Source organism: Trematomus bernacchii, unplaced genomic scaffold (assembly GCF_902827165.1).
Source record: "Trematomus bernacchii unplaced genomic scaffold, fTreBer1.1, whole genome shotgun sequence".
Taxonomy (NCBI): Eukaryota; Metazoa; Chordata; class Actinopteri; order Perciformes; family Nototheniidae; genus Trematomus; species Trematomus bernacchii.
In genome coordinates this window covers 11,882,914-12,027,092 of record NW_022987720.1, presented here as the reverse complement: position 1 = coordinate 12,027,092, position 144,179 = coordinate 11,882,914, and the positions used below count along the sequence as shown (strand labels likewise).

The 144,179-nt window shown below is 39.3% G+C and overlaps 6 protein-coding genes across 11 annotated transcripts; 5 read left to right on the top strand and 1 right to left on the bottom strand.

The window, feature by feature from the left end:
* The first annotated feature begins 28,915 nt into the window (after positions 1-28,915).
* psmg3 (proteasome (prosome, macropain) assembly chaperone 3) lies at positions 28,916-31,945 on the top strand. 2 transcript variants are annotated; one of them, XM_034142336.1, is made up of 3 exons: positions 28,916-29,051; positions 29,995-30,223; positions 31,366-31,945. In XM_034142336.1, exons 2-3 carry the CDS (start codon positions 30,005-30,007, stop codon positions 31,516-31,518), a joined length of 372 nt encoding a protein of 123 aa, XP_033998227.1. In that variant the 5' UTR covers positions 28,916-29,051; positions 29,995-30,004; the 3' UTR covers positions 31,519-31,945. The 2 variants fall into 2 exon arrangements, with proteins under 2 accessions (XP_033998227.1, XP_033998228.1); XM_034142337.1 differs by having other exon boundaries at positions 28,917-29,236.
* Positions 31,946-32,573: 628 nt separating this feature from the next.
* On the top strand, positions 32,574-50,797 carry tmem184a (transmembrane protein 184a). 2 transcript variants are annotated; one of them, XM_034142831.1, is made up of 9 exons: positions 32,574-32,973; positions 33,212-33,424; positions 37,269-37,434; positions 38,182-38,272; positions 41,124-41,199; positions 45,452-45,543; positions 46,943-47,112; positions 47,199-47,396; positions 49,553-50,797. In XM_034142831.1, exons 2-9 carry the CDS (start codon positions 33,212-33,214, stop codon positions 49,780-49,782), a joined length of 1,236 nt encoding a protein of 411 aa, XP_033998722.1. In that variant the 5' UTR covers positions 32,574-32,973; the 3' UTR covers positions 49,783-50,797. The 2 variants fall into 2 exon arrangements, with proteins under 2 accessions (XP_033998722.1, XP_033998721.1); XM_034142830.1 differs by having other exon boundaries at positions 49,550-50,797.
* A 411-nt stretch (positions 50,798-51,208) lies between these two features.
* On the bottom strand, positions 51,209-62,474 carry mafk (v-maf avian musculoaponeurotic fibrosarcoma oncogene homolog K). The gene is given in 4 exon segments (XM_034142832.1): positions 51,209-55,849; positions 55,932-56,010; positions 62,313-62,419; positions 62,421-62,474. Coding segments are annotated over 4 exon segments (675 nt in total). The 3' UTR covers positions 51,209-55,414.
* Positions 62,475-68,613: 6,139 nt separating this feature from the next.
* On the top strand, positions 68,614-90,785 carry ints1 (integrator complex subunit 1). Of its 4 annotated transcripts, none has more exons than XM_034143061.1 (48): positions 68,614-68,833; positions 69,181-69,309; positions 69,784-70,071; positions 70,169-70,365; positions 70,465-70,602; positions 70,689-70,848; positions 70,935-71,040; positions 71,203-71,389; positions 71,610-71,755; positions 72,459-72,600; positions 72,740-72,916; positions 72,999-73,107; positions 74,178-74,298; positions 74,398-74,475; positions 74,585-74,742; positions 75,017-75,113; positions 75,194-75,285; positions 75,384-75,444; positions 75,527-75,724; positions 76,754-76,883; positions 77,407-77,586; positions 77,799-77,948; positions 78,038-78,217; positions 78,322-78,426; positions 78,932-79,099; positions 79,423-79,534; positions 79,617-79,775; positions 79,868-80,014; positions 80,119-80,217; positions 80,472-80,596; positions 80,819-81,073; positions 81,159-81,318; positions 81,405-81,536; positions 82,122-82,290; positions 83,363-83,489; positions 83,600-83,715; positions 84,215-84,302; positions 84,434-84,684; positions 86,087-86,216; positions 87,120-87,253; positions 87,337-87,529; positions 87,649-87,773; positions 87,892-88,001; positions 88,696-88,809; positions 88,898-88,968; positions 89,057-89,148; positions 89,492-89,601; positions 89,732-90,785. In XM_034143061.1, exons 2-48 carry the CDS (start codon positions 69,255-69,257, stop codon positions 89,845-89,847), a joined length of 6,558 nt encoding a protein of 2,185 aa, XP_033998952.1. In that variant the 5' UTR covers positions 68,614-68,833; positions 69,181-69,254; the 3' UTR covers positions 89,848-90,785. The 4 variants fall into 4 exon arrangements, with proteins under 4 accessions (XP_033998952.1, XP_033998950.1, XP_033998953.1 ...); XM_034143059.1 differs by having other exon boundaries at positions 75,014-75,113; XM_034143062.1 differs by having other exon boundaries at positions 68,615-68,833; positions 83,366-83,489.
* Positions 90,786-97,670: 6,885 nt separating this feature from the next.
* Positions 97,671-99,568, top strand: si:dkey-43p13.5 (visual system homeobox 2; the record flags this gene model as incomplete). The annotated part of the gene is made up of 3 exons (XM_034143671.1): positions 97,671-97,926; positions 98,207-98,364; positions 99,137-99,568. Coding segments are annotated over 3 exons (846 nt in total), but the record flags the coding sequence as incomplete, so codon positions are not given.
* A 2,755-nt stretch (positions 99,569-102,323) lies between these two features.
* Positions 102,324-112,807, top strand: micall2a (mical-like 2a). Its single transcript, XM_034142478.1, has 17 exons — positions 102,324-102,713; positions 103,145-103,193; positions 104,382-104,523; positions 104,668-104,828; positions 104,982-105,112; positions 105,203-105,715; positions 106,268-106,452; positions 107,284-107,338; positions 107,809-108,005; positions 108,938-109,045; positions 109,207-109,271; positions 109,454-109,577; positions 111,829-111,931; positions 112,122-112,195; positions 112,267-112,381; positions 112,486-112,532; positions 112,617-112,807. The coding sequence occupies exons 1-17, from the start codon at positions 102,571-102,573 to the stop codon at positions 112,694-112,696; spliced, it is 2,292 nt and encodes a 763-aa protein (XP_033998369.1). The 5' UTR covers positions 102,324-102,570; the 3' UTR covers positions 112,697-112,807.
* The last annotated feature ends 31,372 nt before the right edge of the window (positions 112,808-144,179 follow it).

Sequence of the window (144,179 nt, the reverse complement as noted above, 5' to 3'; positions counted from 1 at the left end):
CCAATTAGGCGCTGAATTTACATTATTAGTGAAATTTGCTGCTGGCAGTGATTTCTTTTTTTTGGTGCAGAAAGCGCATTGGCTCTCGACTAACAGACAGACTTCCTTGTCAACTTTATACCGCAGAAGGATATAACTCTGGCAAAAGTCTGAAATTGTAAAAAGACATGTATGCAAAGAAAAAGCAAGTTGGAAAAACCTGGCAAATCATCGTGGCAGATGGAGTAGAAAATATGGGATATGAATACGCCTTCAAAGGCTCAACCCACGTTTTATCCAGTTTTTAAAATCAATAAATCATGAACATTTTTACACAGATGGCATTTTCATTCCATTTGACTTAGATACTGCATTTCAATGAATACTCAAAGTGGTATCCGGAAGTTCAATGTCATAAAATGCATGTCGAAGCGTCTACAATGAACTCCTACTAAACCTTGAAAGTAAGTTTGTTAATAACAATGTGATAACCAGTGACAGTCTCGAAGGCAGAATGACAAATTAAGTCTTGTGACATTTCCAAAACAAGGATCTTTATATAACTGGTTTAAAATTCAGAGGACATTTCCACTCTTTGGAGAGGGTCATGAAGATGGGAGAGGCACTGAATGGGAAGGCATTTGAAAGGATAATTTTATCTGCCAAAATATATTGTTTTCATTTAAATTCATCGTTGTGATGAACTTTGCTATATTAACATTCACACTGTGTTACAGAGAGATAAGCATGTTTGTGAGCTTTTCATTGTGCAGATTTCTTATCAGATTTTTAGTCTGGAAAATGGAACACGTGTACAAACATGCAGTGGAATCATTTTGTTAGTCCTCAACCTCCTTGGGAAAAACGTGACCTTTTTGAAGCTGAGCTGGGATACGGCAAGTCAAATGTTAATTAAAACGATCGAAATAGCTACTGTATCAATACTACTTTTGTAAACAATGATTTTTAATTATTTATATTCGGAAGAGAACCCCCTGTGGTCCTGTGACGTGTGATTGCATTTAATTAAATGTTTTGATGCACGTGTTATTCTGTGTCTAGTTCTTAATTTGCTCTGGTTATTTTTCATAGCGGTGCTTCATTTTCACATTCTAAAGATGCGTTTAGTGATTTCTTACATATATGTGTCCCAAAAATCTATGTGCCTGAAAGGCATCTTTGTTATGGTTTATTTTAAGTGAATTCAAGTCCAGAAAACAGACAAGAGTGCAGATAAATGTTTGATAATTGTATTTTGTGCCTCTACTGTGACATGTTCCCATGCTTTAATGTTCAAAAAGCTCTTTATTTTTCTCATACTGCCTGTGCTGCAGCACCTCTTTTCACCCTCTGTCTGAAACCAGAGCCCAGTCTGCTCTGATTGGTTAGCTGTCCTGCTCTTTTGTGATTGATCAACCACTTAGAGAAGTCCCACCTCTTAGTATATCACGCACAATGTGTTGGAGCGCAAGCCAATAGAAACTAGGGCTGTCCCGAATACCATTTTTCGGGCTCCGGATATTCGGTAGTAATCAGCAGCGAATATTCGGCCCGCGCCGTACACGTGTATTTCGGTGTATTCACGGCATTCATTTTGTTATTCTACAGTATTGTTGTTTTATAGTTATTTGTTAATGTAACCCAATTTGTGTTCTTTGAAATTGAAAAGGATATCGCATTGTGTTTGTTACTTTCGTTGCAGTTGTATATGTCTTAAGTGTAATTTGGCTTGGCTTCCTATTTATGGACATGCTTTTATTTTGAAGGAGAGTTAGCGCAGTTGACAGGAAGTTGTTGTTGCTATGGAAACAACGTGACGGAGATTAACGGAGAAAAGTAATATCTACATATAAAGACGGAGAAAGTAAACGATAACGTTTATGGTTAAGTGTTAGCACCCCCCGAAGAGGCACAAGCTCTTACGTTGATATTGGAGATTTCAATAAATTCAATTTGAAAAGAAAAAGGGAAAAAAACGAAAAAACAAACAAAACGAATATCCGAATAACGAAATTGAAACCCGAATAGTACTCCAACGAACGGATATTCGGATATTCGGGTACAGCCCTAATAGAAACATGAGTGTTACGTAGTGATGTCACTATGTTGCATAAGTAAACAAAGGACTACAATTGAGGCGTTTCAGACCTGGGTTTTGATGGAGAGAAACTCCCTCTGGAGGGAACTTTGGGATTGTAGCCTTTTCAGACCAATTACATGCACACAAACCTATAGAACACACTAAAGGAAATCCTAAATGGGCCTCTTTAAATGATTGAATGCATTGTAACTGTAGATAGTGATGGGCTGAAGAGCAGGGATGGCAAAGGAAGGTGGAGGGAAGAAGGAATAGAAAGCTGCAGGGCGGTGTGGCAGGCAAGGGAAGCAGAGGAGGGATTGGTGGCAGGTGAGCAGAGAGGCAAACAAGGAGTCCTGGAACACAGTGAACAAACAAGGAGGTGACAAGCACACAGGAATAACTCTTCTCAAAACACACTACAGGTTGGCCTAAGCGTAGCTAACACTGTGACTGGAAAACACATCTGGCCCCAAGCAGGGGGAGGTATGATGGAGAGAGGACGAGCTGATGCTGGCAGGTGTGTAAGAAGAGACACCCCTCACACACCTTATACATGTGTATTTTCAAAAAGCACAAAGAAAAGAACAAAAAAACAATATAAAGTAATTAGGAACAAATTGATTGTGAACGTTTAGAAAATTGGAATGATACAATACAGCAACTGTTAGGTAGTCCAAAAGGTTTAGCTCAGGGAGAGATTGGGACTGTTGCTGGAAACCAATACTTAAGTGTCTTTAACCGCTACATGGCTAAAGAGTTATATGTAAAAGGAATAGCTTGACAGTTTTGGAAATATGCTTATTCATTTTTCTTACTGATTCACCACATTACCTAAAGGTAAATATGAAGCGTAGCCGGCAGCTGGTTACTGTAGCCTAATTTAGCTTAGCATAAAGAGGAAACAGAGGAAAACAGTTTGCCTGGCTCTCTCTAACAGTAATAAACCAAATTGTAGAAAGGATTACATGCCAGACTACTTCTTGGCCGAACACAGTGACTTTCTGGAGTCCTGTCATTGCCGTGACGTTGCCAGGCAACCAGCCTAAAGCCAATTTCCATAAATGGCAAACTACTCCTTTAATTCTCTGGATTTTGGCATTGACCGTTCGATACCAGCCTGTTTTTTGTTGGCTGGTTGAATTGTGAGGAGATAACCATCATGGGTGAAATGGGAAACGTTTTAGCTTTTGATGTTGATTAAATGTTGTTACATCACAACTGAAATACTTCCTGGTGGTAACAGTACATTTTTATTGTGCAATAATATCATACTGTGGAAGCCTTCCTCCTGCATGTTTCCCATCACACTTTTGATAGGTTGTTCCCTCTGCAATAGAAAACAAGGAGCACATATTTTAAGTGTGCTTCTGATATAGCCAGGATTGTGTTTTCCATTTGTCCATGGCAATTGCGTTTGAGGATACTTTATTTAAATGAGATTGCCTTGTATCTTCCAGTGTCTGCAAAGCAAACAATTGCCATACTGTTTCGCTGTCTACCTAGATATCTTAATAATTTCACTTTGTGCAATTGTAAGAAGAATATAGCACCAGTTTTGAAGCTGGTAAAAAACAGAAAAGCCAATATAAGGAATAAAGGGATATGCCACTGAAATACCTCTATTCGTTAAGGTCTTGTAGATTCCAAGAAGTGGAATCCTTTTGTGAGATGTAATAGAAAAATCCTTTCATTATTCTCTGCAAGCAGTTCCTAAGAATATGCTGATAGCCTAAATGATTGGGTATCAATTTATAAACCAGGGGACATTTGAGCTCCATCCTACCTTTAAGAGCCTATTATTATACAAGTCAACCTCTTTGTCATCAAGTCTCCTCCAGTAAAAGTAAGAAAAGATGCTGTAGTAGACAAATCTGGATCTAAAGTGGTCTGGATCTTTTGGTTACTGGAAAGACTTCTTCTTTTTTGTCACAAATATTCATGTTGCCATCTTAAAACTGAAGAATATAATCCTTCTTAACCCTTATGTTGTGTTCGGGTCTCCCGTGACCCGTTTCAAGTTAAAATGATATAATATCTACCCTCTAGTTTTTTTCATCGGAACCAGGCTTCATGATATCCTCCACAACAGCTATACTGTATAAACACTACAAAACTGATTTTGACCATTTTAGCCAAGTCTGGTCTCTCAGGTGTCTAAAAAAGTATAATTTGGTGTTCGGGTCTGGGAAGACCCAGCAGCATTGTTGTGGGTGACTCTGGGTCAAATTTGGCCCAATCAAGATTTATCTTTGACTTTACACCCGTAACACCACAGAGGTTAGTTAATAATATAAAGTTCTAAAAACGAATCTTAGTCTATTATAGTCAGATAACATAATTATCCACTGTCTTCACTATAGGGAATATAATGAGTGAATTTAATTCAATTTTTTACTTTAAAATGTGTGGTGTAATGTGTTTTGGGGCCATAAAATTACAACAGGATTTTACGGTTATGAATTCATAATAAGTTATGATGTAGTAAAAACAATATTGGATGATTATTTTTTAATGTTTGGGACTGAGATAAATCATGAGTCAAATTGAAAGAAGTCTTTAGACACAGTAGATTTATCGTTTGTGAATTAAAGTCCCATGATGCACGTCTGTGTTTTCTTCAACCTTCCTTGGTTCTGTTACCTACAGGTTTCCCAGCAAATCAATACCAACAGGCCGTTTTATTACTCAGGAAGCAGTATGCCCACATCTTTAATCCGTACACATTGACCTTGCACTCTGTAGCCCTGACACTGGTTATAAAACATAGAGAGCAGGATTCTCCAGGCCATCTACCAATCCCTCCATAGTCTTGGACTTGTCGGATTCCCTGACCTCAGCAAACCTTACCCCTCCGTGTCCTCGCTGGTAATCTCTGTTCCTGGTTTGGTCACAGGGCTTTCAAGGTTTTAGACTCCAAGCTTTTGAATCCCACACCAAGACCTGCAGGGCTGTAACATTTCTTGATCTAAAACATTTTATTTTGAAAGCTCACATTCCAGCACGTTTTAAAGCTTTATGAAGCGGAGAGACATACCTTATCCCGTGTACCTGGCCATACTACATACTTGAGCCTTTTGTGGCATTGAGAGCTACTAATTGTATATTATATGGGGAATGTCCATGTCACAACTCTTTTCATTTTGCATTTTAATTCTCGGTCCAGTCTTGGCTTTAAATCTGTAGATTTTGAGGCAAGTATGTGGGTTTTGCAGTAGCTGCCCCCACATGTTTCGCTGCTTTGCAGGACCTATAAGCTTCAAATAAAAGAACTAAGAGAAACATGGAAGTTGAATTATACACAATTAAGTTTTTGAGATGTGGCCAAGTTTAACCCAAACTAAAAATGTCATCAAATGTTAAGTTGTTCTAAATTAATATTTGAGTGAATCCTACACACAGAGTTTCCCAATCTAAATATTTAATCATAAATTAAGGGTTTGCCTCACTAAATATTTGAAGATCCCCTCCACTCAAAAATATGTTTTTCTTATGTTTATGTCCCCTAGAACGCCTTATCTTGATACGGACTTGTGTCTGTGCACAGTTTGTCAGTCGAGAGGTGTTTTCACGTTACTTTACTAAAGTTTACAAATAAGAGATTTGACACGCCATACAAACATACCAACGTGCATGAAAGGGGAAAAGTGTCCATAAATCCATCAGTCTGACATCTTTTAAATCTCCATTTTATTTCACATGGATGCAGCAGTTAAAGGGGACCTATCATGCAAAATGCACTTTTGTACATCCTTTATACATGAATATGTGTCCCCGGTGTTCCAGGGAACTCACCAAGTGTCAGAAAACACAACCCTCTCTATTTTCCTCCATACCCAAATCTCTAAAAAAGGGGCTGCAACGGATCTGATAAAAACTGATCCAGATTTGAACACTGTCCTGACGTCAGGACAGTGGCGCTACGGCTATTGGGCCAACTCCACCAATCAGGAGGAGACAGCCACGGCCATTGCCGTTCGAAAGCGCTGGAGACGCTGTAGTACATATGCCGGGCCTGTAGGTGGTGCTGTTCTCACAGAATCAGCCCTTGCAAAAACAGGGGTAAAAAAATGCAAATTGAGCGAAATGAGGCATGGCTAAAATGCATGATCTGTTTGGTATTTTGAAAAAAAAAACAGTATAAATATGCCTTATATAGGTATGGTCCTACACTATATTATTATAATATAGCATGATAGGTCCACTTTAAGTAATCTTGTGTGCAAACGCCATGAACACCAATGAACACCAAGCAGCAGCAGTTTTAAGACAGAATGGCAGCCATGCTCATCAACATTATGAACTAAACTAAGCATGAGTGACCGTAAAGAGGTCACATGTGAACACAGATGGAAACATTTTTTAAAAAGGGCTACATTTTTGTAGAAAGATCTACATCACTGCTCAACCTATAGCTTTATAACCTTATAGCTACCATAGCTGAGAATTCTTGCACACTTTAAAGTGTGTTTTGAGGGGTACATTAACTAGATCCGGAATTAGCTTTTGCTGAACTAAATATTTAATTGAAGTTAAATGTTGAAACAGCCACAGTACGATTTTAACAGTTATGTGTAAATTGCTCTCTTCCTCTGAGTTGTTACCCTCTGAGAAAAGTAAAACAGGTTGTAATACAAATGTGTTTAATAAGAAAAGCAGGCATGAATAAAGCAGCCAGAGAGTAGAAATAAAAAAGCTCCAACAAATTCCAACATTTATATCCAAAAACTTCCAACAAGGGTTTTCTTACATCTAAGAAAAACAAACAAATTAAAAAACATGAAGAACCGACACCCTGTTTAGAGGTTTTTGATTTTGAGAGGAGCCGGATAATTACATTTTGACCTGAAAATAATACATTCTCAACAACATGCTGCTTTGAGATTAGAGGCTGCCTCAGGCATTTCTAAGAAAGAACCTTTAATTAAAAACACTTATGTGCAGTTTCTCTACTGATGATTATGTTCAATGGCAGTCAAAAGAAGTAAGCTGCTTCAGGAACCGGACTAGACCTCATAAGAAATGTTCACTTTTATAAACCGCTTTTACATATTCGCAACACAGAAGGACAAAGATGAAACATTATTTAAACAGAAAGGAAATCATTACGTTAGAAAATAATATCTGCTCATAGCAAATGCAATTCTGAACCTCTTGTAAATGTCTTTCTGTATTGTCCTTTTTAAAATGTCTAGTTTTTGAACAACGCTGCACTTTTGTGCTGTTGAAGCTGAGTGAACAATATTCTGCTACAAGTAGGTTTGGCATAAAAGCTTTTGTTGTAATGTTGTAGCACAGATGGTGCCACAGAGCTTCAATATTTATGCTCAGTCAGTGTCTATCAACTCAGGCCAGAATTTCAGAAAGCAGACGAGGTCAGGATGGGATTCACCGATAAAGAACAAATATCATACATATGCGAGCAAATACAGAACTCCCACTTATCACTTTAACTGAATCCAGAGACTCAGTACCTGAAGGAGAAAGAGAAAGATTGAGGGCTGGTTCAGCTGTTCTGTCCAATCTGACATCACCTTTTATAGCAGTTACATCATCTGCAATACTGCACAGAGGTAGGCAAAGTCACTTGTGTATGGAAAAGAGTGAAGGACACCTTTTCCTAATATCGTTTTCTCTGCATAGCTTAACCTGGCTGTGTGCGGTTCTTTGGCAGGAAATAAGAACACATTTTAGAGAAAGGATGAATGCTGCAGAGGAATTCAGCAGCTTTACCTTCTCCAACAGGCTCTCAATAGAATGTGTTACATATATGTTGAATTTACGAAATTAAAAGAAAAAATACTAAAATGGTCATTTTAAATCATTTTGCACTTAAAGGGCCCATGTCATGGCCATTTCCACTGATCATAATTACATTGTTGAGGTATACTAAAATAGATTTATACTGTGCAATTTTCCAAACTCACATTGGTTTCGCATACAGCATCTCTGTCAAGCATGTGTATTCAGCAGTATTCACTTTCTCCACTAAACGACTCGTTGGAGCTCTTGCCCCCCCCTCCCTGTGAGCCTAGTGTGCTCCGATTGGTCAGCTCGGCCACTCGTTCTGATTAGTCAACCACCAGAGAGGCTGCGCCCATGTCAGTGCTTTTCCCGGCTGCTCTCAGCGTAACATCAGTCTTATCATGGCGTCGGTACAGCGGTATATTTTATATACATATATATTTTTAACTGTTGTTATAGAAGAGTGTGACGGCCTCAGGGCCTTTGTCTTACGGTGGGGTGGAGCTGAAGAGGGTAATCAGCGCGATCACGGACACCTCCGTAGCCGGTGCTATTAATCCCAGCGGCCCGGAGTCTCTCTCCAAAGCGGCTGCAGAAGGACGAACTGAGCGACCCTCTCCCCTCGACCACCTGTCTCTGCATTTACTACAATAAATGTGCCGTGGTTTTGTAAACTCGTGTATGTCTCCTTGTCTTTCCGTTGTGGCCTACGAGCTACTCTCATAACAAAGAGTAAGTTATTTTTACCCGTTATAAACTACTACTGTTTGATGAGAAATCAAATCATGGTTTGCTATATATGAATTCAGGGAAGAAAGGATAGGCCTACTAAGTATTTCCATTAAACTTTATTTTTAGAAATGTACAAAATGAACATAAATATACATATATACACGGTATATCATCCATTCCTCCTCCTCGCATCTTGCCTGCGCACAGTCGGTGCGGTGCGGTGCCTTTTAGCACCCTCAGTAGTAGTAGAATCCCTTCCCCGTCATGGATTGTCCGCCAGGATCTGGCTGGACGAAATCAAATGCAAATCACAAAATATTAGAGAAACTTAGTTGTTTTAGATTCGTTAGTAGTAGTTGTGTAATGAACAGCTTGCCTGCTAATATGCTAACCTAGCTTTGTTTACCTTGGTAGCTAACACGATATGAACGTTAGCTTGGAGGAAAGGCAACTATAATGCAGTGTAATAAAACTACTATGAACAAAAGCTAGTGGTTCATATTAGGCTAGCAATAACGTGTTTATAATTGCAATCGTATACGGGTATTCTGCTACGTTCGGTCATACAATGTAACTTGCATGAATACATTGTTTTGCGCTAGCATACAGCTAGCCTCGTTAGCTACATGCAGTATATGTACGGTCACAATGTACGGTAAATCACAGTACAGTATACTGTATGAGTATTCCGTGTGTGTGACTGCAGACATTCTCCTGCCATGACAAACATGTAAGGCCATCTGCTGACATTGTAGTTGATATATTTAAACGCTAGCAACGTAGCATCACAAAAATGTTTTTCTGACCGAAACTAGCTCTAGCTCCGTGTGTTAGATCGCTACGCCAGCTATAATGTAATTACGTTTCGCGACTGACCGGCAAATCACCCGGAGTATACTGTCAATAGGTATTTTGTGTGTGAATGCAGACATTCTCCTGCTATGAGATACATGTATGCAAGGCCATCTGCTGATATTAGAGTTGATATATGGAAACTCTAGCAACTTAGTTAGCACTGTGTCAATGGCTTAGCAGTCCAACACAGTTTACACATTTAAACAGTCTTGTTTGATAAATACACAAATAACAATGCAAACTTACAGGTTGTATACCCAGATCTTCCCCTGCTCCAAACGGTCCAAACAAGCTGTGCATATCCGGCCTCAAACTGGGCAATGTTTTGGAAGCTTTCGTCTGTGAAATGCCGGTTCTTCGAACCTCTGGAGGAGGAACACGACGCTGCTGGTGTGGCCATAGCTCTTCGGGATTGGTCCATTTCGTTCCGGGTACCGCATGACATCAGGCGGTACCCGGAACTAAATGGAAGACTCAAATGGGCAGTGACGTATCTCCAACGAGGCGTTTTGGGGAGGTATTTTCTGTGTTAGAGTTTTACTCGCTACAGGGTGTACTTTGAGGGTTTTGACTCTGCACACCGTTTACATGCATAAAAACCTTCATAACACACAAGGGGACGGGTAATAACCGGAAAAGCATGACATGGGAGCTTTAAATTAGTAATCTACCAATTTAAAGGGGCCCTTTAATACGTTTTGTATCTGTAGTGTGTTTTTGTTTGTGCAAGTTCGGACCAGAGAAAGTTTCTCTACCACACTCTCCTCCCGCCTGAAATGTAGTCCTTTGTTTATTTTTATAACACAGTGACATCACTACGTAACACTTGTGCTTTTATTGGCTAGTGCTCCAACACATTGTATGTGATAGGCTAAGGGGCGGGATATCTCTAAGTGGTTGACCAATCACAACAGAGCCGGCCAGCTAACCAATCAGAGCAGACTGGGCTCTGGTTTCAGACAGAGGGTGAAAAGAGGTGCTGCAGCACAGGCAGTATGAGAACAATAAAGAGCTTTTTGAACCTTATAGCATCTAAACATGTCACAGTAGACGCACAAATTAAAAACATATACTGGATAAATACTCTTCTAACTAATAATTAAAAATCGATCAAAATACCGGGTCCAGAAGGCCAAGGGTTCAAACCAAGTGCCAGTGCCAACAATCACTTAGTTGGTGTACATTTTAAACTCTGTTACATTTACATTAACTGTTGGTTTTAACTTAAAACGACATACAATACGTGTCATAAAAGCCTTTAGAACATTGGTCTGTTCCAAATGTTTGTTTATAGTTTGAGTGGTCAGAGAATAAATGAGATTAACTCGTCAGATAGGGTTGATATATATTGTGCATTAGATGTATATGCAATGTTTCAATGTTTGAGGTCTTACAGGGACAAAGAGAGTGTGCATTTGAAGTCATATAGGGGTATTAATAATATTTCGGCTTTTTTTTTGCAATGATTGATCACCTTTGCTTGTGCAATGTAAGTGCAACTTGTTTTTATTAGTTTGTGTTACACAAGGGGGGGGGGGGGGGGGGGGGGGGGACAGACTGGGGACTGCAAACACAGACAGAGACACTGAGTATATATATAAGTATTTGCTGTGTTTCTGCTGATGTGATACAATGCCTGTAATAATGTAAACACACATTTATATGTACTGTATATACATATTAATAAAAATCTGAAAATAAATACTGTTTTCATTTTTGGACTTGTGGATTCACAGTAATGGGCAGGACCTTATAAGTCATGAAAGGCGCCCTAGGATGATGATTTTCAGGTTCATATTTGTATTAAGTGCCTTTACTGTGACATGTGTTCATGTTAACATTTTCAGAAAGGTCTTTATTTTTCTCATACTGCCTGGGCTGCAGCACCTCTTTTCACCCTCTGTCTGAAACCAGAGCCCAGTCTGCTCTGATTGGTTAGCGGGCTGCCTCGGTTATGATTGGTCAACCGCTTAGAGATGTCTTGCCCCTTAGCCTATCACGCACAATGTGTTGGAGTGCTAGCAAATAGAAGCACCGGGCCCTTTCTCATTTCACTAATTTCCCCTCCTCGACTCCTCGAATCCTCGGTCCTCCGGTAGTGACCCGGAAATGAATTTTAGCGCGCCATGTTGAAGGACATCTCATTTCTCTAAATGCACATCGAGGACCTAGGATCGAGCGTCGAGGAGGCTCTCTGGAGGAGCTATAATTGAGGATACACTGATGGTTCCTCCGCGGCTCCTCCGCGGATGTATTTCCGGCAACAGTGATGTTTAAAAGAGTCGTGATGCAAGGCCAGACTTATCTCAACCAATGACAGCTCTGCATGCATCCCCTGGATATTATTTTAGTAACTGCTTTCATCGCGACGCGATGTTTACAGTGAGAACAGCTGTGAGGTCCGTGCAGAAAGCAGAGCAGTGTGTATAATATATATCACTCAGTATAACAGGCCTACTCTCTGTATATGCTTTAGTTTAGTAGATATCTACAAACAAAGAGTCAATATTTGTCTAAAACCATTTAGTGCTTCACATAATAAAATACACAACGGCTGTAGCCTGATATTATATGCTCTCCCGCACAGGTCAGGTATGCACAGGGGCGTTTCTATGATTTCAAGACATTTGGGGCTTAGCCTGGACCCCTATTGGGGGGTCCTGCCACTTTATTTGGATAAACTTTATTTTTTATATTATAGATAATTATGATCACTTTGATGATGAAAGCTGATGGTGCTGATGGTGAACGCATTCAACTCTTCTAAACAGAAATAATTGTTCTTTTTATAATTGTACTCAAATCAAATCAAGAGGTGTAATTTTGTCATGGTGAATTTCTGTACGTCTGCCCACACAGTTCACTACTGATACACGCAATATGTAAGCACATACAGTACAGCGGTCTACCTGAGAAGAATGCTGACAGTCATCTAGCTATTTCCGCTGAAGAGATGTCATTTGGAATATGCATGTGTCAAATAGACAAAGGCCACATGTGTAGGATGCATTTCTCTTCTGCAAAACAATGTTTCTCTAGCCTTTCATTGATGGAATGGGGATCTTGACAAGTTAATGGGCCTTCAGTAATTCTCTTAAATTGTCCTTTTGGAAAACAGCCCAACACTGAAGCCCAGTAATGCCTGAACTACATTAAAACGGGGCTTTAACCCTTTGGCGCTGTTTCAGGTTATGCAATAGCTAATCATTGTGAGTGCTTAAGGGTTTGTAAGGATGCTTCCGTCCTTTAAACAACATGAAGGGGCCACACTGATGTGCATGGCTGCTTTACCAGCAATCCCTGCCTTTTATATAGCTGTTAATATTTGATGCCAGCATGCTTGTGAACTCTTAACATGAAATCTGGTAAAAACACTCATGCCAAAACAGCTACAAAAAAAAGATCCCTTCTATGAATGAAACCCTTGTTACCGGGGTAATAAACAGGTGGTTGCATTTCACATTTATTGAAAGCTTTATACAGATGAGTCAGATAGTTGTAGCGAATGAACATTTCAAAGCATCAGCACCCTGGCTAAATGGCATTTCAGTAAAGTATTGACTCTGGATTGGCAGGACTTCAAAAACATGTGAAGTTTGGTTTTAATTTAGACCCTGTCAGAATTTGAGGAAAAACAGCAGCGTGCAGAGAGAGCCAATATGAGAAACAAGTCCTATCACTTCTGTATAATGTAGGCAGCAGCATTTCAATTAAAGTGGAGGTATTCTGCTGCAATGTAGCCACTTTTTTTATGCGATGCACTTTTGTAATTGTGCACATATGGTCGCACGTTGGGTCCTACAATTTCCCCCTGAAACTGCAGCCTTGACTTTTTTTCCTCTGCTCGGGAAAAGCAACAGCAACGTACAGGAATATAATAGGCATATTACAGTCAAGGATATCTAATGATTAGAGTATAAGCCTGAAGAAAATACATAGCAGATCAAAATCTACTTCCTCACTTTGCAGACTAGTTCAATGTTCAATTTCCAAACATTTTCCTTACTCTTCTTTACAACTCACAAAACTTTTTTTTATCGTATCCACTTTGGAACTTTATTCTGCATCAAACAGACTCTTCAATCCAGTCAGAAGAGCTGGCTGAGTCCAGATATCTGGTGGGTACATTCTCAGGTAGTGGCTCTTAAAAGTATTATTTGCAAGCGCAGGGAGTTCTAAGGCAGAGAGGCCAAACACCTTGTGAACTGAGGTTGTTCACATTTTGCTTTGAAAGTTGTTTGGATGGGATTTTCTCTATACACATTCCGTATACCAACCAGTGTGTTCGACCCAGTGGGTTGCATTTCTGAAGAACACAAGGGCAGCTGAAATGTGTGTGTGTGTGTGTGTGTGTGTGTGTGTGTGTGTGTGTGTGTGTGTGTGTGTGTGTGTGTGTGTGTGTGTGTGTGTGTGTGTGTGTGTGTGTGTGTGTGTGTGTGTGTGTGTGTGTGTGTGTGTGTGTGTGTGTGTGTGTGTGTGTGTGTGTGTGTGTGTGTGTGTGTGTGTGTGTGTTGTAGCATTTTGCTTACCAAAAGTGAACTATGGGGGTTGCTCACTTTGTGTCTGCAGAAAGTAGTATAATGACATTTTTACTTCAGCAATGACATACTTCCTATAAAGTAGACAAAAAGAACATTGTACATTTCTTAATTGTCGTTTTGTTGCCTTTTCTCATCCCCTGTGATCGGAGCTGCTCTTTGTTTTGAAAGCCACATGGGTATTGTTTTAAAAGAGAAAATGTTCATGTTGCAGCTTTAAAAAGAGCTTTGAACTCAAATGTTAGTTTTTACTAAGATATATACTTATATTTCTGCAAGTGACAGAATATGTGGCAAAACTTTGATCTCTTTTTTTGTTTTTTACCTCACTAACATTCACATGCATGAATGACATATTCCCATTAAACTGAACTGGTAACGATAATATTATGCCATTTTTACATTTTACGGTAAACACTCACATCAAATCTAATGAGATTGGTTATTGTCAATATAATGGACTCCTTTTGAAATGGGAGGTTACAGTAAATGTAAAAGAGACCAAATTCAAACATAAAATTGTTGTGAGACACTGAGCTATGAAAATAAACTGCATTTTCTTTGCAATTCACCTTCAAATGGTCAAGTGTGCACTCTTAAAGGTTAAACTGGAAGACATTGTTAGTATATAAACATTTCATAGAAGGCAATTAGCGTTTCTAAAATGGGTTTCGACTGTTGGAAGGTCATTTTACTGATGCGTAGTTCTTCTAACATGACCATTGTCCTTTTGTGTTAGTCTTGTTTAATATAATGAAGCAATATATTCTTTTCATGAGGATTTTTAATCTTAGTAACCTTTTTTTTTTTTTTATCTAGACCTAGTTGAAGTCATTCATATACAGTTTTTCATTGTACCTAGTTAGCCAAGAAACTATTAAAGATTGAGACTGTTTTGTTCCTGCAACCATTCTCTCTTGAATTATTTTTGAGACGTTTCATTTGACATCAGCACAGAGAAATGTGACTTGAGCTCGGAGGCCGGGTTGATGACAACTGCGCCGACTTTGCCCACGCAAGTCTGATGGTCTGAAACATAACGAGTACTTTCAAGTCAAACACCATAGCAACACTTCTGCTTACCTGCTCAACCCACTCATGACTCAGCCCTTCTATTCCACAACAGTAATCCTTCCTGTGAGGCTAATATGGAAACACATCATGATGCTGTACATTTGGACATACTGTACAAGGAGCTAATGTGAAAAAGTTCCAGTGCCTTGTAGTGATTGTTCTATTTATAGTTTAACTTAAAGTCATTGGAAACCATTGATTGTACCTGCAAGACCCATTTCCTCTTTAGAAAATAAATGAACATACAGATACAAAAAGGGGAAAAAATACCATATATATTTGGATAAATATAAATATAATCCAAAAATAGGACACAAGAGATGAAAATTGAGAAAAAGGATCATCATACCTCATTGATAGTGCTTGACTTGAGTCTTGAAATCAGGTCAGTTTTTAATCAGATGGTACAAAGCAAAGGTTAATATTCATTGGGTGCAAAATAAATAAATGAAATATTAATGTTAATAACTTCAATAAGTTTGCTTGTTGATCTCCCCCAAGGCTACGCTAACTCTTGTGGTTTGAGTCATGGATTATTCATGAATAGGGTTCCATCATTAGAAATATCTCATTAATTAAGTGCTCTGGGGCCTGAACTCACTATCAGCCTGAGCAAAGTTTTCCTAAAACTTAGTTTGGATAAAGTGATGTAAAAATTAGTAACAGAAACGGTTTGCATTTGCTTTTCGGGATTCTAAAACCATTTGGTTGGAGGTATTCAGAAGAGACTTTTAACATGATATTAAATATAAAGTCTAAGGATATTACCAGAAAATGCAGTAATGCTGAACATTGGCGTTATTGTGATGGGAGTTGCCATTCCTCTAATCAAATCTAACATTGATAATGACAATTATGCCAAATCTAGATTGATATTCAGCAGTAACTTCTCATATGAATTATTACTACAGTGTCTGCATGTGACAAACACAGTTCAGCTCAGCTCAGCTCAGCTCAGGAGGAAATTGTCATCCAAAGAAAATGAGGCCAAATAAGGCTGTAACAGGAAGCAAACCGTGGTCGAAACCATGAAGGTATTTTAAGAACTATCGACACCACGCTACCCCTGAGCCTTGCTTCCATTTTTTCCTAGTGGCAACCGGCAGTACTGCAATGCAAAACTGTTGACTTTCTGTTGTGAATTTTAGATTTTTCTTTGTTGTATTCTTTATAGATTCCTTTTATTTATACTATTTGTAATTGTAATTGTGAGAATGAGGCCATGTGGATTTATTAACGGGCTGCTTTCGGTCTGATCGCCTGCTTTCTTTTCTTCCTGACTGTAAAGTGTCTTTTTGGTTTGTTGACTTATTTCTGTTTGTCGCATTACTTCCCAATAACTACAAATGTCACCCAACAGTGAAATACAGAGGCAAATGTTCTCCATGTGGAATTTAAAGTTAAATCCATCAGCTCCTGTTGTGTGAAACAATATTTAAAGTGGACCTATCATGCTATATTTGAAAAATATATTGTAGGGCCATACCTATATAAAACATGTCTGTGAAGTTTTTTTTTCAAAATACCAAACAGATCACCCATTGTAGCCATGCCTCATACTGCTCAAACCCCTCTTTTGCAGCCCTGTTAGAGAAACGCAGGTTTTGGGTCCTTAGCTTGAAATAAATAAATAAGAGGAGGTGGAGCTAATGCCTGATCAGAATTCTACCGGAGATAAAGTTAAATTCGGTTGTGATAAAACGCCATCCTGTTTAAACCACGTCAAGGATTATTTCTGAAATAGTATGGAGCTCAAATGCTTTTTCTCTTGCAGGTTTATCACAAGGTAAGTTCCTTTTTTTATTTCCTGCTTTTTAAACACATGTGCTCTTCAGTACAGGTTAGCTCTGAGTGTTAGCGAGGCTTGCTAATGTAAACAAAGACGTCCAAAACACGTCAGGCATTGTTTCTGATAGAAACTTTCTGTGGGTCCGCCGACGTCACCACGGATGGACACGTCAGTTCGGATGGAAATCTGTATCCGCTCGTTGTACACCCGTTTTTAAAAGATTTGGAAAAGAGAGAGGGTTTTATTTTCTGACGCTGCGTGAGTTCCCCGACACACAGGGGACACATATTTATGTATAAAAGACATCACAAAGTGCATTTTGCATGATAGGTCCCCTTTAAATGACAACAGAAATAATAATCTTTTTTGTACCCTTTAGGGATTGAAGGCTATTGATTTGAATTTATTTTTTCTTCGAGAAAATAGCGAGCAATGATTATTGCCTAAAGTGGATTCTTAACCCATTCTCTTAACGTTTATTTCATATACTGTGGCTGTCTTCATTTGAATAATTTAATAACAAAAATGCCTTTCAGTGGAAAGCAAATTAGAATATGAGAAGGATACCACCAAGGGGCAGATAAGAACAGCCAAAGTCAAACACAATGTTCCTGTTCAGTGAGCACATTAAACTGGCATATTTTTACTCTTTGTGCCTGATGAGCCCTGGACACAGAGTACACTCGCAGAAACACATCCTTGAACATTTGAGGCTTTCACAGTCTTTTAAAAAGAGATTGTAAACCACAGCAAACACCATGGAGACCAACAGAGGTTCACACCTCCCTAACCTCATCGAGCATTACCCTCTCACTCTTTACATATCCAAACACACTTAAAACCCATTCATACACAGTGCTTTATTAATGCCATGATCTTTTTGTGAATGATGCGGGTATTACGCTCTGAGTTACTCAGAGCTATTTTGTTGATTTAGTGCTTTAAAAAAAACAGTACCCTAATGGATACCATTACGGTTAGTGCTTATTTACGGATGGAAATGTGCCATGGACTTTTGGTGGTAACATGTTACTGTATTTCATTATCTTTTGAAACATAAAACATTGAGCATTTTAGAAAAATTTGAGTTGGGTAATCTTTGACATTGCAGTGTTGAAGAGGGTTGTGGAGTATCTTACAGTTCCAGAGAGCAGGGATAGGTTCAAGGTTCTTATTGGTCATACGTACATAGCTACAGTGTAGTTATGATGATGAAAATCTTAGGTCACAGGCTCCTCCAACAGTGCAACACAATAAAACAGAAAAACAGAAAAAATTGTGCAAGTAAATACAAAAAGAAAAATAGTGAAATAGTGGAATAGTGCAATAAGAGTATATACAAGTGATTGAATATGATATGTTAGATAAATCATTTCTAAGTTGCAGCCAGATGAATGTTGTGGATGTTGTTTCAAATGTTCAGGCGTTTAACAGTCTTATTGCCCGTGGGAGGAAACTGTCTCTGAGTCTGGTGGTTTTAGTCCTGATGCTGCGGTACCGCCTGCCAGACGGCAGCAGACAGAACAGTTTGTGGCTGGGGTGATGGGGGTCTTTTGTAATCCTGAGGGATTTCTTCCTGAGCTGCTGGGAGTAAAGATCCTCCATGGATGGCAGCTCCGTCCTGGTGATGTTCTGTGCAGTTTTCACCACCCTCTGTAAAGCCTTACGATTGAGGGCGGTGCAGCTGTCGTACCAGGCTGTGATGCAGCCAGTCAGGATACTCTGCAACTTCTACAGGTGCACCATAGAGAGTATCCTGACTGGCTGCATCACGGCCTGGTACGACAGCTGCACCGCCCTCAATCGTAAGGCTTTACAGAGTGGAGTCCATGTTGAACCTCCTCAGCCTGCGGAGGAAGAAGAGCCGCTGTCGAGCTGTTTTGGTGATGGTGTTAGTGTGGTGAGTCCATATCAGGTCCTCAGTGATGTGGACACCGGGGAACCTGAAGCTGCTGACTCTCTCTACCGTAGTCCCATCGTAGATAACAAGCAGACAAGTGGTTTTTTTATAAGCAGAACTAATTTTATCCTTTTTCGTTCATCTGCACAGTTCTAGTCCTACCAAAAAAGGGGACCTGGGTATTACAACCTGTTAAACACTGCAGGATAAAGCGGACACAGGGCAGGGAGGATGCAGGCTATGGGCTAACGTTTGATCAGCTTATTTCTCTGATAACTAAAGATCAAGACTTCAAATCTATAAAAATCCATCTTCTGTTACATTTTAAAGTAAAAAAACAAGCAAGAGCTCAATAATGTATTGTAAGAATGTGGCCTTAAATGTCAAATAAAACATCAGACAACCAAAAAGGAACACTTGCACAAAGGGGACTTCTGATGGAAAGTAAAAAACAAAACAAAAAACAGTTGATAATAAATTTCCTTCTAGTATTCCTTATTCCCGAGAAGGTCCAGACCAGATGAATGTAGCACAGTCAGAGTTCTGGGCCTAAGTCAGAGCCCATAGTTCACGTCGGCCCTGCAGTGTGGCAGGCTGGGTAACAAAAGACTAGTAATGTGATGGAGAGGCAATTTGCTGCTGTTCTCCATTTTTCTCAGTGACCTTTTCTCAGGTGTTTGCAATGTATCTGTGTCCCTCCTGCTGTTCTAAATTATGCCAAGGCAAAATCACAGACCCGCCACTATAGCTGCTCTCAGTCTTATCAAAATGCCTCCCAGTCATCAAACACAGAGACTCAGATTGATGAATGAATTTAGGCTGGACCTACAAAGACATTGTCATGTCATTGTGAAATATTGTGCCCATTATGTCTCAAGAAAATAATACAAATGGTGATGTTTTCATCGCGACAAACTGAATACCAGCCAAATGTGAAATTAATGCTGAAATATACGATGGTGGGCTAAACATAAAAATAGTGCAATAAAAGCTGGTATTTCAAAAGGCTTAAATGTCACGTATCAAAGAAGTACTGTAAGCCCATTTCAGTTTATTTTCTTTAGCATTTTCATTTCAGTCAAGCCCTGACACCATTCCCAGTGTGTGAGCAGTCATCTCTCTGGTGATAAATCATGCAAAATGACACACAAGAGCAGCACTGACACACCCACCACAACTAAACAAATGGAAACCAGCTCTCAAAAGAAGGTCTGTGCTGAAATGAAGGATGCTTGTTGAGACTGCTTGTAGATTACAGATTTAATTTCCCTTGCTCAGCCCAAAGCCCATTCACAATGTGTTCCACCTTTAGGAATATGAAATGAGGACCTGGAGCGGCCAAACAGTTATGAACCTGCTGCTTGGGCTTTCTATTGAGAACACATCTGTGATTAAAAGGTTGTTTTGTCTGCTGACAAAACCTTTCCTCTGTTGTACTGCCATCATGCATAAAGAAAGGCAATGGACAATATCTCGCTGTGACAAGCCTCCTCCCAGGCGGAAATACTGATACTGGAGTGCTGTGCAGAGGCTGATCTGGACAGGAAAATTAAAAGCCCCCTTTCTCACAGAAGCCATAAGTGCTGTTTTATTCAGTAACTGTTTTGAGGTTCAGCTCAGGCTGGCTGAACCTTCAGGCTGCATCCAACCAAATGTGCTCACAAATGGGATCACTTCGTCAAATGAAGTATTCAGATGTGAGTTGGCTCTCAACTGTAATGCATGAGTGAGAACTTTCCGCCTTCTAAAATATGAATGTTATGTATGTTTGGATCCAACATAAAATACCACCCCTTCCTCGCCTGAATGTGAGAGATCTTGCAAGCTACAGTACAGTATCTTGCATTATGTGCCGAATTAACCTGCGTAATTCAGTTTATCTTTGTGTCTTTGTTTGTTTGCAGGGTATTCAGTAAATTAATCTCAGGAAGTTATCCCTCTTGTGTCAGAGGAGGAGGTAGAGAGTTTCACATTGTAAGGTTTCTCATTTCCAAGCTCTTCAGAGAGTTGAAAATGTCTCAGCTACCAAGTCATTAAATATGTACTCAGCTTCGTACTGCCATGGAGGGAGCAGCTTTGGATTTGCCTGGTGTTTCAGCGCACAAATCAAAGCACATGGCTCTAATTGTCCAGATTCTCAAATAATTTTTTAGAAATACAATTACAAGTAAATTAGCCTTTGGATGATTGTGCCTGTGCTTGGAAAACTCAAACTAATTAGGACCTTATAACAGTCACAGCCAAATCAACAAAATAATCAAATGTCTTTGTTTGCTGTAGAACTAAATAATGATAATGAAAGCTGAATAATTATCATTATAATTATAATAATAAGACAATTTTAAATAACTTTTATATTTTAGTCTGCAATGCTCTAGGGGAAAGCAATTGACCACAGATGGTATCTTTCTTTCTGGGTGTCTTGCTCCTACACTATCTAGGAGGGCTGGATGGCTGGCTATTTAAAAGAACAAATAGCACTATTGATATTATGACATATTGTATGTGATATGGGGTGGGACATTTCTAAACAGTTGACTAATCACAACAGAGCCGGCCAGCTAACCAATCGGAGCACACTGGGTTCTGGATTCAAAGCAAAGATGAGACAAATAAATCACGTCTTGCACATTAAAGCATGTTATTATGTCAAAGTAGAAGCACAACAAATATAGGAAATAAGGCTAAAATCCACAATTTTCAACACGTGAAATGACGTTTTAAACAGCTTTCCATACCTTAGACTTACTCCAATCCTAATAAAGAAATGGAAAGACCAGGTGTTTTTACTTGACTGTACACCGATCTTTGACTTCATCTCCATTTCCCTAAGAGATGGTCCATCCTGGGAAATGTTGTCCCTTCAGTTAATAGAGAGGATTCGATGGGTACACCAAAACAACAAAATGATTTAATCAGAAAATCACCTTTGAAATCTTGAGTCAGCACAGACATCAACTAAACGTAAATAAATATGAAGACAATATTAATTGATTCAATACCTTTTGAGTGAAATAACCTTATAACATAGTTAGTGTTTAAGCTCCGCACATCCTTTAGAAACATATCAAAAATAAAGTACTTAAACATCAGGTCCATTAAACAGAGTTTCTAAGAGATATTTGCTACTCATGATGAATGGCCATCTCTGGTGCAGGTTGTGTAGAGTTTGCAGAGTCCAACCGCAGACGTGATCTGAATGCACTTTATGCATACAGTGTTTTTTCAGGAGGCTTTGCATGTTCTGATATCAATGGAGTTTGGAGATGTGGGGGGAATACTCAGCAACATTGTGGAAAACAAATGGATTTCATTTGAGTCTAGTCTGAGGCATAAGGAAAAAATAACTCCCTCTTACCATCTGTAAAAATACATTTACTTTACTATTTTATACCTTAAAATTGCCTTCACTCCTTGGACATTTCCATTGTAGATGTCTACTGGAGTTTCAATTATGTTTCCGTGTACTTTTAATAATTCAATTATGGATCATATTTCCGCACATCATGCTGTTGAATATCAATATTAGTTTGGAATATATAATTTCTCAGCCAGACTGATATGAATGCCTTCTGGCTGTCCTGATCTAATGAGGTGCTGCATCACAGTCCGGGCAGATAATCAGTGGCACAAATGAACAAAGATATTTGAATTAATCAGGTGATACATTGTGAAAAAAATTAAACAACACTAAAGGGCATGCTACTTATGTTTCATTTACATGCACGTGTCAAGAGGCAGTTGAAACTGATTACCATTAATGAACTCATCAACCTAATACGCTCAACTATTAAGACGGTGGTGGTGAAGCCCATCAATATGTGGCGACTCCGATGACATTAATTCCATCTTGTATTAACTATTATATTTTCATAATTGGACATGTCTGGCTCTCTGTCTGCATAGCAAACATGTATAGACAAAGATAAACTAAGTCAAGACATAATGAAGGTCATTAGTAATGATTAATGAACACAAAAACAAGATTAAGGACCAAATACTGCCGCTTAATGTGTGAGAACAAGGAAAATGTGAAGCAATTAATATCTTGAGTACCCCTGAGATGCAAGCAATTTGTTTTAAAGCAATAATTATCCGTGGTTAATTACTCAAATATTCTTGCTTAAAGGTGAGAATATATGTTATTTCCATTTAGAATTTTTAAATATAATCAGGTTTTTGCAGAGGAGACTAACATGGATGTTTCTAAGTGTAATCTACAAACAAGGACAATGATGTATGTCCACTGCTGGGATGAACACTGAGGAATACAAAAGTGCTGAAGGGTTGGTACTTATATAACACATTCCAACGAAGGACAAGGTTTCACTTTCAATTTGAATAGTGCACAGACTTCCCACCACCTCCGCCTTTCAGTATGGATATTTCAATAATGTAGACACTAATAATTGCACTCATATGTTAACTGAACTCAAATGGAGATCTTTATATTGTATAATATTAACACTTATTTGATTCAGTAACTATAAAATCTTTTTTTGAAACATTAAATCCTTTTTTTCTACCCCCATCGTGATCCCTTATTTATTGTGGATAACACAGGACAATGATTGGCTAACTCTTCAAATTCCACATCTGCATTACTAATTATTACACTAAAAGCTATTAATTTAGCAAATGATGGGTCCAGTAAGATGTATGTTCATACAGTGTATGCAAATGTAACAAGCATAACTTCTAACACACTTGTGAACTGATATTGCTTGTGAGTTTGGTAGAGAAACGTTGATTTGGAAGTTATTTTGTTTGACTGGTACCTTATTGGATCATAGTTGGATTAAAAGATGACCTCAGCATGCTTTGTTTATTTCTTCCAAAGAAGGTATTAATGGCTGTCTCACCATCAACTTCAGGGGGAAGCTTTTACTAGCTGGCTATTGGGTTGTGCATTCTCAAGTTCATAGTCCACTGCTATAACAAATAATGTACAAGATCTTTATCCAAGGACATGGAAAGAAAATGAAAGAGAGTCCTTTCTAACATGCTACAGATGGACAATGCGACGGCACTAAAAGGGCCAGAGTGTAGTACTGTATATAAGAGGATCCATTAGCAGAAATAGAACTATGTCACCGCTTACCTTATACTCAGAATCATATTTTCCTTATCTTGGAATGAGTCATTCATACCATATTATATCATACAAATATAATGTATACTGTTGGAAGAGCCTAGGACTTCATTTCATGCCATCAACTACGCTTTGTACTCCAAAAAAAGACATTGAATTTTAATATCTTGATCAGCTATGTTGAACCTCCATGTTTCTTTAGTGGCTCAGAACTGAAATTCAAACGCTGGTTCTAGATGGGGCATTTTTTTGAATGAATGAATGAATGCCACTGTAAAGTTTGTGTACAATTGCAATGAAGTCAGCTGCTGCCTGAATGCTGTTGCTCCTTTAGTAGTGTGATGCTCAGTAAGGATTAAGTCCTGAAAGTGACCACGATGATAACACTGTGTTGCACTCGGCTGCTTGTTGTTGAGTGCACTGTAAGAATATTCATTTGGTTGCAAACTGTAACAACAGTTCTAGATTACGCTAAATCCTAAACACTGTCCCAAAATCAGCCATGATAAATGTGGTTATGCATCTGTTAGAAATATGTTTCTCTTGATTATGTATCTCCTATGTTCTCATGTCTACGGTGAAATTTGAGGAGCATGGAGTCCCGAAACAAAAACATTTTACTCTCTGAAAGACGTTCTTGATGTCATGTTTGCATTTCTGGAACACTGAAGAGCTGAAATCAGAGTGTCTTTGCTGCCTCTGTGATTTCTGTTTTCCTTTTAAAAGTTTAGTCACAGCTTTCTGTCTGTCACAGTGCATTCATGCCAGGAGACAATCTATAGAAGCATGCTGCCTTTGACATGTGAAACATAACAAATTGTTAACCTCGTTAATGGTGCAAAATACTGGAATAAAAGGGTTATGGTAGGTGATTCTGGAGAAGGAATTGTCTTGTATTTCCCAACATGTGCTTGTTCTTAATGTCCTCTATTGTTGAATGGTTGAAAATAAATGGAAAGTAGATGGGATAATGGTGAAGCATGTGATTGCAAAAGGCTGATGGGTTTTCTCTTTTTTTGTGGAAAGTGATTCTCTTTTGGTGAAGAAATCATTGTTGGTTAAGTATGGTTGGCAATAAATTCCACACCCTTACAGATTATCTTCTGCTTATTTGTGTTATTCATAATGACTTTTTTAAATTATCAAACAGAAACCGACAAAATAAACCAAACTCGAAGAAACCGTACAACACTAAACCAAAAACGATTGAATGGCTGGTCTGCCGGCAGAAAGGGTAAATCACAGTCAATCAAAGCTTTCTATTAAATGCTCTGAACAGGTCGTGTTTTCCCCTTGGGTTTGTCTGTGCCTGCATTTAAAAAAAAACCTTAATGGAAACTCACCCCAGGGGTTAATCTGATGTGGCATGAGTGCAACTTTCAAATGTCACGGTAAAGCTTTATCTGTAATACAGCACAGCACTCTAGTGGCCACAAGGGTAATAATTGTTTGTGTATGTGTGAGTGAGTGTGACAATGTGTGACTAAGGAATCTAGAGAGGCATGAATCTGCCTTTTTGCCCTTATCCACCTCTGGGACTCTCTCTGATTTTACAAAGCAGGTGTGAGGATCATGTTTCAATTCCACGTTGTCTGACAACATTATATTAAGGTGGTTATTATTCAAATTGTGTTAAGAGAGAGAATGAGTCTTCATGATATGTATTCAGTGCATACCAGAGCTACGTGATGAGAAAAAAAAAAAATGCAGCCAATTTGAATGTGAAGAAGAAATGTGGGGCTGGTGATGGGAGCTGCCTCATCCAGGAAAAAGGATATTTTCCTCTGGGATGACATTTTGACACTGAGGGTATGTATGTGATGCACATAGAGATGGGATGTGTTTAAGGACCCTTAAGCACCATCAAGTCTTATAGAAATGTGTGACAGTCGACAATTATTATTTTTTGGGTGACGCCAACACTTTTTGGGATCCAGCTGGTGTTTGTAACATTTTGAATTGCCCAAAGAAAGCTAATTAAACAACATCTCTCACAGTCCTTCAAGACAGTTTAAAGGGGCATCTGGTTTTAACATTTGATATGTCAAACTGTCATCCAAAGTGCATGTTGATGATTACAAATCTATTTATATAGCCAACTATGGAAATTAAACTCCTGCCCTCCTTTGATGTTAATCCAACAATTCTGTAGGTCCTCCAATGCATGTTCAATGTTAATTTAGTGACATTGTAAAATACTGGGTTGCACAAGAAAATGCAGTTACAGAAAAAAACTGGATGATGAGCTAATGTAAATATACTGTAGCTTTACGCTTCTATAACATGGCAGATGAGTGGGGAATGAGTTAGGTAGTAAGCCAAAAAGTACAAGGGCTTACAATTATTCCAGAACTTTTTCATATGAATCACATTATAATGAATACCTACTCCTCATTGTTACTGGAAACAGCTCAAGGACCCTTGGAGCCCTGAATAACCACTATAATCATTAGTGTGAGTGTATTGTGATTCATTATGCAAAACAAGTCCTTAGTTATTCACAAAGAATTGTTACGTGGAATGATAAAATTGAAACTTGTTACACATTTTCTTTCATAAAACCTACTTATGATCCACCGGATCAACTTGATATGAGCTATTTTTGCATTTTTTTAATAGCAGCTGGCATTTGTGAATGTGTCAGTGCTTTACCAAAATCAACTATGTTGAAAATGAATTGGGGGGGAAATGTACACAACATGTTAGACCCAGCTTCACAACCCCTGTCTGAGTTTACATGCCATACACAGACATGACGTCAATAAATAACAAGTGCCACGAGAACTGATATGGAAAAAACATTCATGAACGTGTCATAGTTTTATTAGACTGTTCTTGTATTTATTGAATTATGATGTTTAAAAGTGTCAAGGGGACGTGCTGTTTGTGTATTGTGGAGAATTAAAAAAATGGAATTACATCTCTCGTGTGATAGTAATGCATATTAATTGCAAGACATAGTGTAATGAAATTATAATTGTTTTAATTATGATTTAGCACTTATCTACTGCCATAGTAAATACGGTAAAGTTACCCATGATTTTGTTATGATCACATTACTTATGAATTATCAAAACTAACCAGTCAACAACTTTGCTAACACAGGTAAACATGAACAGGTGCAACAACACAAGACCACCATTCTCCCTAATACATGTCAACATGATTCGGATATTATAATCACATAGCTTATATTAATCGTTTTTTTCACTACCCCTTGCTGTGGCCTTTAAACCCTTTTTTGAGCATTGCTTGTTCCCATAAACATGCATACTAACCAACGTGACAGAACATAACACAAGCAGTGCTCAAATATTTTCTATTGATATTTGCATCACAGTTTTGTTAGATCAAAATGATCGGTCAAGGACACTGATGGTCAGCCAGGAGAGTATAGGGAGCAGTCCAACCAATTTCATACCTACTGCTGCCTACTCAGAGTGCATAGCAATTCTGCTGAGCCGGCTCTATTTGACATTGTGAGTGTGTCATGTTCATAGGGATGGCTTCTTTTGGAACAGCCTGATGCAGCACTCGCAGACTTCAGTGGAGCCTCACATCCACCTGAAATAAATGTCATGCAAGCACTTTTGCTAACAGTGAAAATTCCTCTACAGCTCATCTTTCCTCTGCCTGTACATGCAGATGTGACAGCTGTAGTTGGCTAATGTGTAGCCAAAAGTCCTTAAAAACCTGTCCTTACATTGCTTACATATAGGATCTGAATGGAGTTCAAATCAGGTAAACACCACTGCTGGGCTTAAAAAGAGTGTTTCAGTTGGTTTTCAACACACATGCTGAAAACGTAATACTTCCATTTCATTTGTCAATCATAAGAGTGTGCATCACCAGATAAAAGCTGTCAGGAAAAGCTTCTCCTGACCTATCCATCTATTGTTTCCAACGCCATAGAGCCATGGAGATTTTACATCTATCTCATTGAGAGGGTTCATTCAGCCTGGGGTGAAAGTGCTAATATTTAATAAATATCTCTGCTAATGGTAAATTATAAACAAAAATGAATGAAAAACAAGACTTTATCTGCTCCTAAAATGAAAGCTCCATTGAAAGTTAATTAAAAAACATCTTGCCTCTGTGGTTTCTTGCTTTGGCAGAGTTGTTTCTGTTGCTTAATATTGATTGAAATGTTCCAGGGCAGAGAATCAGCCTAATTTGAAACTTTATAAAATTCACTCTTGATAAATACTTTATTGAAAGTTAACTTGAATCATCCTCACTGCATCATAGTGTTTTTTGGGACATTAGCTGTGCACAATTAGTATATTTAGGCGTTGTGAAAACTTCTTGAACCTTGAACACTTTAAAAGTTTGTATTACTGTATTTTTGTGGTTTACCAAAAAGTAGTATTTATTTTGAGGACAATGCCAAGGACAGAAAACGATTGTGAAAAATAACTTCAGGGATCATTTTCCTGTCCTTTTTTCCGACACAAACCCTCATGATAGATTTTGTTCTGAGAAAGTATTAACCCAATCCGCTGCAGGTTCAATGTATTCAATTTGTGTGCAGGACTTTCAAAATAAATCATCATCTTAATATTAACGGTAACAGTTTTTTCTGTGATTTTAAGAAGCGAAAAGGTATCAAACTAACAATTACAGTACGTCAAACTTTTTTAATATTCTAAACGTGCCTTTTTACCTATGATTTGCTTTCAATTAATATCCTTTGTGTGATATACATGGTGATGCTGCACACCACCAAAGCCTTTGTATACATCTAGATCTAGGAAAAGTGTTTCAAAAATAACTTTAACAAAACCTTTAAAATTAATAAAATCCAAGACAAGTTATATTTAGGTGAAACTATTATTGCTATCAGCATGATTAATACACCAGTCCCAGCGCCATATTCTATTATACGGCTCTGACCAGTCCTAACCAACCAAAAGCCTCATAGAAGCTTAAGTTGGTGAATACTGACATTATAATCAGCTCCAACTATGGCACGATTTATAACATCAACATTCTTGTTTCTGCTTTTGATGATGAAAGACTGATACAATCTACTGATGTTTAAAGAGGAAAAAAAGGAGATAAAAACCTCTCACTTGTTTTAAATTGAGCAGAAACTAACCCGGAAGTCAGACGTGACGTCAGGCACGTCATCACGCAGGATAGCTTACGTTCAACCCAACCAAACGGCGCACGTTTGTTTTTGGTGAATCACATAGCACTACAAAAGTTGCTGAAAGTGAAGGGATTCATTTCACAAGAAGCTTTACTTTTTCCACCGACGAGGAAATAGGGTGAGGCTCTTCGTGTAACATAGACGCTGAGAATCTCTTCATTCTTATGCAGCTGTGAAGGCTACAACTGGAGATAACATTAGCTGTTTGGCTAACATTAGCCTGTGCATCACCTAGCTTTCCTTTCACTCCTCGCAGGAGAGTAAAAAGTAGGACGTCAATCGATCTTACAGTTTTCTCTGCAGGTGATGGGAGGTGGATTTTTTTGGGGACACGATTCTGAAATACTTCTGTCGTTTTATTTCTGTACCTAGCTGCTTACAATGTCCTGTCTTGTCCTAATTTAAATTCCCAGATAAGATAACGTATAGTAAGAATAGTATGTCATTTTGGGAAAGTTATTTTTACATATCTGTCAAATAAGTGATGTGTTTTATTTGCAGAGGTTATGTATTAATAGACCTATCTAAAGTATGCAACAAAGAGTATTCTCTCTTTACATTAAAACAGGGATATCTGGCTTGAGGTATCCTTTGCGACTCTGCAATGTTTGTAGATTTAACTATAGGTTGTAATATAACACACCTAAACCAATAACATGTTATAACGTATGTATATTTTCATTACTTCCAAAGTTGGAGAAAACAAATATATTTGTTGATTATCCAGAAGTAATATGATTTGTCTATCAGTAGTTAAAGCAACTCCTTTTACATGCAAACATGTCACAAAAATAACATTTGCTGTACATTACATTACATTAAATGATACATTTAGTTTCAAGATTTTCCTCATCATATATAATAAAATAATACAATTTAGGATTTTGCAGCTTTGGGGAATTGTGGCCATTATGTAACTATTATACTTACTAATTTATAGCCAAATGTATTGATAAGATACATTCAGAACATAGAAAATAATAGGTGGAATAATCAATAATTGTAATATATTGAGCTGCTGCCCTACATATAACCATTCCTTGTTTCTTTTTCTCCCCCAGGATCACCAAAATGTCTTCTGCTCAGCCGGTCATCAAATCGAAACAGACGGTGAAAGAAGTAAATGGAATTTCAACGCAGGTCGTCTGTACAGAGTTCAGTAATTACATATTCGTAGTACTTACTCAGTACGGCAAAATGGGGACATTGATATCTGTCACACCTGACTCCAGATCTAATGACATCAGCACCCCGTCGTTCTCCACCAAAGTACTGCTGGGCAAAGACGAGGTAGGCTCGATGAAATTGTTCAGATTAATATTGTATCAGTGCATTAAAGACTTGTTCACAGGACATCACACAGACAGGATAACTCATTTCATGCTGTGAAAGGGCAGATAAGGTTGGTTCTGAATGGGTCTGGTGGAATGGAAGGAATTTTATCAGTTCAGCGGCCTGCTAAAGTTTGCACAAGAACATTCATTTCAGCTCTGCCTTAGCATGTGATTTACTTATTGACGTTTAGTGCCAGACATGAATAATCAACAAAGAAATGTATTGTAAGTATGTTTGCTTTCCGAGTTGAAAAGATGTACAAGAGGTTTTTTTAAGTCTTATAGTCTTTAAATTAAAGATAATACTTGCATCTTCTTATAATGTGTGTGGTTTTAGAGCCATGGAGGGATGCAGTGTAAAAGCAAACACACAGACACAATGATGGAGTATTGTGTCTGTAATGTGGTTAAGCATTATGTCAACAGCCCAGTCTACATCTCTGTTATTGTGAAGTTTACTGCGTTACACAGCAGACACATAACCTGCTACAATAACATCAGGGGATTCATTAAAATCTAATCATATTGTAAGTCATATTGTGAGACGTACAAGCGCTTCTTACTTTGGGAGAACTTCAAAAAAATAAATTACTTTTCTCAGTGTGTTTGGAAATATAGCTCAATCAATAATACAGCATGGCAGTAAAGGCAAGATGTAACTATTTACCACATACACGATGGAAACAGCACAAAATGTGTTAGGAAAAGTGAATTCTTTTTTTTCCTGGACAACTTGTTCACAGTTTGAAAAGTCAGTTAATACCTCAATACAAACCTGAAGAGATTTAAAAATTATTTACCATACAAACACGTATCGTTTTGATACCAAAAAGCGTATCTAAAAACAATGAAAACTGGTTTGTTTGTTGAGTATAAAAGAAGATTATTGATGTAAATATATAAAACCTGGAGAAAAAAGGAAAGATGTGTTTGCAAAGAAAGTGCTATATCTGTAATTTCATCTTTTTATCATCAGTTTCTCAAGCCCTTTTACATGCAACGATTGTCATTCATTTTCTTCTGACAATAACATGTTATATTGCAGCATTTCTGTGTGTGTAATAATCTAATGCCTGATTTCTTTTCTTCTCTTTACAGCCTCTTACTCATGTCTGTGCCAAAAACCTGGCCACTTTTGTGTCACAAGAAGCCGGCAACAGGCCTGTTTTACTGGGACTGGCGCTCAAGGATTCCTCCATAGATTCAATAAAACAAATGAAAGACATCATCAAAAGTTGCCAAGTCTGGTAGAAAGTCATAATGGACATGAAGCCTGAAGACTGGGCGAAACAGTCAGGATGTCCCCAATGTCACATTTTTCATGCATCTTTTTAAACTGAAAATAATGTAATACTTACTGAATCCCAATCTGTGATAGCTTATGCCGCAACAGAGAAATGTATGAATCCAATTTCAGTAACTGATCTTTTTTGATTTGTTCAGACAGTGAAAAATGTCTTCGGAGTTTATTTGGTTGTATAGAAAGAATTTCTGCAAGCCACTGTGCTCACAGTGTGTTTGCAAAATGATAGCTGATAGCTCCACTTTCATCATTGTATGAAATGCGTATTGACCTTACTGTTTGTTTTGGATTTGTAATACTTTGTTTTTTTCAATGCAAATGTTTGAAATTGTTGCATTATTATTGAAAAATAAAACAGGGCACTTCTGAAATGTACCTTTTTGTAAGTCTTTAAAACATTTGCACTCATCTGGTGTAAAGGATAGTTTAGCCTTAACACATAAGTACTTTAAACATTACAAATATTCACATTAAACTGAGGAAATGGCTAATGCCTTCTATAATCTTTCGTATCTATTTCATCAATTATAGCTGTGGGAGATGTTACATTTCAGTCAAATAATAATGTAGGGACATTTTAAACAGATTTAAAAGCTTTCTCTACTAGCTATTTACACTAAAAAAACACTGATCAATGAATTGCACCATTATTTCAGATACATTAGCAGTTATATATTTTTGCTTTAACATTATCAGTATTGTGTGAAATTTCATAAATAAAAGTACATATAACATTTCTAATACTTAGGATTCTTTTTGTGTGATTTTAAGGGCCCTACCTTCTTTAATATTGTATTTGCTTTTGTAACATTGAACTCCTTTATATTATTTAAATACATAGGTAATAATACTTGTACATTTGTTGTCAAATTGAAAGTCTTGTCAAAATGTTATACGGGCGACCGAAAAACAAAGGATACTCTCTTATCTCCCAGTCTAAAGGTAATCTCTCTCAGATAAAGACAACGTGACGTCACTCGTGGAGCTGTGGACACGTGACCCGTTCACCTGTGCCCAACCTGTTTATCTCTGCTGCTCTGAGCGAGACGCCGCCGAAGGATACATTACATACTCGTCGTTAACACTGAAAGTCTAACTTTTGTTCACACGGAGTGAACGCACCAGGCTAGTGTATTGTGAGTTTTCTGTCACAGGTTTTGTTGGAGTTTTCCTCTCCGAATGCGTGGACTTCGACCTCGGTGTTGCACCTGTTTCAAACAAGGAAGTCCAGTCTGTTGAACCCGTCGATGGTAAAGTCGACGGGCCGCTTGTAAATGGCAGTAAATTAGGTCGGTTGGCTATTTTGAAAAGCGAGTTTGTTCTCCATGTTGATCCTATAATATTGGCCTCGAGGACAGTATCGACTAAACAGGATAAAGCCGCTTCCTACCTCCTGAGACAAGGTAAGCTGTTTGTTAACGGTTAAGAAGTTTAATATCAAGATACGGATCATCTAGTCTTTCACTTTCCTTTACTGTGGTGTTTTTTCTTCTCATTATTTTTTAGTATGGTTATAAAAACCGAGTTATTTTGTGTTCACAGCAGGGGACATGAAATAATTTGGCATTATTAAGTCAAACCCATGGGGGTGTTGTTACATTTGACCTGTAAACCCTCTATTTGTTTCTCTCTCTTTTTCAGATGAATATTTCATTGGAAGAGATGGATTCATCAAATGAGAATAATTCTATCCTTCACCTTGATGCACCAATCCTCCCAGACGTCTCCAATATGACAATTATTCGAACAAGCAATGGCACAATCATAGAACACCAGATGTTTCTGAACACACTGGCAGCTCAGGCCCTCACAGGGATATTTGTGTGGTCTGCCTTGCTCATAACATGCCACCAGGTGAGTGTGTGAATATTTCTAAATACCCATAGCTGATTTAAATCAGTGCACCACATGACACTATGAGTAATGCAGCTCAAAGCGTTGCGCACTCAGTAATGTAAATGTCATCTGAGATAGGTGCAGAGTGACACATTACACCTCCCTTGCCAGAGGACGGAAACAAATTATTATATCCATAAAGGCTTGTTATACTACCTTACAAAACAATGTTGTAAATTCAGTGTCTCGGCAGATCACACCGGTTATTTTCATACTCGCACTGTGGCTTATCTAGTCATAAAGTATTCCAGGCAGGTATTATCCATTCACTGCCCCACTGCATTGTGGGGAGGTTTTCTTACTTTAAAGTTGACAGTGACCATCAGATTAAACATTTTAGCTGATTTTAAGGACAATAAATCCTCAGCAAGCTGTCTTCATGTGAAGGGGAAGGAAGGTTGGAAGAATAAATGGCTCAACAAAGACCACCTTCGCCCAGAAACTATTTCAACGCTGCTGTAAATGAGTGTTTCCTCTTGTGAGCGCGAGTTACCCACTGTGCACAGATGATAGCTTATCATTATGGTTTATCATTCGGAGAGAATGCGGTAGGGTGCAGTGTATTATCAGCAGGGAAATCAATTGATATTGAGATAACATTTACAGCTTTATTAAGAATTACGGTGTTGTTTTCTTGTTTGCTGTGGTTATAATGTTGAGTAGCTGTAATAGTTCACAGTTTTAGTCGATAACCCTTGTGTTGAATATGCATCCATTGGACATCCTTAGGCATCATATTTATGTGAACACGTTTAATACTAACTGTTTTGTTTTTTTGAGTAGTTAAAGGAAGAGTTGTTATTGTTTTGTTCCCTTTTTTTATAATCTTCATAGCAGCCTCGCAAAGCATCATCATGTTATTGTGAGTCTGAAAACAATGCCTGTGTAGGGATTTGTGACTCAATATCTCGCAAATTGGTTTCTATCTTTTTAATATAGTACTTGTTTGGCCAAACACTTGCTACAAGACATTTTAATTGAACAAATAAATAGCAAGTGTGCTGCAGGGAGATGGAGCAGGATGGCAACATGCATCCCCGTCTGTCACGAGGGGAAGAATAAAATGGTCTGCAGGACTGGTGTTGCAATGCTGGTGGTGTTTCATCCGACTTGGCTCTAGAGGATTGCTATAGACTTCCAAACTCACGTTCTGAATACTAAACACCGAGAGACAATGACCTTAGATCCTCTTTGCTGTGAAGTCGCCGATGCTTCTCGGGCTGGTAGTCAGTGTAGTGTTCCTCACTTTTTCTTCGTGGGCTTATTGGTCCCTTTGCAACGTGGAGCATTCGGGATTAAGAGCAGAAGACTCAATTTATCCCGTGCTGTATGGCTGCGTCTCTCACATCTGGTCCCAATACGTACACTCACTTTTGCTGATGGTTATGTGTTCCAAATCGTGGTTCCTCTGACTCTACTGTTATGGCAGAAATACGCCTGAGCTTTACTTGTGCTTGAAGCTATTATTTAGCAGCATACATCTATGCATTACTGTCAGGTCAGCAGCAGCATATAGATTCAGGAAGGACGAAGGATTTTCTGGCATTCAGGCAAATGGAGGACATCAGTCCACAGTCTGCTTCACTTCACATGGAGAGATGGCCGAATGCATCACACCCCCACCCTCGCAGTAATCAGGCTTTAATGTGCACCCTCCAACGGGCATTTAATCAAGCTGAATGTGTCGCACAGAGAAAGACTCTGGTTGTTGTTTAGCTTCATCCTACAAATGGAGGTTTTTAGATCTAGCCACGAATGTTACCCTTCTTTAATTAAAGCTATTAAAGTTAGCCCAAAGATGAGATGAAGAACTGCAACAGTTTAATCGATGTTTGGATAGACAGAAATGAAATCGGTTGATTGTTAGACTTGTTAATTGTCTGTCAATATAATCATCCAATAATGATCTAATTGTTGCAGTAATGGGTTCAAAGTTTGATGAGGTAACACATGGATATGGTAGCGATGTTTGTTTTCTTTCCCATCAGAGGTATAGGAGTCAGCAATGAGAATGGTGTTATTACTTGGCTTGACCCTCATGCTCAATTAGTGAACTAACGGCTTATGATAAGCATCTTGTTCAAATGAAAACATTTTTTTCTCTCGTTATAATTGTTTTAAATGGGGTCTTAACAAAGAATGAGTCATCAGTTTACTAGAAAACAATTGCCAGTGATCTCTGCTTCTCAATGATATTCCCTGATATGCTTCAGTCTGTAATGGGCGCTACATTTTAAGAGCTCTTTCTTTACGACTGTAATCATCTGCACATGAAAACTAATACAGGTAAAACAATTTGACAGATTTTCCAATTGAATATGCGGAGTGTTTAGTTGAAGAGCAGCTGTGAGTATTAGTCGGACACAACTGAATTTATTTGAGGATGAACTAAATGTGCAATATTATAGGTCTTGATGTTTTTCTATTCTTTATTGTCTGTTGAATCAGAGACGTTTCTAGTTTATGGCAGTTCACCCACACCCTTATGTTGCGACAGCTCGGCTTTTGATTTGTTAACAATGATGAGATTAGCCAACCTGCAGCTATTTGCCCACATTAACTCAGAGGCAGTTTAACTGTACTTTAATTACACTGTTGCAAACTGAACTCCCTCTACTGACCTCCAGATCATGACGAGCTGTGTTTGCTTGGGATCAGATTGGATAAGCCAACACTTAAATTAACTCAACATTCCTTTTAATGATAACAAAAATAATAATTTGGATTTGGCTCATGTGTTAAACTGTCATATCGGGTCTTAGTTTTGGCATGTCTAAAAAATACGCCTTGTTTATGAAACTAAAGGTCATTGGGAAGAATTATAATCATATCCCCTGCCATATTCTGTTAAATGCTGTCAGCTGCACCACTTTACTTTGTATGGAGGCCGTATAGGGGAAAGGTAAAGGTTAAGGCCTTTTATCAGCTCAGTGAAAATATATATATTTACTAATCATATTGTCTGCTTCTGTGTTTGAAGTTCAAGCTGTGCAATATTAGGTAAATGTGAACAGTCGGTTTAAAGCTGGAATGTTTTGGAAGGTCATTAAAGAGGCCCTATTGTGCTTCTTTGGGTTTTCCTTTTCCTGTTGAGTGTTATTTAGGTTTGTGTGCATGTAAATGGTCTGCAAAGGCTACAATCCCAAAGTTCCTGCAAGAGGGAGTTTCTCTGCCGGAAACTCAAATGTAGTCCTTTGTTTACTTCCGTCACTTAGTGACATCACTATGTAACCCTCGCGCTTCTATTGGCTAGCGCTCCAATACATTGTACGTGATAGGCTAAGGGCCGGGACATCTCTGAGCAGTTGACCAATCACAACAGAGCCGGCCAGATAACCAATCGGAGCAGACTGGGCTCTGGTATCAGACAGTGTGGAAGAGGTGCTTTTTGAACATTAAAGCATGTAAACATGTCACAGTGGAGGCACAACATACAAATATGAAACCTTAAAATTAGCATAGTAGGGCCCCTTTAAAATGAGAGTTGCGTGATCTCTATCTATTATAGTACAACGTGCTGTCGTGTTTCATTAGTGACGGATCTTTACAAGGAAAGAGCTATAAATATCATCCTGGTAAATAGTTGATAATATGCCATGGGTTCTCTGGTGCTTGAAACATCAAGTGTTTCAGAGTCAATGCGAAACATTGGGGCTACAGGTGCAACAATTTAGACTATTTTCTATTTTAAAGTATCTCGTACTTCATGATCAACAATGAGTTGTTTAATCCATAACTATATTCCACAAGTTTTCATTTTCTTGTTACTAATGTTTTTCATATGGTATGTTTTTCATTTCAGATCTATACACACCTCCGATCTTACAGTGTCCCCAATGAGCAGCGCTACATTATCCGCATCCTGTTCATCGTGCCAGTTTATTCCTTCGATTCTTGGCTCAGCCTGCTTTTCATCAGCAACGACCAATATTATGTCTACTTTGATTCAATTCGAGACTGCTACGAAGGTTAGTATCACAACAACTCTGCCTTTTTAAAATGCTTTTTACATGGCAGGAAAGACGAGGAACTGACCAAACCAGTTTCCACAGCAGTCATTGTTCTTATGTAGGTAGACCTCATTTTCCCAGGTGTTAAATTACTAGGTGGAGTTATTTTAGGAGCATCCTTTTTAGTGCACTGGTTTCAGTGTTTGGAAGTAAACAACTAAAGTGTTCTTTTCAATATGCCTTTTTTTGCATTGCAACTGTCATGTATTTGAATTGGAAGTTAGTTTTCAGACTAAATCACTTCACCAATTGCAAAGGTGAATCACTTGCTAAATGTATTACAAGTAATTTGAGAAAAGTAGGAAATACATTATTCAGGAGATTAGTTTCCAGTTTGCAGGCCAATTTTGTGGCTGATTGATAGCGCAGCGCATCAGAAAGCAGGCAGAGTGGACCAGCAGCTACGGCTATAACATAATGAACCTTCTCTTGACTGGACACCATTTAATCCCTCTTTAAATAGCAACAAAGGATTAGGAAGGGATTTCCAAGACACAGAACCCTTGGAAGCTTCTTAATGTAAGGACGGAAACATTTATTGTTCCAAACTGTAGGACTAATTATTTTTTTATCATGTGGAAGTTTTCTCCTCTAAAATGATTTGACCTTTTCAAATAAGCTTATACTTGAAGGTGATGAGAAATTCTTCTACAGTCCAAATCATGTGTGGTTCAGGGTTTTAAGACTCTTTTCTTTCTGTTACAGCTTTTGTCATTTACAATTTCCTGAGCCTGTCCTTTGAGTATCTGGGAGGAGAGAGTGCAATCATGTCAGAGATCCGAGGGAAGCCCATAGAGTGAGTGCTCTCATTCCAATTCTCCATTCAGGCATGCAAGCTCATACTGCTTCTATTTGGTACTTGTTTGACGTTTCAAATGTTTTTCAAGTTGACCGAAGTATCACTTCCTCTTCAACTTCACTGGGTCAAACCACAATATGAATTAACCTCACTTTTATAGTCACAAATGGTGCAAAGTGCATCTTGCTGCCCTTGAATTAGCATTTAGTTTGAACACCATAGAGAAAGAGCAGGCAATAAACAAGTGCGTTGTTAATCTGTGCCACTTATCCCTTATCTCAGAGCTTTTGAGCAGCCTTAGACAGGCGCTGTTTTATGGCTGACTCAGCCACAGGGCAGCTGCTCTTTGCCAGGTTCTTAAGACAGTGGAGACACTAATGTAAGGCCTTGATAAATTGCGGCATTGCTCAACACCAGCAACTGGAGACGAGGCATAAATTCAACGGCTTGTTTGAGACTTTAGTGCCTCTATGTTGCACGTCCTTTAGGATTTCCTATAACATCCAATATTGTGGATGATATTGCAGCTTCATAAAATTATGTAGGTTTTAATCAGCCCCATGGCAGATAAATAAAATCACATAGATTAAGTATATACACTGTTACCATGCTTAAAAGCTAGTTGCTTTAGCATGTACCAAACATGGTCACGCCATTTAAGTAGAACATTTAAGCCTAATCTAATTCTTATTAAAATTGTATAGCAGTTTTAGATTTCATTTAATATGTCATGTCCCCATTAATAAACCGCATTAAGTTTGAACTGCTTTAATAATACACCTCAGGTTCTGAGAGCAGAAAACACTTTCGCTCTGTAGGCAGGCAATTTGTTTCTCAAATTCAATTTGACTGAATATGCTCTCATTTGCAAGTGATGACGATACATTTGATTGTTTACTTTGAATAGTAGCTTATCTACAAAGAAGAAAAAGACAGATGAGTTGAAATAATAAGACGCGTAGACATTACGCCCGGGCCAAACTGCCTCAGCTGACCTGCGCTCTGTTCCCAGCGTCTCTGGAGCGGCGCTTCTGCTGCCACTTCTACATATAGTTTGCCTGTTAAGTAGTGTGTGTTCATTTGTAAATAATATAAATTCATTCAAAAATAAAAGCCGGTACTCTTATTAATTAATGGAACTCTGCATGTCACTGCATTTTCCACTATACTGTGTAATGCTAATATTTCAGAATAAAAACCTTGTTGACAAACGAATGGATTACATATAATTGCTAAAGGACATTTATTTTAAAAAGGAAGTGTGTACCACTTCCTTTTTAATAAGGACATAATTCATGACTGTCTGTGATTAAACACAAGCAATGTTTTACCTTCACACTAACACAGTAAGATAGAAGTTGTTTGCCTATATTTTTCACAACTTCTACAATAGTTAAGAAAAGAATGCTGCGCTATGTATGTGCGATTTACCGATATATATATATATATATATATATATATATATATATATATATATATATATATATATATATATATATATACACACACATGTAAACCATAGTAATGTTGTGGTATAATGTGAAAATACTGTCAAATGAACATTTTATTGATGGTTTATGCTGTGAACGGCAAGCAAAAATATAACAGGTTTAATAAATAATAAATAGGTTCCACCTTGAATCTCTAGAAGCTGAGCCGCAGTGCTGCGACGCAGACGTGCTGCTCATGCAGGAAGTGGCCCGGGCGAGGCTCAGTTTAGACCTAATCTTCCTGTCTGCTGCCTCAAGGCTTACTCCTACAGTAAAGCCAGTTTCCTTACCAGTTTACTTATGTTATTCGCCCCAGCCCCAAAACTGCCACCTTAACCCGAAACTGCTGACTAAGAGCAAATACAAAACATAAAAATATGTAATTACTACTTTCACTGAAACTAGAGGTTCTTCAAGTAAAAGTCAAATCTACCTTTTGTGTCCCGATCCTCAGTATTGTTTGTTTGTTGTTGTTGATTAGGCCAGTACTAATGTGTGTATTTACTAAAGACACCTTAATACCATGAAGTCTTCAAATCCACTGTCTCACATTACTGCCTGACCTATTGTGCAAGTGTTATTTTATTGACAATTGATGTATAAAGGCAATATTTGTATATAAATAGATTTTTCAAATGTATTATATGTGTAATACCTGCACACGTTATGGTGTTAGCGGCTTAGGTTTACATGATTCTTTTTAAATATAGCTAGGAATATCTCCCATTTGGGTTTTGACAGGTAGGCAGATTTGCATCAACAATATAGTCTCAGTTGGGTAATTATTTTACAAAACTGTTTTTAAAAGTTTTACGCTATACCTTTTATGTTGTTTTGTGTTGGCCAAAATACATCCCAGTTAAGCAGTAATGTCAACTAGGGCAGAAACCAACAATTTGCATTATTGATTGATCTGCCAATTAATTTTCTTGATACTAAAAACTACCCATCAAAGTTCCTCTGAGCCCTAGGTGACATTTTGAAATGTTCCTGCGTTGTCAGTCAGACAGTCAAAAATCAGTTGGCAGTTACATAAACCAAAAAGGACCACAAATCCTCAAGACAGTTGAGAAGCTGGACGTAGCAAAAGTCTTTCCTTATTTTGGACTCAGGCGTTTCATTGATTGAAAAAATGGTCATCGATTAATCATCGTTGATTGATTGACTTGTCAATCTTTGGTTATAAGCTATAATGTAAAAAAAACCTGAACATTTAACCAGCTGTTTATTGTATGGCTGTTGTATTTGTTCCTATTTTACTCTGAAAACTTTAGTTTAGCTTGCTTCTTTTATCACATGCTAAGTATTTGGTGTTTGTGTTGTCATCACTAAATAATTGTTTGCTGTTGTGTTCCCAGGTCCAGTTGTCTGTATGGTACCTGCTGCCTCGGTGGAATAAGCTACTCCATCGGCTTTTTGAGATTCTGCAAACAGGTGAGATTTCATCTTCACCTTATCTATAGAGGTGTTCCTAAAACCACAGAAATAGTTTGCAAACATTGCAAAAAGAAAACTACTCTGCCAGATCTCCTGACTACCTTGAAATGACAGCTGATCTAATTGGCTGTGAGCTTTTCAGAGGATAACGTCAACTGGTGTAAAAAAAGAAAAAGGAAACTAAAGCAATTGACCACAGTTTGATGATAAACGGCAAAAGACGATATGAGCTGCCAGCACAGCTCTCTCAGTGTATTGGGATGCTTCACAGGCTCTCAGTCTAATGCTGATCAAAACTGAAACTATGAGTTATGTCTTGAAAACAAAACACATGATGATAGGGAGGTTTTTTTTATTATGCAGAAATTGATAAACACTCAATGGGCTTTCACAGTAATCCTACGTGAAGTGTTTTGCAACTAAAGCATGCAAGATGGTGACAACTGAATGGTAAATGGACTGCATTTATATAGCGTTTTTTCAGTCTTTATGACCCCTCAAAGCACTTTTATATGCTGTATACAAGTCAGCATTTACCCATTAACACCATCATAAAGAGGCAGAGGCTGCCATCTAATGTGCCACCTGCTCAAGGAAATAAACATTCACACACATTTACACACTGTTGGCCGTCCAATCGAAGGCAACTTGGGGTTAAAGGGGCCCTATTATGCTTTTATGGGTTTTCCCTTTCCTGTTGTTGTGTGTTATATTGGTTTTTGTGCATGTAAATGGTCTGTAAAGGCTACAATCCCAAAGTTCCCTCCAGAGGGAGTTTCTGTCCCACACACTGCCTGAATGCATCCATTGGACTTTTGTTTACTTATGCGACAGAGTGACATCACTACATAACACTTGCGCTTCTATTGGTTAGCGCTCCAACATATTGTACGTGATGGGGTAGGGGCAGGATATCTCTAAGCTATTGACCAATCATAACAGAGCTGGCAAGCTAATCAGAGTAGACTGGGCTCTGGTTTCAGACTGAGGGGGAAAAGAGGTGCTGCAGCACAGGCAGTATGAGAAAAATAAAGAGCTTTTTGAACATGAATGTAAACATGTCAGAGTGGAGGCCCAAAACACAAATATGAACCTGAAAATGAGCATCATAGGGCCCCTTTAAGTTCTTGCCCAAGGACATGTTGACTGCAGGGGCTGTGATGAAACTCTCAACATTCCAATCGGTAGACAACCACACTACCTCACAACCACAGTTGCCTATTATCTAAAAGGAATCGTAGTTAAATCATTTTTCTTAGCAAGCAGACAATTAAAGATCATCAGAGTCCATTCATTGGGTGTTGGTGCAATGAAAGTGTTGGACTCAAGGTCTTAGCAATAATTTATTCTCATCCTTCAAAATGGGTCAACCTCATTAACATTCATGAACGAAAATGTCAGAAATCAATATATCGAACTTTTCAGAAAATATTAAACTCTGTTAAGCAGGCCAATCCCTCGGAGCAACTGACTCACTGGATTCAAAGTAATGAAACTGCTTTGGGACATTCTAATTTATTCTTTACTGGACTTCTCGATCAGTTGTATTGATCATACACTTGGGAAACACATCTTGTGGTTGTCTTTGAGTGAAAACCTCAAAGTCAAAAACTAAAACGTTCACATGGCACCCTCACAGAGCACAATTCTTAAAAGGCTTTGATCCATTTTGGGGGGAGGTGGGGGTAAACATTGAAATTCTTTGCACAACTTAGTGTGCGATTTTAAAGGCGGGGTGACAAATTAATCACTGATATGGAAAAGCTGCCTAGAGTAATTGTGGTTCTTGGAGATAAGGTTAGAGGATAAGCTGCTCTTGCATCCCAAACTTTTTTCTTCAGTTTGAGTCCCTTATCATATTGTAGGACACTTTAGGGTCTTATTTAGCTGAAACTGGCGAAAATGGAACTATTTGGACCCTAGGCATCTGTTGAGCTGTTAAAGTACAATGGGAAAGAGTGCTAAAAAATAATAGACTTTTATCTGACAAATGTCAATGCTGTTCAACTCATGGCTTTACGCAAGCACAATATCCTTGATACATGTCTTTTTCCTACAAACTTTCCCTGCCCAAATGTAATCACTAAGCCGTGGTGTTTGTATTAAAGTTAGTTTTTTTTCTCCTTAAACGGAAGAACAGCAGCAAGAAAACACAAGCAGTTGATACAAAAAATCAGTCAGGGCTGCACAATAACAACCCAGTTCCTCTTCATCTACATGTAGTCAATATTTAGTTTTGCCCATCTGCTTTCTGTTCAATATTACTCCTTTAGCACGTATTTTAAACGTCAATATTCAATAAATCGATCCAAAATACTATAATAATCCCCGGGGGAAATTAGGTTGTGACAGTTGCATCATATTAAATTAAGTTAAGTACCTATAATGAAAAGTTTAAGTAAAATGATGCAATGAAAGTCTTTGAAGCCACTGGGACAAAACAGTCCTGAAACCATTGCAGTCAATCACGTTCATTTAACTGACCTAAATCATGATTGCAATTCATATTTGATTAGTTATGCAGTTAGTTATGCAGTGTCAGGCAGAGGTTTTATCAGAAAAGCCTCTGAGAGTTACCTTGAACAAATTAAATATCCAAGAGAATACAGCACCACAGATGCCAGGAGAAAAGGGTGAGACAACATGACAATAAAACAATGGCTTTATAGTCCGATACATAGTTTTGGTAATTAAAGTTATCAATTTAGAAGGAACGAATGGAGCATCTATGTTGAAATACACGAGGTAGAGAGGTGCTTCTGTGAAATGGGACTCAGGAGAAATTTAAAAACGAGTTCCTTCGATAGCTGCCATCCGTGAACTATTGCAGGGAACTCTTGTGATAAAAAAATTATTGCTGAAAGAAAAATGCTTCGGGGTCATTTCAAGCTGTGACATCTCCACAAGACATTATCAATTAATGTAATAGAAAACGCAGGCAGGTTGCTCACAGAAACATGCCAAATGTAGTGAGTATAACAGATGTGCACGGTTTTCTAAATTCACATAGCCCTCTGATGTATCAGCAATAGAAATGGTATCCACGTATGTAGAATGTTTTAACATGTGCTCTTATCTTACATTTAACACTGACACACACATGTAGTTCTGTATTAAAGTGTATCATGTAGAGTCTTTATGCATGGGTGCTATTTAAAAAAAAAAAAATAATAATAATCATCTGAGCAGAAACCATGGCACTAGCATTATTAACGTGTGTTGTGTTCTGAATATTAAGCATGGCAGGAGGTATGCTAAATGATTGGCTTTGAAGCTTTTAGTGCTGACAGTGTTTGCTTTCCCTATGTTCTAGTGCCACGCTGTCATTCTGAATATTCTCAAAGCAAATCAGTAATCTAAATGATTATTGATGTCATCCTGTCAAGCCCACCACCCACTCTGGCCCTTCTAAAAAGCCTCCCCCCTGGCTTATCAAGTTGAACACTGCTGGTTTGTTGCTTTCAAGTGCTGCAGCACTGATGGGAGTTTAGAGCAGCCTCTGTCAAATTGGTTGGTTCAGGCTTCAATACACAACAAAGAGGACACCTGTCCTCCAGTCTTATATTGTATGCAGGTCTACACCTCCACTGCATTCTCCAGCCAGTCGCTATCAGCATGAAGACATCAGTGTCAGACGCTTTGCTTTCTGGACCTGAATGAAAAACAAGTCTAACAAAGCATGCATTGTATTTTTGTATTTGATCAAAGGTAATTTATGTCTTCATTTATTATGTCATCAGTTATATGCCAATTTGCTTTGTTTGGATTATTGATACCACTTCTTTTCTCCCCGTTGAATGTAAGGCTACTGCCAGCAGACAGTTAGCTTAGCTTATTTAAGTAGCTTACAGTAGCTTAGCTCAAAGACAGGAAAGGAAACTGGGGAGAAATGACTAGCCAAGCTCTGTCCAAAATCCATCTTCCAGCTCCTCTAAAGATCAATTATCACCTGGTATATTTGTGTTTGTTTATCCTGCACTAAAAACCAAAGCTTAAAAACATAATTTGCTCTTTTATGAAGAATTATGCACAAGATCTTTCCCGGCCAAGAAACTGTCAAACACCAAATTGAGGTTTTTACACTTTGCATTAAAGAAACAATATATATCTATGAGCTATGCTTGTTGTCTGTGAGTTTTACAGCGAATTCAATGTACAAAAAGATTCTGACATCCCTCCTCATCCTCTTACACTTTCCTGGCATCCTTGCTTGTTTTGGTTCTCACTCTGATTCTAATGTGTTCTCCAGGCGACTCTCCAGTTCTGCGTTGTCAAACCCATCATGGCCGTCATCACCATCGTTCTGCAGGCTTATGGCAAATACCACGATGGAGATTTTAAGTAAGCAAGCGTCTCTCTTTCCATTTCATTCTTTATGTACCTTACACATACCATGTACTTGCCAGCAGGCATACATACCATTCATGTGCACATGGAAATGGTTTGCAAATGGAGATCATTATTGCACGGCGTCACAGTAGGCACAGTGAAGATGTTAAGACAAAATGGTTTCATTTCATACGGTAAGTGCAGCAGGGTTTTAACTGTCCTGTGAGAGTGGGCAGATACTTTACTGCATGTCTTCCCAGCTGTGTCCCCTCCTAATCCTTATCAAAAGCATTTGGGAATTGTTGGTATTGCCAATAATTCAAGTTTTTATAAATGTATTTTGAACTAAAGAATTTATACTTCTTCATAAGTTTCCCCCAAATGTAATAAGTGTCCTGGAATGAAGACCCTTAATTCGTATGGTGTGCTGCACTCAGTGGATCACAGTATTATAAGAGATGTATTGTTTAATCTCGTACTTTGGATGGGATACAAAGACGGGGGGGAAATTGCAGACAAACTTAATTTTAGAGCTTTTCCAGTCCCACCAGATGAGCCAATAAAGGGTCTTAACAGAATGTGGAGAGGGTAATACATGTAACAAATGTGTCTTTAGTGTGCAATCAAAAGCTTTCAAATATGCAGCCCATTATTTCATTATTCAGACTTATTTCAGGTGCTTTTCTCAGCCTCTCAGCGCCGTTTCATTCTAAGGATTCAGCTGTGACAAAAATGTTGAAAGTACTCAGAAAAAGCAGAGAGTTCAACAAGGGCTCGAGACCGACATTTCCAATCAGCTTTCTATCATTACCCTCTTATTGTTGAGCTAAAAGATAGACACGATTAAACCCGTGCTCCTTATTTCTCAATATACTTCAACAGCAAAATTAGCAAGCAGAAGTGTCTCTTTTTCGTGTCTTTCTCTACGCTCTGTTGCAAGACCATGATGATTCACAGATTGTTTACTTATACGCTCTCAGCCAACCATGCGCTCTATACTGGGTGGGAGTAATTAGTATAGTCACAGCTGAGGCCTCAGAGAGGCTCTCTTGAATGCAAAGAAGGTAGAAAGGCGGACTGACTTTGAAATAAAGACAAGTCTGCCTGTTTATCAAATGCATTCTGAAATAAGAAGGACATGGGCACACAGGCTTTATTGACTCTTTTAAAGAAGGGAACAAAACAGGCTGCATTTCCAGCTGTTCTTGCAATATGGCTGGAAATGTCATCAAATTTAGGCTGACAGTCTTTTCAGCAAAAAAAGTAATAAATGGATTCAAGATATGAATAAATCATCGCTGTCAAAAACAATAGGAGATTTGATTTGAGCAGGCTTTCCATATGATCACAGATGGAACAATGTCATCTTGTTGTAAATGTACCAAATGTGTCACTTTTTGTGTCTTTGCAGCATAAATGGAGGATACCTGTATATCACAATCATCTACAACTTCTCCGTCAGCCTGTCTCTCTACGCCCTCTTCATCTTCTTTTTCGCAACAAGTGACCTGCTCAGGCCGTTCGAACCGGTGCTGAAGTTCCTCACCATCAAATCTGTCATCTTCTTGTCATTCTGGCAAGGTAAGCTCACCTAACTACTTTTTTGGTATCAGAACCCGGAACATAAAAAGTATAAATTGCTGATGAAAGTGTTGCTGCTTTTGTAGGAATGGTCCTCGCCATCCTGGAGCGCTGGGGGGTCATTCCCAACGCACTCTTCATCGATGGACATGAGGTCGGCGCGGGCACCGTGGCAGCAGGATGGCAGAACTTCATCATCTGCATTGAGATGTTCTTTGCTGCCATTGCCCTCAAATATGCCTTCACCTGCACCGTGTACCAGGAGAAAAAGAATGAAGTGCCAGGTGAGCTGCTCATGTCATCCCCAGAGATTATGAAATATGGCCAGAATTTAATTGCTGTCAATTGTGGTGTTTGTGTTCTATTTGTGTAAAAGAAAACCTGTTTGGATTTTAATTTGGGAAGATTTGAACGTATTTAATATGTGTAGTTCAGGCGTAATCAGGCCAGACCCCTTTCAATTCTGTCTCGACAATAAAGTCACTGGTTGTCAAACAAATATGAAAGCAATAAAATATATGTTGACATATCCCTTCTCCCCCTCAGAGAAAAGACACAACCGGACTTGTATGTGTAACAATAAACTATGTGCCTTTTTCAGCCATTTAGTTCACACTGGCTTTTAAAGTTAGATTCCATATTCAATCGGCCTTTTTAACACAAGCTGCAATGTCTATATGTACACATTTTTTACTTTTTTTCTTCTGAATGAAATGACACGCTGATCAGCAGTGCAGTCAGGCTGGCAGTGTGCGGGCGCTTTCATCGGCACACATTGTAACCGGTGGCTCAGACAGCAGTTGATAGTAAAACAATGTAGAGGAAGATGACGAGGAATACAGAACGGTAACTATCAGCGAGCGAGCAGCACCTCTTTGACGTCAGCGCTGCTTTCAACTCAAAGACAAATGGGAACCATGTGAAAAGCCTTCCGCAGCGATATCAATCATTTTGCCAATTTTTTTTCTGCTATACTGGAGGAAACCCTCTGTTCCCGTGAGCTGCTGATCATTCAGAAACGCTGGAGGTGGTGATAAAACTGAAACATTACTGTATCCATTTGATATTACCATTTATTTATTTATTTTTGAACTCGCAGAAGGTAATACAATGAAATGTTTATTTTTCATCCTATACCTGTTATTCCTTCCAATATGGAAAGAAACCCAATACTCCTCTTAAGTATTTGACAGCTGAATACAACGTATGTTTTTCCACCAGCCTGTCGGTTCCTATGTGATTCACATCATTAAGTCTCCAAACAATGTAGTTCTGCTGGTGCACACCCACCTCCAGTGTTGACGTGTGTGACTGCCACTCCTCTGGTCTGCCGCTCCTCTGGTCTGCCATTCCTCTCCCTCAGTGTTGTGTACACTGTAGGTTGCTGCAGTAAGGAGAGACTCAGCAGACCGTTTCTAATTGCCTTGTAGAGCCCCCCCCCACCTGCCCAATCTTCGCCCTCCTGCCCTCCTCTTTGCCACATCCATAAGCCGATCCACACGGCACTGCCAGTGACCCTGAAACAGAAGACTGTGGATATCTCTGCCTTGATTTTTTCCCCCCTTGAAAACCCTTTTAGTTGTAAGGTGAATTCCACCTGGCTCGCAGCTGGGTGCTAAGGGGCCGTCAGTGGAAGGGTGGCCGTGAAATGTTTTTCTAGTCTGAAGCCTTTGGAAAAGCCGTGATGAAAGAAATATATTCTGCCTATTTAGAGTATTTTCTTTTTACTCAATATTGACAAAAATACTGCTATTACGTTTCACAGATGTGGTTTATCCTACCAATTAAATAGGTAGGCATAATTTATTGGCAAATTAATTTAGCATGTTATTAGCGATTTAACCCTATCAAAAATATAGAACCTTTTTTGCTGCATTTCAGTTGTATATGAATAGTAAGTTGATTCTAAAAGAGCAACATGAAGATTACACCCTGGGTCCTGGGAACTTGTGTTAAAAAAAAATGTGACTATAGAATGAACAAAAAGACTAAGTGTTATGTACACTTTCACATAAAATGAGACCAATGAGATGCCACAAAATGTCAGCATTTCTTTCATAGCTAGCTTTTTAGTCTTCAAAAGATCACACCCTCTTATTTGTATTCAGATTAATTAATTTTAATGGAATTGTCTCCACTGCCGAGTTAGAAATGAGTCATTCTCTTTTCACCTGCGTTAGCAAGACTACCATAAATCAAGTGGTCCACAATCAAATTAGGAACTAGTAGGAAATTCTTTTGATCAAATTAATGCTTTTGAGGTTAGCTTGTCGGGCTAACTTCCCTTATCCTTTCCAATGTGTTTTAGAATGCTAGTCGATTTCTTGGCTGGAAGCAACACAACTAGAAGAGACTCCAGGAAGTTACCCTCAAATGACTGCTTTTACGAGTTCATTATTGTCTAATCATTTATCTCCCTATGTCCTTGTTCCAATAGCAGAAAACCACCCACCCATGCACAGCATCTCCAGCGGTCTGAAGGAGACCATGAACCCAGGAGACATGGTGCAGGACGCGATCCACAACTTCTCCCCAGCCTACCAGCAGTACACCCAGCAGTCCACGCAGGAGGTGGTCCAGCCCAGCGCCAACGGAAAAGTGGCCGCAGGCAACAAGAGCACCCGCAAGTCAGACAAAATCATGCTGATTACCTCTGATGACGAGTTCTAGCCATCTTTCCAGCATGATTGAGTTGTTTGTGTCCTTGCTGCCTTATCGTTAACCCCCTGGGGAAAACTGTATCCCATAAATGCATAGAACTGGATACAATCCAGGTGTTTCATTTTTATCATCCCATTATTTAAGATGGACGCATTGCTTCTGTCCTGATGTTAATTAATCATTTAAGCACCAAGAGGAAGAAATTAATAGTTTTTATAAGTGATGGCTCAATGACCAGGGACACTGAGCTGTCTCCATCTGAACAGTAATAATCACAGGACAGTGACATGTCACCCTCACTGTATCGGAGACATCTGGAGCAATGCAATTCCTTTAAATCAAGCTGCTGGATGCTGAGCAGTGCCTCTGATTCTGTTTCCTTCATTATGTCAGTGCTGGCTCTGTGGCCGTCTGAAGGGCGCTCCCTCTGGTTCATGTCACTTTCAAAGAGGGGATGATTAATATGTGACTGCAGGAGGGAAGCAGGGAGGCAGCCATGGCTGGGAATGACACTTTATGGACCGTCTCTCGCATCTGCTTGTTTGAAGTATTTACTGAGCATCCCCCTGCATGGTTTCCTGACAAATGGAAAGATTTGTTCGCCGACACATTCGTTTTGGAGCAGGCACTTCAAACTGCAGACTAAGGCACTTTGCGATCCTTTGTATCTACCGTAGCATGGACAAATTGGATAAACCTGTCTCCTACAAAGTGGGAGTTGTATTCTTCTCATTCATTTTCCCAGCATGCTAAAGAGTTTAATTCAGTGCAACTAGTCAGCCGTTCAACAGACGCTAGCAATCAGTTGTTTTGCAGCTTCTGCACTATTGTACAATGCTTTTTTTTATGTTTGATGTGTTCACATAACTAATCATGTTTCAGAGATTTTTAAATATGGCCAGAATTGAATTGCTGTAAATTATGGTATTTGTGTAAGAAAACAAAACTTGTTTGGGGAAGATGTTATCGTATTTAAAGTGTGTAGTTCAGGCGTAGTCAGGCCAAACCCAATTCTGTTTGCTTTTTAAAAAAAAAACGTAGTTTATTCTTCAACTTTTGTTTTCCTTTTTAAAAATGCTATCATCTGTGTCCACACCACATGGGGGACATAGCTTTCTAAGTACATAACTTATTGCAGACCCATTTTTTTTTATATCAGTCATAGTTTTGTTTTCCATACCTTCGTGTGCCAAGTATAGCCGTCTTTCTGGGAAAGCAGAAATTAATTTACAGGCGGCTACAAATTTTGAAATGATAAGAAATAGTTGACTTGTGTGTCTTAGTCCTTTTGTGGCACTCGTACAGAATTAAACCCATTTATTTTCTTGTGTAACTTGAGTGATCTGCACTTCTTTACGAGGAAACGGCTTTATTTCAAGGTACAAAAAACCGACACGGCAGACTTATTCATAGGAATAATTTACAATACTTTAAATCAGAGCAGAAACAAATACAGACTTTATTTGTACATGAGGGTAGTTCATTGAGAAAACATGTTAATAAATGAATGTAAAATAAAAATAATTTAGGTGTTCTTTTTAATAAAATTACACAATTCAATGAAATAAATATAAAATATACTGTATATGAGCAGACTAGTGAAAAGGTGTGATGGGTACATACTCAGTTTATGCTGCCTTTTATATTGCTGTCTTTGTTTTAGCTTCAACATGATGCTATGAGATTAGAACAAGGAAATCCATTAAAAAGTAAAAAAACATAACATAGAATTGCTGCCGTTGAATTAACATTTAACCCACAACCCTATTATCTTTATACCTCCCATTCCTTGAGCTGTTTCTGAATTTATACTCAAAACCTCTACAATACTAAAACTGACTTTCTACATGTCTAAAATTAAATACTGTAGCTTGTAGGACTGGCAAAAGCTTGTTTGTGGCAGCTTATGTAATCAAGGACATGTGTTTTCATGGAAATGCATTTAAAAACTTGAACACCAAATTAACAATATACAAGACACCTCATTTCCATACATACATTTGCATTGCTATAGTTCATATACAAATTTAAAATAACCAACAATTTCTTAAACAGCTCCTAGGTACTGTATAACAAGCTGCCATCTCTTCAACTGTACGAAGAAAGAAACACCCACGGTAGGTAACGCTTATACCTCTTTTCTCCCAGAAACTTCTACAATTATTTGCACGTCTTCTTTTATTTAAGCGGGAACAATGGGGCTTGTTGAACGTGTAAATGATTATATCTGGAGAATATTTGTTGTGGTAAAATACCCAAAGGTTAAATGGACCTCTGCTGGGTCACACTGGATGTAAGATAAACATGAAGTACTTAATTCACCCGGATAGAGGTTTGTCTTATGGCACGGTACGGAAATATAACATTACTTTGAAGAATAGCTGAGTATTTCTTTAGGGTGTGCTGCCTAAAAGCAACTACTTCAGATCAAAATACAGTGATATGTGCTCAAATTAAACAATGCATCATTGTACAGCATTATGTTCTAAACTTTACCACAAGAGGCCACTGTAAAAACTGTGACAAATCTTCAAGCTGTATTATATAAACACGGTGAAACCTTTTGCAACCTCAACTCAAATATAATTCTTGAAAAAGTCTGGGTGAACAGTCTCTAGCAGCTTTGGAATTCATTTTCAGTAAAGGTTTCATCAAGACTACACAATCTTTACCACCATCATTATTTTAAACTGTTGACAAAATGTCTTTAGAAAAGTTTATCGTCTTTGCGGCCAGAACGTCTGACTAGGTTTACATCCAGGTTAATACTATTTACTTAATAAATTATTCTCATTTATTCTTAAACTAATGGAGCCTGAAAGAAAATCGATTCGCTAAATGAAATGTATGGTACATTTTGTTTAGCTAGTTTGAGTTCCAACCTATCTCTTACATTTTGAATTGTTCATAACAATAGAACATATTCAAAAAGGTAAAAGCAGCAGCCTGTATGTAACCCTAGTCACGGTCTGTCCAATTTCAGAATGAGACAAATGAAAAAATGTGCTGACGAGACGTAATTATGTGGTATAAAAACTCACAAAGAAGACTTTAAGTTAATAAAATAGTTATCTCATTGTAAATGTGGCCGAAGACGGTCAGCATCAAAATAATTTGACGTCTTAAGAAAGATTACATAATCACACCACTCCCAGGATAGTAAAATACATAAATATAGAAAAATATGTTATATATATTTTCATATATACTGTATATGCATATAAAACTAAGTATCAGAAAAAGAACATAGGATGTGTTAACATAGAAATCAAGTGAAAATACAAAAATAGTAAGAGCACAGCATTGCCCCTGCTTAGAAATCACAGCAGGTTGTACAGCAGCAAAGTTCCCCTTTATGTTCTTTGCAGCTATGGAACAGGGAAAAAACGGTCATGTCCTCTTAGCGAAGAGAAAATCCTGACGTGAACAATCTCTATGGACTTCACTCCAACTTAGGAATGGATCCTCGGTAAGGACGGCTTTAATTCAAGTGAATTTCATACTTAAATATTTAAAAAAAATTACAACAGAAGGAAGGTGTTACTGCATTTAGTTGTCATGACACCTTCTAGAGATGGGCGTCAGGAGTTCTCTTGCAGGAGAGTGTGTCAAAAGCAAGGTTAATAGCTAGGACTTCAGAGATATCAACACCAGCAGTAGGAATGATTTCTATTTGGACGGAGATCTCGATGTTGAGTGACAAAGAAGGCAGTGGGAGCTTAGTAACATAAAGGAAGTCAATTGAATTGCGTTTCACTTGAAGGGACCGCTCTCATTTTCACTACATCTAATATGGATAACATACCAAAGAGTTTCATATAAAGGGAAGAGGCCAACCATCCCCCAGTAAGTGCTGTGGCATACATCTCACAGAGCCATTAGTTCAATAAGGCTTGACTGGCAGTAAATGGTCACATATTTAATCTCCTACCAACTAACTCAATCTTTTTTCTTTCAACTCCAACTCTAGGAATCAGTTGCCCTGTGATTTGTTTATACTGCATCTTAACAGTTTTAAGTGCTAACTAATGATGGAAATAGGATGACATTTCGAATCCAAACAAATCACGTTCCAATTCAAAAATGTTCTGTTTCCAAATGTAACTGCATAATCATCAATGAATTCCAATTTGTGGAAAATAAGTATTCAGCTCTTTAAATTCTCCAGTGGTATGGTCACAATATACCAATAGAATCACGTCCAGCACCTGCATAAAACACCCTAGCCATACACACCTCATCTCAGGCCCTCATACCAATCGAAATGACTTCTAAACCAAACTGCCAGCACGTCAAGTGTTCCATGGATGAGCTTCAATGACAGCAAACTCAAGGTGCATCAGATTTGCCTCTTTAGAAGCTTATTGTTTATACCTGATGTTGACACCCTGTGGATGTGATGTATTCATCTGTTCAGTGGGCTATAGGAGAAACAGTAAGAAACACTGGTCTTTAAAAAAAATATCTAACAAAAGGAGTCAATTTCATCCAGCAAAGGCTTACATATCAATTCTGGCCTTACGAAAGTTTCAAACACAAATGAAAAGTGTTACTTCAAAACTCCAAAGTTAGACCACTGTCAGCACTAGTATGAAAGCCTTTACTGTAGTGTACCTACTGCTGATGTCTCACATACTAGAGAGGGTATTGACCACCAAGTCAAACTTTGTAATATAACCAAGACCGAAATATGAACAATAGCGCATCACGAGTAGAGGCCTTTATGAAACTGCATATGACTATAATGACTTAGGAGGTCAGGTATCATATAACTTTATAACTGCTAGTCACTCACTGACTTGTTTTTGACAATGTTCATAGGGGATTATAAGTGCAATAATGCATTATAATCATATACTATATGAAGTATTATCACAAGGCATGATACAAATATTGTAATTCATAATTGACATGGTCTGGCAAAACAAAACTAATAAGTGACCAGCAATTATGAAGTTATGAAGCATTTTGAATAAGTGCTTTTAACTATAATTGTATAGGGCTATAAGCTTATTATAACGCATTACATAATTATTTTTATAAGGAATTATAGACATGGGCAAAATACAAAGTGTTTAGCTTGAGATAAATCGAAAAATCCTCTTTGTGTTAGTATCCATGTAAGTACTCTATAATAATGTTATAGGATCACTTATGGGTCCTTTTTAAGGCAACGGCTTCAAAGGCTCATTGTACATTGAGGCACTTCCACATTAAGGTCATATGATTTGGCATTGGCTTTGCAAATAGCTTTCTGTCACATAGACTGCTTCCATCTCAAGTGTTATGGTTAATAATACAAGAGCAGGGCCTTTGCCGCCACATTAAGGCATGTGAAATACTTTTCAACAATGGAGTAAAAAGAAAAATCTCTGCTTACAGTCATGGAGGAAGGGTCACAGGGGCCCTGCTGGTGCTGGGGGGTCGGGGGGGTTTGCACAGTGCACAGACAATGTGTAAAAGAGACATAAAGAGAGAGACAGAGTTGTGATTGCAGCATAACATCACATCAAGCTTTGCCACCCCATTCCATCCCATAGTCTAACTACTGAGCGTCCTCTCAGTGCAGGGCGAGTGGGTTCAGGCCGGGTCAGAACCGGAAAGGACCAGGCAGGAGGAGAAGAGCCCAGTCCTGTCAACACTAGGACACGGTGGAGTACGGGTTGGGGCTGGAGTTGTTGCGGTGGGCGGACTTGACGATGGTGATGACGCTGGTGTTCTGCACCTTGCCCGGCGAGAGGGGCCCGCGGGTCACGGATCGGGCGAAACACTGCAGGGCCTCATACTTGGCTCGCAAGGAATCAAGCTCCAACTTCATGCTGGTGTTCTCGCGGGCCAGCTTGTTCACCTCGTGCTGGAGATCTATCTTTTGTCTCTCCAGCTGCTCCTTCTGGCTGACGCGTTTGATGCGACAGCTGGCGGCGTAGCCCCGGTTCTTCAGGGTCCTCCGCCGCTGCTTCAGCTTCGCTACATCATCCTTGGTGAGCCCACGCAGGTGCTGGTTGAGTTCCCGCACCGTCATGGCCACCAACTCGTCGTCGCTGACCGCCGGGGCATTCTCACCCTCCTTCTTGACCTGCAGGATAGAGCAGTGGATGAAGAACAGGTCGGAGCTTTTAACAAAAGGTCCACATTTCTCAAACTTCTCAAACACTTACCTTTAAAGCTTTGCTCGCCTTAAACTGAGTCGTCATTCCCTGCATGCGGACAACAGGCCAGAATCTCACAGAAGACACACTATGAGGAAAGAAAAACAAATAGTGTTAATTTAATTTCAAATACAATATATTACACATAGTGCCACATAGTGCCACATAGTGCCACATAGTGCCACATAGTGCCACATAGTGCCACATAGTGCCACATAGTGCCACCACTATGACATGTTCCCATGCTTTAATGTTCAAAAGCTCTTTTTCTCACACTGCCTGTGCTGCAGCACCTCTTTTCACCCTCTGTCTGAAACCAGAGCCCAGTCTGCTCTGATTGGTTAGCTTGCCGGCACTCTTGTGATTGGTCAATAACTTAGAGATGTTTTGGAAATGTCCCGCCCCTTAGCCTATCACGTACAATTTGTTGGAGTGCTAGCCAATAGAAGCGCAAGTGTTAATAAGTGATGTCATTATGTTACAGAAGTAGACAAAGGAGTCCAATTGAGGAGTTTCAATGTGAACTTTGGGGTTTTAGCCTTTGCCGACAACTACAGGAAAAGGAAAACCCCAAAAAGCAGGCCTCAATAAAAGCTACTCACATCTTTATGAATCAGCGATAGTTATTAATACTTCCGACCTAAGTAACAGATCTGAATACTTTGGCTACTGTCCCACACATTTTATTTGTATATTTAGATGTTCAACTTGGCACTCTGCCCTACACATTCACTTTCAAAGTTAACAACAACATTCCTAGGATGACGTCATGTGTCAATATTATGTTTGCATGTTAGGGCCTCAGATGACAGCAGAGGGCAGCACGACACCATTAAACCAAAGTTGAAGGAGGAGTGCCCTGACAATGTATTTCAGTAGACCAAGAGAGATTATAAACAGGCAACCTCTCTCCTCATCCTGCTCTGTGCTGAAGCTCTCCGGGCTTTGTCAGCTTTTTAAGAAAAGCCTCTCTGTACTCATTACAGTGAGCCACATGCTTTCCGGACTGCTCTCGTGGCCAACAAAAGTGAAAGAGCGCCGGGCTGTGATCCTGTGAGAGGCACACATCCTCCCCCCAGGCTCCATTTCAGGACCTGCGGGCCAGCCTGACTACAAGTGCACTGTTCCATGCTCGACTGCTGCCATGGAAACGCCCTGCAAATGGGCGTGGGAGTGTGAGTCACATGGTCACCAAAAGGGTAAACAAGTCTCATTCATAACCACAACACAGCCTATTCATAGTACAAATGAGAAGCACTAACTTGTGCTGATAACTTCAAAGGCATCCACTGTACAAACAGTTCCAGTTTATCTATCTGTTTATCCTGGGGAATCCAGTGTCATTTGGATTGTTTATTCCCCTAATATGGTGTCTACAGCAACTCTGCCTCCTCATCGCACTTTAAAACTGACGTCAGCATAACATTTACAGTTATGCTGATCTTTACAGGGTAGTTGATACGCATGTGGAACATTCCTGCAGATAGAGTGTCACAGAGGAATACTTTCCTTTATAGTCACTGATGTATTTTTGCTGCATGTGAGACAATGTAGTCTGTGGATTTGGGCCTGTGTCTCGCTGGATGGATCCTCTTACACTGGGCTTTCCTGAGCCGCTCCATGCCCTTATTTAACTCTGGCAGGATATATTTAGCCCTCAGTGCTGACACAAATTTCTGCCAACTAAACAAATTAACTGAGCATGCGATAGGTGAAACCTCAGAGGGCGAATATTCCTTTGCAGTCTTGTTGGCTGCAGCTTTCATGGGAGAAAGTACTCTGGGTGTGGCTGCTCTTTTTGGGATGTTTATAACATGTTTACATCCTATATGGGTGTATTGCTAATACAGGACTTTTCGGCTTTTGATTTGCAGATGTGGATTGCCGGAAAAAGTGCAATCGACATGAAAAACAACCCTCTTTGACTCTTTTATGAGACTTTTATAGCTTATATTCTACATATCTGTCTAGAGAAAGTGTTTTTGTCTCGTGCAGATGAACCTCAATAACAGATGAGACTACATGTAGAAACCAAACAGTAAAACCCAGAGCCACATAAACTCGTGTTTAGACATTAAGGGGAACATCTGCTGCTCTCTCTGGTGTCCTTCATACATTTTGCAAAGATTGCATAATTGAGATTTTTCCAAAGCATCAGATAAAGATGAAGAACTGCAATACAACATTCCTCGGCAGAAAGTTGGCCACAACAGCCTTACTTATGTGGTATTGCATCAGGAGGGGTCCCTGGGTATATCCCTTTCAAAGATCATGGAAAAGTAATGTGGCCCCCCCCCCCTCTCTCTGCACACAAGAGGCCCCCAGCATCAAGCAAGAGGCCAGGTTGTTTCCCTGGAATTCTTTCGGCATGTGCTTATGTCTTTGCAACTCAAAACGCATGAGAAACCAACATTTCTTTAAAACAGCAATTATATTACGCAGCCAAATCCACTGTTTATAACGTTGCCATTCAGAAAGAACATGCATATATCACAACAAGTCACAGCTTCTTGATATAGTCAAGAAAACAACTCTCACAAGGGTAAGAAAAGGAGTCTGGGAAAAAGCCTCAAAGAAAAGCAACAGATGGCGGGTAGAGAACAAAAAGCACATTCCTGAGTGAACACACATGTGCAAACCCTCACATGCACTGAAGAAGGATCCTTGGGTCTGAATCTGTCCTGCGATGCACTCGGCTACAGCGGGGGTGGAGTTCAGACTATCCCACTTGTAAAACAACGGCTGCGATATTTACAAAATGTCTGGAATTCACCAGTGTCTCACATCGTTCACTTGCCCGAACAAATCAGTGTGCACACGTGTGGAAGTCAGGACTCAGCTTCACTCATACACTATCTTTCATTTTTCTTTTTCTTTCGTTCTCATACAACCGACAATGTTTCATTCCTGAAGGCAATCCTCTGATGACTAATAACCACAAATGTCCTCATCAAGTTAATGTCATCAGTAAGTTATGGAAAAGTGCCACAAAAATGCAGAATAAAGCCGCCAAGGGATGACTCAACTCAACTAGGTGTTCCTTACGAAGGCTAGACGCACATGTATTGGTTACGATGTGTGTTATTTGATGTGGAAATGGTGTTTTCCACATGATGATGTTTTTGTTATTTGGGTTGCCAAGATTTTAAAAACACAGAACTAGGCAAAAACAATTCTTTACATGGGTACAAATCTGCCTTTTGTCAGAGGAAAAAAAACTCTTACAAAGCAAATTGATTAAGTATTGTATAGTAAACACTGTAGTCTGCATTTGAGTCAGATAATTGACCTTTGTACCACTTTTGCTCTGTTTATGCTGTTTTCAAAGTCAGGCATCTGGTCAAGTTCAAGGCTGCACTTGAGTGACAGAAGGTAACTGTGGGGCCCAGCCTCCTCCTAAAATAAACAGCATATCAAAGACTTGTGTGCTCATGCTGCAGTGATAAATGCAGAGCTGGCTTGTCTGGACTCATTGTTTATCTTCCCTTTTTGTTTGAACTAGGGAGCAGGTTAAGCAGAAAGCAGACATGTTGTTGCCCTTGACAGTCTGATACACTCCTCTGAGAAAGCTCTTGCATTTTTCTCAGGGAGGAGGGGAGATTTATTTCTCCACAGACTGCTGCGCTCTGCTCTCTGCTCTTTCTCCAGCGCAGCACATTTGGTGGGATATTATGTGAAGGAAATGGAGAGCATAGCTGAGCAGTGAGTCATGCTGTTTACTGGTAAAAGCGACGACCAGCGGCAGGGAATCACACCCTCTCCATCTGACGTTTCCTGGAAAATTCCGTTGTTTCACAGGAGGAAGGAAAAGTACAGAGAACCTTGGAAATAACTGGCTTTAACACCAGAACTGTTGTGCGGAAAAGGGAGGAGAACTCGCAAAAATATCTGAGCAAAGATATTCTCCCAACCAAGGATGTTGGGAGTCAAAAAGAATTCAAGAATGCACAAGAAACAAGGACGTACCTGTCCAAAACTACCTGGAAACCAACAATATGTGAATAATAGGAAAGTATTAGAGCTGTATCAGATCACATCCCTTACTCCCCAAAAAGATAAATCAAAGCAAAACAAGACTTTTTGACCATAAAAGCACTATCAGGATTTCAGTGATTCTCCTTCAAAACAACAGTCTGGCACACGTGCAGATAGACAGACAGGATGTAACAGCAACGCATACATTCTGAATGCTGTGGAGCTACAAAGTGTTTGTGTTTGTTGCTGTCAACTACCAACTTGAGTCACGGTGTAATCAGGAAGTTACCAAAGGAAACACATCAACAATTGAATCCGCAAGTGAGACAAATCAAGGAATTCCCAAATAACACGACAACCCCACAAAATAAATAAATAAATGAGTAATCCTGACACTTGCCACACCTCTGTGCATAATGAGGTGAAAGCAGCGGGGTGAGATTGGGTCACTGACAGAAAAGCAGCGATAGGCAGGATCACAGTGGGTGGCAGAGTGAGCAGTCTCAGACACCATATAACTGTCAGGGAGTCACTTTGGACGGACCACCACAGCCTGTTCACACACTCGTCTGTTATTGCCTGCATGCACTCTGTTTGGCATGTTCAGATGTGGATAAAATCACTGGCTTCTAAAGTCAATAATCTAAACCTGACATATTTTTTCCAGTGAGAGGAGCAAAAACACATCATGGTGAAGTGAACCCTGTGAGTCACAGCATCACAAACCACAGCTATTTCACTTTCACAACACTCAACCACAGGCACATTTTGCATACGCTTTCATCACTGGTGACCAGACCAAAACAGACATTGTATATGTGATGACAAAATATGCTTTATCCTATGTTTTTAAGGGGAATTTCTCCCCATGTGCCTTGCTACTGTCACACACCAGTCTGGTGGTACAATGAGTCAGCCACGGTTATTTCTCCATCTATAAAAGACATCATCACTTTGGTGATTAAACCACATGTTAACCTCATGACAGGGGAGAGGAGTGCACCCACTGCCACTGCCGGTCTGAAGCACCCACCCAAAACAACAGTGAATCACAAAGGACTCTCAGACATTAAGTCTGTCACCATCTAAGTGACACAAATTGCTCAAAGACAAATATTTTCCAAATACTAATCACAATTGCCATAAAATCTGACAAGTCCAATTTTCTCTATAAATTAACAGCCCAAATGAAAGTGTAGGTTTACAAGACAGTCGGGAAGTATTCTTTCTGAGATAACATTGGGTTATTATATATATGGAGTAGTAATTGTAGTACTATTATGTTAATTGTGCAACAATTAATTGTACTCATGTCAAAAGGCTCCTTGTGTTCAACCATAAAGATGTATGTAGTTACCAGAAACAAAGATAAGATAAAGCTTCCTTCTTCCAGAGTGATTTATTGTTTGTGGAAATGTGTGCAGCCCCTGCTGTGTATTGACTGCTGGTTTCTCCTGAGGAGGCCACCCAGCCCCGGTGGTCTCCCTCCTCATCGTGCCCTTTGTCCCACATGTCTAAAATGCAGACCACGTGTTGTTTCCAATGTCAAAAGTAGGCTGGTGTGTTGCACTATAGCAGTCTAAATTAAACCCGCGTTGAAATGAGCAAGAGTAGCAGAATTGAAAAAGGGGTGTGAGTGTTTTATATGAACAAGTATAAAAGCAACAGTTAATTTCACTTCCTCAAAACTAAATCTCAATCGAGTGACTTGTAGGCTATGTATGGGATATAAATAAACAAACAAAAATCACTTATTTTTTTTTAAAGAGCGTTTTGTAAACAGTAGCCTGACTCTCTAACACATAAGTACCGTTGTAACTGTAACATGAATTTACCTCGGGAAATTAAAGTCAGATTTATTTATATGAAATGATTAATATTAATATTTTTAAAACGGTTAAAAAAACTTTTTCCGTGCATGCTTCAGTTATTTGTTGTTTAATTTTTATAAAAGGGAGTGCCCTACACAGTTTCACTAATTTAGTTAATTAATCCATTTGACTTCTTTTTAAATATGTAGTGTGTACCAGGCTGATTCAGATAAAAACTCGGCACATAAAAGTCACACACAGAAGCAACGAAATAAGCAATTGTTTCAACTCTTATTATGATTTTCTTATGTTATGTTTTTAAACGTATTTTCCCAATTTAGCTCTTCCACGCGACTACACAGATCTCTGAGACCTATGGGGCATTGTGTTATGTTACTCTACAACACGTGTCCACGCGCCTGAAACAATCTACTAAATCAACATCAACTTTCATAACCCGGATCATAAACGTATCCTACGTGACGGGCGCGTGTGGCCATCATAATCCTGTCTGCGTGCTCCAATATGTCACCGGGAAAACTTCAGCAATTAAAAAAAAAGTGACTTCAAAACATCTTACTAAGGGAAAAAAACATAAACTCACCTCTGTGTACGCAGATATCTGTGGACCGTGATGAGTAAAAAGTGGCGGAGCGGGTTTCGGATGGAGGCGGAGGACTGAGTTGACACAGCGGGGATAGAGCGTCCAGCCAGCCGAGGATCCTCGTACTGAATTAACTACAAAACAACAACAATGTACCAACATTCCACGCTCTGCTTCCGCAAGCACTCACGTCACCGATTCCTCGTGACCGCCCCCTCCATTCATGAAAATAACTTTCTGCTGACGTCAGTCTGGGAAGGGGGTGGGGGGGCTATGGGGGGAAGCCAGAAATAGAAGATAGATATTGGCTGGCTACTGCTTTTGCTTACTTTACAAAACGTATCTGTACAAAGTCAGCTCATTTGCTATTAGACAAGAGAAAGGGTTTTAAAAGGAAGTCATGAACTCCCTGAGTGTGCTGACCCTCCCCTGTGAGTAAACTCCTTTATGGTCAAGTCTACTCTACAAGGTATTCAAAAATGTGCATTGACTGAGAGAAAACAGCGACCTCCTCCTCCCTCTGTCTGACTTTCAGCAGCATTCCTTTCCTGAGGAAAGTATGTGGCGTAGTAGCTCGGCAGTCACAGGATTTCTCTTAATTGAACTGCTCGGCTGCCAGTACCGTCACAGGTTATTCTGGGTAATTAAGTACTGAATGTAAATATGTTAAGTCAGGAGCCTTTTAAGGGCTGCTGCACTCTTATGGGTTTCCCCTGTTCATTTATCCGAAGACCTCAGCTTTGAGGTTGCTTCAGACTATAGTGCCTGTTAAAAACAGATGCCGTGTGTTTACACTATAAACACTGTGGGCTACACAGTTCAAACAAGGATTCAAAACAGGAGGGAAATGCAGTTTCACATGTTTTTCTGCTGACTGGACCAAGCTGAATTGGAGCAGATGTTTACAAAAAGTAAAATAGTCTTCTAGCAACTGCCTGGTTAATCATAACCTATTTGTGTAATAATACTGTTGTGAGATGTTGCGTGTATGTGCATTTGCAGAAATGTGAAACAAACATTTGAAAAACAGTTTAGATCACATCATATGGAAAAGGGGTGGCAGAAATTAATTAATCACATATGTATGCTGGTTAGTTTCATTAGTAGGCGAGTACAAGATCAAATTATTTAATAGAGAGAATGTCACATTATCTTCTTTTAAAAAGTCTAGCATGACAGAAAATCCCATCACAATGAAACTGCATTGCTCCATTTGCCAAATATAGACAGACATAAAGTTGAACCAAGGACTCGTGGTTTAAGACATCAGGCTTTCTAATTGCCTATTCAAGGCCAAAAGTAATGTTTATTATTGCATCATTGCCATGATGGTTTTGTGTAATGGTGCTATGTTTAGCAGCTAGAGACACACAAGAGGAAGTAGAGAGGGACACGAATAAAAAGCACAGACATTGTCTCGGTTGCATGATGTAGTGATGTCCCTTTGATAAAGTTTGATGAGTCAATACATGAGAAATGTTCAGTTGGATGTTGCTGGTGTGACTAGATGAAATCAAACTTTGCACACGTAATGTACCCCACTTTTTTTCCTAAGTACTGACGTTAGACACACATCACGCTTCTAGCGAGTCTGACTAACTCCTGAAAAATCCTCTTTTGTACCTTGACTAAGTGCCAGAAACCAACCCGATCAGAGTGGATTTGTCTTCCTCACATAATTACCAGCAAGTGACTCAACAACATATGGAGGTATTTCATTGAATCCCATGTGGAATCAATTACTTACCAGAGATGGTCTTGGGCTGATTTTTATCAGAATATTTTGGCGTAAACAGCAAATAATCTTGAATCAGATTAAGAACTTGTTTTGTATTCTGGTTAGTTAGTATCACATCTGTGTTGACCCCGAACAACAACACATAATTTTCTCTGTGTAGCCTTCCTGTAATGAGTTAAACGCAAGCATGATTTGTAGAAACATTTTTCTTCTGCTTCTGTATTTTCTAAATTAAATGAAACAGCTTTATATGCACCAGGAATAATTTTGAGATCAGGTTAGACATGAGATTACATTAATCTAAAATTGATTTTAAATGGAGATTAGAGAGGAGATGTGAACATGACATGAGATTACATTATATTATACTATCTTAAAAATGTAAGGAGATGGGATAAAACAGCTTTACCTGAAACATTGTGACATCACTATGTAACACTCCTTTTATTGCCTAGCACTCAAACAAATTGTACATGATAGGCTCAGGCGCGGGACATCTTCAAGCGGTTGACCAATTACAACTGAGCCGGCCAGCTAACCAATCAGAGCAGACTGGGCTCTGGTTTCAGACAGAGGGTGAAAAGAGGTGCTGCAGCACATCAGAAAAATAAAAACCTTTTTGAACATTAAAGGTTGGGTAGGTCATTTTGGAGAAACCAGCTCGAGATCGCTAGAATTTGAAAATACACAGCCGGAACAAATCTGCCACTTCCTTATAGAGCCCCTCCTCCAACACACACGAACGCGCACATGACCAATGAGGGCACGAGATAAGTTTGTGCACAGATGGAAGGCTGACAGGCAGGTAGGACATCCAGTTATTTTAGCCGGGCCGGCTAAAATGATTGGTCGTGCTTTTTACAGTACTACGGCTTCCACAGATGACATCTTTTTATGTATTTCTTGTCAAAGCACTTAAGATATTCATTGCTATCGGGAGTATTCCATGGAATATAACAAAAAGTGTATCTCGAGCCGGTTTCTCAAACTTACCTACCCCACCTTTAAAGCATGTAAACATGTCAGAGAAGAGGCACAAAAACAAATATGTACCTGAAAATGAGCATAATAGGGTCCCTTCAATAAGATTGGATAAGATAAAATGTTGAGTTAAAATGAAATAACATGAAACTGGAAAATTTGATTGAAATGGGATAGTATTCACTTTTCATCTTTAATCTAGAGATTAAGCGTGCAGAAACATGCCTCATCACATACAATTTCATATTACACTAGATTAGAAATAGGATTTAATGGGACTACATTAAATTACTGTAAATTTGAGATGAGACAATACAATAGAGATGAGATTACATCAAATGAAATTAGTTAGGCTCAGATAACATGAGATTAGAGATTAGATCAGATAATATGGGATGAAATTGGATGACATTACACCAACTCTTATTTTCACTCTGATGTGAGAATAAAAGGAGATATCAGATTAGATTAAATTAGGAAAATGAGATTAGATTGAAGATTAGAATAAGGTTAGAGGAAATGATATGAGATCAAAACAAGCTAATGAGCCAGAATCAAGACTTTGATGAGGTTTATTGTGTGTGAGATGCCAGCAGTGCGGAGGGAAAGTCTCTGATACTCCTGTCAAACATCCAGCTGCTCAGTCAACAGCACACCACCCAATTACTGTCCATCTGGCAGCAGTGTACAGAGTTGACCTGAGGTACACCCATTGTGTGTAACAAAATAAAAACAGCTAACCATGTGCGGCAGACTTGTCGGTGTTTTGTTAGATCAACAAACTGTGGGGTCTGAGTACAGGCAGTTTAGGATTACAGGAAGTAACTAAACTTGCTTCTTTGTGACTCAGACTGTTGAACTCAGAAATGTGATCTGGCACAGAGAGGCCCCCTATTGTAAGAGGACATGTTTTCTTTTCTTCTAAATGCTCCAAATTATTAGTGAGTTAAAGGCAGTTAATCGTCTTGCTGATTGAAAAATACATCATAAAAATAAGGAATGATGTCACTGCTTTTTAAATGAATAAAATAACACATAAATGTATTGATCACCTTTTCTTCTTCTATGTGTTCTCACATTGTTCAGGAGTATCTATAACTGAGGCGTGGACAGCTGCCTCTGGCACAGTTCGGACCAAAGTAATTTCAGAAGTAAAAGGATTGTTTTCGCAGATCCGTAGACTTCCCTTATGACACAAGATTTCATTTGGAACATTAACTGGACATTCCACTGACTTCACCAAAATGTGTTTCATATGAAAACACTTTACGTAACCCGGCTGGCAGCTTAGGGCTGCATGGAAAGGAACATGGTGGGGTTACAGTAGTAGTGATGGCACCGGCTGTTTAACATCTTTTAGTTCTGTAAGAATGTGGAAAAATATTTGATTGTCAAAGTAAAAGTTTGGGATTTTGAGGACAGCAAGCTGTAATAGTGCAGCTTGTACACAAAGTAGTTGAGAGTGCTTAGTAATGTTTGAGGAATGAACAAAGAACTGCCGCTGACCATGGGTGGGACTAAATATGGACATTATTAGGGGTGGTAAAGCTTTGATGTTCTGACTTTGTTCCCTTGAGGCATAGACTCTTTAAAAAGTGAAAACAGCTGGTTGAACATTTGCATATTGTAATTCTCAAAAACCTTGCATCTACATAGCTTTACTTTTTGACTCACCATCACATTATACTTTAAAATGTTCTTCATGACTAAAGACTAAAAGAATCTGCATCCTGTTCCCTTTTGGACCTGATGGTGTGCTAGTGCCTGCTGTGTTATCTATATTATAATATCTGTACTAAAATGGGTAAAGTTATAATGAAGTGATTATTTTGTCAGGTGGGTGGGCCTTAATAATGTCCTAAAAAAATACTTTTATTTTTATCATGGCTGATTATTCTGTTTACATTTAACTTTTGTTTTGATTGAATTATTATTTATGTATTTACCCTAATGATAAAGTCTATGTAGAAACCTCCCATCCTGCACTTTAAAGGTCCCATGTCATGGCCATTTCTACTGATCATAATTCCATTGTTGAGGTATACTAGAATAAATCAATCAATCAATGTTTATTTATATAGCCCAATATCACAAATGTTACATTTGTCTCAGTGGACTTCACAGTTTGTACAGAATATCAGTATGACAATACGACACCCTCTGTCCTTAGACCCTCACATCGTACAAGGAAAAACTTCCAGAGAAAAACCCCACCCTGTGTTCAATTTGTGGTATTGCTCAAATTCAAGTGAATTTAGTGCATTCACAGGAAATGAAAGTGAATTTAGTGTATTCACAGGAAATGAAAGTGAAACTAGTGTATTCATAAATAAAAAAGTAAAGTGGACAAAGTGTACTAATATGGAGAAAAAAGTGAATCCATTCATCAATGTAATAAAAGAAAAGAAAAAGAAACAGAACAAATATATACCAACAATCGCCATCATGTATAATCTTTTGTGTTTTATTTGTGCTCTATTAATTCACTTACAGCTCCAAAAACTAATGCAGATGTAGGCTTGCACTTTTCTAAGATGATTTTATACAATTCGTTTTGTTTTTAAAATAATTGATTTATAAATGATTGTATGGGGTAGAAATGTAAACTTGTCTAAATCTGTAGTTAAGTGCAATGATAAAAAATGATGGGGATCAAGATGATAATTGAGATGGCAAAATATATCTTGACACCGACACTAGTGATAGGGAACATTTTAAACAAACACTTACTGAAACAAAAACATTTAATACAGTCAATAATTGTGACATCTGCTGGATACCTCTTTGGTATTTGCTTTGAACATTTGGAGTCAAAATAAGTTAACTCACTGTTATCACCAGTTGTGTTTTTCTTAAGTGAAGGTCATATTCTTTATAGATATTTATTTGAACTACTTTTAAAACTCGTGTTCTATCCCTGGTATGATCATAGATGTAGCCTATATAGATAGTAGTAGTATGATCAGTTTTGTTTGGAACCTACATAATGCAATGCACAGTTACACAAATAAGCCGTCCTTAGTGCCACCCAGTGGTTGCAATGAATAACTACCGGTCCCATTTAAAAAAACGTTTTAATTTGAAAGTGTTGACAGGAAGTTTATGCTATTTGGTCGTTCAACTTGATAGTGCAGTTACCTGCTGTAACCTCCAGATGGCACACATCGTTCAACAGAACACATTTTGCAATGTTGTGTACAGTCCTCTGCCCTTTAGTTGGATGGCCATAGCCCATTTCCCTGAAAACTTAATGTCATCGTTTACAACAGAAAATTAAGTTGTGACCAACCTCGAGTGATACAAGAGCTTAGTAAACTATTGTATTACTCTTTTCTGCTTTGATGGCTAACGTATTATGAGTTGTAATGCCCTCTGGTGGTCTCAGTGAGTAGCTACTCCTCGAGCGTCAAGTTAGACATAACATAACGATGCTTCCGTTAGACAAAATAAAAACATAACACGTTTTAGATACAATCCGTTACCAGCAGAATAGCGATGTAAGGCTCTAAGCAGAGCGTGTAGGGTTTAAGCATAGCCTAGTTTACATAATATCTGCTTTTTTAAGTCAATTTGTTTCGCCTAGACTGCGTTCAGTTTAACGTGATCTCTGATCACCACCGGAGACTCTCTTGGCAGTAGGTGACGCTGTGACTTTAGTTAGCCAACAATATTGATGCAGAGAGGAAGAAGAAGAAGCGGTCATGGTTCTGTCTGATAGCTTTTGAGCCGGCTAACGTCATTTGTTGTTAACATTGCATCTCTTAGACTAACTACGACCCGTTGTATGGGACCGAATAACAATGTGAGTCACATTTAATTAAATAAGCATGCCAAATAATGTTATTCAGTGTCATTAATGGATTTGACACCGTCAACTAGCTAAAGTGGCTAACAGCCACATATGTAGCTTTAGCCGCATTTGTTGTCGTTAGCCTAGCAGTTTTTGTCCAGTGTGTAATCGTGGATATATTTGGAGTGTGCAGTTTAGTCTGTAACTTTAGTATTGTTTGCCTTGCTAAGTCCTTAGTTTGTGCGATTTGGGGTCGTTAAAATCTAATTGATGTTAGCCTTCAACTAGGGTTATTACACTTTTATTAACGTTGTTACGTTTGCTAATCTTGTGTTCCTTGATGTTTTTCTCACACACAGAATCCTTCAAGCTAAGTAATGTCACCCGCTTGACCTGCAGTGAATCTGGCTTTGTTTTGTGCCTGTTGGTCAAGATGAATCGTACAAAGCCAACAACTCTCAGGCGCCCCAGTGCTGCAAAACCATCAGGTACTCCAGTGCCATATTAGTGTTTCTCTACAAACATTACCTTCTTTTCCATGATGGGAGTTTTTGCTTGTACGCTGCAAGAGTCTAATGGCACTATATTTTGTATGCTGTACAGATTGTAAATCCCCCTTGAGATAATATGTCATTTTGGGCTCTATAAATAACTTTGATTGATGATTTATATGAGAAACAGTTTCCTAGATTTGGCATATTTTATAATATTAGCGTCTGCATTACATAATGGTGATGTGCTTTTCAAAATGTACTAGACTATTATATTGCCTTTAACCACTTTATATTTATATATCTGAATTACTGATGATTATTTAGCAAACAATATTATTGTGTAATATTTTGTGAAAGCACCAATAGCCACCCTTTCAATATAATTGCAATATTTTTCCAAAATATCATGATATTTAATGTTCTCCCAAATGCACATCCCTGCCTGACTTTGATATCTGCTTTTCCTAGGTCACCCTCCACCAGGAGACTTCATTGCTCTCGGTTCGAAAAACCAGAGTGGAGACCCTAAACCCCCCGCTGTCCTGCTGAAGCCAGCATCCACAAGTTCAACTGCTGACCGTAAGAGAGAGACTTCCTCCGCTCTGCCCTCTGCAGGTCTATCTGGACTCACCAAGCGACCCAAACTATCCACCACCCCCCCAGTCAGTGCTCTCGGACGACTTGCTGATGTTGCTGCTGTGGACAAGAGGGCAATATCACCCTCAATAAAGGAGCCATCAGTGGTGCCTATTGAAGGTATTTTTTACTAAAGCCTCACACAAATGGAAACACAATGTTTATTCTACACTGTCAAATAAGCAAAGATAGTTTAAACTCTATTTTTGTATTGTAGTGTCTCCATCTCTGCTTCTTGATGAGATTGAAGCTGCAGAGTCTGAGGGTAATGATGATCACATCGAGGGACTGCTGTGTGGAGCGGTCAAACAGCTCAAATCGAACCGAGCAAAACCTGACATAACGCTGTACCTCAGTCTCATGTTCCTGGCCAAAATCAAGCCCAACGTTTTTGCTACCGAAGGAATTATTGAGGTAAGATTTCTCACTGATACTGTGTTAGTCTCACAAATAAACACCCTCCTAAAGTGAATGTTGACATTTGACTTTCCACCTGTCTGACTCTTGTCTCAGGCTTTGTGCAGCCTCCTGCGTCGAGATGCTTCTATCAACTTTAAAGCGAAGGGGAACAGCCTGGTGTCTGTTCTTGCTTCCAATCTGCTGATGGCAGCCTACGAGGAGGACGAGAACTGGCCAGAGATCTTTGTAAAAGTGAGAAACAAACACTTGAACCTGCTTATAACTTAGTTTTATCTTAGCCATTTTGTGCAGTTTATTCATATGTAATGTCATTTCAGGTGTACATTGAGGACTCTCTGGGGGAAAGAATCTGGGTTGACAGTTCTCACTGCAAGACTTTTGTTGACAACATCCAGACTGCTTTTGGGACAAAGATGCCTCCCAAGAGTATGCTGCTGCAGGCTGACACGGGCCGCTCAGCTGGAGATCTCAGTGCAGGTACACTGAGAAAACACACTGGCTCGTTTGGTTGATGCAGTGAACAAGTGCTGTAAATGAAGCTGCTTTTTACATTGTGTCTTTAGGTAGCAGCCCTCATCCCTCAACCCCTGATGAGGACGACTGCCAGACTGAACTGCTGATAGCTGAGGAGAAACTCAGCCCTGAGGATGAAGGGCTGATCATGCCGAGGTACGAAAACAATTTGCGTGTGTAGATACAATTCCACAATTATATTTAATAAGATTTAGATATGTTATAAATGTATTACAACTTATTTCTTAAGATTTTTGCAAAACATTTTCTCATTTCCTGGACCATTTTGTCTTTGTCTTCCCCTCTGGTGTTCTGTAGGTATGAAGAACTGTCAGAGAGTGTGGAGGACTATGTGCTGGAGGTCCTTAAGGATCAGCTGAACCGCAGGCAGCCGATGGACAACGTGTCCCGGAACCTGCTGCGTCTGCTCACTGCCACCTGTGGCTACAAAGAGGCACGACTCATGGCTGTACAGAGGCTGGAGATGTGGCTGCAGAACCCAAAGGTGAGTAACAAATCCTGAATACCACTTGTTATTCTGCATAATCCAGTATCTTATTGGCAGTATTATACACCTGTAGTAAAATACTTCATACTTCAAATTAAATGACAACAACTGTATAACTGTCACGTTTCTTTTGTTTATATGAAATCATGAATATGTAGATTGATGTCAATAACCATAATGAATAAAGCTCTTTTTCTTTATTTTTGTGTGTGCACAGCTGACTCGCCCTGCCCAGGACCTCCTCATGTCTCTGTGCATGAACAGCATTACCCAGGGAGCAGATGACATGGAAGTGATCTCTAACCTGATCAAGATCCGACTCAAACCCAAAGTCCTCCTCAACCACTACATGCTGTGTGTCAGGTCTGCAGACTCTTGTTTTTACTTATAACTTGTTGCTACACACAGTGACTTAAGACTCTTTCCCACTGCACAATTATTCAAATTATTTTAGATACAAGACGTACACTTGATATGCTTTCCTCAAAGCCACCATTGGACAGATACAGTCATTTTTCCTCACTGATTGTTTTAAAACACTCAAAAATACAACTTATTACAAGTGTGTTTGTTAGTCTTCTCACTAGTCCAACAATCACTACTTTAGGGTTGAGAGTTTTCAAGAGCAACTAAATAGGTAACATATATTAAAAAAGGAGTTGCCACTCTAAAATGTCCGCTGTTAATTTATCTAGCTTTGTGGGACACGCCAGAAAAAAGAAAAAAAGTTGAAAATGTTTCTTTTGCCTATTTTTAGCACTTTTTCCAATGTTTAAGAAAATGTCCATATACAGCTCTGAAAGAAATTAAAAGACCTTTTAAGAGGTTTATCTTTAATCTTAATCTCTACATGTATGGCAACCATTCCATTCCAGTGTCTGTTGAATTCCAACACAGAGAAATGTTTTCAGCAGTTTATAGAATAAAATAACACATATCTATAAATAGTAAAACCAGAGAAAGTGATAATTTCGCAGTGGTCTCTTAAGTTTTTCCAGAGCTGTAAGTGCTACTTTTGGTGGAAAAGGGTCATATACTAACTGGTGTTTTGATGGTTTTTTCCCAGGGAGCTGCTTAATGCTAACAGAGACAACCTGGCCACGATGGTGAAGCTGGTGATCTTCAACGAGCTGTCCAATGCCAGGAACCCTAACAACATGCAAGTCCTGCACACAGTGCTGCAGCACAGCCCCGAGCAGGCTCCAAAGGTCACTGGAAACTTTCAAGTAGTCGGAACAGATAGCAGTTTGGAAATGGTTTTAATAGCATTATAAGTCTTTATCATCTGTTACAAATTCAATAGTTTCTCTAAATCAACATTCCCCTTGTCTTCCATTGTGTCTGTAGTTCCTAGCGCTGGTGTTCCAGGACCTGCTCACCAATAAGGATGATTACCTGCGTGCCTCCAGAGCCTTGCTGAGAGAGATCATCAAACAGACCAAGCATGAGATTAACTTCGGGGCCTTCTGCTTCGGATTAATGCAGGAGAGAAAGGAGACTATCTATTTGGAACTGGAATTCAAAGTATGTGTTTCTTAAAATCATTTGAGCTTTACTCTTCATGCAGTTGCTCTGAAGCTGTGAATGACCTTTGTCTCTCCCATAGGAGCGTTTTGTTATCCAGGTGACAGACTTACTGACTGTCTCCATGATGCTGGGCATCACTGCTCAGGTCAAAGAATCTGGCCTTGCATGGGACAAAGGGGAGAAGAAGAGTGAGTGCTTTTATATTTGTTGTTTTGATGCATATACTAATCATTAGCATTTTTGCACTTACATTTTCCTTGTCTTAAAGTAAATTGATTGTTTTTAAATAGATTTTTGGTAAGGTCTTGTGGTGACCTTCTTGTGTGACATAAGTAGGTAAAAGAAACAACTTTTTAAAACGTTGTGTCTTAATGGTGGTTGCTAACAAGTGGCTAAATGAGAGTGCACAGGTTTTCAGGGAAAACAAACACCTGTCAGCCTTTCATTTTAACTAATGACACTGTGGTGTAGTTTGTTTAAACTTTAAAGCAAGGTTTTCACTTTTGGTGATTGCCCTTTTTAATTTTAAAAATCCCAAAAGTATGAAGTAGGGCTGTGCAATTAATCGTATTTTAATCGCAATTACGATTTTGGCCTGCCACAATTACGAAAACATAATAAAATCGTAAAAAACGATTATTTTGCTTTGCTAGGTTGTGACCGTGCACTGCAACATATTTGATCTAATTTATTTTAGTCTAATTTATTTGTATTTATCATATTTACATATGTTTAGTAGCTTGTTGAAGTGCGCTCCAAAATATTTGTTGATCTTGTTTATTGGTATTTATTATTTTGATAATATTTATTTAAATGTAAATATAAATGTATCATTTAATTTATTTATTTTTGTATTGGTTTTTCAGTTGAATTATACGTTCAGGGTAATCAACAGTTAAAAATATACTGTTCAAATTATTATTTGTATTTGTTTTAAAGTTCAATAAATGGATGTTTTCAAAGTCAATGAATAATCGTATTTAATAATCGTGATATCAATTATTGACCAAAATAATCGTGATTATGATTTTGCCATAATCGAACAGCCCTAGTATGAAGTTATTTTGCTGAACAAAACATGTTTGTATCATTAACTATTGTTTGCCATAGAGCTTTGTTCTGCAATAATCCAAATTCCAAGTGATTATTTCAAAGGAACCAGGGTGATGCTAACCTTCGGCTAGGGTTGTATTCATAAATCATCCCTGCGCTATATGCTGGATTAGCTTTGGCTTGAACTTGTGTCTGTTTGTTTCAGATCTGGAGAGCCTGAGGGCGTTTCAGAATCAGATCGCTTCCATCCAGAGAGACGCTGTGTGGTGGCTTCACACCGTGGTTCCCTCCATCAGCAAAACTGGCGCTAAAGACTACGTTCACTGGTCAGTCCCTCTATGCGCTGATGTTATTATTGTTAAACTGCACAAGCTTATCATATTTCTTGCTGCTTTACACGAGACTTCTCTCTTTCATGTCCGCAGCCTCCACAAAGTGCTGTTCACAGAGCAACCTGAGACATACTACAAGTGGGACAACTGGCCTCCGGAGGGTGACAGAAAGTGAGTTTCCCCACAATATTTAGATTGATTCTTATGCAGTGTTACATATTACTTGTACTTATATACAAATAAAATGTGATTGATAGATTATTTTTTATTGTTTCCACAGTTTCTTCCTGCGCCTCTGCTCTGAGGTGCCTCTGCTGGAGGACACACTGATGCGCATCCTGGTGATCGGGCTGTCACGTGACTTGCCGCTGGGCCCAGCAGATGCCATGGAGCTGGCGGATCACCTGGTTAAAAGGGCAGCTGGAAGTCAGTCTGATGGTGTGTGAAGGTCCACTTACTAGGCTGTATCTGTAAACGGTCAAAGTCAAAGCTGTGTATTACTCCCTGGCAGAATATTTGGACATTTGGTAAACACTTGTGGCTCCGTTTGATGAGCAGGCAACCCAAATCTTTCTAAAGGCCAACTTCTTATTTATATATTATCCTCACAAGTTGCAAAAAGCATGTTAGGGAGGTACGAACAAAGGAAATATGGTTTTGGATGTAATAGTTTTTCGAATAATAGAGCCAATTGGCGATTCCTTTAAAGTAGATTTGGAGGTCCTGAAGGTGGAAAGGATCCAGCTCATTGATGCCGTGCTGAATCTGTGTACATACCACCACCCGGAGAACATTCAGCTGCCTGCAGGGTACTACAACCTTCTTATAAAAACACTTTGGGGTCATACAGTTTACAGTCTAAAATAACAAATAATTTTTATTGTTTAAGGTACCAAGCTCCCAATTTGGCCATATCTGCGTTGTATTGGAAGGCATGGCTGCTAATTCTCGTGGTGGCAGCTTTTAATCCTCAGAAAATAGGTACAGCACACCTTTTTACATGTTGCATACATACAAATAGCTATTTCTAACTATTAAATGTTCTTTGTTAATATTATCTGATGTTTTTTTCCTTTTAGGTCTGGCTTCCTGGGACGGCTACCCTACACTGAAAATGCTCATGGAGATGGTTATGACAAAGTAGGTGTTCATTTTGTATAGAACAGTTCTGGATAACACATTCAAACAACTCACACATCTCTCTCTGGTATCTCCTCCACAGTAACTATACCTACCCTCCCTGTACCGTTGCGGACGAGGACACGAAGACGGAGATGATCAACAGGGAGCTGCAGATCTCCCAGAGAGAGAAACAGGAGATCCTGGCCTTTGAGAGCCACCTGGCAGCAGCCTCCACCAAACAGACCATCACAGAGAGCAACAGCTTGCTTCTGTCTCAGCTTACCAGTCTGGATCCACAGTAAGAGAGCAAGGGGAATTACGTCATGCACCTAGGTTATGGTATTCGTAAAGAAAAGGCCTCGAGGACAGTAATTATACCATCCTACTCTTTAAGACAGGGGTGTCAAACTCAAGGCCCGGGGGCCAAATCCGACCCGCGACTTCATGTTATGTGGCCCCGCAAGAGCTTCCAAAGAATATAATACGTTTATTATACGGTTACATGCCGATTTACAGAAGCACTTTGCCCATAAACTACATGTCCCACAATGCATCTTGTTTTGTGACATGTGCACTGAAGAGACTTGCAATTATTTGCCCCAGACTTCTGCTTTCAGACGTAGTTAATTATGAAGTTATTACCCTATCCGATAATAATCCAATTCAGAGGCAATAATGTCATATAATACATTATTTTATATATATTATATATTTATATTTGTATATTTATATAGTCTTAAAAGTTACAACCGGCCCTTTGAGTGCAACCATAATGCTAATGTGGCCCGTGATGAAATTGAGTTTGACTCCCCTGCTTTAAGACGAGTCAAACTCATTTGATTTGTACCAAAGTCAATATCACCAAGTACAAATTACTTTAATATTTGTACAACACCCTCCCAAAAACACTTTATAGGGAAAACACTTCAGGAAAAGCTGACTTTCTGAATAGACGGACATGCATTAGGTCATGTGTGCACAGACTAATCAACCTAGTGAAATGACATAATAGGATGACAAAATGATACATCGCTATGTTGCTAAGCAGACACATCCACTATTAAGCCTCACAACGTCCACTTTGCCATGTAAGCTGGGAAGAGGATGGGCCAAACAAATGGAAAGAGAATGAAAACAGTGAAAAAAAGAGATGCTAATTGTCCTGATCTTTATCCAAAAATATAGCAGCCATAACCATGACAACATCTTATTGCTGGCAGACAATTATGTAAGACATCTATTAGTCAATGGAAGCACTTGAATTTGTAAGTATTGATAAACAAGTCTTATCGCTGTGTCTTTAAGACGGTTTTGTGTTTGTGTTCAGGGGTCCTCCTCGTCGACCCCCTCCTCAGATCCAGGAGCAGGTGAAAACCCTGAACCAGTCTCTGCGCCTCGGACATCTCCTCTGCCGCAGCCGCAACCCTGACTTCCTCCTCAACATCATCCAGAGACAGGTAATGGACAGGGACCGATACGACACACTACAGAACTGCCCAAACTGTAACACATCTCTACTACTTATAGTACCAAAAGATTGTCTCTCGAGCAGGGACTGAAAACGGCGTAAAAATGGTTCTGATGAACTCATTTAGTTCCTGGGGCTTTTTGGTGTGAACGCAAATATATCGGAGTTCTGATGAACTATTGTGGGAAAAGTACTCCGGTGTGAACGCGCTATATGTATGTCTGACTCACAAAAAAACGTTTCAAATAGGGATTGTTTCTCAAAAAGCTCATCATTTGCGAAACAGACTTGCTTTGGATTCGAATTAAGATCTATAAACACGTTTTTCAATCAATGTTGAACTTCAACTGGAGAAAACCTGTTGATGTTGAATTATTTATTGTCAGCAAAAACATTGATCAAGATTAGTGTGAGCCTGACGTAAATAATACAAAAAAATCAACACATTATTATTAGGCTTTAGTCTTCAGTGTGTGTCTTATAACTGTTATACACTTTCCATCCCCCCCCAGGCCTCTTCTCAGTCCATGCCGTGGCTGGCTGATCTGGTCCAGTCCAGTGAGGGCTCTCTGGACGTGCTTCCAGTGCAGTGCCTGTGTGAATTCCTTCTGCATGATGCAGCGGATGACAGTCTGCCAATAGAGGATGACGAAGAGGGAGAGAGCAAAGAGCAGAAAGCCAAGAAGAGACAAGTATGTTGATTACTACACCGTACCATACTGTTGGCAGGCAGCAATTACTGAAAAACAATCCTGCTTTGACATCGTTTGAATTTCTTCTCAATAACTGGTCCTTATAAGTCTCAGAATGAAAATGCTCAATTTCAACTTGAGCTTTTGATTCTTGTGAGCAGCTCATTACTCACTCTTGAATAATCCTGAATGATCATCTGTCTTCCTGTTAGAGACAGCAAAAGCAAAGGCAGCTGCTTGGACGGCTCCAGGATCTTTTGTTGGGTCCTAAGGCCGACGAACAGACAACATGCGAAGTGCTGGACTACTTTCTGCGCCGCCTCAGCTCTTCTCAGGTGGCATCCAGAGTCCTAGCCATGAAGGTACCGTATTGGATCCAAATGAAAACTGCTTTCAAAGTATTGTGTTACTTGTTGAACAGAATGATTTGACATGATATTCTTGTGCGTAGGGTTTGTCGTTGGTGCTGAGTGAAGGAGGCTTGAAAGATGGAGATGAGCGGGATCAGCCCATGGAAGAAGATTCTGCTGATGCTGAGCTGTTGCCGGGATACCAGTGGCTGCTACAGGACCTCCCAAAGCTCCCCTTGTTTGACAGCGTCAGAGGCATGACGTCCACCGCCCTGCAGCAGGTTGGTGATGACTTAACAACTGTCAATAACTGAATGTAAACCTTTAAGAAATATGTAATAATAATGGAGTTGAACACTTGTCTTGTCTCTCTGCTTTCTTGAAGGCTATTCACATGGAGACTGATCCACAGACCATCAGTGCCTATCTCATCTACCTATCCCAGCATGCACCAGTGGAGGAGCAGGCTTCTCATAACGATCTGGCTCTGGTAATCACTAAATCCATCGCATCCTTTTTCTTTAAAGAGATGGATCTGACATTTCTTAATAGGATGAATGAGACACCTATCCAGAGTTTCGAGATGCAGACGGGCGTATACACAGACAGGAACATTTTTGCAAAAGTAATAGATATTCAAACGCCTAAAAAAAGGAATACTTGTTTAAGCATACTCTATATTTGGAATCATTTCAATGCTTTCCTGTGCTGCCAGAAAGCCCTTTTTGAAGAAGTGAAGTATTCGTCCAAGCTTTCTTCTTTGACTAAAACTGAAATGTAACTTGGCAGAAAAACAGAATTCCTGGTCTGCATCTGCCTTATTAGATTTGTCTGTGTTATAGTGTGACTTTGGTGAATCCAAAATGCCAAAGTGAGTTAGATCAGACACTATTACCTCATGCACTCCAAACAATCCAAACTGTCCCTTCTATGTGTTCTTGCTTTAATGGAGCAGTACTGACATGAATCATCTGTTCCTCTATCACTCTCTATAGGACGTCGCCCGGCTCATCGTGGAGCGTTCCACCATCATGAACAGCCTGTTCTCCAAGCATTCCTGCAGACCTGAGTCTAATGCTGTGCTCAGTGCCTTCCTCACCATCTTCTCCACATACATCAGGAGGATGAGGAAGACCAAAGAGGGCGAGGATCTCTACAGCTGGGTGAGCATTAGCAAGAGTTGAGTTACTAACTGAGCCTAGTAGTGACCCACATTTCTCTGTGATTATTCATTCATCTTGACAATGAGTGCAAGAAAAATTGATCCTAGTCATCGATTTAAAATGCAGAATATTCTAGATGATTGTTTTGTCAGTCTAAAACCCACTTTAATAAGAAGGGAAAAGGCTCTTTGACAGGTTGTAATCAGCATATTGTAACATTTCTGCATGAAAAATGGCCTTAAAGATTATTTATATACAAAAATAGTTGCGTCTCTAGGCACTATGGGGTGATAAAATGTGCTTGACAAATGTTCTTTCTTCAGTCAGAGTCTCAGGACCAGGTGTTTCTGCGTTGGACTACAGGAGAGACCGCTACCATGCACATACTTGTAGTCCATGCCATGGTCATCCTGCTGACCCTGGGGCCCCCCAAAGGTAGTCATGTTCACTTTGCCGTTAATTGTTTGCAATGTTAAATGGGCTACTGCTAATGTGTTTACCATTGTGCATTTTACAGGAGAGAGTGATTTCTACGCTCTTTTGGACATTTGGTTTCCCGACAAGAAACCCCTTCCCACTGCCTTCCTGGTTGATACCTCAGAGGAAGCCCTTCTGCTGCCTGATTGGTTAAAACTGAGGATGATCCGATCAGAGGTTTCTCGATTGGTCGATGCAGGTACAACTTGCCATAGTGGACAAGAAAAGGTGTTGTTCACCATGTAAATAAATGAGTACTTCCTCACAAAAGCATACATGTGTCTCCCTCAGCTCTACATGACCTGGAGCCTCAGCAGCTGCTGCTGTTTGTTCAGTCCTTTGGCATCCCTGTGTCCAGCATGAGCAAACTGCTGCAGTACTTGGATCAGGCTGTCTCTCATGACACTCCCACGCTGGAGGAGAACATCATGGACAAGCGTAAGAGTGCTGCAGATACCCCACGTTTACAATTGTTAAAGATTTTTAGATATTAAGACTTATTTACTTATACTTATATCATCTTGTATTTATCCTCCCAATAGACTACATGGCCCACCTGGTTGAAGTGCAGCATGAGCGAGGGGCCACTGGGGGGCACACTTTCCATTCCTTACTGAGCTCCTCTCTTCCACCAGACAGAGGTTGGTGAACTCCCAATGATTGTGTATGAGCTCGTTTTATTTTATGACATTGACAGAAGTTTTCCATATTTTACTGTCCCTCGTAGTGAAGGTAGTTTTACGTACAATAATCTAAATATGTTTAACAAAATACAAACTGTTTATACTTGAATAAATTATTTGATTTCATAGGGCTTTAAATGCCAAGTGTCTGACCAGGAAATGTTCAAAAATAATTGTATGACTCCTTGTCCTGACTATGTCCCTCCTGATAGATGCTGCCGAAACAAGTAAGGCCAAAGTTACCGTGGAAACGCCGCACAGCTCTGTGAAGATGAGAGCAGCCAGTCAGCTTCCTGCAGTCGGGCCTGATGACGATCTCACTGGCATGATGCTTCAGGTGGGATGTACAAGCTGTTTTAATGAAATGTTTCTGCAATATGATATTATTGATCATTTTTGGATAAAATGTGCATAAAAGACAATTTTGTGGCTAAATCTCAGTTGTTGTTGTTAGAGAAAACAAAACACTATAGCAATAGTGTATTCCCATGATTTCTTCCAAGCTGTTGAGTCTCTTGTTTGTCAAACTGACCTGTTTCTGTTTCCCTTGCTCTTAAAGATATTCCCTATGAAAGTGGACCCTCGCTGGCACGGCCCCCCTCCCAGCCAGCTCTCCCTGGCCTTGCAGCAGGCCCTTGCTAAAGAGCTGATGCGGGCCAAGCAGGGCCAGATCCAGCAGGGAGGGCTGGCTTTCCGGCTCCTACAAGCCATTGCAGCCCTGCTCACCTCTGCTCATGCAGGGCCCATTGTCCTGTCAATGCACCACAGCCATGCCCTCTCCTGCCCTCTCATGCGCCAACTGCACCTCTACCAGGTAAGGCTTGCTTACAATCAGCATATCATTCAATTTTCAGTAATAAAACGTGGGAATATAAGATTTTTTGTCTTGTTTCTTCCAGCGTCTCGTGTCCCAGGACGTGGCTTTCTCCTCACTATTCCTCAAGGTCATTCTGGAGATGTTGATCTGGTTGGACAACCCAACTGTGGAGGCGGGGCCGCTGAAGACTCTGCTCAAATCCTTCGCTGGTCAGAACTCAAGCAAACAGAGGCACAATGATGGTGAGCCCCTCAACGCTTCATCTTTCAGAAATGTTGAAAAAATAATTGTATATAATCAGAGAGTGACAAGTGTCTGTGCCCTGCAGTGCGTACAGGTTTCCTCCAACTATCTGAGGCTTTGGCATATCGCAGAGATATTGAAGGGCCACTGAGAGCCGTCATTGCAATGCTGAAAGCTGGAGACCGATGTAATGCAGAAGCTGAGCTCATTGGGAAAGGTATTCATGTGTTTTCACTTATCATCATATTACGTGTTTCAAACATTTGTGAAATAATATATAGAAATGTATTTATTGGGATAAACCCCTTGACCCCATCTCGTTTTCAAGGGGGTCCCGAAATAATGAGTGGCTTTAACAAGTGTTAATTTATTACAGTGTTGATTAATGAAGTGAAAAGTGTTTTATTTTTAATAAAGATGTCAACAGTTTTGTAGAATTGTTTATTTTTCACTGACTGGAATATAGAAAATAGAATATATTCATTATTGGGTTTTTTTAATACAGGAAATGTTCCAAAATTCCCCTTTTTTTTATATATATTTATAAAGTATTTTGACAACATAAATTAAACTTTGACGAACAAAAAGTGCTTTTACTATAAAAAAAAAAAAAAGAAGGAAAACAAAAGCAGCATTTTGAGAAAAAAAAGAAGCAATAGCTGATTTTTTTCACATTTTAGTATTTGATAGCCCAGGTGAATGTAATCAAAAACTAATGTTTGGGTTTGGTTACATAATGATGGATAATGGGCAGTCCAAACTTAGAATGTTCTAAAAAAAAAAGTATATATATATTTTCCAGTGTTACAAGGTCTGATGGAGGTGAGGTCGCCGTTTTTGGAGGAGCTGCTGTCTCTGTTGATGACTGTTGGTACACAGAACGGGACGGCCGGCCCTGTTGCCATGGTGATCTCCTTGCTGCTTCAGGAGAGTGAGGAGCAAGCAGTGAAAATGGAAGTGGATTCTAACAAGTGAGCACGGCATATTCTATTTCCCTTTCAAGTCATGCAAGCAACATTCATATGTGACAGGACTAAATGACAAACATGGCTGCCTGTGACAGAAGAAATAGCAAAGCAGGCGCTCGCTGTCTGTGGCCGTGTACTTCGGGAAAAAATGCTATTTGATTTGGTTCGGAAAGGTTTAATTGGTTTTGCAGCTTTACAGATTCAGGAGCTGTGAAAATCAAAGAACACTTTACAGAATCACTGCCTGTGAGGCAGGTACATACTCAGAGTTTGCTCAGACATTGTCGCGTCCAAGGTCTCTTCCAAGCAGTTAAAGTAGAGGGAGATAGAGATCTTATTTGTATTGCTAGAAAAGACTGTCTTGCTTGTGTCAGTTTACTACTGTGTATAGCATTTGGTATTGCCAAGACAGATTTCATATGACAAATGTAATGACAAAATGTAATATTTGTTTGTTGAACCAATATGTTGGGACATCATGCATTAGATCTTTAGCTCGGCTTTATTCTGGATATAGGAGGGAGGATACAAGATTTAATTGCAGGTCGGAATAAAAAACATTCACAATAAGTTGATTGCGGTTCATTTCTATTATCAGGATATTTGTGAAAATCCTTGTATTGTGACTTAGAAAAGCTGTTCAAGTGGCCGCTATAGTAGAGAGGGGAAAATATATTGCATTCAAAAATACTTTAACAAGTAAGAAAAAAACAGACTTGCGCAATTGTTCTATTTTTGTAATGTATACAAGGGACCTTATTAATTGTGATAAGCTTATTTAGGTCTATTAGATTACATTTTTTTACAAAAAAGGATTTAAAAAAAGTGTTTCCTATGTGTGAAGCGATACGAAGATATGTTTTTCAACAAAATGTTTGGGAAAGGAATTCCAGTTTTAAAAGCAAATGTTAAGCATATTTTGATGATTGGGAAACACTATTATTGTGGCCAGTCCAATGCCTCATTCTGGATGTATTGCACATTATCTTATTGAGGGTTTTATTAAGAAATGAAATATGTATTCAATCACATCTGACTCCATAGAGGTAACCTTTTGAGTTTCACTTTTTGCCAGCAGCTCCGAAGTGACAAAGTCTGGACTGAGCTCTGGGCTGTTGGTTGATTGGCTGGAGCATCTCGACCCTGAGGTCACCTCCGTGTGTCCGGACCTTCAACAGAAGCTGCTGTTTGCCCTCAACAGGGTAAGATAAGCCTCGCCTGCAGATAATGCACTTCCCCTGTCTTATCACACTGGACTAGGTGTCTGCTTGGCGTTCCTGATTCATGCTTTCTCACTTGTTCTCTATTCCAGGCAAGAGGAACCCCTGCCTACAGACCTTATCTCCTGGCTTTGCTTACACATCAGTCAAACTGGTCCACCCTCCTTCAGTGTATCGGCGCTCTTCTCAGCAAACGCAGGGACTACAAGTACGGACATTTCTTTAAAGGGGCCCTGTTATGCTTTTCAGGCTGTTCCCTTTACCGTAGTGTGTTATAAAGGTTTGTGTGCATGTAAATGGTCTGCAAAGGCTAAAATCCCAAATTCACGCCAGAAGACGATTTCTAGATTACACTTGCGCTTCTATTGGCTTGCGCTACAAAACATTGTACATAATAGGCTAAGGGGAGGGATCTCTAAGTGGTAGATCAATCACAACAGAGCCGGCCAGCTAACCAATCAGAGCAGACTGGGCTCTGGTTTCAGACAGAGGGTGAAAAGAGAGGGTGAGCAGCACAGGCAGTATGAGACAAATAAAGATCTTTTTGAACATTAAAGCATGTAAACATATACGCACAAAATACAATTATGAAACCTGAAATTGGGCCCTTTATCTGCCATAGCTTTTTTTAAACTGATTTATTTGTAATTTGTTGTTTCTTTCAGTGAGAGTTTATCCTTAGTGTCTTTCTGTGTAACGTTTTTTAGGCTTGACCCATCATCCGCCCTGGATTTCCTGTGGGCATGCAGCCACATCCCGCGTATCTGGCAAGGACGTGACCAGAAGATCCCTCAAGTAAGATCCAAATTCGACACACAAATTATTATACACTTTTTTCCCCCCTGCATTTCTAACGAGACCAAAGTCAGAGAGAGTTCACTCTGCTGCAGCAGATCACAGACGTATTCTTCTTTGTATCTCTGCAGAAGAAAACAGAGAAGTTTGTGCTGCGCCTCAGTTCTGAGGAGCTCATCAGCCTGGTGGACCTGATCCTGGCCGAGTCGGAGCTGAACACTCGCGACTCACCTCAAGATGACAAAAGCAGCTTGAACCAAGCCTCCTGCTCCCTCATCCAATCCAGGCTGCCCCTCCTACACTCCTACTGCAGCGGAGAGCTAGACAACATCAAGAAGGTCTCAGAGTACCTCATTAACTGCACCAAGAAATATGAGGACATGTAAGGAGTATATCACCTGTCATTTAGTGTGTTTATTGTTTCAATGCTAATCTTCTAGTCTTACATTTGTAACTATATTTAAAGACACATATGCTCATCACATTGTGTCATCGTCACCAAAGTACTTAGATCATACATTTGGACACATTGTTTTGTTCTTTCTAATTAGCCCAAACACAGAAAGTCAGCTGATAAACTTGGGGTAAATCACACTAGATTTTCCTTCCCGCTGCAGATGAACTTTTCAGACATCCTCTGTCAGCCACAATGCTGCGGACCAGGGGAAACTCGATAATTAGGTCTATTGGTGTGAAATTAAAACCAGCAGAAGTCGTCTGTACTGTGATCTCTTTAAAAGCTCAGTGTATTATAATGAAGCCAAGAGGATTAAGGCTGAAGCTCTAAACTTGCCTGTGTTGTGAATTCCTGCTCTGACTTAGCTGTCAGAGATCAGGGTGCAACTCTTTGTGGAGGCAAACCCTCCTTTCATGAATATGTCTCTGGTTATTAAACCACTTTAATGAGGAAACTTTGGCCAAGGTCAAGCAAAATTAGCTTCCGAATTACAGTATTTTAAGTACAGCTAAGCTGTCTGTTAAATATTGTTGCTTGCAGAAACATAGCAGGATAAAAACATGTTGAAAGTAAGGGTTTTGGCCTTGTGTGGAATACACACTTGAGTCTATGTTGAGCATTCTTCTTGGGAAACCTCGCTGTCAGATAAGCTGCTGTTTATTCCAATTACACAGCAACTATTGAACAACAGGCGGACTCTTTACTCTTGGTCAAGGTCGTTCTGATTTGCTTAATTCATAGCGTGTATTACACACTTCATTTAGTATAGAGTACATCATCTGAGCCCGACAAGAGCCTTAAAGGATTTTATAAAACCACAGAGACTTCAAGGCAAATGCCCCAGAATTACATTATGCTATTCATGTGCCTAGTTTGTGTTAGTGTACATGAATTATTCTCGCTTGTAGACATAAGTAATAGAAAAATGCTTTATCGTGCTCTTATCTGCGATCTCATATCAGCTCTGCTCATAATCCAATAAAAGAGATGAAGAAAGTGAATCTGACTCAAAGCAAAATAAGTTTTCAGTGATACCAGGAACACAGCTTGCTTTATAATGTTAGTCCCACCATAGAGTTTGAATGCTGTGACAAACTTTGTATTTCTGCACAAAATTGGTCAACCAGCCAATGTAAAAAAAAAAAAAGAAATAGCTTCAAGCCGCACAACTCATATGTCAACTGAATATGATTAGGGATTACAGTTTAGATTTCTGTGCTTCTAGCTTTACCATAGAGCCAATAATAAGATGTATTTCCCCGTGTGTGAACGACACATTCCTGCAGTTGGTTTCAACGTTCACCTTTTTGTTTATTTTCTCTTTCAGTGCGATGAATAAGCGGTGTCAGAACTTGCTGCTGCAGATTTATCTGCACTTCCCCGAGGTCATCCAGCACGTCACTCTGCCAGAAGGCACCTTCAGCAGTGGGGGGGCTGCGGACGGCAGCAGCTGCAAGGTAAACATGTCTTACCTGTTTGGTAATAAACATTTACCATCTAATTGTAGGTGATTTTGTTGTTAAATGTGTTGCCCTACTTCCCTGGCATATGGATATGTTAGGTCATTCTTCTTGTGGATATAAGAGATGTCATACTGTACATGGACCAGATGCACTTCATGTTGAGTAAATATCTTGGGTCATATTCACACACATTTAGAGAATACTCTATTAGTCCTAGACTGAGACTTTTAGCAGTGGTTCCCCTTAGGAGCTCTCTTAAGGGCAAAGATTGATTGTAAATGTATCTACCAGAATCTGATTTAAACTGTTAGGTGAAATTCTTAGAAAATAATAGTTTTTAATAATAGATCTTTCTTAGAATTTTGCTTTAAGAAGCTTTATGGAAACTGCCCTTGGTTAGATTTATATGACTTTCCTTAATATATTTGGAAATGAAAGCGGACAAGCAGCAAATACACTGAAATATCCCATACCTCATCACCAAAAAGGTCACAAGTCATGACCTCCAGCCTTCACCATGCTCCATTGGCTGCACTCTCCACTGTTCTCCATAGAAAGCATTGATAATGCTGATCTTAAGAAATGACAATCTTTTTGAATTCATAAAAATCACTGTCATTGCCATCACCAATACAAACTAGTCATTGTATCTTCATCACAGTGGGAGGCGTGTGGTGCAGTGGGTTGTGCGTTGGTGTTCGGATCAGGGGGTCACAGGTTCAAACCCCACTGCAGTCAGCATGTCGTTGTGTCCCTGGGCAAGACACTTCACCCCAAATTGCTCCTGTGGGGATTGCCCACAGTATTGAGTATGTAAGTCGCTTTGGATAAAAGCGTCTAACAAGTAACATGTAATGTAATGTAATGATATATACTTATTGTATGTGCTTGCCCCAGCTTGATGTCCTGGTGCACCGCCTGGTGATACTGCTGGCTGATATCGGAGACTCAAAGTCTGTTGAGGGCCGCGTGTCAGACGCCAACCTCGCCTGCAGGAAGCTGGCTGTGTCTCACCCCGTCCTTCTGCTCAGGTGAACAAAAACTCAGTGGTCCTCTGTTCTGTATTTCTGTATTTAGTCCACAAATTCACCGACTTCTTAAATGTTTTCCCCAGGCACCTGCCTATGATTGCAAGCCTCTTACACGGTCGTATTCACCTGAACTTCCAAGAGTTCAGGCAGCAAAACCACATGACGTTCTTTAGCAATGTGCTGGCCATCCTGGAGCTGCTGCAACCGCTTGTGTTCCACAGCGAGCACCAGAGGGCGCTTCAGGACTGCCTTCTGTCCTTCATGAAGGTTCTTCGGGTAGGAGGCTCACACACTGTCACATCTTCATCGTAGGATAAAGACTCAGATCAGACCTAATCACCTATTTTAATAAGCTACAAATCATTAGTTTACAATATCCATGTTTCCTCCTGTAGAACTTCCAGAGGACTCGTTCCCCGTTGGTCTTCATCACCAAGTTCTTGCAGTTCACACAGAAATACATCACCCGCGATGCATCGTCCGCCATTCCCTACTTACAGAAGCACTCTGACATCTTGCAGTAAGTATATCCGGGCAACGATATCTTTAAATGATGATATTCTGACTGTAACGAGTTTACCGTGTTTACAGCAGAAACTTGCTTGGTTGAAATTCTGTTTTGCTGTTTCTCCTGCCAGGGTTCTGTGTGCAGAAAACCCAGACCTGGTTCAGCTGAAGTCTCTGCTGGCTGGACTCACTCTGCCGGTGAGGAGGTCTTCATCAGAGGTCGACCCAGAGGAGGGAGAGGGTGAGCAAAGGGGGATCTTTTGAGTTACTGGAGTTGTTACAGTGGCCACATATATCTAAAGCAGCAGTTAAAAGATATCACCTTTTTGTCTGTCTCGGTACATGGTGACATTTGATGTATTCAGCCTTTTGTGCCCAAAGACCATATGTGTTATGATAAGGCAAAAAAAGCCATATTTGTTCTGATGTCAAAGGCCTTGAAATCTGGTACGGCGTACTATGAGCTAGTTTCTAACAGTCGAACTTTGAGATTTTTAGATCACATCAAAAATAACACAATATATAAACTATACATTAAATATCAAACTAAAATCATTAAATAAATGATTTAATGTATATTATATTAAAAAAACGTTTTACATTTTCCTTATTCAACTTGTTATGATTTCATAAAACAGAATACTTGATTATGCTCCTTGTAGTTTCTGAGAAACAGTCATTTTCTTTGCAATACTATATTTAAGGCACATGGGACTTAAATACCAAAATAGTAGATCCATATGCCAAAGAAAACGTACTACAGCCAATCTGTTCGAACGATTAGAAAATGTCTTCAGCTTTGAGGTTCCTGGAAGCCCATATTTATGCCATACTAAGACGTCCATTGCGTGCACAAATGAAGTCTTAAGATCCGCTGCTCTGCCTTTTCTTGTAAACTTCAATTCTGTTAAATAATTGCTTTTGCTCTCCACCAGACGACGTGTCCACTGGTTCCCTGCCCCTGGTCAACATCTCTGCCTCCGTGTCTCTGAGTGCGGCTGACATGACGATGTACTTGAAGAAGATGTCGAGAGGAGGGGCAGTGGAGGGTAACAAACATACTGCTGCAGCAATTCACCATGTATAAATCCTGTATCATAATGAGTAATACACGATCTCTTTACGCCACTGCTATAGATGTGCTGGAAGTGTTGACAGAGGTGGATGAGAAGTCGAGGAGGAGCCCAGAGATAATCCAGTACTTCATCGTGAGTCACGAAGAACATAAACACAAAAAAAGGTCAAGGGGTAAACCTGTCAGTTTGTAACTCATCCTTCCCCACCTTGTGTTTGCAGAACGATCTGCAGAGGCTCATGACGTCCTCGGAGGATTTGTGTCGGAACCTGGCCTTCAGTCTGGCCCTGCGCTGCATCCAGAACAATCCCTGGTAGGTTTGCAGCACTTCAGGACAATGTATACAGAGAGCATGCTACAACCAAGAGGGAACGTGCAAAACTGTCTTGTTATCTTTTTAACTTTTGTTTCGTGTTGTCTCATTTTGTCTATCTTCCATCTCTTAATGTGATATTGTACCGCCTCTAATTCAGTTTTTTGCATTGCCCTACGCACCAATAAAACATTTTTCAAAGAGGGAATGTAGGGAAATGTTAAAATCATGGTGCAGGGCGCGCTGTTTGACAATCACTCGATCTTTATTCCATCCGTCACCATACTTTTGTCTGTTACTATTTACTTTTCGCTCTGTAATAATGCATGTTTCTCTGCTGCAGCCTGGCAACAGACTTCCTGCCAACCTTCATGTACTGTATGGGCAGCGGTAACTTCGACGTGGTGCAGACGGCCCTCAGGAATCTTCCAGAATATGTCCTCCTCTGTCAGGGTAAGAGCATACTATAAATAAAATATGGTCACATGACCACATAGTTCTTAGTAGAACAAAGCGATTAAACACAGCATGCACCCAAAGTCGCTGTCAAGTCACGCCTGCACATGTTTTTCTTTCTTCACAGAACACGCAGACATCTTGCTCCACAAGGCATTTTTAGTGGGGATCTACGGGCAGATCGACACCAGTTCCATGATCGCAGAGTCAATGAAGGTCCTTCACATGGAATCAACAACCTAACAACCAAAAGCACACAACTACAACACACCATGTTCAAAATGGTGTCATTCAATTTCTACATTCCAGAGCTGGATTTATTTGAATGTCTTTAGTTCAAACATTGGTCAAATGTAGGTAATGGCAGATGTATAAAGTCTGTGGCTCTTCATTGGTACAGATTCAAGGACCAATCAGTGATCTGGTAGCTAACAGTCAGATAATAACTCCTAATAATCTAAATTAGAAGTAATTCATTTAATGACTTAAATTGAGTGACTTCAAAGAATGCATTAAAACTCCCTCTAAAGCTGAAAATGTAATAATTCAAACATCTTGTAAAATGCAACTTATTTTTAACTAATGATATATTTACCATTTATCATAGAAGATAACTAGGATTGGAATATTACAAGGTGATCTTATTCTACAGTACAATCAGTTAAAGAAAACATAGTATCTCCTAAATAATTAAATTAATCTTGCAGTAAAATAATACATATTATTTTAAAAACATCACTTTTTATTGCATTTTCATACATTCCGTGGGAGTCGTTGCACTTTGCAGTTAATAAATAACAGCCATAAATGATTACCAGATGCAGAGCTTGATGTTTATTTGGAAAATGGCACACTATATTCGGCTTGATATTTGTAATAGTTCGAATATGAAATGTCAACATTGTTGTATGATCAAATAACTACATGCTTCATATGTCGTTGTTTTTAATTAACAACAAAAATATATATATTTCATGGTCCTCCATCCAGTGTTGTAGCGTTACAGTAGCAACTTCGCATAACTGAACGCGGTTTTTTCATTTGACTTTTCTTACTATTAAGAATAAGCAGCCAAAATGCCAATGCCTGAATACAATGTCCATGTTAATTATTTCTGTTACCTGAACATCATCTGTGAGACGCCATGATTTCAACTGAAATAAAAATACCTTTCTGAGTAAGCCCTTTTCTTTCTTTTTGTTATTCCCCTTTACCCAGTAGAAAGTGAATAGTGTTACATATTTCAGCTATAAATTGTTCAAATTCAGTGTTTCAATGAAGACATTTTATCACTATTTAGTTGGAAAGAAGTTTAATTTTGAAATTGTAGAAACACAAATCTCACAAGAACCAATTATTACCTTTCAGAATAATATTTGAGCACCTCAAACTAAATGGGAACAAACTAAATGGTGCAACGTTTATGGCCTCTCATTTCCTTCCAATCATTTGTGGATCCTGATAAAACTGGAAACGGCTGTTATAGGTACGCATTCTCTTCATTGGCGTGTAACAGACAAATTAACATAGTGATGCACATGCTGTGATGGAAACCATTTTGCCGTGAAAGTGTGAGTTGTTTTGCCCGGTGCCACTGACTTCATCTGCAAACCTCTTGATGGAGTCAAAGGGATAAGCTAAACAACGCGTAGGCATGCGGGTAAACCAGGAAAGTGGTCGTCCCCATTGATAGCAAATTAACCATGGCGGTAATTGTTCAATCACACAGAACAAAGTGTGCTTTGAAGACGTCATGTGGGTAGAGCATTTCACAGGTCAGACTGCTGCTGGTGTTTTGTTACATAGAGGACATGAAGATGTATCCACAGCATGGTTAAGGATCCTCAGTGGGGGTGAGACATGCCCACACTGGTGGGTCACTGGAAACTGTCATTCAGAAATAACAGGCATTCATCTGGCTGGCAGAAAGTAATGCAGCTTTTTCTTTTAAAATGTAACACAGTATCCGAGAATGTAGGTCAAAGTACTCTACATCTTTTTTCAAAAACTGCCGTTAACAAAACTCAATCCACATTCTTTTAATCTATTGGGCAACAACATATATAAATAGGCTGAGTTGTTGCAACAGTCTTGTATATAATTCAAACCTAATACATTGAAAATATATGATATATGTGCCTGTGTCTTCTGAACCCTCAGGATGCCTCTAAGTCTCCTTTAATGAATATGCATTCACACATCCAACCCCATAATTACATTGTTCATTGGTAAACCCAATCATGTCTTACCCATCATGCCTCATGCCTGCTTATCTCTCTGCTGGCTCTGTGATGTGTTAATTGCACCTGTATGGTGTCCTATAACTAGCTGAGAGCTCTGTTTATGGTTATCTATCAACTTACAACACAAGTGTTAGCAGCCCAGGCTCTTGGTCCGGCGCCAGCATCCTATTGGCTGGGCAGCAGTGAGGCGGAACAGAGATGAATGACAGCTAACGGGGAAGTGGTGGGAGGAAGAGAGGGGAGGGGGGGGGGGGGGTGTAGCTGCCTGTTGCTGAATAGTCTGACGGACCACTGACAAGTTAACAACCTGTGCCTTTATTCATCATACCAGGCTGGATGCCCTGAGACGCAGCTGTGAAGAGCCACCGCTCATTTGTCAATGATGAACATTTAGCTTCAATCAATAAAATATCTTCACAGTACACATGTAGTACATGTAACCCTGGGCAGTGAAGTACATTTACTCAAGTACAGTTTGAGGTATTTGTACTTTACTTTTTTTTTATGCCACTTGGAGATGGACATTTTCTATTTTTATTCCACTACATTTTTTTTACCTCTGTGGTTTCTTTTTAGAAGATTTAACAAATAAAGATTAATATGCTAATCTCATAAAACACAACCTGTGTAATTCCAATGTTTTCTATCACAATCTGCACATTTCTATCAAATAAAAGGATTTCTTCTCTGAAATGTATTGAGATAATTGTTCAAGAACCAAAACTATTTTAACCTAATTTAATATTTCATAAGCCAAACATAATAATACATATTTATTTAGCAGAACTTTATGGTTCGTCTCTGCGTTCCCATGAACTCTTCTTAAGACCTTGCAGGAAACATGACCCCTAGGTTGGCAACCATTGTATTAAACAACCAAACTGTATATAATGATGTCAAATTAGCTCCATCTTGACCAACTAACACAGTACAATTCAGATGTATACATTAGTATTTCTCTCGGAAGTGAAATTGTTCTTCATAAGACACTTTTAATTCTTTAGGTACAATGAAGGAGTAACAATTGATACCTATTTACCTAATTTTTACATAAAACGTTGGACTTTCAGTTGATTTTCATTGTTGTATTCGTTGTACTTGACTACAGGATTTGAATACTTCTTCCAGCACTAACCATGAGAACGTTAGAGTGTGAGATATTGTTTCAAAGTGCAGGCCCACGGTTGTCAGAGCTCTTCCTGCCCGTGTGAAAGTGGCCAGTGAATGAGCAGCGAGCAGGAATGCGACCGGCGGAGGCTTCTCGGTGTCTCTCAGCTGCAGGAGGGGCCCCGATGTGCCGCTACCTGCCCCTGCACATCTGTCTGCTCTCCGTCTTCCTCTCAATGGCACCCTCGCCTTAGATCATCTCCTCTTGCTCCACGCATGAGTTGCGCTTGGCTTGCGTGGAAAAAATGTGGACCATCTCTCGCCTCTCTTCTCCGTGGCACTTTGATGTCTCAAGTGTGATTGCTCTTGGATTGTGGCCGCTTTCCCTTGAAGGTTTTGACATGAAAAGCAGGCTGGGCTCTCAGGTTTGTCCCATGGTCGGTGATCCAGGACTAAAACAATCAGCATGCCCACTGTGGGATACTATTACCAGGGAGAGTGAGGCACCGAGCATAGGGGCTTCCTCAGCCATGACACACACTATCTTACAAGTTACAAACACATTTTAGGTGTGTTGATTGAATTATACCCATCCACGCTCCCATTAATAGATTTTAGTTTGAAGTTTGTGCAGACACTAAAATAAGCACGCAGTCAGATGAATTCTCGGTGTGCTTGCATAGAAGTGGACGACTGAAATGATTCGACATTTGACAAATTAAAAATAAATGAGGCTCCGTAATTGCAGTTAAGATTGACCCAATCTGATAAGTATGATAATGTGACATGTCATTAACAGCAGAGGCATAAGTGACAACCCTTAAGCTTCACTTACACTTTCATTAAATATTGATCTTATCTTTGCTCATTGCTGTTCCAGCCTGCAAATTACACCAGATAGATATATTCCCGTGACAAACGATAATCATCCATCTTGGTGTGACATTTGGCAAAAACTCTCGCTTTATGAGCTCAAGTGCCATTGTAGTGGATGAGAAAGCATAATAATGTGCAGTGTTCACAATCTCCATTAGGTCGGATTGTATCTCATCACACTGAGGGCAGAGTGAAAGTGAATCCACTACAGCCATGTCTGTCAATGAAAGGCAGCCGGCATCATTTCATTCAAATTTTAACTCATTGAAAGTGCTTTTATTCAACAAAGTCCACAAAGGTATGGCTAATTTAACAAGAGGATTGAGTTTCCACTTCACAATCCTCGTGTTTAGCACAGAGCAACGTTGCCTCTTCAGGAGATACATGTGCAATTGCCTTCTAATATCCAATGTATGACTTTCTCGGACCTGGAATTTCAGGTGTTTCCAAATTTGAGAACCATTAAATGATCTCAGATCCCAAAACACACATTTGAGGAGGATTTCAGATGTCCCTGTCCTTAAACCTGCATGAAGGAATGCACGCTCAAACCGGTCCATTTGAAACTAAAGCCATCTGAAGAGCGTCCCATTGGTGGCTCTCTAAACCCACAGATAATGTCCCTGCAGCTGAAGGTCTGCTAATGATACAATGATTGGCATTTCAGCTGAGGATCTCCGGTGTTGCATGTCATCCGGGGAGCTGGAGATACCTGAGAATCCAATAAGACCTGGCATTCGCCATTACTATTGTTGTCTTAATGCCTCCTCCAATTATCCACAAGCAGCTCTTTTGAGCATCTACTGTCAGAACCTCCCCCACCGGTTTTTCAACAATCTTGTCCCTGATTATCTGGATCAATGGGCATTAAAGGACCCAGGCACAGACAAACACAGAAGTTTTGGGGGTAGGGAGTAGGGGGTCTACTTTCAGACAGAAAATAAATCCCTGTAACTACCTGTGTGCCAGGGACAAACGGAGATGGCTATTCAGTCGTCAGGCGCACCACACACAGTGTTTGTTTAGCCGCAGCTCAAACTAGACACTCTAAATCTATTTTGCTTCTCCCCGCAGAACTTGCAAACCCAGGAAATAATTTCTTCCAATCCCTGTCTGTCTGCTACCTTCGTCCTGAACAAACACACTACATAATTAGTAGTGAAGAAACAACATTTTGGGTGCGTTTTAGTGCAAAAAGTTGCTATTTTTCCAAAACAAGACCAGATTAAAATGCATAATCACCACCTCGTGCCGATATTAGGTTAAAACACTTTTTAGAGAGAGTTTGCAAATTATCCTTATGTGAAAAAAAAAAGCAGGAAACAGTTCTTATTATTAAGGCTTTATCTCCTCCTTAAGCCTATAGTAAGCTACATGTCAAATAAAAAATACAATTTAAAAAATATACTGTATATATATATTTCTCAGTTTTTAGGGTAATTCTGAGATTTATTTAGGCTTTTTTGCACTTTCCACGCCTTAACTTTTGTAACTGTTTTCAGTAATGTATATTTTAGTGTATTTATGTAGACAGGACGTGGCAACCTTATATAAAGATAATTTAGCTAAAAAAAAAAAAACGTTTTGTTTAAATCCACTGTGGTGCAGGATTCTTACAGTTCTTACTATTAAGGCTTTTGTTTCCTTAACATGTAAACGGGTTATAACGCATTTATAACACATCGCTTTTTGTCCTTTAAAATCTTGGAGGTAGGTATTCCCCTGGTACCATTATAAAGAGATGCTGAAAATCGTTTGTTGGTCACTTGGGATAACACATGGAGGATTCCCATGATGTGAAGTTTATTTAAATTAAATCTATTCTTTCCGTTCCAACATGAGTTTAACAGAAATCCAAACCCTGCCCTCTTCACTGCCTCCACTAAGGCATTAATTCAGTGTTTGAGCAGGTGCAGATGAAAGGGCCACAGGTGAGTTGCAGAGGAATGACCATCCCCTGACTCACCAGGCTGCATACGTCCTGATCAAAGCCCTCAGCCTGCCTGCTCAGCGCTGACAACACTGACAGCTCCACGATGGGCAGTTAGCGAGATGTGTTGTTAGGTGATATGTATCGTCGGATTAATTGACACACCTGTGTTTAATTCACACAGTCAGTGCAGGCGATCATCTCATCAGAGATCCGTCAACACTAAGCTACAGCTGCCTTGCTCATAGAAAAGAAGTGTTAATAATCTTCCTGTCTCCGCTGTTAATGTGTTTGCTTTGATCCGAGATGGAAAAATCCCTTAAATGTTTGGTAACACTTTGACTACTGTCGATGGTAAGAATTATTGTTGTCACGATACTAGCTTCCATGCAATACCTTGAAAAATGTTGTTTTATGATAGCAACGGCAACATCACTGTCACATTTGTAATTATCTACAATTGCCATAATGACTATTTCTGCCCTAAGTGAAATGGTTTCCTCGTGTCAAAAAATAGGCTATAGGAAAAAAGTGTACATTATCTCAAATGTACACTTTTTACAATTTTGATTATTAATTCAGTGTTACATTTATTCCATAAATTGACCTCCGTATGTTGTCACACCATTTTTTCACGTATTCAAAAATATCCTTTCCACCATATGCTCAATTACTGACAACAACCCATGGGTACCGTCAGGAAGGCTTCTTGCTTTTGGTCTAACCTGATTTGTATATGATATGATAAGATGGTCTGGTTGGATCATTATAATACTACAGTATTTGATGTATGTTACTGTAAATGATCAGTATAGTCTTTGAGTGAGAGTTTTGATGAAGTATTACAATAGTTTTTAACCCATTTCTCAAGTTGCTATTATTTTCCTAATCGAAGATTGCGTACCTGTTGGCTTCCATAGAATCCATACATCAAGTCAAATGTGAATGTGTAATGGTAGCAAGTCTTATCAGGATCAAAAGTCTACTAAATGCAAATGTAATAATACAATTCAGTTGTTTGTTATTCTACAGGTGTTTTTAAAGACCTCATTTAATGTAGTGTAGGTAGTGTGATTTTCACAGCCTGTCATAGTCAGATGCTCAACAAACAATTACACTTTACACAAGAATAAAATAACTACCAACAGAGTAAACAAAAATGTACAAAGAGGGCTTAATAAACATGCAGCCTTCAGCTTTGATTTTTTTGTCAGGACAAATGTGTGTATCCAAGAAACAGCTGTTCAGGGTCTGCTGCGTCCTGCTTGATTTCATCCCACAGGTCTGAACAACTTGTCTCCTTTTTTTAGGATTTGTTTTTAATATATTTGATGACTGTAAAAACGTTTAGGAAAGAGTTGTGCAAATCTTTAAGGCGAACGTGTCAAAATGTGTTGACACATTTTCACAGCTGAGTTTCCATACACACTGAGCTCCTGTCCATCACCACTGATGTTGCAACTTTTACCTTGTAGACAAAGGGCAACATTTCAGGGGAACCATGCGCTATCAGTTAATTTAAGAAAACAGATTGTTGGGAAAGAAATGACTAATGCGACAAACACTGATGCAGTAGTACTGATAATGCACTGAGAGCTGAATCACAGGTTGGATTTTCGTCCTATAGACCAAACCCTGCTGTGTGTTTGGAGGTCATGTGACTGGGAGAGGCGAGGGGGAGGTTTTGGAAGAGTAGCACAGGTGAGACCACCTCCGCTACTCAAGTGTTACCTTTACTCTTCTGGCAACACCTTATACCTGCCCCTCAGACACATGCTGCAGCTTTAACAACCAGCAGATACATGTGGACAATCATTTTCTCTTCTTCTTCATGGACGTTGGGATGCATTTCAGCAACTTTTCATCGTCATTGTAGGATTAAACTTGTCCCTTAACATTGGACTTAATATTGGACCCTTAACATCATGGACATGTTTGGCCCAGGACAACTGGTATCTACTCTCCTGCCTGCATTGTTCCATTCACCTGCAGCTCATTTCTTCCCTGCATTCCCAACCAGGCTGGGCTCTCCACATCAGTTTCTGATCCCGGGTCCCTTCATCAGCTACGAATCCTTGAGGAATTATCTGCAGCCAGATCCATGCAAGGAAGCTTTCCTCCTGGCCACTCAGGCGGTCGGGATAGGGCCGCTGACAGAGGGCATAGGTGAGTTCAAAGTGTGGCCATAAAGCAGGCTGATGCTGCTGGACACGTGCAGCCACACTGGCACAGCATGTCTACAGTCTCTAAGACAGTCAGTGAGCACCATCTGATCGCAGTGTAAATGTTTACAAAAGATTGGCTAACAGCTCGTAACTAACAATCAATTATCAAGCAGTGTTAAAGCGGGCCTAATGATCGCTGTGCTAATTATCCAATCTAGAGCCATTAGTTCCTTGTCACCCGTTGGCGATTGTGTAATTGGTGCTCGCGCTGTGTTTTCCAGATGAACAGAGGCCAGTGAAGCAGCGGCGTGCACGGGCCAACTACAGCAGCTGGCAGCTGGAGGAGCTGGAGAAGGCCTTCGAGACCACCCACTACCCCGACATCTTCATGAGGGAGGCCCTGGCCCTCAGACTGGACCTCATCGAGGCCAGAGTGCAGGTAACTGGATCACTGAACTGAGTCAACTGTTATTCATTTTTATTTGCAAAGGAATCTTTTACGCCCTGCAGACTATTTTGTCAGTCCAGCAGTACCAAGTTCTGTGTAGTGACAAACAATATTCAAATAATTATATTATGTATTTGTTTTTAACTCACCTATATTGTAACTGAAGGCTCTACCTCAATGTATTTTCTATTCCAAAGGAAGGTTGAATGAATACAAGTTTATCTAGAGAACTAATATTTACTTTAATATCGATGCGTTTTAGCTTTAGATGATAGAATCACATTTTTTAAGTCTGACTTCCTAAAATCCTATATTTGTATTGAAACAGTAATTGGTTCCTGAGCTACTGGCTGCATATGATTTGTTCCTAACACAGCTACACTGTAAGATATTGGGTTCAAACTTTCTGTACATTCAAAATTGCAGCTGAAACTTCAGGCTTAGCAGTAAGAAAATAAAGTTTCAAAAGTTTGTGTTTTTAATTTACACTGGAATTGCATCTGACAAGATTTGTCTTCACGGCAGTTACTGATGGGAGGGATAGTTACGGCAAACTAAACTAAAAGTCAATTAACTTTAAATCAATTTATATAAAATTAGGATAACATCCTAAAATGAAGTAGGGTAAAACTTGAATTTTAACTTAGAGGCTGACACATTATCCAAAATGTTTTTGTCCAGATTTTAAACACTGCAACACAAACTGTTTTTACATTTATATCTCCCTATTACATCTATTAAGTATTTTTACATTTGTCTCCAGGTTTGGTTTCAAAACCGCCGTGCCAAGATGAGGCGGCAGCTGAAACTCCAGGGCCAGCTCGCAGGGCCTTTTGTAAAAAGAGACAGTGATGAAATGTGTGAGAAAGCCAGCAGGAGTTTGAAGCAGCAGACGGAGAGTTGTGACGACGAAACCTGGGAGAGACGACAGGAAGGAGAGAACTATCCATGGACAAAAGCTGCGAGTGCAGCGCTGAGCGCTCGTCTGCAGCCTGCGACCCCGAGGTCGGGGAAGTGGGAGAGGCCGGAGGGGCCGGGGGGGCCGAGCTCAGACGAGCTCCGCTCCTGCAGCATCGCCAAGCTGAGGGCCAAAGCCAGAGAGCACGAAGCCGAGATCCACAGCTCTGTAAACATGTCAGCAGGCGACACACAGTCCCAAACACAGGAAGATGATGCCATGCACAGTGATTCATAGTTTTCCTTCTTCCTGTTTGTACAGATAATAATGATAAAAAACAGCATAGACACTATTAATACGCAGGAACTTACTTTGTAAACTATTTGTGTGAGGAGCTTTAGTATTAACCTTAGTATAAAATGTTATATGTTAATGATTTTCTTTCAAATTATAAGTATATTTCTTTCTGCACTATTTCATCTTTTTACATTTCCTGTAACTTTTTATTTAAATACACTTTTAAAGTCATTCTGAAGGTTAAGTAGTAAAACTGTAAAAACTCTCTGTAACTAACTACTTTAAGAAGAGGTTTTCTCACATCCAAGTGCCGTTTCTCTACGCACTTTCTAACATTTCATTAATGTGACTGAGGTTGTCACCTTTTGAATGAATGCCACACAGGTCATTATTGAACAGCTTACAGTGACAAATGACAAATGTTGCCATCTTACCATCAGCCTGTTGAGGCACAGCTGAAATCTGAGTCAGTCAAATCATTTCTAAATGATTTCACTAATAGCTTCTCATCCCTGACCTCTCGGGTTTCCTTCACAGACACGCAGGATGTCTGCAAGCAGCCACACGTCCTCAAAGGAAACAATGGAAATAACTGAGAAATGAAATAATGTGCGAGTCCACTGTAGAATAATTGTATTGTTGAACTATATGCTTAAAAAAACAAAATATATTGTTTTTACTTTGTTTTGATTGAAAGTGACAGATTCACAAAGACCTTAAAAAAGATTGCTAATTATAAGGGCCAATTTTAACAATCAAAACATGCAACAATTACTATATCAGTGTGAAATTATAATTACACAAAGCTGTTGTAAATGGTAAAATCACAAAATATTCTGTTTTTCCAACTTCCTCAATCTGGTTATGGTGCAATAAACTAAACTTCTAAAACGTGTTAATTTCTGATTACAAAAGCCTTTTTAAGTATCTTAAAACTGAAGACCACATTTTATGGAGGGATATGAAAGGGAAATATTTGTGAAAACGTATTAAACTAATAAAAAAGGGAGTGGTAAAGTATTTCATAGCTCCTTACTTTACTTAGTTAGAACATAACACATGATGATGAGATGATCATGGTTTTAAAACTTGTAATACACAAGAGTTTCAATTTCCTTCAAACTGTTTTGTATCTTTGATCTTCTGATAGCGTTTTTTATATTAACAAGTTCAACAAGTTAATAGAATAGTTTTAGATACAATACATTGACGTTAAAACTCTCCTTTTTATTGACTGTGTGTGCATACATTGTAAAACAATTCTCCTGGTATAGCTCTAGTTAAAGTCCTACAGAGTATTTTCCTGTGTTTCCTGCATTGTTAATGCATTTGACCGCAGGTTGTGAGACAGTTCTCTCACGGTGCTGTAACGCTGCCCCCTAATGGGCATGAAGATGTCCTCAGACAGGATAGAAGAGATGAGACAATTTCTTTAAAATCTAACGAATGCATATCTTATTTGTTGTGTTTACCTTTATGAAACTTTTAGAGGTATGTGACTCCGCATAGTTTTTTGAACAAATAAACAATTCATGTGTTGCAGTGAACGAGGTCAGTGTGGGTCGCTCATATTTCAAAGACTCAAGTTCAACTCTGCTTTCACACTCACTAATGAGCTGGGTCGAATATGTAACTGCTTTTCAAAATGGCTCGGAAAAGCACATAGAGATAGTATACAAGTGGTTTTATTCCTTGGTTAGGTAGAACGACTTAAAACTTTCCGCCAAAATTCTGTAAAAAAACTTTAGAGGATAATTCTTCATGATAACTATACTTCATGGAAGTTACTGAGAAATCATGTTACAAGTTTTCCCTTAAAAAATGGTGGGACACCATAATAAGGGCTAATTAGGGCAGAATCCTTTTATGACAATAGTTGGCCTCAATTAGTCCCCAATTAGGCCCCACACAAGGATGACTGAGGGGGGGAAAAATGTATGTCATAGCTTCTGTTCCTGGTCCTAATACCGCACACTGACCCTGATAACAAGTCTGCTGTTTAATTACTTCAGAAATGCTGCAGCATTTTCCTCCTTTACTGGGACAATGATGAGTTTTAGGAAGCATTCAATTAAAAAAATATGACTTGTACTAAGATGAGATTCCAAAAGACCTTGAAAACCTTATAACACTAGTGCCCTTATAAAAACAACTCAGCAACATCCTGTTTCAAAAAACCCATTCGTCAGCTTTATACTAGTAAGTCCAACCACTATGTCTTATGACAATACATGTGGGCCCATCAATCAAACTCTTAACATGGGGATATTTCCTATGCATTTAATCAATTACAAATTATACTACATGAATAAATATAATAAATAAAGCTCCAAATGCCTTTCCTAGCTGAGAGGAGTTACCTGCCAGAAGCTATACATGATTTAGATCTGTTTTTATGTTTGACTAAACCCAACATTTAAGGGTTTAGTCCCAAACATTTAAAGTGGCATCCATGAATGAGCCTTTATTTGTCCCCTAGCTTTGGCTGGAATTGTAGGTTGTACACTGGAACTAAATGCAGAATAATATGGGTTAAGTTCCAAGATAGGCACATTTTGTATCCATTTGTATGACCACTGAAAACACTGCAAAACAATGTGCAACACCTCTAATTGTCCTCTGTAAAAAATGGGTAGTGTTTTAAAAAAAACAAACAGTTTTATTTGGACTAATTCAGGGTCAATACAGCCTGCAAAAAAGTGCATGAATTATGAACACCAGTGCTGCTATTTACCTCTCTGTGTGAGCTGTGCTCCACTGTTGTTAGTGTGGAATCAGCAGTCGGGGTCAATTAGCGTAATGAGCGCCGACACAGCGAGCAGCTCGTCCCGCTGGCTGTCATTCAGGTGGAGGAGGAAACAGGACGCAGCTGCAGCGCCGCACTTCACGGTCAAAGCCTGAACACAGACATTTGTTTTTAACTCTCTTTCCTCCGACTCCTCCACACTGAGCCTTCGCCTGTTGCACACTTTGTACCGAGAGAGCAGTGTGTCGCTGAGAGCATGGCTGCCATCAAGGCTCTGGAGCAGTGGTGTAAACTGCAGTGTGATGGTTACCGAGATGTGGCCATCACCAACATGACGACCTCCTTCAAGAACGGAATGGCTTTCTGCGCGCTTATACACAAGTACAGACCCGACCTGATGTGAGTATTTCATCTCGAAAAAGTGGGTGAAATTCGGCCGGGGTTTGGCTGAGTAGGCTACTTGTGTTGGGTCTGGGGAAATGTTTTATTTCTTGTAGTGTTTTCTACAAGGGTTTTCTATTTCTTTTGTGTATGGAACTTTATATACAGTATACAGTCTATGGTATGGAACTGACCTAAAAGTGAATTTAATTTAGAAATTCTGATTATAATTTAAGTCATCCTATCGTTGGTTTATGTCCTCCTGCTGTTTTCAATGTTATTCCTAAAGTGACCCATCATGTGTAAAATAAAAAAAGAAGAGATACTGTCATGTCTTTAAAAATTTTAAGGTACTTTTTCCACACATCTTTCTGAAACCCTTCAAGTTGAATTCGACATTTTCAACAGCATGTCTAATTTATTTGTCTATTGTATTTCTGTCTTCCTAGAGACTATGACTCACTCAAAGAGGAGGATGTGCTTGAGAACAACAGACTGGTAAGATGTCAAGTTGTTAAACCTTTGTCACATTGAGTGGAACAAAGTTCAAACTCAAGCTGCAAAATCTGATGTAGCACATCCACTTCATTAACCCCTCATGACCCATGCAGAGACGCTCACCGTGTTTGTTCTCCACTTGGCATTCATGCAGCAGACGTTCAAATATTTAGCTGGTTCAACATTTTAACAGCAGAGCACTTTAAGCAGAAGCTGCATGTTGGAATGTACATTTCTATCACTTTCAGACCCCTATACAACTTTCTGAATCTTTACTCTGCCTCTGTCCGCTTGACCTCATTTATTTTGTTAACCCCAACATGACCCGAGCAGCACCGCTGGGACGGACCCCTTCATAATTCAGCCTTCTTCCATTTTACCAGCTTCCTCTGGAGGGTTCAAGGCTCTGCAGTGCCACAGTTTGCACTTCCTTGTTGTCTTGGATGATCCTGGCAGTGTCAGCAAAAAACCTGAGCTCAGGGGAGAGGCTCTCCAGTTTATTCATTTTGAATGAGGCTCCCTATCCTCTGCCACTCGATCTATATGATGACAGTTCACTTGAAGCCATTGTTATTGTTGGATTCTTGAATGTTAGCCATGAAGAAGAACATTTACAGGATGTGAACATGTTATTGTGTTTTATCAGGTTTTTAGTTATGAGCTGTTGAAGGCGCACCTGTGCCGAAACAGGACACTGTGAATGTTGCTCACACTCTTCTATATTTCATGACTAGTGTCATGTTTCTAACAGGTGGTTATTTTACGAGTGTAGAAACCGTCTGTGTGTTTGTAGGAAAAGCAGCAGCCTCACATTCTTTATCTTTTGTGCTTGTCTTTTATATTAGCAGACTTGGTATTCAGTCAGGCTTTGCTCTAAATGTAATGAGCGTGTCCAGGCTGATCCCAAACACCGCCCGGTATCCTGCTCCCTCCATCCCCTTTCTTATCCCTACAAGCTCACAGGAAGTTCGCTATTCATTATGCAGCCCTTTGCAGACCTCTCTGGGCTGAGTACGGCCAGTCTATTTAAAGTAGATTGTATTGTCTGACATTTTTACACATGCTCTAATTGTATTGCTGAGCCCAGTGAATATTGTGTTTTCATATGGCAAAAATGTGCATCATACATAACATTTATCTTGGCAGGAGTTGAGGGCTCTTTGTTAAACTATGTATGTTTCTGTTAAGGCTTTTCAGATTGCAGAAGAGAAGTTGGGGATTCCTGCTTTGTTAGATGCAGAGGACATGGTGGCTCTGAGGATCCCAGACAGGCTGAGCATTCTCACCTACGTCTCCCAGTACTACAACTACTTCAAAGGACGGCCTCCAAGTGAGACATAACTGCCTTGCATATCCTGACAATGCATATTTTCTTTAAATCAGGACTTTTCTTACATTTTTGGCTTGAGTATATTGTTTCTATCCTGTGCTTCATTGTGATGAGTGACACTGGTGGTGTTTTATTTCTCCTCAGTGGGAGGTGTAAAAAGGCCAGCAGAGGGCTCCAAGGAGGAGCCATCAGAGAAGAAGAATCTGCCAGTGGTTTCCAAAACCTTTGTGTCTAAAACCGCCACTGAGAAACGTTTACCTTCCACGGCTCAGACCTCCCCCAAGGTGGCCAGAGCTGCTGTTCAGGTCAGTGTCCAAATAAAGATTTTGAAATGACGGACATCTTTGTTGTCTTAACCATTACTTCCTAGATGATATACATAGGAACAATGAGGTTTATTGTCAGTGTAATACCTTTTGGAATAAAGCATAACCTCTATTTTTGTCTTTCTTTCACAGAAGCCAGTTCTGGCAGAGAACGCTAACAAAAATGGGACTCTCACTAGCAAATGTGTTGCGTGCGAGTGCCATGTCCATCTGGTTCAGAGGCACTTTGTGGACGGCAAGCTCTATCACAGAAGCTGTTTCAAGTAAGAATATAGTCTGTATTCATTGATGCTTTCCTGTCATGTGCTGTTTATGGTGTTAATGTTTTGTATGTTATTTACAACTTCTATTAGATGCGGTGAATGCTCGAGCGTGCTTCATGCAGGAGGGTACAAACCCGGGAAGAATCCAGACACTTTCATCTGCAACGCCCACCAGAACAGTTGCAAACCGCCCTCCTCTGAGCTCGGGATCAAAAACAGACCCAGTGGTTCAGCAGGGTTGGTAAACGGTGCCAGTCAGACCCAGCCTGCACCACGCCCCTCTTCTGTGCTGTCAGCTCCACTGAATATCCTCCTGAAGCCAGTAGTCACTCCGGCTCCGCCCTCCCAGTCCTGGACGGCCTCCGCCCATCGGACGCAGACGGCCCGGCAGAGGTTCTTTCAGGCGGCAGCGCCACTCACAGAGGCCTCAGCAGGGAACAGGAAGCAGACAGACCCTTCAAGTGTCTCAGGAAGGCCAAAGGTCCCACTGACCTCTGATGATGACAAGAACAGAGCCAGGACAAACATTGGAAAGAAGTTGGCAGAGGAGAACTGCAACAACAATAACAAACGACCCTTTACCATCCGATCAGCCGGGAGAAGGTGAGGATTGCATTCCATATGCTTTATGAGTATATTTTCCTTTGGAATAATTCGTGTTGAGATGTACCGGTATTGACGCTTACCCATCTCCATATTCAATAAAAAAAAATATATATATAGATATCATGTTAATAATACACATACGGTAATATCCTGTCCTTGTGGATTCATCTGGTTGTTGTTTTTTAAAACCCATTAGTGTAACTGTTCTCTTTGAACACTATACATTCTAGATTTATGGTTACAAACTGTCTCCCTACAATATTTTTCAATTCATTTGCCAAAAAAGAGACAAAAGACACACAAATGAAGGCTTAGTCCTCTATATTATCAACATACAACAGAAATGCCAAAAAGTTCAATGATACTGACATATGAAATGTTTACCCTAAGTTCGAATCATGACTTATTTTACCACCAATAATTATGTACTGAAAATCTGATATCCTGACAGCCTTATTTGGACTTTTCTAGTCTTTCCCACTGTCTGTATGGTTTCTTCACAACTTCTGTTACAAAGGCTGACAGTGAGGGCTTCCCCTTCTCTTGCAGGTTTGGAGAGGAGCCAAGTCCGGCTGACGGCCCCGGTTTGAGAAAAGATAAATGCAGCCAAGACCCAGCAGGAAACCGGGCAGGACAGCCCGCCACCAGCCAGACAAACAAAAAGGAACCGCCATGTCTGAAGGCCATCAACAAAGACAACACGAGGCCAACGACTGTACACACAACCGCCAAAGGCAAGCACAACTCAATTCATTTCACTTGTTCCGATCCATTATTTGACATCCAGCCAATATTCACCCCCACCCCCACCTTCATTCTCCCTGTCTGTCTCCGAACACATTCATAGAAAACAAAGCCCTTTTGTCGTCTTTGCCCTATTTATACAGGCATTGAATTCAGCATGATGGTGGCTCAATGCTGGGTGCTGACATTTTAATTTCTGTCTCACACTTTTAATGAACTTTCATAGTTGAACTGTCACTCTCTTTGGATGGATGTGCATGCATGGGTGCAGCATCCTGACAGAAGTAGCTGTTCAGACAGAAAGACAATTACTGTTGATTTTTAATATAAATAGTCGTCAAATCTTTTAGAGAAGTCTCCCTTTCATGGAACGTAATTATGTTGCCTGTTAATATGGACCATGGACATTACTCCAACTTGTTTTGGAAATCAGGAACACCTCTTGTCAGATTTAACATAGTTTATTATCCTTTTCTCTGATTCACAGAGTATAACATGATTTGTCTTTTAATACAGATGGGCAGGTGAGGATCATTGTGGTGAGAGACTAGATAATGAAACCGGTAACTGCGCTCATTAGGAGCTGTTCATGCGGGTGTGACATGGAGAAGAGTCAAGGGAGTCTTTTGTTTACTGTGAACAGGAACTTGAACTGCTTAGAGAGCACACTTCATTGCTAAAGCAGATGTCAAATAAAATGTCTTTGAAATTAGGAATGACTTTAACAAGTGTTCATGTGACAGATGAGGTTTTGACAAGCTTTCTTTTGCTATCATGCTTTTATTCTCATTCACTTAAACAGTTTTTGTCTCAATCTGCAGATCCAGTCTGGGGGCAATTGAGGCTCAAACCTGTGAAAATGGAGCTAGCTTCAAAGTAAGTGTCCTCAATCATATTATTACTCCCTCATGACTAAGTGGAAATGGGTAAGTCACACAGGTGGAAGAAAATCTGCTTGAAAGATTTGTCATGAAACATCCCTGACCATTGAGCTTATTCACTCTCCAGAATGCAGAATCGTCGAGCTTCTTCCGTCTCTCTTAATGTTGACTGGCTCAGAGTGCAGCAGCTACTGTAGCTCTCTCCCCCCTCCTAACAAGCCCCAGGGAGTGCCAGGCCTGAACTTTCCCCACTCTTAACACTAGATTCTCTCATTTCTAAACCCTGCTGATGATTCCTCCATTCATCCTTTTCTCATAACAAAACGAAAGGTGAGGCTTTTCCCCATATTTTCATTCTTTATGTCCAGCCTATAGTTGTCTTGAATCTAACAGCTGTGCTTATTATGTCTTTTTAAAAAAGGTAACACACTTTAAATGCGAATTGCCTTTTCTCTTTGCTTACAGAGATGCTGAAGCTGAAGGCTTTACTGAGCATAAACCTGGATTCTTGTCCACCACTTGCTCTAACGTCCCCAGCAGCCCTACAAGGCCTCCCTCTGCTCCGTTACCTGCACTACCTCCAGTCAGCTTCCCTCTGTTTGATCCCGCACCCTTTAGAGAAGCGTCACCCCAGAAACCCCAGCTTAGTTCTGGAAACCTTGGTGAGTTCCTTCTGTACATGTTAATAATGGAAATGTTGTTTGTATTGGTTTTGTTCTCAGAATGTACTCTTTGTCTACTGGGCTATTTGATATCGGCAATAAGGTGTATTGTGTGATATACAATAGTATATATTGGTTTGTCTACTCTAGGCATTTCCCATTATTAAAATTAGGTTGTGGTATGTTACAATATTTATATGTCAAGTTTAATTATGTGTTGAGATTGATTTAGCTAACGACTGCCTCCTGGGGCGGTAAAATGCACTATGAGAGTGGTTCCATACCTAGTGTTAGTTTAAGGGGCTCAATCATGTTTGTTTTCAGGTTCATATCAGTATGTTGTGTCTCTACTGGGACATGTCTCCATGCTTTAATGTTCAAAAAGCTCTTTATTTTTCTCATACTGCCTGTGCTGCAGCACCTCCTTTCACCCTCTGTCTGAAACCAGAGCCCAGTCTGCTCTGATTGGTTAGCTGGCTGGCTCTGTTGTGATTGGTCAACCACTTAGGCTAAGGGGCGGGACATCTCTATCACGTACAATGTGTTTGTGCGTCAGCCAATAGAAGCAGGAGTGTTACATAGTGATGTCAATGGAGGTGTTTCAGGCAGGAAAGAAACTCCCTCTGGAGGGAACTTGTGGATTTTAGCCTTTGCCTATTATTTACATGCACACACACATACATGTATACAACACTCTACAGGAAAAGGGAAACCCCCAAAAGCATAATGGGGCCCCGTTAAGTATGTGATGTAAGTAAAACAACTTCAACTTTTGGTTTCAATCAGGACTCGGAACAACAGACTCTTTTAAAGTCATGAAAAACAAGTCTGATAAATGTTTCTGTTTAGGGGAAATACAGAAAAAAGGCATTAGCGGAATGAACTATCTGCAGAGGTACAGCATTTAAAGCATCTTGTTCTTTTTATTTTAGATTTCAAAAACGGGACTCACTCGCCTATAAAGTCCCCACCCAGACGGTCAGCTGTGGAATCTGTTAGGTCTCCAACGACGACTCCAGCCAATCACAGTAATCCTCCAGGTTGGTTTCCAGCTTCACATACATGTCCACCGCCATCTTGTTGATTTCATATGAGCAGTAATTTCCCCCTGAAAATAAATCAGGTGAAGTCATATGTGACAATGCTTTTCTGAATAGCTGCCATGAAAGGACTATCTAATCCTATTTTATCTACCTCTTAGGTGCTAAAAAGGGAAAGTATTTGTCACCCACCAACGCCTCCAGGACTGAAATGAGGTCACCCTCTGTAAGTTCCCTCTATTAAGTCTCTTAAGAGATTAATTAACAGCTCTACAAATATGCTTTCATTATATTCCCAGTTAAAAAATGGATGACCTTCTTTACGTTTAAGTGTCCAAAGTCGGAATTTTCAAATTAAAATTATCTGTACTTTCACTGAGACACTTAAGTTCTTTTGTTTTATATCAGGTGAAGTCTTATCATGTTCCAGTGGAGCAGATTGAGAGGGACCTGGATGATATTGAGAGAAACTTGGCTCTGTTGGAGAAGGAGGGCGTGGAGCTGGAAAAGAATCTCCGCAGCTGTGAGGAAGGTACTTTATTCCTGTCACTCTTCCTCTGCGACTCCTTTTTTTCCCCACGTCCTTCCTTTTCCTTGTTTAGACGTGCCCGCAAAATTGAATGATGACGTGTCAGAAACAAGCTGTGCAATTTTTTAAATAAACACTCCCAGAAACTCACTTATTCGGAAGATGCCAGTGGTCAATTTTGCTCTCTAGCAGTGAATAACCTTGACACAAGCTGTGATATTTTATTGTATTTGTGCAAACTGCTGAATCCCACCGCTGCTTCAGAGAGCATCTCTTCGTACAGGACACACACACTTTCACTCACCATCAGCTGGAGCTTGTATGTGTGTGTTCTGGGGATATACCTGCCATTTCTATTACTGTTTCTGCAGCCAAATGAGGTGAGAGGCGCAGACAGCCCACAGGGAGGTTGCCTCTCTTTTTGAGGTAGTATGAGTAGGGGGCCTGATTGCTTTGCTCAAGGTCAACATGACTTGGGTATAGTAATATATATTTTTGCTCTATTGCATACTTTTCCCTCTTATTCTCCACCCAGGAAACCTGAGCATGCAATCACTTGGCCAGGGCACCAATTGCACACTACCTAGGAGATCATGTACTCCTCAACTTGTCGTAAAAACTAAACCCTGGCACTCCAGTGCAACTCGGAATCAAATCATGTTTGTTCTGGTGATGGCACCATGTAGACCGTCTTGTCCTGATCTGTCCTTATTTGGTGTGTGTTTTGATGGATCACTAATTTGGTTTGGCAAATAATCACTCTATAAATCTATTGATCCACCTTTCAGGGTATTCCAGTCTGACTTGGTGAAGCAGTGCACAACATGCAAAATAGCTAGACCAAGAATATCCCTAAACCATTCAAATACATATTAAAACAGCCTTTAATCTTTAAATGTATATAAATCACTGTCTTTGTCAAAGCTTTAATGTGCTGGGGTAAAAAACAAGTTAATCCTTATTGGAGTTTTGTAAATCATTATTAAATAAGTGATGAAGACAAATCTGTACATGTATTCCCTCCGTGTTGCTCTACATCCCCTGCATGTTAAATCGTGCATATTAACACCACGTCTTGAAGTGAAGAGTCATTTTATTATATGGGAATGCTGGGACTTGTCTATTTCATTGCAGGGCTGTAATGATTATTTTAACTATCAATTAATTCAGGATTTTACTGCAAAACCTGTCAAATAAAGAGAAAATATAATTTCCTAAGGCGACATTTCAAAGGTTTGTTTTGTGAAATCTTATCTTCATGTTTGACTGAGAAATGCAGAAATCCTCACATTTGAGAAACTGGAGGCGGATCATCTTTGTGTTTCTGCTTTAAAACTAACTTATTGAATATTGTTTTAGTGTTAGGGGGGCCCTCTTATTGGATTAGTTAACTAATTGGTCCCTTGGGTCTAAGTCATCTAATATTCCTTTGCTATTCTTTTTTTCTTATGCTAAATTATCTTTTTTTTTTTTACAAGAAACATCTTTGGTAAACACAGGATTTTAAAGATTTGAACTACTTGGATTGATTGGTCAACAAAATAATATTAGTTTTTGAGCGACTAAGACATTATTTTGTCGAGGATAGCCATATTTTGGTATTTTAGAAGATAAATTAAACCAAGAGTAAAATAGAATATTCACCCCGGGTGTTCATTGCCAAGTCTATGCAACAGCGGGGGGGCTGCTGATGTCAGCTACACAGTAAATGAAGCCAATTTCAAACTGTGAACATATCTTTGTTCTGCTGCACATCTTCGTAATGTTTACATTACATGTAAATAATTAGTCTTAAGGTAGCCTAATGTGCAAGGCTGTGTATTATTGACTGCTACAGTATAGTGAAGTGTTGATACTCAAATCTTTATTTAGTTAGTGCTTACTTGTATTATTATGTAACTTGTAACTAAAACGTTTTATTTAAATAAAATGATGTACAATCATTTTTTAAATGTTTTAATCATTTTTTAAACAAAGATATATATATTGTAAATAAATTGAAACAAATCTACAGTTTGCCTTTTACCCAGCCTGAACAATCTGCAACCTCTCAGTTTAATGGTCCCCGTAGAATCGTACACTATCAACTCATAACCCTTTCTTTGAGTTGCATTAACCTGTTGAAGTGGATGATTAATGCACTTTTTCAGAAATGTCAAGAATGTTGGCGTTATAGTTTTATCACGTGTATGTGTGTACATACTGTATCTCAGTGTATTTCTTAATTGAACATTGTTCATGTTGTGTGTTTCAGAGGGAGAGGGAGACATATTGATGGACCCTCTGATGGTCGACTGGTTCAACCTGATTCGAAAGAAGCAGATGTACATTAGGAAGGAGTCGGAGCTTGTATACAAGTGAGTTCTTCCAAACCGTTTTTGGTTGCAAATTAATCTATTGGAGAGCATTTTGGAAATATTTTCTGATGGCATTCTGCTATTTGAAAGAAGCTTTAGGAAGGGTCCAAAGTCATTATTTGGGATGCATGTGATTTAGGAATTAGGTTTACCTTTTATATGTTCATGATGTCTTGATGCATATATTTAGAGCCAGGACTCAGGAGCTGGAGCAGCAGCAGCCCGGTGTGGAGGGGGAACTTCGCAGACTGCTGGAGAAGCCAGGTTAGACATCTCACTCACTTCTCAACATCAGGTTTTTATTGTTCTTACTCTAAAGTCTGTTTGTATTACAGATCATTTAAAATCCAGAGAGGAGCAACAGCGGGAGAAGAAGTTGATGCAGAGACTGGTGGAGATTGTGGACGGCAGAAATGCAATAGTGGAGGGTCTGGATGAAGACAGGCTGAGGTAACACAATGTGTCTTTAATTATTATTTTTTAACATATGCAGTAATGCAGCGCAAATATAACAACACAAAATGTTTAACTAGAGTTTTATTTTTGAATTTTAGGGAAGTGGAGGAGGATCAGCAGCTGAATGAAATGATGCAAAATCTTGGTAAGTATTATATTAGATACTTCTTCATTGAAATTACATTCTGTTTTGAATTCTTCACTAATATACATTATTATTGGTGACTAGGAGTAAAGAAAGCGAAAAATAAGAGGAAATCCTCCATCTCAAAACTATTCAGGCGGAGAAGTAAAAGACGAGTGGAATGATCCTCACGGCAATTTTTACTAAATTAATTTGACTGTTGTATTGTATTATTATATTATTATTATCATATTAAAACAAATATTTTAAGGTTTTTATATTTAAGTACTGCAGTACATAAGAAGGCAAATGAACAGATGTCCTATTAGGACGAATTATGGATTAAATCATGTTTGTAGTTGTTTCAGAATATTTCAAAATTAAAGGTTCAGGTATAATATTTATTTTCACCTTTTTTGTTTGTTGTTTGAATGAAGTGAGCATTTCTAAATGGCTTATGATCAAATATTTTCTTTTTTTTCACAACGGGTGTCCTGTTTTTTCACAATTATTGTTTTTCACAGTTTCTTTCACAAAAGAAAATGGTGTTTAATTACGTGGCAAACACAGCCGCGAGCGTTTCCCTTGTATTGATTAGGATTCAGTAGGAGAGTGTCACACGAAAACATTTATTTTAGTCATGAATATGTTTGTTAAATGTCCTGTTAATTTATTCTATAATTGGATTATGATATGTAATGTTTAATTTTAACTTGCACTGGGGCAAACACGTTCGATGTTGGGTGTTAAACAAATCCGCTATCATGATTTTCAAGGGGAGGGGACACTGGATGTTACACATACAAATATAGATAAATGTGTTATAGCCTTGATTCAAAATAAAATTATTTAAATATTTATTTTATAATGGATTTGAACTAACTAGGGTATTAGCTGGAGAGAAAGCCTGTTGTGTCTAAATGAGTGTGAGCTGAGAGCCACACATGTTGCAGAGCCTCCTCTCCCTCTCTGTACTGTAGGTGGCAGCCTGGGTATGCTCTATCACTAGGCAAGAACTTGGAAATCCAATTTGCCACAGTACGGACAGTTAATTTCTTTGCTAATTTTATAAATGCTGCAAAAATGTTCAGCTGATGCAATAATGTTATGTGAAAGAGGATTAGGTAGAGCAGTAGCTTATGGCCGGGGAAGGCTTATAAACTATAGGTTGTATTGAGCTTTTTATCTTCAAACCGGGTTTAATTAAACATTACTCTTTACTAATATCTGCATCAGAAATGCTCCGTACCTGAGCTATTAAAATGTTCAAACGTGTGTGGAGTCACTCATGTGTGGAAATGGCATTTGCAGTGTTTGTAAGGAATGAGCTGTAATGTTGCATTTTAAGTGTTACTGAATGGTATGTACTCTATTTATAATATTTTAAAACTTGAAATCTGTAGTCCAATAAATCCTTTGAAGATTAGTGTGTATGTGAGGTTGAATTATTTACTTAACAGCTTCCTTTGGCACACATCTCTCTATTTAAACACATCCTTGAACTTTTTATCACTCCACTTCCCATACAAGCTCCAGCATTGACTGTTGATTCAACGACTGCCAAGATCAGACGCTGCTTTCATTGAGAAGGCAACAACGCTGCGGCTCCTTTGCATTAAAGCTGCGCGGCAATCACAGAGCTGCATCAATGTATGCTTTTAATAAGGTTTTAATTTTTTTTAGTACATCAAGATAATTCACTGCCGTCAATATATTACTGCTACTTAAAACTCCACATCCCTCAATTTGAGATGCATGAAATTGTGATCATGAACTTGGAACACAATCTTTCTAGTTGAGCAGAGTTGGGGATGATATTGGTACAAAAAATGCCACGCGTGATGTGGGTGACAGTCGAGACTGAATGTGTGATATTGGAGTTAATTAAAGCTTTGCGCCCCATCTACTGCAAATGCTTGCACTTCTGCAATTAAGAATCAAAGGCGAGGGCTTAGTGTCAGGGGGGTGTCTAATACATGGTTTTAACAGGAATGGGACCTGATTTGCCAAGCTCCTAGCGACAAGCATTAACAACAGCCTCAAATTAGAGGGACATTAATATTCATAAGTAAAACAATTCATCCTGTGAATGTGTGATGAAATGGAATCCTCTGAGGTGAGCTCTTGTGTCCAGGCTGCCATCGTTCATTAAAATATGCCATTACCCATGAAGTGCTTAATCTTTATGAAACGGTGGTGAAATGCTCTGACAGAAAGGTGGAAATTGTAATATTGTTCGGCGCCTTACATTATGATAATCTGGTACATGTATTTAAAAATGTGGTTAAGTAAAATAAGCTTCTATAGCAGCTGAATTGTTTAGACTTCCTGAGAGAAAATGTATTATCTTTGGTTGTGTACATTGATTTTATTCTAATAAGACGTGAGTGCTTTGTGGTGCTTTAGGTTAGCTGTTGTACGCTGCCACTTGCAACGCAATCTAAATTCTGTGTGTGTGTGTGTGTGTGTGTGTGTGTCGTCTTATTCCGGTCCCTGCCAGAGTCTCTGCCACTAGCCTGTAATTATGATCCTCGAGGTAATTTTATCAGGCTCATTAGCTCTGATGAGTAAACGAGAAGCGTGCCTCTAATTTATTGGCCATCCAGGCTGGAGACTTAATTCTCATCAGAGAGATCATAATATTTGTACAGAGAGACAGATATACAGTATATATACTCAGTTACACGGCTCCTAGACAAACAGTGAGACTTTCTTTGACTTAAAACCAGTAATTACACTCAAATCATAAAGGATAATTGGGGCATGTGCTAAAAAAATAATCCGTAGATGTCATTCTGATGAGCACAGGGCAACATTACATTGTCTCTTTTTTTTTGTATTTTTAAAATGAAAGCTTTTGTTTGTATTCTACCGAGTCTCGTGACTTTATCTTCCTTCACAAAATGAGATTCTCACACCTCTGCAAACAAAAATTGCATTGTTTTGTTCCCTGTTCAATAGAGATGATCCATTTTCTGTGTCAGAGAATGTGTTAAGGGAGCGGGGTAAATATGCTCACAATTTCCAGTGTGTAGAAATTTGCATTGAGGGGAAATTATGCATGCTGGCTAGTGGAAATGAAATGTATAAAGTGCATGACTGGTAGACTTGACAAGTGCAGCTTTCATCCATCTCAAATGAATAATTTTCACTTCCCTTAAACATCCTTAATCCAACCATGTTATCAGCGGGCATGCAGGATTCTGCCAGACTTTCTCCTTAACGGCACAGCAACTTTCAACTTGCTTGAGATTCTGCACTGCAGTTGCTTACCACATGGTCTTAGGGACTCACTCTTATCCCTTCCTGCTGGTTTTGTGGATCAGTAAAATTCCTTCAAAACACAATACATACATAAGGCAGGTCTTAATAGATAGCAGAATGTCTCACTCTACCCTCCTCTGTGCTGCCTCAGAGGTCGACTTAAGGCACTGTATTTTACCTCTGATTCACATTGGCAGGGAACTCACAGGGATGGTGTCTAAAAAACCTATTTGCTCCGTGGCCCTTTGTCCTCTATTTCAAATTTCAGTGACAGCCCCTTCCATGCTAGTATAACGTAGTTTAGGAAATGCTTATGGCCGTAAAGGGATAGAGAAGGATATTCATGGTAAATTACTCATTTACAGGCCTGCATGCAGCGGTTTGACTCTTTATTTAAGCAACATTTTCTTGTCTCCTCCCCTGAAATACACTCTTATGATGATACTATATTGTGGCAAATCCCCCCTCGACATCCCAATCCTTTTAATTTATGTACTGTGGCAGGTTTTCTAAATACTACTGACGATAAACAATTAAATGTGTAATTGGTGTTTATGCTGCTAATCCTTGTGATAGCCTTTAATATGAAGGGGTTACCTGGCTATTTTCAATATCCACTCTCACACAAGCCTCGGTTTGCGATAAGAATATTAACCTCATCAATTTCAGGTAACTTTCAACGCTTTAACATCTTGTCTTAAAGACCTACGTGTTAGCAGGAGTCTCAGCCTTGGCATTTAGTGACATTTTAAGCCTTTTAACAGAATCCAGACAGGGATTTGCAGTTTCCACCAAAGGAAAATAATTTATATCCTCCTTTCTGAGAAACTGTGGGTAGAGGGATTAAATGCACCAGAGAGATTTGTATGTGGTGCAAGTAAAACAATATTGTGACTCAGTTAATACATTTCCTACCCATCTACTTTCATGCTTTCAGGAAGTCGGGAGTTGTTACTCATCTGAGTTGGCTTTGATCCTTTTCTTGGTTAATTTTCTCATTTTGGAGGGTTTTAAGTGTATAGGGCACAGTGATGGCAGCGCTGTGTACCTGAACTCCTCTTGCCAGAGTGCTATGTGACACCCATAAATAAGTGTCTGCTGGGTCTGAGGCAATGAAGAGTCTGACCCAGACCAATTATTTTGTATTCATTCCTAATCAAACATCATTCAATCCTTTGGAAAAAGCAAATGTTTTCACACTACTCTGATTTATATTTAAAACATAATGATGTCCTGCGCACACAAACCGCTTCTGAATGACAGTTTGGAACACAAAAGCTCTTTTTTCCCCACATGTTGGATGGTTTGTGTATGTGCCAGTGTGAGTGTTGGCTGCTGTGTAGTGGAGACATGCAGGGCTCTGTTCTCTCTGTGGGCAGGCGGCTTTGATGCACTGCCTCCCTTATCTCATGCCTGGCAAGGTTAATGAAGTGGTGGCACTTTTGGAGGAAGTAGAAATGGGATGAGTAGCAAAGACCAGAGGAAGGCTTGGAGATGAAACATCCTGCTCTTAGCGGCTGTAAGTGGCAATTTTGGTGAATTACATAGACAATAAGAAAAGGGGGTTGTCATCCTCTTAAACACAACAGTGGTCTGAATCAGGGATGGTTGATTGCATCTCTTTCAGCCTGGTTCATATGAAATTACATTAGCATTTAGGCATTGCTTGTAACTTGATCTGTCAAACATCTCCTTATGAAGCCATTGCTAATGTTTGTAAGGAACATTCCAGTCTGGTTTGTGCTTGGCAATTTCATGTTTTTGAATGTGACACACAAAAGATCATTATAGCGGCTAAAAACCAAGAAATCGACTTGTGAAATGCTAAAAGTTGTTTTCCGTCTTTGAGCGTTAGATCATTGCTCATTTAAAACCGGAGAGCTCATCTGGTTTTCAGCAGGGTGTAGCCGCTCTGGTCCTTTGAAGGACTTCTGGAAACCCACTGTGTCTTTGTCCAGGGCAACAAGTCTCACTTAAGTGAAAGGGCTGGCTTATTTTATTTGTAATAAGTGCCTTGGAAGTTGCCGTTGCTTCAGTTTAAACAAAGGGCAGAAATGCCACCCTAATATAAATATAATAACAGGTGATGTACTGCTAATGCTCTGTATTCTTTAGCTTTTTGGTTTTAATATTCCAATTCCCTTTGCATCTATAAGAGCTAATAGGTAAACAGTCGTGAATGGAAGAAATGAAGCAGGTCTACATGCCAATGAATTAGCATATAGATGAGTTCATCTCATACAAATAGTGCTCTTTTGCCCAGAACTCCCTGTGCTGAGCAAAGATCATGTATGTAAAGTATGCATGCACAAAATGTAAATTAATCCATTTCAATCATCATTTTTTTCCTCCCGTCTCTCGTTTGTCCCTCGTTGCTCAAATGTCCAGAAACATTGAGAGGGCGGTCAAAGTATTCCCCGAAGCACCTTAATTGTTTAACATAAGTACAAGAAACACACTCTACTCACAAAAAACATAGCAGATATAAATTGATGTCAATGACAAATAAGCACCCGGATCATTTGCATGTGGATAAGACAAAGGCTGAATTGAGTTTTACATTAATGAAAGCGCCTCAGTGCTTCTGAAATCAAATAATACTTTGATTTTCTAAAGCAGCGATTCCATAAAAGGAGTGCCATTGACCGTATGTTTTGTGTGTGATCCTCATTATTGTAATTCCATAAACAAACAGCACCTCTGTGAAACACAACTATTTGTTACATAGCTCTTGTTAATATGCTGAAAGAAGCTTAAAGAATTGGGTCAGCTAATTAAGCAATTAGCTTATTTCAGCTCTGTGGTCAGGCTGTTACTAATCTACGGCATTGTGAGCTCAGAGCTGCCAAAAGCAGGAGAGCTTGTGTCTGTCTCCCATCCCGCCTCACAAAGGATCATGTTTGAAGCCATCCTTTCCCTCTGCAGAAAGCCAGAAGACTTGTCTCTGTTCACTAATGCTCACGTTTCTCATGCAAATCCCTGGAATTGAAAAGGTTGTTTATTGTCTAGTTAATATATTGAGACATTTATGTAGTGCTGTTGAAGTGTTTGATCTCTGCATTTGTAGCTGTGTTAACACACATGAAATCCCAGACAGATTAGAGTTTGATAGCATTAAAGCCATGATACATGTTGGTGGCTTTTCGCAGAGCCCGCCACGTGGCTTCTTAGCAGGCGACTGACGACGGCAGAGTTAGGAAGAGCAGAGTTAAATACATCACTGGTAGAATTTAATGAAACTGACTTTTTATAATACCTTGTATGATCTTCTCTATCCAGTGTAGAAACTGCTGTTGCTGTCACTTCCTGGTTCATTTGCTGACTGTTTAACACAAAATTAAAGGAATTGTTTCGTGATTCCCAATTAAACAGGTTTGTTTTTATGTATTTTTATGTCTCTGTGGGATCTCTGCTCAAATGTAGGCAAGTACAAATTGTTAATTTCTAAAGGTCTGTACCATATAACCTTGTTCAAATAATTGTTTCAACATTTATAGCAGAATATGAAATTCTAATATTAGTATTTGGAACTTTGGATGGCGTGTGGTGCAGTGGACTAGTGCGTTGGTGTTCGGGTCAGGGGAGCACAGGTTCGAACCCCACTGCAGTCAGCATGTCGTTGTGTCCCTGGGCAAGACACTTCACCCCAAATTGCTCCTGTGGGGATTGCCCACAGTATTGAGTATGTAAGTCGCTTTGGATAAAAGCGTCTAACAAGTACCATGTAATGTAATGTAATAATTGGACATATCTGTAATGTGTGTCTTTCCCGAGGTGTAAGTATGACTTTGTCCTAAACACACAACTATCCAACATTAAACAAAATGCTAATTTACAGATCTCTAATCATACTGTACCAAGACATTGTGATAAGGTGTGTAAGGTTGCTTCTGCCATGGCAACACATCATCACTTCCGAGTTACAGTATACAATATAATGAATTTCCATTTAGTGTACCGGGTGAGTTTATGAGATGTGGCCTGCAAACAAACAACCATGATTAAAAAAAAAACACTACATGATAGGTGATCCAACTATCGTTGCTGATGTTTTAATGTGGAAAAGGTCAAACATTACAGCTTTGATGTGTGTTTCAAAGTCCAATAAACTAATGAGCTATTTATGAGTGTTTACATAAACCTGCAATAACTCAGTTTTATTGGGAAACTTTGGTGTAGTGACAACAAGGCGTACCTTTTTTAAGTAGATATTTTCTTACAGTATATGCTTTATTGTGGGGTTATTAACTTGTGGTGGGAATGCACTCACTTTCAGTAAAGTCTCTGCCAAATATATGCAATTCAAGCATATGGCAAGCTTCTAAGCAAGCGCTTGCCTATTGACACATCCAGGAGAATTTGCGTTTGTGTCCATATTCTTTCTCCACCACTATCTGAAAAAAGTTGGCTACTAAATGCTTTACTTCGTTTTCTTGTAAACATAGTAGCTATTTTTGCTTCTATATAAACAAAATGACTCTGTTTAGAGCAGTGAGAGTGAACCAAAACACTAAAGTAGTGGGCTGAAAATGAAAACAATGTGAAAGATGCTGAAAGGCTCTGTTGAACTGTTGCGTTTGAATAGATGATGGTTTATTGGTCGGCTCATCACTAAGATCAACCGCTTTAACATTACACAGACTCTAGTCATCCATTGTCAATATAAAAATATAAGACACTCTAAAGTTTGATATCTTTGAGTTTCAGGTTACAAACCTAACACCTAAACAACATATGAACTAGCTACTCTGTTCCTCCCTGCTGTTAAACAAATACAAATGTGTCATTTAGAATAGTTAAAAGGTTGTGAAGCTATATAAGTCTGGTATATTTTTATACTATACTATGCTAATGGTATTTTGATGATGGAAATCTGAGTGAGAAGTGTACCTAATTGAAGGAAAAGGCTTGAAATGCATTGTTAACGGGTCAGAGAGACACCACTTATGGGCATGATGATGATATGCAAGGTGTGGAAATGCATTTCCAATCTCCCTGGCTTGAGCCCATCAGTTTCCATTCAGAAGTGTGTGCACTTGTTCATTAAGCTTATGCATATCATCAACTGGTGCACTCATTCTATCAGGCAGATATGGCAGGGATAAAACGATGTGAAGGATGGAAATTCAAACAACCATTCTCATTTGCAAAGGTCATTAAAGCCTGGCATACATTAGAAAATCTGCTAATTATGAAATGGCTTAACTCCACATTCAGTGGGATTATGTCTGCTCATTTAGAATATGTTGATCCCCTCTCTTACTCGTCACAAGACAGTTGATGTATGGGACTTGTGGCACAGAACTAATGTTCCCAGTGCTTGTCGGACATCTTAACTGACTGTAAGAAGTCTATAAAAGCGTTCGTCTTGTTCTGAGTGAATATCGGCATCAGCGCCGCGGGACAGACGCACGTTTGAGAGCTGCTTGGAAAATGTGTTACACTGATGATATTTGGCTCAGACACTTGTTCTTGTTTATTTTACATTAGACTCATTGAGCAAATGCGCAGTTTATCAACACATGGTAATCACAGTTAAACGGATGATTAACAGCTGCATCTACATTAGGTTTCTACCTCCAGCACAACTAGAGCAACAAACTACTCTGGCGTTTCAATACAGAATAAAATAGTCATTTACTCTGACATGAATGTTTTCACATGCACATATAATCTGCTTTTGATATATAATATGATACAGAATCAAATGATATATGGAGGTTACTGTAACTCCATTTTGAATTGGACTTAACTTTACTGATTTGATAGCCCATTATCTTGTAATCTCGTGAAGAGCATATTTCTAATCTAAAAACATCATTTTTTTGTGGAACGTGATAATACCAAAGAGAAGTCACCCCTTTTTTTTATGAAATACAAATCATTGTTGAAACAATATTTGTACAATGGCAAAATATTTGCAATGTGATACCATAAAAAAAAAAAGAATGACTTAATAATTATTCTGAAAAGCAGGTTGTTTATCCATAATAAATAAAAAGGACACAATTAAAACAATTAGTGATTTGATTGTGACTGCATGTTTTATACACTAATTTGTTGGGCTACCTTATTTTATTGTATTATTTAATATGTTTTGGTCACCAAGAATACCAACAAAGCATAGTATTTGTTTTCAGTTTCATATAGTGGGGAATATATGTGTTGAATAGTATACTTTATAGTTGGAACATCACTTATATGGCTACATCACTTTTCCAATTCACTTAATTTCAATAATTAGTGTGAAAATCATTCTGAATGTATCGGCAAAACAGGCAGTATATTCACAGTTATAATTGTGTCTATTATATCATCCAGCTAATTACATTAAGTCACTGTAATTGGTCTTAAATGGGGAGAAGATCGCATTATGAACCGGAGTGAGGAATTAATTGTTGTTGCACTTAGGAAAGACTCAGGAAAGAATCCTTCGTGCAAATCCAGCTAGAAGTGGTCAACACAATTTCCATAATGGCATGGATTTCTGCTGTGACTTATAACTCCTAAGAACTGAGTCAAGGTCTGTACTATTGACAGTGTAATTCACAGTTAACCTAATGACACACCTCCAATAAAGCTTGTTGAAATCCTTTAATTGACTGAGAGAATTTCCTTCAGGAGATTGAACCTCGTATGGATCAGATGCACACAATGCCACTGACCGGACTTTTTCTAAATAGCCTGGGTATTGTACTCGTTGTTTTATCACATCATCAGAATTTGGACTATTTAATAATCCAATTGCCAATTAAGACGGGTGGCAGTGCTTAGATCTATAAAAGGTTAATAAGCCTCAGCTGCAGTGTGTTTCTCTTGGGTAAATGTCAGTTAGACGTAGGCCACCATGGGTCAAGATCTCCCTCCAGATCTAAATTTAATCACATAGCATCGCCTGGCCCCGTCCTCACCCTCATTAGCCTAACGCTTGTGCAGGAGTCTGGTCTGCCCTGTTTTAGCCCGGCCCCTCTCCTCTAACCCCCCAACACTGACCCCGGCGTGCCTCAGCCAGTGTCAGCAACACAGCCACAAACTTAAAGCTCAAATCTATTTCTGACTACTTTTAAAGTTCTACAGATTTAGCATGACATGTGTGCCTGCATGAGTGTCTTGCACCGGAGGGATGCTATGAAATACCATCATATGGTGCGATCTGTTGGCGGAGCTGTCACCTGATGCAGGCCTGTGCCACCTGTCGGCCTGCCCCACATAATGGCAGAATGACCGTAGTGATTCAAGCAGCCGTCTCATCTTAATTATCTCCTCAGAGTTTAATTAACTAGCTCATCTATTGGCCAAAAAAAAAAAAAAACAAGAGAAAAAAAAAAAAAAGCCAGACTTGAATCACTTCAAATCACAGCCACCGAGACAGAACGGATCATCATAAGATTATTGTTTTTGTTTAAAGCTGTTCAAACGCACGAGGTGCATCATGACGAATAAATCCTGAGAGGCTGCGTATGATTAGAATGGATACATTTCCATATTGTTTGTGGGAGCACCAGAGGGAAAGCGCTGTCATGCGCTCTGTATGTGTTATGAATGTGTCACTTATTTCACTACAGTGTGCTGAAAAGATGTCATGGTTGTACGGAGTCCATATGGAGCAGAATGCAAAATCATTTAGTTCTGAATGTTAATGCGAATTACGTACAAAATGGGTAATAATTCTTCTGCCCTACAGAAATGATTAACATAATTCTGATAAATAGGCAGATGGCAGAATGTGTGAATTGAGATGGATTTATCTTAATTAATATCTTGAACCTACTTGGAGAAAGGTAAATGGCTCCACCGGGGCCAGGGATGTTCCTCTGTCTTGTGTGTGTATCTTTCTCATGGCCTGACATGTAGTAGTGGCCTGAGGATATTAAGTTGCTCTCCAGGTATGCATCAAACCCAGGCAGCCTGCTGATAATGAACATATACCCAGGCAAGCGAGCAAGCAAAGCCACACACATATTAAAACACACACAACCCATCGCTTCCCCCCCCCCCTTTAACTCCACAAAAAAAACACATTTGAACAGTTTTCCCTCTCCCGGCTGTACGTGGCTAACATTCATCATCATTTTCCTGCGCACATTCCAGTGAGCTCACATTTCGTGCTTTATTGCTGGTGTCGAATAAAGAGTGAATTTCTTTTACTCATCACAAATTAAGGCAATTAAAATGTTAATTATTACAAGTGGAAAAGGGACAAAGGAATTCAAATAAATTGATGTATTGACGTTTTTTTAATTAATTCATTCGGGGTCCTACTGTGTTGGATAATTATGCTTAAGTGTTTAATTACATATTTTGATGGGATCCTCAATTACTCTGGCTTAATAAAATATCATTAGCCTGTCTCCCAGGTTCTAAGCTGTGGAGACATACAGTATTAGCCGATGTATTTAAATACAATATTAGATCACGGCTGGTCGGGATATGTGGCAGGTCTCCAGCCCTCAATCTCCTCTAAATCTCTGTTAACCTGGAAGCCGCTCCTCACATCAAAGTTTGACACAGCGGCAAACAAACAATGTTAAATTTACATATTAATTAGTGGCAGGCTATCAGCACGGGTGATGAATTCAAATGTGTGGCCCTTTGCTGAGGCTTCGCAGCAACCCACAGCCACAGTGCCGCCTGGCGGGAGGCTCAGCACTCAGCCTAGCAGAACAATGAGAAATTACCTCGACCCAAAGGCCAACGAAACCCTCCCCATCAGAGCCAAGATAGGTTTTATTACATGGCGAGAGTAAATATTCAATATCCTTTCACTGACTGTGTGTCTTACAAATCAATTTGCAGTGTCATGACATCAACTGCAAAATATGCAAAGCACAGATAAGTACCTAGTTGTCACCCATCCAGTGTTGCTCAGTCAACCTCCGCTGTCAAAATGCACATAAGGAACGATAGCTGCCATCTGCTTGCTGTAGGAAATGATCTTGTTTAAATCCTCTAAAGGTTAGGCAGTTATGCAAGTGATCCGTCAGTTTTTCAGCTCTTTGTTACAGAGCAATCGGAGCACCGAACAGGTTCCCACAATGAATTCTGTAGGCTTTGCCATGTTTTTTTTAAAGAAGAAAATGTGTTTTACATCTTCTTGCTAGAAACACGAATCCTTGGCAATGGCTCCGAGGCAGGATCCTATAATTAGAACACAGTTCAGCTGGTTAGCAGGTAATTTACCTTTAGGGGGAGAAGTCTAATTATTGTCTTTGAAAAGCTAATTTAGCGTCAAACACTTCAGGTGTCTTTTCCCCTCTCTCCAGCAAAGGGAAAGGTATCCTGGAGCACTGTGGGATCTGAGCCATCTCCTGTGCCTGGTGCTTTTACTGTTTTGTGTTTACATGGTTGATTCCTTAAGAAGACATTAGAAGCAATAAAAGCACCTTCTCCCTTTGTTTACTTCAGCAGGTGTTAAGGTTTTTTTTTTTAAAGAGGAAGGCACCACTCCTTGACCTGCCGATAAATGCTTTAAACAGGCGGATGTGTTTCCTGGCAGATGGTGTTTGTGAGTGACACTGGTTCCCAGCAGAAGCAGGCCCAGGGAAAGGTTCACAGAGGAGTCTCTGTAGAGCCAACCAGCCTGGTTACCTGCAGCATATGCTCTGCTGTGGCTTACACCTGCTGAAGGATACCGTTTACACCACAGTCCCTGGACTCCGCCTCCGAGACGGCTGTTAATCACAGCTCACCACTCGTTCATGCACTTTTAAAAACAGAAAATAACTGAGTGGCAGAGAGGGCTCCTCACTTAAACCTAGTGTTTGGTTTTGTTTTCTCAGAAATGAGATTTGTTTCTGTTCAGAAGGCTCTTTAAGCTGTTACTCTTCAGTGGAAAATAAAGAACTAATCATTTGGACATTACTATCTGTTACTGACACATATACAGAGAACATGGGTTAAAAACACATTCTGATGAAACATGAGCTCTTTACCTATTCCATACTACATACCTAGGTTGAAAAAAGTAAATATGCATCAATGGTGCCATGATACATAGAAAATCTTGTATTGTGTTGTCTCACAATATGATGCATAAAGGGAATGTGTGAGCTTCTCTCAGCTATATTACAATAGTAATAGTAAGATTGTTCCAAAAGTGAGTATGAGGTTTGACATCTGTAAACAGTCCTGGTTTAATGATACCTCCTGCTACAAAGAAGTGTTCAATGTTAAAAGGTGGATCAGTTTTCAGCACACCTCTTGCCTTCTTTGACCTCCTGAAATGTATATTTGTAACTTACTACAAGTAAAGAACAATTGAAATGACCTTATACTGTATGTGCTCCTCCTGTAGGATCCAAACAAATGTTTCTTATATCCGGGTGGCCCATTAGAAATCTACTTTGTGTTGGTTTTATGTTAACATTTGTAATATTGTAAAAACAAAAGATCCAATGTACAAATGTAAATTATAGACAATATTTTCCTCTGGCTCTGAGACTGTTTATCCCTGCTGGCTGGTACATTTTGGACCACACCAGCAGGGACTGAAGGACAACAGTGTCCACTGCCACAGGGATCAGTAACAGGTCCACTGCTGAAATATGTGCAAAGTGTCAATAGTCTGGAGCTCCTCTGTCCAACTGGAAGCCATTGAGCTGCTAAAACACAACTGGTGATTAGGACACAGTCACCCGAATCCGTGCCAATTCAGATGTCTTAGCAACCCTGGGCACGGCAGTTTGATCTGCCTGGCTGTCATTGATTCACAAGGCTTCCAGCTGGAGCAAAGATCCCCATTGAAGCGTGAGATAGAAACCTCTCCATCTTGGCACATCTTGGCCGGCTCAATCCCCTGCAGGCCATTAGGGATAGAATATGTTGTTTTCTATTTTCTTTTTTTTTTCTCCAGAAGAAAAATACAGTCTGTCTTCATGCTATAACAGCCATTACTTAATTGTGCCGGTTTTTCCGAGCAGAGTGTTGCTTTAATTAAGCAGCTAATTGCAATGTAGCTCTTGATTAGCTTTGGGGGATGGGAATGTTCAGACAGGCTGATATGTTGTGCACACTTCAGAATCATTTACAGAAATTGAAGCTAATTTCGCTCTCTGTCTAGTGCTGCATTAATTTAATTTGGGTTGCTTTTAGCTCATTAACACTTCTAATTAATACGTTGACATCACTATTAAGATGTCTCTTTGAAATTGGTGTCTCCTGATAATCAGGATGGAAGAGGCTGACGGATGAAGGCAGAAGCTGACTGGGGAAAATGTAGAAACTCCTTCAGACTGAAGGGGTAGGAAGGCCCCGTCCTCATTTATAAAACCTCTAATATTGTATCATAGCGGATGCTAATAGGAGCCTGTGGCAGGTGACTAAATTGGAAATGAAAGGAATGCTGATTGTTTTAAAATGTGATCGGGGTTACTCTTTGTGTGTGTATGCGCATATGTGTGTGTGCGTGTGTGTGTGTGTGTGATGCTCTAGGGAGTTGGGGGCGGAGGTGCGTCAGGGCCAGATGCCATACACAGCTGAAGATCACGCCTGAGTAACTTTGTGTTTGGGTTTGTCATTTTAATGAGCAGAATTTAGTGACTATGGGCTGGTAACGCTGCGTGAGAAGCCCCATTACATTACCATCACTTTAACCAACCTCCACTCACTAGCACACATATGGAGCTTTTTCCTAGTTTCATTTTAGGAACAAAATAGTGTTTTATTTTGAAATTAGATTAATATGTGAAATGGTAAATATTTGTGTGTTTTTTTTAACCCCAATATGATAACAAATAATCTAAAATTACATGCAGCCCCAGATCGACCCCATATGATTTTCACCACTTAAACTGCATCTGAATTATAAGGACCATTACCATGTTTTTTCTCCACATGACAACCACACACTCATTCTCGTGCCCTAAGCAATAAACGGCATCGCCTCCCTGATTTACTTTCTCTCACAATGTCTTCTATTAGGCTCCATAAGTTGAGAAATAAGCACTGATTGGGAAAGGATTCAGTTATTTGGCGTGGCGATCAATAGGGGAGCTTGTTTTCCTGTGAAGTGCTTTCTTTGCTGAGTATTCCTGAGGACAGGCCACACTGTAGGAAAGCCTTCTGTTTAGCACTTCATTAAAACTGCCTCTAATAGGAGCCACCGGGGAGATGCTCCCTGCATCGTGTGTAAAAGCGATCAACATCTGCATCAATTAACCCCTTCGCCCCCACGGGACCCATTAGGAGGAGGAACACCCTTTAACGCTGCATATGGTTTGAGCTCACAATGGAGACTGAGCAAATATAATTGCTTGTTTACTTTTAACATTTTTCTTAGTGTTTGTGTAATTCAAGTATATGTACATCTGATCATTTAGCAATACAGATTTGAAGCAGTTTGAAGAGTCACATCACTTACAGTCTCTCAAATATATATCAAAAAGTGACTTTAACTTGTGTTATTGTTGCAGACATAACTGATTATTCTTTATTATAATAAAGCCACATTTACACATTATCTATAGGCCAGACTTACAGCTTTTAAGTGACGTTGAGTGTTTAGATCCGTTTTTCTTCCCTGGATCAGCAGACAGGTCCAATTAGAGAGTCTTCACGAGCAGCATCAACAATGGGGACACCTGAGATCACTATTGGCAAGATGTAAGTGGAGCATTTATTGGTAAGAGTTTTAGTGACAAAACAGATGTGGAGCTGCGGTGATTTGGAAAGACAGCAAAGAAACAGCTCGATACCACAAGATTCATTCTCTTTTAATTAATAACATGCCGGATGATGGCCTTTTTGTAAAGAAATACTGAAAATGTATATATGTATATGGAGAATAAAACCATGATTTATAGCTAAATTACATTAATGTATTGTACTTCACATTTTGAGCCATGCAATAAATTAATAAAGCAATTTTTCATTTACAGGAAGGCGTTATAGGAGCAAACTGATTCAATGAGGACTTCAGATGGCACGGGAAGCTGTGAGCGAGAACATTTGCTTAATTAGACACAAGTTATTTAATTTTGAGCGCGATGCAATATGTTTAAATTGGGAGTGATTGTTTGCATTGCGATAAGTGACATTATGGAGTCAGCCTTGCAGTGTATATGTGTGATTAAACTGAGAGATATAACCTATTTTTAAAAGGAGGACAATTATTAACTGTAAGTAGTGAACTATCAACTAAAGGGCAAAAAGTTAATCTTCTAAATTTGGATTTTTTAAATTAATATACAATAATAATATATAGAAAAACATGTTCTATTTTAAATCTGAGGAAATTAGAATCAGTTCCTCTCGTCACCTGTCCACATGTGTGTTTATCCCTCAGTAAACAACGACAGCTGAGCCTCACGCGTTTAACAAACCCCAAACCAAATCAGGAGTAATAAAATCACTCATTTTGGTTAATGAGCATATTAACAGCAGAGGTAGTGTTTAAGCACAAACAAGAACAACAACATTAATAATTGCAACTCTCTAGTGCCTGGCTGATGTAAGCTTTAATAATTAACAAGTCTTTGTCTTGCTCCCTAGAGGCTGTATTCCTATTATCCAACTAAGTTACAAACGAGTCATTACGCTGTCAGTGAATGGTCACAACTGTTTACCTCCGAATATCCCCTGGTCCACGTTTAATACCTTCTCTCCATCTACACACATCCAGTTTACCTGACAGAAGCATCGGCTGAAGGCAACGCGTGGCATTTCAACTTATTTATTTCACTTTTTCTCCTCTCATTAGAGGATTACTCCTCTTACCTCCTGTGTTTACATATTAGTGCTAATCCAATTGAGTCAACAAGGGCACTTAGTGCAGGCTATGAACTGAGTCTGAGGGACTTAAAACGGGAGGGGAGGGGATATTAATTTACTTCTTCAGATTTTAGGCTTCCAGGGAAAATAGTTTTGAACATCTGCTATGACAAATGAAGCATTGCGAGAGAGCATGTTGTCAGAGAGAGACTGAGCTGTTGGAGAGCATGCGGCCTGTAGAGGGAGCCCATGGTTATCAGTCCGTCTATGAACTACACTAATGTAAACTGCTAAGTGTATATTTGTGTGGATTTCATAAAATAGCCTTTGGGGAAAACAAAATGTACATAATCTGATTTCTTACTATTTCTAAACACACCAAGGGAAGACATGTTACACATAAATCCAAAGCAGATTCTGTGATTAGAATAGAAGAATGTGTTCGGTTTAAGTTTAGTATTGGATTTGATGTAAGAGCAACAATTTCAGCTTAATGAGGATTCAGATCCCTGGGCTCTCCGGGCTTCTCCCTCCCTGCCCCATCATCTCCATAACATCAGTCATGATCTTTGACCTGAGGGCCAGACCCCGTGTCAGCTCAAACTAATTAGCCTTTGATCGCGGGTGACTGCAAACAACACGAGTCACACCAGAGAGCTGGATTTATTTTACCATGGGATCTGGTTGCTATACTTGCCCTAGCAGCACAATACAAGGTGTGGAGATAAGACTTATTTTTAACTGTAGGCTAAATCATTATATTATATATTATAATTATGGTTAAAGAATGATTTTGTGTTTGTTTTGGCTTCAGGTAAAGTAACATCAGTCACATTGGTTTTTGTGGAACCATTTTGTCCATGCGAGAACTAATATAGAAGAATGGCCTCATATTATGCAGAACTCAATTAATATGTCTCGCACTGTATCGGCTCATTATAGAGCCTGTATTTGTTTAGTTGAACCATTTATCTCCCCCTAATTAGTTATAGATCAATAAAGCAATTGATTTTGCAGTGTGCTCAGAGATTCAGTGGAGGAGTTAAAGCATACAAAATGCAATACAACCTGACCATTATAAACAGACAGAAACATGACTCTCCAGATTTCCCTGTAGACTTTGCGCTGTCAGACATTATGTATGTCAAAAGAAAACATTATCACTCACTGATTGTGGGGAAACAGCGCACTTTACATTTGCAAACAGTGTCCTCAAATTCCATCTGTGTTTGGGAAAGCAGAAATCTGAGCTTAATCAGGTTTGAGAGGATAAATAATCTTTGCCAGTTTCAAGGAGAGTAAATCACAGCTTTGGTTCACGTCTGTAGAGGACACAGGATGACATGTTGTGTTTTGTCAAAGGTTTTTTTCCAGGCGTTTTTATCATTAATCATTAGCCTGTCCCTCTTTCTCCGGGGCTCAGAGATGATGGCAGCTAATTAAGTAGTGGCTGGTGTCAAGTATGCTAAGAGGCCATGTTAGGCAGAAAGCAGCTCTCTCAAACCACTGACTTTAAAGGATTTTTATTCTCTCAGTCTTTTCTCCCCCCTTAACTTCTCTTTTTTTCCACCTATTTCTTTGAAATGTAGCATTTCCTCTTTCCAAATTCTCCTGCTTGAAAATAAAGAGCGTTAAATTATACAGCATGAAGGGTTCAAACACGCAGGCATGCAAAATGCTTCGGCTTTGTTTGCAGTAAGCTGGAGGAAGACAACATTTGGCAGTGTGAGTTAAGGCATTTCAAGTGTGGAGGGAAAAGAGTCAGAACATAGTGTCATAACGAAATGAATAAGCGCTCTTCTTTTTTCTTTTTCTTTTTACGAAGTTGCGCTGCTAATGTTTGTATTTTATTTTGGCAATACTGAAATGGCTGCAAATTGTAATTGCTTTTTTTTTTCTTCATAAAAGGTGCAGGAGGAACATTGAGTGAGGGGGCTTTGTGTGTGGTAGAAACCAAGCTAGTAAAGTAACACCCATTAAAACCTAATTTACACCTTTAGGCAGTTCATTAATATAGTGAATGGTAGAATCACACCAATATAGTCTGTCCTCACCTTAGGGCACCATCTCTATTCATCAAAACACACACACACATTTCTCATTTTCACTAACAGTGGTCTCCGTGGCTGAGCTTTGCAGCAGCACTTTTGAGACAATGGACACATATGTGTGTAATGTCCTTTAATGGCTGTCAGCCACCCTGAAGGCCTGTCCAATGTCATTATTTATCATCTGAATGCTAAACAAGGTTGGGTGTGATCTGTGTCTTAAGCAGCGACGCACTTTTTAACATGCCAGTGTGCACTGCCAAGACATGACATAAAGAAAAGAGAAACATTTATGTGTAGTCTCGTTATTATTGTCATTTTATCAACATGCTTCAGGCATATCATTATTTTTTGAATGGTTGACATTATCATTTGACTTAAATATCTATTTTAGGGCGGTTATCACTTGAGTTCTTGCCAGAGGCTGCAGTGATCGAATCAATCAGCGTGACTGAACTTCACACACTTCAGTGTTCTTAACTCTCAAACGCAGGCTTTCTCCACAATGAAGGCCACACATAAACAAAAGCGACTTTTTACACACACCCTGAGGCCAAACTACAATGTCTGCAGTTCATCTCTCCTCCAGCAGATGACCAATTCTCTGTCTTTTCCCCAGTGGACCGTTCTGTCTGTGTTCTCCATGAATTTCCCTTTCTTTTCATCACTCTCTGATGTCCAGCTGCTCCTGTCAACACCTTCTTACAGCCAGCAATTCATTGCAACATACTGGCAGCTGAGACCCCTGTGATGAACTTCAATCTGCCGTTTGCAGAGGGGGCTTCACCCTGAGTCGGGCTAATCAAGGGAAACACCCCCTTCCAAAAGGGAGGGTGTCTACAGACAGATTGAGCCCAAGTTACCCCGTAATTACCCTGCCACTGCCCCTCTGCTGCAAGCTGCTGCATCTGAAGCCACTCTGCAGAGGAACAGACTCTTTGGTGATTACTTTCCAATCTGTTTAACAGGGAACAACAACCTATGTGCTTCCATTACACTCATAAACCACAACTTCTTTTTCCCTCTGAAAACATTTTTAAGGGTTCAGAGCACCAGGCATTTTGTTATGCTTCCTACGGTAACACAGTGCAAATGTCTCTTGCCGCGGGTTTCGATTATTTCCAACTTGGTACAGTCCCTGGGGGGAAGTTCTCGGGGCTTTCTGAATTTTATTAAAGCCTCTACAGCTGATTACTTGGAGTGAGGTTCACAGGTTGGTGCATTTTAGGAGTGGAGTGAGGCCTGACAGGGTCATGTTTAACATGTCCACAGGCAATCAATTCACCTTAACCCCTCCTGGTACTCCAGCCCTCTCCACCTAAGCTGTCCTTAATAACCAGGCAATGGAGAATTACTGATAAGGCACCGGGGTCTCTGACCTATATATCCCTCCCTGTATGTATTGGAAAAATCCAACCAGAAAGAAGTGTACATTTATAATGCATAGAAATGGAGAAATTAAACAATCCCACATTAAACGGCTGTGAAATTCATTTGATTCTTCAGTTTGCTGTACATAAAGGCTTTTCTAGTGATAACTTGGTGAGGCAGAGGGCAAAATTGTCTAGATGGAAATATGTCGAAGGTTGAGGGAAAATCAGTCTTATTTATGTCAGTTTATGTAAAATCTTATATAAAACCTGAACTAAACATAATGGAAAAAAGCTCCATATTTAGTGATTATGCAAGACTTTAAGCTACTGTATATTCTTGTAAAAAAATATTTTATAATATATAATATATATTGTGTGAATAAAGCTACATGTAATATAATCGTGCAGAGAGTGGTTTACATTTTCTTTTTTCCCCCTATTGTTTGGCTATAATTTGATATAAGGTGATTAATAGTTCAATCATAAAAAGACAATTATTTACCAAATGTGCATGTTTTTCATATTTTAAGTTAGATTATATTCAAAATCACACAGATACAGATTTATTGTAATGGTGGAGTTTTGTCTGGCTTATTTAAGTGTGGAAATCTTCTATAGCTCAGTGGTTACACTGCAGTTCTCTCACATGTCAGTGACCTCTGTGTAAGTTTTTACTTAACAAGCAAGCAGAGGGTTCTACATTTGCCCTCATATGACAGTGACTAATTGCCCTGAGGATGCGAGCTGCTTGTTAGGCAAAGGAAAGATCCTCTTGCTCTTCACCCGGCTAAATTAATTATTTCTCCTTTTCAATTCACTCTACCTCATCTTATAAAGGTTAGAAAACCAGATATGGATATTTTATTTCTCTAATTGTATGAAGCTAATTTTGCTCCCAGTTGTTTTGCACAACAAATATCTCACATACTGTGACTGTTACTTTGACAAAGCATTCAATTGTGCATTACAGTTTGACAGAATGCACTGCAGTCTTTTATTATTATTTTTGATATTGAATAATGTCTACAAAAGTGGTTGATCGTACAGATATTCATTTCATTTTCCAAAAAAAGGAAGGACATTATTGTCGTCATTTTTGTTCTTATTAGAATGCATGCTCATCAGTAAACATCTTTTCAGTGTTATCTATCACTTTTACTGCTCCTTATATTAGAAATATAAGTTTTGTAAGTTTAATATAACCTATTTTAACTCTTAAGTGCAAACAAACTATTCTTTACTTCATCCTAGCGCTTTTCTTCTGACTTTTGACCTGTTTCCGCTCACAATCTGTAAAAAACACCAGTATTCAATGCCATTGGAGTACGTGTGTAAACAGTCATTAAAAGCGTCTCTGCTGCTCTGCTGGATGTTTTGTTGACAGCTGTCTTGCCCCTTCCCATCCCTGCAGTCAGAGGCCGGTCTTTTTGTTCTGCATTGAGGTACCTGTGCAGCTGTCAGGGTCGCGGCTGTTTAGGCAATTAAGAATGTAAGACGGAGGGGGTGAGTGAATCACTAGGAACATCAATCTGGCTGGACATTGTGCTCTCACATTACCACCCTGCTGTTTTGGTATTTATGCCCACTGTTTACACCGAGCACACAGAGGGGGTCCTCCCAATCAATGCCATTATCTTTGCTAATACTGAAGCAGTTCGAGCAGACTCTCCCCCCTTAATGATCAGCATTAAGGTGTGCTGCATCACAGGTACAACATCTACTGCACCTTGTGTTGCGTTATGTAACAGTTCTGCATTTATCCTTCTTCTCCAGGATCTACAGCATCTCAACCACCTTCCCCCGTGTTCAGCACCATTTCACCCCACCTTCCCCCAACCTTTACCGCCCTGTGCCTGTCCCTGGACAGGTTTCAGCATATAAATTTGAAAATGATTTGTCCTGCCCTCTTAATAATAGATGAGAGAGCAGAGTCAGGGTCCCTTCAATAAACTCCATCCGTGCTTTAATTAGTGAACAAAAAACGCCAGGCCTGTTGAGGACTCTGGCTTTGGCTCTGTGTTAGTAATTAAAACTGAAACCACCAAAAGGAGAGGAGAGGAGAAGGCTCTATTTTTAACGGGCAGGCTGTTTGGTGCCGAGTGCCCGTATAAGGTTCTGCAATAAAGAGTGATAATGAAGGTGTGAGACCTCTGGGGGCTGACTGGGCGCTCGCTACAATGGCTGCTCTCACACCAGACTGAAATACAGGGAGCAATTAGAGGAGGCAGTGCATAGACTGGCCACCAGAGATTAGTTAACACCTCAGGAGCTCCGCTTCAGGACAGGCACATGCTTGTTTTCTTTCTCTCCCTTTTGCTTTCAAGATAACGCACTAAGGCCTTAATGATGAGATTTATTTTATTCAATTGTCATCTCAGACAGATAACGTTTCAAGCGGTCTTGTTGCAGGTTGTGTCGGTAGAGGAAAGGTCAACGATCTTTTTTCAAGATTTTCAGTTTTCCTTTTAAATTTATTCCACACATATAAAATCTCTGACTGTCACAAGCTTTCCTCTTCACATATGGGTTTTAAACACTATGACAAGCGCTGCCTGCCCGAGTTGGAGGAGACCTTAAGCCCAAGAACCAATCAAGAGGACATTGTTAATGGAGGCCACATTTAAGCCGTTAAGCCAGTATATGCATAATGTTATTTAATTGGAGTCATAAAAAGCCAATTAACCCCCCTCCCCCCCCTTTCTCTTTCCCACTCTCTCATTCTGTCTTCTTCTCTCTGTCAATTCACTGTGAATCTGTGTGACAGAAAAAAAGTATGTAATTTGTTTTGTTAAATGAAACAATGGAAATTACACTACTATTTTTAAGTATTTTCTAAGATAATCCTTGAGATCTAAAACCAATCCTGCAACATATAGATGCGTATCATTTATTTTCTATGAATAGGGAAAATAAAGAATGGGGTTAGGTCCTATTGAAATATTTGTAAAAGAAAAAGCACAATGCTGAGGGGCTTCCATGTGATCACTCTTTTCTGCCTTCTCATTCACTGGATATACGGATTTTGACAATATATTTGCTCCCAGGAAAATAGCAACAGTGGGCCGCAATATTGGATCTGTCAGGCTCAGGCCATTTAAATTTCAATGGCAGTAAAGTGGGGGGAAGCAGACACTGTTAAATATGATGCTTGAATGAAAATCTAAACCCTCCAATACCTCTAAGCAATGTAACTCAATGAGATGAATTAACTGTAAATGCCTCATTCTCTGTGTGAGTGTCTTCCAATTTAAAATCTCATTATTCATATAAGATCCTGAACAAGGTGACTCTTAGGATAGATCGAATAAGTGAAGATAATCTCACCGGACAGTTTTATGCAAATAGGAAATGTATTGAATCAACTATGAGGAGAATGGGGAATCAAATAAGCTAATAAAGTAGAGTTAGGATGAAAAACACCATGAATAATGTTTCCTTCCTATCTCAGCTCAGCGCTTATGCCACTGTGAAGTTACAAAGTGTATTAATTCAAAGAATGCTGTCATTTAAAGTGCTTTCTCTTTAGTATTTTTGGGGACAGTATTACCGGTTCACTTCAATAAGCCTTTTCAATGTCGCTAAATCATAGAAGTGCTTAATCTCTGTTGCCATAATCTTTAAATCACTACAATATCCTCATATTTATTCCCAAATTACCGGCAATGAATTTTCTCTTTGAATATAAGTATAATTTATACCTTGACTGCAGGTAATAATAGCTCATTTTATTGCTCTGCAGCAGTTAGTTAGGTGTTTCCAGGAAGAATTGAGACAGAGTAACCACTAATAGCTGTTTGCTGGAGAGGTCCATCAGACAAGGATTGATTACAAGCCATCCCATTCAGCGCAGGTCTGCACGAGTTCATCCATAATTCATAGTATAAATAATGTAACATTCATTACACAGAAATATGAACTTTTGTTATGGTTTGTGTTGCAGACACTCTGCTTATAAAGCTAACATAGTCAGTGCTTTAATTTGTTCCTCACCCCAAGGGTGAACGCAAATGACAAATGCAATGATATAATTATATAATAGCCTCACAGACAAAGCTTGTAGATAAAGGAACTCTGACAAGGCCATGCATGCTATTAAGAGGGGGATGCATTGTATTTATTAACCTGCAGGATTAACCTTGTCCAGTAACTATACGTTAGAAGTCAGATTTGTTTATTTATTTACATTTGGTCACACACATAATCTAAAAGAATTGCTCCGTGTTATTAGGACAGCAGTTGTAGCTCTGACTTCTGTACGACTTTAATGGCTCGCTCAATATTGGCGTTGGAAAATTCGTACTACACTCACTTTGAAAGCTAAAGCAATTTACCACTCAAGACATTCTCAAAAGACAGTTTTCTTCTAGTGGATTTGCAAGATTTACAGCAAAGACAGCTGTGTGTCAACGGTTCTGAGGCTACTGTAGGCCCAGCCATCACTCCACATTAGGACTCCTTTGAACATAAGTATATTTCACTCTGAGTTGTGACATGCCGTGTGAATGTGTGGATGTGAAATTATACACAACAGTGGTTAGAGGAAGATAAGGATGGAGGAGGAAGCAGGGAATTATAAAGGAGATCACAAAAAGAAATATGTGTAATGTATTTTATGGGCTTGAACTAATTTCCTAGACAAAAATGCACATGCTTTTCTACCAGCACTTTGTCTGATAAATAGGTTCTCTCCAACATGGTACATTGTTCCACAGCCCACAATACTTCTTCAGCAGCCACTCATGCTCAAAGCAATGTGACAAAGTTGGGGAGTAGGAATGTGAGGAGAAACACTGTAAATCAGTGTGCAGGGGAGAACACGGGACAAAAGAAGATATAACAGATTTAGCAAGGCTGTAAATATGTCAAAAAATAAAGGGGAAACCTGTGGTGAGAACAAGGAATCTCTTCTTCCTCTTCCCTCATCTGTCTCCACAACACTGACCAGGTCCAACAGATCAAAGCAGCTCTCACAGCTTCATCATCTGCAAATCCCTCCACATTATAGCCCAACACGAGTCATCACTCCCTACAGAATATGTACCACAAAGCTTCCATGGCATAAATCTGTCACAATGCTTAGCATGATTAGTACAATTAATTCACAGGAATTTTCATGAATTTGCTCATCACACAGCATTCTTTAAACTTAAAAACCTGTGCAGTTTGAATGGAGCGTATTCTTCTGCACATCCTGGCTGACCATCCTGCTTGATTTGATGGGTTATTAAACACTTCTGTCAATAAAAAGCGTGGAGAATGCTCATTTCAGAACCCTCCATCGATAAATGACCATGAAACTGGTGCAAATTAACCTCCAAATGTCATGGGAGAAGACGGTGCCACAGTCATTACTGTATCTATAGCCGGGTGACAGACTACACTGAACATACACTGTATTCAACACCATATGTATTTGTATATTATAAAGTATCTCTGCAGGTATTTTATATATCTATAAATGCATTGCACGTTTATGACAGTATCTGAGTGATTTTAAAGCAAGGAATATTGAATATCTCAGGAACTGTTCACCATATCTTTTGCAGGTGTATTGTTGGGAACCCAAGGGAATGCACTGTCAAATTTGGTTCAATATTAATAAGCAAACAGTGCTTGAGCTGCAAGCTGAGCAGCGGGCCTTTACAATGACTGCAGTCAAAATTTGAACTGTAACGAACAGGCAAATGCTCCAATAGGCCATATCCTGAACGAGCACTGCAATAATGTTTTATAATAGTAATACAAAAGTCATAGTATGTTGTTAAAATGTATTTAAAAAAAGAATAGTAAGTATGTCATAAAATGTTTTGATAAAAAAGTCCAAGTATTGTAGGGCTGTGCAATTAATCGTATTTTAATCTCGATTACGATTTTGGCTTGCAACGATTACGAAAACAACGTAATCAAAATAAAACGATTATTATTTTTATTAAAAAAAAAAAAATGTAATTATTATAATTTTTTTGTTTTGTTTTTTCTGGTTTTTCAGTTGAATTATACTTAAAGTTCAGGGTAATCAATTGTTAAAAACATACTGTTCACATTTTTGTTTCAATAAATGGATGTTTTCAAAGTAAATGGATAATCGTTTTTAATAATCGTGATATCAATTATTGACCAAAATAATCGTGATTAGGATTTTTGCCATAATCGCACAGCCCTACCATACAGTAAGTAATAAAAAGAAAGCACAACAAAATAATTTTTGGATAAAAGTCATGAAACTAAAGGGAATAGAACAGTATGTCTCATGTTATAATAAAGTTGAGGTATATTTTTGTCATAAAAAAAGTAATCTCCTTCCTCTCATTGGCCATTACAGCAGTGACAAACATGACAATCCATAGCTTGAAGTCAACAAGCGACAAGCAGTTCACCAGAACGCTGAAAGTAGCATTACGGAACAGGCTCTGTAATCGTTATCAAAATACAGCAAAGGCTTTGGTGAGAAAAGTGAAATGCCATCTACAACTGCTGGTACAGACCCTCCTGCTGCAACCTATACAAATCACTTTGGCGTTAGTGGGCATTTGAAGTAAAAGTGATGCTGGTGTTGCAACTGGAAGTGGGTCAAAGGTTAAAGAATATGTCTGGTGATAATTTCGATTTTTCTTATTGTCCTAAAATCACATAAAAAGACCAAAACAATCTGTGAACTGATCTTGGGGACATAAGTCATACAGCCTTATAAAACTCATTTCTCTGTGCCATTGACCTCCATTGTTGTCCAAACACTGTTAAGAGAGGTTTAATTTCAATGATCGACACAGGGATTGCAGCTTCTTTCGACTTAATCTCACATGCAGATCTGCAGCTGAAAATAATTAGCAATTTATGAGCCATTTTGCATTTTTTGTAAACCACAATGTCCAGCTTTGCTGAGCGTTTAGCAGGATTTATTATTTTAGTGTGAATATAAATGTATTATGTTACTGGTAGGAGTAATGAGGTGTAATTTGACTGCAATTATGTTTGGCATTTACCATGGGTTAACTAAAACATGAATGTATTTATGGACAGAGTCTTGACCAGCGTTGACCAGAAATAGATTTGACTTTTTAAAATGTAATTTTTGCTACCACATGAAGTTGTTTGAAATGTGTTAATCATTTACTTGCCAAAGTTTGTAAAAATCTGTTAACAAATACATGAATAAGTAGAGGTCTATTTCGAAGTCTAATGTATTATGAAACCACACAGGAGGGTAGGATTTCTTTTTTTATTTTGCATTTTTCATGTTCAGTAATACAGAATTATTAATTCATAGGCTTTTACGTTTTAATATTGCTTTTTATTCATGAAAAATATATTTGCTTTCAGGCAGAATTATGTATGCTTTCAGAGAATATTCAGTAAAATAAAATCCATTAACGCCCAAAAAAAAGTGAGTGAGATGTAAAAACGGACAGCTTTAATGCAACAAATCATTTGCCATTAACCTCACCTGTTATTTTATGGTAAGTAGGGTCTTTGTTATTCTAATAATAACTTCTAACAGAAACCAATCATGTTAGGATCACACCGCAACATAAAAAAAACAGCGACACTGTGACCCCTTATCCATTACACATACTACTTTTTTGACATGCCGCTCTACAATGGGGCTTTTACATTTCGCATTTGTGATGTTTCAGCTGTTCCAGGTGCCGGGCCTGACCACACAACTGTGATGACAGCAAGGAAACAGCCCCTGATGTATGATCCTGGTCTGTCACGTCAGGTCAGTCCCACAGCTCATTCAACTGCCGATGATATGCTAAGTCCTACAACACAGGCGACAAAGAGGAACATACAACCGTGTAAGTCCTGTAAGCGTTGTAATTCTCTGCCGCTGCTGTCCTTTTCACTGCCAATGTAAACAGAAATGTCAACAGCGAGCGTCCGTCAGCATCTTGTGTCAGATAATCACAGGAAGTGGGGCTTGTTCTGGCTGAGTTCATAATGCTCACCTTAATCCGTCACTGGGCATCAAGTAGGGCAGTAATATTCTGTGATACGCAGATATACTGTTTCCCCATAATACGATTATCAGTTAGAACTTACTCCACAACAACAAACATGACTTCAAGAGCGATCATCAAAGGCTCACATATACTTAGTGAGCTCATGCTTCAGATATGCTATATACTGTTGAGCTGAAACCCACATAAAAAACAGTCAGTTGTTTATTATGCCTTGACATTTAAAAAACATCCAAGTGTATCTTTTTTAATGTTAACGCCCACGATTCAAGAATATGAATTGATCGAATGCGGTTTCTCTATGAGGTGCTCTTTAAAGTCATATCCAAGTAACAATTTATTTGCAGAGCAGACGAGAGTCTGCAGCAATATTACATTTTCTTTGCATAAAACGCTCATAAGAAATAATTCAATAGATTCAAAGTTTGTTTTTCAAGTGCATGCCGTATTGGATGCTGAACTTCTTCTTTTTTTCTTGGTTGTATTGGTGTTTTGGTTTTAATTCTGTCACTCATTTCTGAAGCTTGTTAAGATTTGAGAGAAAGGGATGATCAGGAATATGAGTACAGAACAATGAAATGACTTCCAACCCTTTGCTAACGGTCATGCAGGATCTATAATGCTGGTGGTTTATAACGGCTATTTTGGTGCCATCCAAAGAGATGCGGAATTAAGCGTTTTCCTGCGTTACACCTGAAGAGCTCAGTTACCAGGCAAATAACACAATTAAGTATTAGGAAAAATGCCTGTACGAACCATAAAAAAACCCAAATGCAAAGTAAAAAAAAAAACATAACTAATAGGAATAAATAAAAAAGGGGCCCCATTAGGCTCATTTTCAGGTTCATATTTGTATGTAGTGTCTCTACTCTGACATGTCTCCATGCTTTAATGTTCAAAAAGGTCTTTATTTTTCTCATACTGCCTGCAGCACCTCTTTTCACCCTCTGTCTGAAACCAGAGTCCAGTCTGCTCTGATTGGTTAACCGCTTAGAGATGTCCCGCCCGTCAACCTATCACGTGCAATGTGTTCGAGTGCTAGCCAATAGGAGCGAGAGTGTTACATAGTGATGTCACTATGTGGCGGATGTAAACAAAGGGGTCCAGTGGAGGCGTTTCAGGCAGACCACAACCTATGTAACACACTACAGGAAAGGGAAAACCCTGAAAGCACAATAGGGCCTCTTTAAATGTGGTCTTTTGTTTGATGGTGTTTCTACAGGAATAAATGATAAAGAACCTCAAATGCCAGAAAGCATAATTTTGCTCCGTGATACAAAGTTGAAAAGCTATACAAAGCCAAATAAAAGTTATTTTAAAACATGAAAAATAAAAATAATACGGTGTGAATACTATTTCAGGTTATAATTAAGATGTATTGTTAATTGGCACTGATAATAGAGTATACAGTATTGAATGTCAGTTTGCTTGCTTTAAAGCACCATGGATGTGGGATAGAGTACAAAACACCACAGTGCTTCTGTGCAACTGTCTCCCAGACTGGGTAAATAAGTGTTTACCATGTTTATTGTCTGCCACAATCAGAAAGAGTCCTCGGCACACACACACAAACACACACACACACACGCACACACACAGGCTGATACTGCACAAATCACCCTTGTTAACATTTTAAACCTACAGAATCATAAAAGGTGATGCCAGGGAATTTTGGACTTTCATTCCCCCTAAATCACACACTCTTGATTTGCAATTCCAAATCTAGAACATAAATAGGGCTTCACGGCAACAGCGTGAATCCAACTTAAAAAACCTTGAATAGATTTTGAATTTTTAAAAGCGAGATCAAATGAAAATCACACAAAGGCACTAGCAAGTGGAATTGAAAGTGTGATACAGATGAGGGGGGTGTTGGGGGGGTACGGATGAAAACAGGATTAGACTCCACAGGCCTGGTTCCCACAGATTGCCTGAAATGGGGAACAGATTTAAAGCAGGTACTGTGTGTTGACAGGTTTGGTGGGTTTTTGAACAGGCATTTCCCTTTCCTTTTTTTCAGCATGTCTTACACATTTAACTAGACCCATGTCAAAACCTGTTTACATGTCATGAAAGGAAGCGGAACATGTTCAAATCGGGTAAGCCATTGAGGGAGAAACTTGGATGATTTGACAGTTTGAGTCGCTTTAATGTTGCCCACTTTGAGCAGGCTGAAACAAATGATATGCATGTCAACGGCTTCCCTGTTACACTGCTATTAAACGATGTTGTAATTGACGTTGATTCAAATAATGCTACTTCCATGTTGAGTCAATTCTGCTCTTGTGTACGAGCGCACACAGTTTACACATTTAGTTTAGAGGCCATGTTGTTGTACCTCCACAAATCAAATACAGGCTGCATGCTTAAGCGTTTCCTCGTATGTCAGCAAGTTTTAGAGATTAAACTGTTTCATGTTTAATGGGATAAGGAGGAACATGAGCTTCTATCCAATCCTGGCCCAATTGAGTGTTTTTAATGCAATTTGTCAACTCCCTCTGCTAGTGGGATTTGTTCCATACTGTTAGATGTGGAGTCAATTACATAGTATCTCTGAAGAGTATTTTGCTTGAGAGATTGCTCATCTGGCAATATTAAAGCTACTTAGTATATGTTTGGCAGGAGTGACGGAAATACAGTTAACAGGTTTTTTTAAATCCACATCATTTAAAGACACGATTTACTGGATGTAATTTGGAAGTGTTTGATTTAAGTTTCTCCTTGTATCCGCGCATATTAATACAGAAATATACAGCATAGGATCATATGCATTGCTCTTCTGAAAACAGGAGCAAATAAAACATTCACTTAACTGGATGTGACTCTGAAATGTCCAATATGATTAATCATAGAGTCGAAGCATTACAAATGACTCGCTGGGTTAATGTTAACAAATATTCTCCCTTAAGGGCCTCTATTAATAATTTCATATTCTCTCCAAATATTGTTCTATCCACCTGCTGCGTGTGATCCTATTTCCCCCCCCTTTTTTCCCGTTTTGTGATCATACATAATTTAGTCCCTGGCCACATCTAATAAATGATGTTGACATATGCTCTTGCGGGGAGCACTGCCGGGGAGTGTTGGTTGATAAGCTTCTTTGCATTCTCACTGGATCCAATTTTGCCCTATCAGTACAGGAGTGTGTGGCTCCTCTCCCATGGTCCACCGAGATGTCCCGAGGCCTCCGATTAGTCAAAAGTGTTCGAGAGAGGGGGAAAAGATTTGTGTAAAACTCAAATTTGTCACTAATAGTGGGATTTTTAAGGGGTCCCGTTCTTCGATTCTTGTCCCTGTGTGTGTGCAAGATGGCCT

Bases quoted from the DNA above. Each gene is read 5' to 3' on its own strand.
- psmg3 (XM_034142336.1), top strand. From the start codon at position 30,005: ATGTCTTCTGCTCAGCCGGTCATCAAATCGAAACAGACGGTGAAAGAA. The intron at 30,224-31,365 runs GTAGGCTCGATG...TTCTCTTTACAG, and splicing joins TACTGCTGGGCAAAGACGAG to CCTCTTACTCATGTCTGTGC.
- tmem184a (XM_034142830.1), top strand. From the start codon at position 33,212: ATGAATATTTCATTGGAAGAGATGGATTCATCAAATGAGAATAATTCT. The intron at 41,200-45,451 runs GTGAGATTTCAT...TGTGTTCTCCAG, and splicing joins TTTTGAGATTCTGCAAACAG to GCGACTCTCCAGTTCTGCGT. The intron at 47,113-47,198 runs GTAAGCTCACCT...CTGCTTTTGTAG, and splicing joins CTTCTTGTCATTCTGGCAAG to GAATGGTCCTCGCCATCCTG.
- ints1 (XM_034143059.1), top strand. From the start codon at position 69,255: ATGAATCGTACAAAGCCAACAACTCTCAGGCGCCCCAGTGCTGCAAAA. The intron at 71,756-72,458 runs GTCTGCAGACTC...GTTTTTTCCCAG, and splicing joins CACTACATGCTGTGTGTCAG to GGAGCTGCTTAATGCTAACA. The intron at 74,476-74,584 runs GTGAGTTTCCCC...TTGTTTCCACAG, and splicing joins CCTCCGGAGGGTGACAGAAA to TTTCTTCCTGCGCCTCTGCT.
- micall2a (XM_034142478.1), top strand. From the start codon at position 102,571: ATGGCTGCCATCAAGGCTCTGGAGCAGTGGTGTAAACTGCAGTGTGAT. The intron at 105,113-105,202 runs GTAAGAATATAG...AACTTCTATTAG, and splicing joins TATCACAGAAGCTGTTTCAA to ATGCGGTGAATGCTCGAGCG. The intron at 108,006-108,937 runs GTGAGTTCCTTC...TTTTTATTTTAG, and splicing joins GCTTAGTTCTGGAAACCTTG to ATTTCAAAAACGGGACTCAC.